Source organism: Erythrolamprus reginae, chromosome 3, assembly GCF_031021105.1.
Source record: "Erythrolamprus reginae isolate rEryReg1 chromosome 3, rEryReg1.hap1, whole genome shotgun sequence".
Classification (NCBI taxonomy): Eukaryota; Metazoa; Chordata; class Lepidosauria; order Squamata; family Dipsadidae; genus Erythrolamprus; species Erythrolamprus reginae.
Window position 1 is genome coordinate 226226814 of NC_091952.1, and position 114073 is coordinate 226340886.

Sequence of the window (114073 nt, forward strand, 5' to 3'; positions counted from 1 at the left end):
AGCAGGAATTTCCCCCTACTTGCTGAACCAGTAGTGATGGTCGGCTGGACACACTACTAAATCAAAACAACCCATCTCAGAGAGCACCAACAATTCCATGTAGAGTGGTACCTCTACTTATGAACTTAATTTGTTCTGTGAGCAGGTTCTTAAGTAGAAACGTTTGTAGGAGAAAGCAATTTTTCCCATAGGAATCAATGTAAAAGCAAATAATGCATGCGATTGGGGAAACCACAGGGAGGATGGAGGCCCTGTTTCAGGAGATTCCTAGAGAGGCCCCACGGAGGCTTCTCCCTGCCTTTTTCGGTTACAGTTTCGGAGGCTGGGGTTTGTAAGTGGAAAATGGTTCTTGAGAAGAGGCAAAAAAATCTTGAACACACAGTTCTTATCTAGAAAAGTTTGTAAGTAGAGGCATTTGTAGGTAGAGGTACCACTGTATATTTTTTTCTCTTTCTTTTACTCTTCCTTTGTACCTCCTTCGTGGGGAGGAGGCATAGTCTTTTTCCCCAGGGAAACCCTGGGAGAAAGGCTGAATTCGCAGGCTGAGTTTGACTTGATCCCAGGTGTCCCGGTCCTAGTCCAAATTCTCGCAATCTTCCGCCAATTTGCAAAATCTCTGGTCGCAAGCCCAGATCGCAAAGAAGTTTGCCCTTGTTAACAACTTTCCTGATCATGAAACCCTCTCACAATCTTCAGCACTCCATGGTTCAACAACACAGCAGATCTCCCTAACTTTATTAAAATGCAAAGAGAGAAATAACCCCCCCCCCCCACTAGCACTGGGCAATAACAAAGTACAAAAGAGACAGGTATGCAACCCTACGGCAGATAACAAGCAATTTTTCTTCCTGTTGCCACATTCAATATGTAGCTAAACCAGTTGGAAATCTTTTTCCTAGAGAAGAGTAAACTACTGCTTCTCTGATTTATTAAAAGGAGACAAGAGTGAAAGGCTTGTTATGGAGACTAGGTTTTTACTAGGGTAATAGAGAATGAATTCCAAATGTTGTAAGATCAGGACTGTTTTTATTTTTGAATGTTGTTGCCGAACATGCTTTTTTCCCCTTTTCAGTTACTCAGAGGACTCCGAAAACCATTGAAGTTGAGTTCAGTGGGCCTCAATGCTTTAAATGTGCCAAATGCTTTAAATCCAGCATTCCTCTTTCCTTCCCAGTTTCAATCATGCTCCTAAATTCCCTTTTATAGGACTACCTTGTCAAGAGCCACTTGGTTTCTTTTTCTCTGCAGTTCCACCCATTTCTTCCACTGGCTGGCTCTTATCTTCAACAACAAAAAAATTCTTTTGTTAAGCAAGCTAAGTTAGTTGTGCTCAATTTTACGACCTTTATACCATAGTTGTTATGCAAATAATTGCAGCCATTAAATGAACCAGGGGGTCATTAAGCAAATCCAGCTTCTTCCATTGGCTCTGCTTGTCAGAAGCTGGCTGGGCAGGTCACAAATGGTGATCACACAATCCCGGGGTGCTGCCACTGTCATAAATACATGCCAGTTGCCAAGCACCCAAATTTTGATCACGTGACTGTAGGTAATGCTTACAATGATCATAAGTGTGAGGTACAAGAAGGGGGAGGGACTTTTGGTTTCCTTTTGCAAAGCCGATCCTATATTATTCAGAAATCTATTTCAAAGCCTCTATGTCTCGTAACATGTTTCCCTTTTTAAAATATGTGACTCTCTGGCAAGCACAGCCCATGTTTTGCAGAATCTACTTCAGTCTAGCATATAAAATGCAGCCAATAACATCAGACAGTTCGTTCAGACTTGGGATCATTTCCAGTATTATCCAAGACTGGAACAATGCTAATGGGAATTGCCTTACAGGACCTGAGAGCAGGGGTATCAACTTCATTTTCATTGAGGGCCTCATGAGCGGTTTTTTATTTTTATTATTTATTTATTTTATTTTGTCAAATGCATATTGGTAATGTACAAAGATATAACAATGTTTATATGCATGATACTAATAAGAGAGAAACATTAGGACAAGGGACGGAAGGCACGCTGGTGCACTTATGCATGAATTGGGAGAGGTCAACAGTGGATAGTCTAAGGGTAAAGTTTTGGGGGTTAGGTGATGATAATACAGAGTCAGGAAGTGAGTTCCATGCATCAACTACTCAGTTACTAAAGTTGTATTTCCTGCAGTCGGGTTTGGAGCAGTTTACTTTAAGTTTGTATCTGTTGTGTGCTCGTGTCTTGTTGTGATTGAAGCTGAAGTAGTCATTGACAGGAAGGACATTGTAGCAGATAATTTTATGGGCTATGCTTAGGTCGTGTTGAAGGCGACGTAGTTCTAAAGTTTCTAAACCTAGGATTGTAAGTCTAGTGGCATAGGGCATTCTGTTGCGAGTGGAGGAGTGGAGGGCTCTTCTAGTAAAGTATCTCTGGACATTTTCTAGAGTGTTTATGTCCAAAATGTGGTGTGGGTTCCAGACAAATGAGCTGTATTCAAGGACTGGTCTGGTGAAAGTTTTGTATGCTCTGGTTAGTAGTGTGAGATGCATGTAAAACACATGCAAGGAAGGCTACGCGCATGTGTGGAAGGCACACATTCACATTTGCAAACTGGTAAGGAAAGTGAGTGAGTGACACAGATTTCAGAGGATAATCAGAACTGCAGAAAAAACAATTGCTGCCAACCTGCCTTCCATTGAGGACCTGTATACTGCACAAGTCAAAAAGAGGGCGGGGAAAATATTTACTGACCCCTCACATCCTGGGCACAAATTGTTTCAACTCCTACCCTCAAAACGTCGCTACAGAGCATTGCACACAAAGACAACTAGACACAAGAACAATTTTTTTCCGAACGCCATCACTCTACTAAACAAATAATTCCCTCAACACAGTCAGACTTTCTACTAAATCTGCACTTCTATTCTACTAGTTTTTCTCATCATTCCTTTCACCCATTTCCTCCCATGTTGACTATATGACTGTAACTTGTTGCTTAATATCCTAACATTTTTATTAATATTGCTTCTTCATTGCTTATTTGACCCCTATGACAATCATTAAGTGTTGTACCACATGATTCTTGACAAATGTATATTTTATTTTATGTACGCTGAGAGCATATGCACCAAGACAAATTCCTTGTGTGTCCAATCACACTTGGCCAATAAAAATTCTATTCTATTCTATTCTACAACCTCTGATAAGGACAGCGAATATCATGCTGGGATAATTTTCTGCTGACTCAACAACGAATGGATAGGCGCTAACTCAGCAGGAGGAAAAGACCAAAAATGATGTACATTCTCAAAATCCTGATGCATAGATCGTCTTTTCTACTTATAACTTACGGAGCAAAAATAAAGTTTGGAGGGGTAACTGCATTCTTTTAGAAAGCTCCTTTTGTCTGGGGGATCTAACCATCCTTGGGACGGACTGTTTTTTCCCCTTCCATCAAATAACCTCAAAAGGTCTCTACAAACAGATGTCTTATTTGTTCCTGCGGTGCACAAAAGCAGGCAACAGTATAACTTTAATATGTTTTCCAGCATTCCAAAGATTATGTAATGGATAAAACTGAGCATGTTTCTATGAAATATGAGCAACAGTTCTAAACTCAATGACCTCTTCAGCTACACTTGAACATATTTATTATGCCAAAGAATATAAACATATTCTGGATTATGCTCTCCCACTGTGATTGATATCAAACTGAATATTTGCTATAATTTGGGAATAAAAACATTCCATGTAGGGTTGTCTTCTTCTTTTCTCTTATGTAATAGGTTCTGCTTTTTATTCCATTATTATCTGATTTTTTTTGTCAGCATTATGATAAATCAAAAGGCATTAATAAAATGGGAGAAACGAATACGCTGTCTATAGATATTGTTGTGGTTAGCTCTGGCCCAGCTCCTGCCCCAAGGAATGTGCAGGTGGATATGGAGGAAACATCCACATGCCACAGGCTGTTTTGCTCCCGATGGAATCTGCTGATGAAGCCTCCTCTGACCAAGGAAGCATGAGTGACAGGGAAGAGGGGAGTTTGGCAGACAGCCCAGGAGGAGATCAATCATCTGTATCATCCTTGGATCCTGAACAAGAATTAATGACACATCCACGCATGCGTAGAGTGATGCATAGGAGACAACAACTGAAGGATTATTACAAGAGAAAACGAGGCCACTTGTGGTTGGGTGGGGCTGCTGTAATTAGTGCTGGTTTAGTCTTGTGGCAGTTTATCTGATTCATTGTTTCATCAAGATCATGGTTTTTGTGCTGTTCAAGATTGTGTGTGGACTCTCTGGACTTTAGAATTGGACTCAGTTTCCCAATTATTGGGTGAGCAATTGGATTGCATTTAACCTGTGCCTTGTGTGTACCAGAAAATCCCTTTGACATTTAAAAAGGGAGCTGTTTCTGTTTTTCTGTTTATAAAAACTTTTGGGTTTTTCTTTTATCATGTGGTGTGTGTCTTCCTGGACTAATTACCCTGTAATTATGGGTGGTTGAGACACGCTGGCAGAACAGATATTCACATAAATTAAGTCTTCACCAGATCTATCCTTAGAAAGATATAAGTAGCTCCCATCAAAGAAACAAATAATTAATCAATATGCAGGAAAAGACCCTCAAAGTTTTCCATTTTTTAAAGTAATAACTTCCATCATAGCCAAGCATCCAAGAGCACGGGAAGCTGATTACAGTTCATGAACTAAGGAATTGTCACATGATATAAACCCACCCTCAGTTTATGAATACCCCATTCTATTTAGTTATATAGATGCAAATAATTACCATATGTATTTTTTTTTTGAGTATGAGACACACCTTAACTTTGGGAGACGAAAATAGGGGAGAAAATCTGCCTACCAGGTATTCATCTGGCTAGCGTCCTTAGTCTGGTCAGCTTAAGTGCATGATTTGATCCCCTGATTAGGTCTGGAAAATAATAATGAAAAATCCTGCAAGGTAAGAGCTCAGAACATCATTAGCACCTAGTTAGGGCTGAAAAAAAATACTTTGAAAAATAGCTACATTCACAGTATAAGACACACTCAAATTTTCATCCTCTTTTAGGGAGGAAATGGTGCGTCTTATACTCCAAAAATATGGTTAATAATATTTCTTTATTAAGGAGATGTTTCTTTCATTGTTAGGGAAAAGGAGGTAAAATATTGTGCCAGTAAAATTTCACAATAATGTCTGTAGGCCAGAAAAATTAGACCCATATGCTTGTACCAAGATGCATACACATTTAAACTAATGCAGCATCAATCCTTTTCTTTCTTTCTTTATTTCTTTCTTTCTTTCCTTCCTTCCTTCTTTCCTTTTTCCTTCCTTCTTTCCGTATTCCTTCCTTCCTTCTTCTTTCCTTCCTTCCTTCCTTCTTTCTTTCTTTCATTCATTCATTCTTTCCTTCCTTCTTTCCTTTTTTCCTTCCTTCTTTCCGTATTCCTTCCTTCCTTCCTTCTTCTTTCCTTCCTTCCTTCCTTCTTTCTTTCTTTCTTTCTTTCATTCTTTCTTTCTTTCTTTCTTTCTTTCTTTCTTTCTTTCTTTCTTTCTTTCTGTCCCAGTCTTGAAGACTGTCTCCTTCCTAAGATTGGGAAAAAGTAGCTAGTCCAAGTTACTCAGCCTTGTCTCTAAGACAGATCCTAAACTTACAGGCTTCCAGTTTGTAGCATGATTATTTAACTACTACACCAAACATCTCAGCATAAATAACAAAATGTGCATTTGGACCATTTTCGCCAATCACACAACGCTGTTGCATTTGTATTCCACTGTCTGAATGGGTAATATGCATATTCTATTTATAATCACAGCTGCTTTCCAGAACATTGTGTTTTTTGTTTTTAAGAGAAAAGGAACCTTGCCTTTCTGTGCTTCTCACAAATTTCTTTCATTATTCAATCAAGAAATCTTTCTTCTTGGGATTCAGTGAAAATGCCCCTTAGCATTGATATTCATCAGAAATGAACATGAAGGCCAGAAGTTTTTGTTTTTATGTAGTGGGCAGAGAAGAAGAGTCACTACTTGCATCTTCTGGTCCCAAATTTCTATTATGCAGCTTCTGTGCTCATTTTCTTAAATTAATATAAGCAATCCAAACAGAATACTGTACTCTAAATTGGCATGCAAATTACTTGCAATTGCCTCTGGTTAAGTTCCTTTGAGGTTCTAACAAGGGCATCCATAAGCATATAAAAACAGATGTAAAACAGAAATGTGAAATAGCTCAAACTGTATTTTGACACCTCCAAATGTTCAGTATGTATTGCCTTTTATTGGCAGAGCCTTTAAAAATATCATAATTGTTTCCCCATTATATCACCTAAAAGGGGTATCATTTGAAATGCTTCTATGAATGAAGTAGCTTCCACTGGACCAGATCTAGAAAAGCCTTGCAAAACTCCCATCATGTTCCATTTTTAGGTTTTCCAGAATCCAGAATTCCAAGGATGGGCAGTGGAGACCAATATCTGAAATCCATCTGAGGATGGCCACAGAGACAGAGAGGGAGGGGGTAGAAAAGGAAGGAGGGAGAAAGGGAAGGAGGGAGAGATTTGTTGACAAAGCTAAGAGAAAAGATTGATGTAAGATAACCAAATGAATATGGTCTAATCATATGCAGATAATTAATTAATTGATTCCTGCAATCAGACTCCCAGATTATTATTATTCTGATAATCTCTTTAGGAAGAGATCAATTTGTTTGGAATTTGGGGGTTAAGCATAAATCTGCTAATGCATGAATATGAAAAGGGATTAATATAAAAACTAAAGGCAGGTTTCATTTGATTATTTATTAATCAAGACTGAAAGAAAAGGTTAGAAGAATAACAAGCAGTTCTGAATAGACCCAGACCATTTTATAGCTTTTAAAGAAAAATATTGCTGTTAAAAATAGGAGTAGAAGATACAAAGTATTACAAAGATTATGTAGCCGAAGAGAGTAAATTACAGTTAAAATTAAGAAGACAAAGAAAATATATAATACAACAAAGAAATTATTTTTTTTAGAATACAGAAATTTCTTTTGAAAATTAATAAACAAATCTCAACAAGGAGCTTCCAGTGCAGTGAATAAAATTAAAAATTAAACTGAATAAATGATGTGTATGAAACTGAACTAAGAGAATGCTGGAAGAATTTTAGAAATTCGTGAAAGAATGAGGGGTGGAATTGTCACAAATTCTATAAATGTTAGTGGCCAAGAATATTAATCCTAAATGGAATGAGAAAAACAGTGTGGTTGCATGCTGGGAAAATAGTAAAATATGGATGTTATTTAATAATGGAATGGCTGTACTGTCCATTTAAACATTTATGAAGGCTGACAATTGGAAGAATGCCATTACTGGTTCCTTCTGCAAAGGGAGGGTGGCAGGAGTGAATGCAAAACCCTGCAGGGGAATTTATTTGTGAAGTGTGCCTGAGAAAGCATATGGCAGAAACTAGCTGCATGATTTTGGGCCAGTCATTCTCTTTCAACCCAACCCACCTGGCAACGTTGTTGTTACAGGGAAAATAGTAGGAACACTGGGCATGTTTGTCATCTTGGGTTATTTATAAAAGTAATAAAGGCAGGATTAGAACAAGGGAACAAGAGGTCAACATTAAAGAAATGAATAATAAGCAGAAGCTGCCCTAATAGAAGTTCATGGAATATTGAGATACAGTGGTACCTCGGTTCTCGACCACAATCTGTTCCAGAAGTGTGGTTGAGAACCGATTTGGTCAAGAACCGAATTAATTCATCCCATAGGAAATAATGGAAATGGATTTAATTGGTTCCCAGCCCATTGACTTGCTGGGAACCAATTAAATCCACAGTATTTCCTCTTTTTCCTATGGGATAAAGATCTGAGGGGACAGGATGAGAGAGAATGGGAGTCGGAATCCTGACACGCCCATCCTGGCCACCCTCTTAACAGCCTCCCAGTCTCTACCTTGTAACTGTTCCAAGCTGCATGAAGGGTAGGGCTGCTCCTTTCCACAACGGTTCAGTTCGTTACCTCCAGGCAGCTGCACCAACTTTTTCTTTCCCAGTTCCGGCAGCTTCCTTCGAGGAGCAGCAGCAGCATCAGGAATGTCACGTGATGAAAGGAAGCCGCCGGAGCCGCCGGAGCCGGTAAAGAAAAAGTTGGTTCTGGGAGGCTGTTAAGAGGGCGGCCATGAGGGGCGTGTCGGGATTCCGACTCCCATTCTCTCTCATCCCATCCTCTCAGATCTTACATTTCGGATAGTAAAAAATTTTTTCTGTTCAGTATCCGAATTTTTGTTCGGATACCGAAGCAAATTTTTGCAGAAAATTTTGTTCGGTATCCGAAATGTACGAAAACCAAAGCGTTCGAGAACCGAGGTACCACTGTATATAATATGAAAAGAGCCAGTTTGAGATTTGGTTAAAGGCACCAGATTAGAGACTGTGAGACAATGAGTTCAAATCCTGCCTTAGACCCAAAGCCACTGTGGAACTTTGGGCCAGTTAGTCTCTCTTAGTGCTAGAAAGAAGGCAATGGCAAACACTTTAGAATTTAGAATTTTCACCCAAGTGAAGCTGGAACGGGAATGCTGTACATAAGAAATGGATATGGTAAAAGAAGAAGAGGGATGATCAGGAATGAGTGTGAATGGAATACTAAAGTGATTGACTATTGTTTTTAATCTGTGCGTCAACACTTAATTCAGAATTTGCAGGAGGAATATGAAAGAACAAGAACATTCAGGCAGATGTCAAGACAGCAATAAATCTCGAAAAAGATTCATTAAGAGATTGCCCTTGAATATACTTATAGCATCAGAAGGATATGACAGCCTACTGAACAAAATTGGCAGGCAAGTTTTCAGGGCACGTCTCATAAAGAGCTTGCTTTCATTGGGCAGGTTTTCTAGTCCTCCAATCTATCTTTCTTCATTTCCCCTCAAATTGCTCAGTTGAGGCATCAACAAAGGAAACTTATGTATCAATGGGGATTAAGTGCATAGTAAGCACTGGATACCCCTATGTCAAAAAAGGGAAATACAGTGGTATCTCTACTTACGAACTTAATTCTTTCCGTGACCAGGTTTTAAGTAGAAAAGTTTGTAAGAAGAAGCAATTTTCCCCATAGGAATCAATGTAAAAGCAAATAATGCATGCAATTGGGGAAACCACAGGGAGAGTGGAGGCCCTGTTTCCTTCCAGGAGATTCCTAGAGAGGCCCCATGGAGGCTTCTCCCCACCTTTTCCTGTTCTGTTTCCTCCCTGGAGATTCCTAGAGAGGGCCCACGGAGGCTTCTCCCTGCCTTTTCTGTTTAGAGTTTCGGAGGCTCGGGTTTGTAAGTAGAAAATGGTTCTTGAGAAGAGTCAAAAAAAATCTTGAACACCTGGTTCTTAAGTAAGTTCATAATTAGAGGTGTTCTTAGGTAGAGGTACCACTGTAATTTCATTTAACCGGGGTTAGAGTCGGAAGTTTGTTAACTCATAGCTTGTGAGAGTCTTGTTTGTCATATCTGAGAAGTATCTACCAGGGAGTAATTAAGAATGACTTGCATGTATAGAAAACTGTAGAGAGAAAGTGAAATATATTGGTGTGAACTTGCTTTAGTTACATTTCTAAATTCTTCCTGGATTTTGCATTATTATTATTATTATTATTATTATTATTATTATTATTATTATTATTATTATTATTATTATTATTATTATTATTATGTCAGTACAACACAGCAAACAAGATCACTATGCTGGATTTCGTATTTCATCACCAGTCGGGCTCTTCCCAAGCACCTAGGACTGCGTGATGTAGTGGCAAATTATGTTTGCCGATCCCAGTAAAGCGGCCTTTTGCAATTGACAGATGGAGATTTTGTCAATTACGATGGTTTTCAAATGTCTGCTGAGATCCTTTGGCACTGCACCCAACATGCAGTACCACTGGGACCACTTTCACTGGGTTATGCCAGAGTCGTTGCAGCTCGATCTTCGCATTTCACTAATTTCTCTAGCTGCTTCTCCTCAATTCTGCTGTCTCCTGGGATTGCGATGTGATGTCGATGATGATGATGATGATGATGATGATGATTATTATTATTATTGTTGTTGTTGTTATTATTATTATTATTATTATTATTATGTCAGTACAACATCATTATTATTATTATTATTATTATTATTATTATTATTATTATTATTTAGATTTGCATGCTGCCACTCTCTGAAGGCTAATGTTATACCTACCTCAAAAGATAATAATGTAATGGCCATGTTTTTAGCAGAGAAGTGGATTGGAAAGGTAATGTCAAATTTGATGAGCCAGGGTAGCACAGTAGGTAGAGTGCTGTACTGCAGGCCATGGAAGCTGACGGTAGATCTGTAGGTCAGCGGTTCAAATCTCATCACCAGCTCAAGGTTTACTCAGCCTTCCATCCTTCTGAGGTGGGTAAAATGAGGATCCAGATTGTGGGGGCAATATGCTGGCTCTGTTAAAAAGTGCTATTGCTAACATGTTGTAAGCCGCCCTGAGCAACAGTGGTACAGCCTCCCAATAAGACAACATAATAAATAACAGCAATAAAAGAAAACACATTAAATTAAATTAAGAGTGACTGCAAAAGTAATATTGGTCAATGGTTTTGTTCTATGTTATTTGTGTTTTAAATCAATTTATATGGCCACCCATCTTTCAGATACAATTCTGGCTGGCTAACAACACATTAAAACAATATAAGGACAATATCAACAACACATAAAAATGAACAATGAACAAATGCAATAAACACTTGACAGAACAATAGCACTAATAGATCTTCAAATGTCTTGCCACCCACTCCATGCCCTGGAGCACATCCAGATCTTCAGTGCTTTATAAAAGGCCAGCAGTATTGAAGACAATCTAATATCAGGATTATTGGGTTCCATGATGAAGTTATTTTGCTTCTTCCAACACCAATGGCACCTACCTATCAAATGGACAATGCCACATGATTTCCTCAGTCTGGTTTGCTGGCTGAGTCATAAAGCTGGATTCACAAATCACACTGAACCATAAACTGTAATTTACAAATCATGATGACTGAGGCAGCAACCTAAACCCAAATTGAACATGCCATATTATATATTTATATAGAAGTCTCAACCTTAGATTAATTGCCTGGGACAGATGAGATCTTGATGTTTGAGTGCTAAAAGAGGACAGTCTGTTATTTTTTGAGCCTTCTCCTCAACCATAAGTCTAGCACTGTATTTGTCATTCCCTTCCACAAAACATTGATGACTACAATGTTTGCCATGGCTAACTTTTCTGTAGCCGTCGTTAGAGTTTGACAGTTTGTTTTAAACTGTCATTTCTAAGCATAAGTATTTACATTTGAGGAGATTTTAAAAGGCCATGAAGCCCTGTTTCCTTTGGAGTTCAACTTTATACAAACTTCATCTTCAGAAACAGAGCTGGATGTATAAACTAAGTAATCCTTCTTATTATGAGTGGAATGATGGAAGAGATGGGCTTGCAGGAGGGTTTATTTGCCCTTTGTACCTTTTCTCCCCAGGGATTATTCACCAAGACCAGTTTATTCTGTGCTTAGTGTCTTACCATTGCATTGGCATCCTTCAGTCTTGAAAGACCATGGTATCATGCTCTGGATTCCCCAGAGCATGAAGCCTGGGTAGGTTAGTTTGGAGGATAGAACATAAGAAGAGCCATGCTGAATCAGGCCGAAGCCCATAGAGTCCAGAATTCTGGGTCACACGGTGGCCCACCAATTGTACATGGGGATCTTGAGCAGAAAGAGAAGGCAAAACCCTCCCCTTTCCCTTGACCCCCAACAAATGGTACTCAAGGGAATCCTGCCAACCTCAACCAACAAAGAGGCGGCACATGAACATCCATTTCAATAACCACTGGCATCCATGAATCTGTCTAATCCTGCCTTGAAGCTATCAAGACTGACAGCTGTCATGACCTCTTCTGGAAGTAAATTCCATAAACCAACGACCCTCTGGGTGAAGAAATATTTTCCTTTATTTGTCCTCGCTTTCTTACCTATGAGCTTTAGGGAGTGCCCCCTCGTCCTAGTATTGTGTGATAGAGAAAATAATTTTTCTCTATCCACCTTTTCTATCCCATGCATGATTTTATACACTTCGATCAAGTCACCCCTTAAATGCCATCTTTCCAGGCTGAAGAGACCAAGGCGTTGCAACCTGGTTTCATAAGGGAGGTGCTCCATTTCCTTGATTATTCTTGTTGCCCTTTTTTGCACCTTTTCCAGTTCCATTATATCCTTCTTGAGGTGCGGTGAACAGAACTGTACACAGTACTCCAAGTGTGGGCTCACCATCGACTTGTACAGAGGCAATACAACACTAAAGTGTATCTTCGATTCCCTTCCTAATCATGTCAAGCATGGAATTTGCTTTTTTTTTACTGCTGCTGCGCACTGAGTTGACACCTTCATAGGTTAGTATGGAGGATAGATAGTGTCTTGCCATAATCAAGAATATTAAACACACTGGCAGATCATCAATAGAGTTCAATTCAGTTGTTACTCAGTGCAACCACAAAGCATTATGACAAAGGTTTTGTGTAGTTTTATGCCTCCATCTTGAAATCAGGGATAACTATCCCATTTTGCTGCTATTGGTTCACTCCACGCGTGCACGCCCACTTCATGTGTACACGTACCCAGTTTGCATACGTGCTTACCTACCACATATGCACCCAGCCTTCTGTGCATACACTTTTTCCATGCATGTGCCTTCCATACATGTGCCTGGTCTCAAAAACATTCCTACATAGGACGTCATAGAGCCAGGGCGGGTGATAGAGCCAGGGCTCTATCAGGGCATCTCTACATCCCTCATGCAAGAACCCCGCCCAAGTTCCCAGAGCAAGCATAAAGTATGTTAGGGCAAAGTCTCCAAGTCAATGATGGTTTGGGCTGATATATAACTTATTTATATTTGGCTAAGACTGGATACAAGCTGAAGCTTGATGCAAGTTCTTGCATCAAGAACTACCAAGATAAGTAATTTGCATAGTGAACAATCACAACCAACAGATTGGCTTTCCAAATTAGTTGCCTCCATTCAGTCTATCAATGGCAAAGAACAGCCCACATAAATACGTTAACTTGCTTTGACATCACTTGAACAACTGAGATCTTTTAGGATGGAGATTTTCAATCCAGCAAGATTAGCCAAATGCCGTACTTAGTGTACTTGATGGATAATAGGTGACCTTCAAAACTTGCATTCTCAACTTTTGGCAGCCATAAAAGCACATCCATCTGAGGATTTATTCTCCTTAATGCCAATATCAGGAGGAATTTTCTGACAATGAGAACTATTAAACAATGAAATATCATCTCTCCTGCAATTGCGGATACTCTGGCTCTGGAAGTTTTCAAGCAAAGATAAACACTTATTTGTGGAGAACAGTATGAGAATGTCTAGCTGGGGCAAGGACTGGATTGGATCAGTGCTTCTCAAACTTGGTGGGTTTATGATGTGTAGACTTCAACTCCCATACTTCCCCAGCCAGCACAGATAGACTTTCTAATCCTATGATTATAAGATTCTATTAACTTATATGGTATAAATGCACAAAGCTTATCTTGGAATAAATTTTGCGGTTTCAAGCTATTATCCTAAATCTACTCAGGAATAAACTTCATTTAAATTAGTAGTGATAATTTGACAGCAAATGTATTTTACTGTTTCTTATATTAATGTACTAGACATATCTATTCTTGTTTAGATAGGCCTTGTTCCCAAGTACATATACACAAGATTGTTGCCTCTGTTTTATAGCTTTCAAAATAAGCCTCAAAAATCTTCTGTACAGTACTGTCCTTTAATTTTTCCTTTCCCCTAAAATCGTTTGCTTCACAGCTCTCTCGTTCTGTTGTTTCTGCCTTTGACTATTAGAATTCTTTCATAATATTTATATACGGTAAGCCTTTTCTGGCATTTCTCAAAAACCATGGAATGCATGGTTTTTGGAGTGAGTTGATAACAACTGTGGGAAAAACAAAGTTATCCAGCAAATGGTAGACATTGTCTGTCAGAAAGATTCAAAAGAAGAGGGTGTGTGTGGAGTCATTTTATTGTGGTCTCTGAAAATTAATGTCACAATTTAAGAACTTAACAAGAGAAATCTTAAATTACATATCCAATCTTTTATTCAACAATTGCTGTCTCCTGAGGATGTTGTAATCTAATTGTCCCATATGCTCAAAATAGGTACAATAAGCCTATCAAAAAATAACACAACTATTTTAGGCTTTCTGTGTGCGCACATGCCCGTGTGCGTGCACAAACATTGAGAGAAAAGGAATACTGCTGCCAAATATATCTATGAAAGTTGGGAGGCTGTGGAAGTGCAAAATCAGAATCAAGGTGATATTGTTGTAGCCCAGTGATGGGCTCTGTTCTGTCAGGCTCTCTGGTAGACTCCTCCCAAAAATTCACAGGTACAAATTTCAGACACACACACACGTTTGAAAATTCAAAACAATGTTCTTTATAATGAAAATTCACTTAAACCAAGCCCTCTTTTGGTATAGCAAAGAGCACTCGTCTCCAAACAAACTGGTAATTTGTAAAAGTCCCTTATCAGTTCTGTGATACTTAGCTTGCAGCTGTGAGGCAATTCACAGTCCTTCTTCTTTCACAAAGTGAAACACACTTTGCTCTGGTTTAGTTTCAAAGCGGGGAAAAATCAGCACACAAAAGGTCAAAGTCAGTAAAGCAGTCATGAAACACAAGGATCAGATAATCCTCCACAATGGCCAAACCCACAGGCTGCTATTTATAGCAGCCTCACTAATTACCACAGCCCCACCCAACCACAGGTGGCCTCATTTTCTTTGATAATAATCTCTCAGTTGTTGTTGCCTATGCATCGCTCTCCGCATGCGTGGCTGTATCATTAACTCTTGTTCTGAATCCAAGGAGGAGCTAGAGAATTGATCTCCTTCTGAGCTGTCTGCCACACTCTCCTCCTCCCTGTCACTCATGTCTTCTTGGTCAGAGGAGCCTTCATCAGCAGATTCCACCGGGGGCAAAACAGGCCTGCAGCATGTGGATGTCTCCCCCACATCCACAGTCCTTGGGGCAGGAGCTGGGCCAGAGCTAACCACAACAGGCTCCTAAGGGAATGGTCAAGAATGCAGTTCCGGTAGCAAAATTTGGAGCTCCACCCCAGAGCACCCAATTTGCACTGAAATATGTTGAAACAAAATGCATAAGCTACGCCCACAGTGTGGTAATAAAAATTTTGGTAGCCTATCACTATTGTAGCCCCATTGCTTTTCTGTTGCCCGATTAGAGAACCAAAGTTTTTTGATGCAGAAAAATACATCGTACTCTTTGTCCCACCACCATGGTTATTAATAGGCCATTTTTACTATTAACATTCTATTAAAAGCATAGATATGTATTGTTGTTTATGGACCCAAATACAACCCTTTCCCTTTTAGCCAAAGCTATATAGCAGGTGTGTCAAACTCAAGGTCCATGGGCCAGATCTGGCCCACAGAGTGCTTATATCTAGTCCAAGGAGGCAGCCTGGAAACAGCAAAGGACTGGCCCATGATGTCACTCCCAGCGAAAATGGAGCTGGGAAGGAGAAATGTTTCCATTTTTCCATTTGAGCATGCAAGAAGGGACAAGGAAGGAGAAAGGTAACAGGAAAGAGAAAGGAGGAGGAGGAGGGAAGAAGAAGAAGAAGAAGAAGAAGAAGAAGAAGAAGAAGAAGAAGAAGAAGAGGAGGAGGAGGAGGAGGAGGGAAGAAGAAGAAGAGGAGAAGAAGAAGAAGAAGAGGAGGAGGAGGAAGGAAGGAAAGAAGAGAAGAAGAAGAAGAAAAGAAGAAGAAGAGGAGGAGGAGATTGGAAGAGATCAAGAAAGGGAAAAAAAAGAAAGAGGGGAAGGAAGGAGAATGAAGAGGGAAGGAAAAAAAAGGAAAGGAAAGGAGATTATAATGAAAGTGAGGGAGAGAAGTCCTTGATTATGTGCCCTCAACACAACTGACATTGAGCTGGCCATACAGCGCCACCTCCAAGGTCAAACACAATCCTAATGTGTCCCTCAATGAAATTGAGTTTGACACTCCTGCTACATAGCTTTCTTCAGAGTTCAAATGTGGCCTGTATTTATCAGGCTTTACAATGATGACTACTTAATTACACTTAATCCAGGCATACAGTGAATTCTAGAGTTAATATTTAAAGTTTGTCAAGGAATGATCCAAATGACAATGGGACTGGTTCAGTCTTTCTCTGTGGCCTTTGTGCCTAGTAAAAGAAACTCAAAGGCAAAGCTGTCTAAGAAAGAGAGTCATGGAACACATTCCCCAATGATTCCATCAGCAGGTTGGTTAGGCTATAATATTGTCCTTGGCAGAAAATCTGCAGTTAAGTTAAAATTAGAAAATAGCTGCAGTTTTTAAAAAAGGAATAAAAGTAGATCTCATAGGAAATTAAGTCTGGCATCCTATATTAAGGCAGTTGTTCCTATATTACTCCTTACTTTAAAAGGTTATTACCCATGCTACTTTAGTGATTTGCAGATTCTATTATTCCATGGTAGATACTGTATGTTCTACATAAGTAGCTTGTTGATGAAAGACTTTTAAAGTAACTTACCATAGAAAGACTTGATAATCCTCAGAAACATATTGCAAATCTGTATCTGAATTATTATTATTTTGCTATTCATCTGTGGGAGGCAACCCTAATGTGAATTATATATACTTTTTGTCTATGTTTTTACTCGATGTGGAAACCAATTGGCCTGAAAAATATATACTGTCATCACTGATAACGTGTATATGATCTCAGAAAAGTACAGTGGTACCTCTACCTATGAAAGCCTCTTCTTATGAACTTTTCTACATAAGAACTGGGTGTTCAAGATTTTTTTTACCTCTTCTCAAGAACCATTTTCTACTTACAAACTTGAGCCTCCGAAACTGTAACCGAAAAAGGCGGGGAGAAGCCTTTGTGGGGCCTCTCCAGGAATCTCCTGGGAGGAAACAGGACCTCCACCCTCTCTGTGGGTTCCCCAATCGCTGGTCACGGAACAAATTAAGTCTGTAAGTAGAGGTACCACTGTATACATGTAGTAGTTTTCATGGGGGTTTTTCCTGGCATATTGTGGGATAGTGACATACTTTACATACTTTCTAATATTTTCTAGATCTGGCCTCAAAGACAAATGAGAACAATGAGGAGAGAGAGGGGGAGGGAGGGAGGGAGGGAGGAAGGAGATACAAAATATTTGGACAAGATCTTGTGATATACCTAAGCACCTTTCTAATAGCCATTTGAAGAAGTTTCTTCATTAGTTGTTTAGTCCTTTTGATAACCATTAAGGATAATAGCCTGTAAACGGTAAACCTGAAGAATTATGTTCTGGTTTCTTCTGCTTATCAGTTGCGAGAGGCTAAAGTAGTCCAGAGCAGTTCATATTATCAGGAAAAATATTTATTTATTATTTATTTATTTATTTATTTATTTATTGGGTTTATATGCCGCCCCTATCCGAGGACTCGGGGCGGCTTACAACATATAAAGGAAAACAATACAAATATCCAAATCCAATTAATTTAGACTAACTAATCTAAAAACCCCAGTTCCTTAAAAATCAATCATTCCCATTCAAACAACAAACATACATTGCATCCGTCGGCCAGGGTGTAGAGTCTGATGGCCCCAAGCCTGGCGGCATAGATGAGTCTTCAGACTCTTGCAGAAGGCGAGGAGGGTGGGGGGCTGGGGGCAATGTGAATCTCTGGGGGGAGATGATAGGATGTAGTTCTAAGAAATTCACTTGCCATTATCCCAAGGTTCAGTGCAATATAAGCTTCCGAAAATAAAATAGGCATATCAATTCCCTTTCATATTTTAATTTGTGTAAAATTGATAAGGCCAGCACTAGAGAACAAGCAGACCCAAGGGAAAATGAAGTTTATCTTTAAACGGTTAATATTTACCAAAGGGGTTATGGGAGAGTGACTAATTTCAGTAGCAAGTCATTACAGATTTGTGTTTAATTTCTGAAGAGTGTTTGTGCTTCTTTTTCAGTAGATGTAGGCTACTTTACCTTTAAACAGGATGAGCCGGCATATACATAACACCAAACTGGGAATTATATACAATTTATGTATGTTTAATTGGAAGTAAACCAGTGTATTCAATAAGTGTGTTCAATAAGGCTTACATCTAGGGGGGAGGGGATGAAAAGCAAAGGTCTGTAACTTTTAGTGACAGGTGTCAAACTGCCAGCCTGTGAGCTGGATGTGTCATGCGCAGGCCACGACCACCTCAGCTCTGTGAAGGGAAAAACACATTGTGAAATGTCACATGACAGCAATGTTATGCAGTGAGTCTCACACCCATGCTTTAGTTATGCAGTGGTACCTCTACCTAAGAACGCCTCTACTTACGAACATTTCTAGATAAGACACGGGTGTTCAAGATTTTTTTTGCCTCTTCTCAAGAACCATTTTCCACTTACCAACCCGAAAAGGCCTGGAGAAGCCTCTGTGGGGCCTCTCTAGGAATCTCCTGGGAGAAAACAGGGCCAGAAAAGGCAGAGAGAAGCCTCCATGGGGCCTCTCTAGGAATCTCCTGGGAGGAAACAGGGCCAGAAAAGGCAGAGAGAAGCCTCCGTGGGGCCTCTCTAGGAATCGCCTGGGAGGAAGCAGGGCCAGAAAAGGCGTGGAGAAGCCTCCATGGGGCTTTCTAGGAATCTCCTGGGAGGAAACAGGGCCAAGAAAAGGCAGAGAGAAGCCTCCATGGGGCCTCTCTAGGAATCTCCTGGGAGGAAACAGGGCCTTCACCCTTCCTGTTGTTTCCCCAATCGCATGCATTATTTGCTTTTACATTGATTCCTATGGGAAAAAATGCTTCTTCTTACAAACTTTTCTACTTAAAACCTGGTCACGGATTAAGTTTGTAAGTAGAGATACCACTGTTTTCCCCTTTTTTGACATAAGGGTATCCAGTGCTTACTATGCACTTAATCCCCATTGATACATAAGTTTCCTTTGTTGATGCCTCAACTGAGCAACTGTGCCTATGTATGTTTTCTATTCTTTTATTTTTTTTCTATCTTCTTTTCTTTTTTTTTCTTTTTTCACATTTTTTTTCACAGTATTTTTTGCAATGTATTTCTTGTTACCTATGTAAATTTAATAAAAACGGGTTTTTTAAAAAGGAGAGTTCAATGCCGACAACAGGAAAAACATGAATGTCCACTTTCATTTAGTCCTTTAGGTCAAAGTATGTGTTTCAGAAGAGCTGATGGCAACAGGGGTAATGTTTGCCTCATTCTTGTTACGCTTGATGTGTAAAAACACTACTCCCAGAATGATACCTAAACAAACAAACAGGAAAACAAATTTAAATTTTATTCAACCCAGTTTTTCTCAAATTAGAACCCTCTAGTTGCACCCCTCTTCCCCTACTAATTCAGTCTACGGCAGGGGTCTCAAACCTTGGCAGCTTTAAAACTTGTGGACTTCAACTTCCAGAGATCCTCAGCCAGATTTGCTGTCTGGGATCTCTGGGACTTGAAGTTCACAAACTTTGCTGGCTGAGGAATTCTGGGAGTTAAAGTCCACAAGTCTTAAAGTTATCAAGGTTGCAGACCGTTGGTCTATGCCAGTGTTTTTCAACCAGTGTGCTGTGGCACACTAGTGTGCCGTGAGACATGATCAGGTGTGCCGCGAAGCTCAGAGAGAGAAAGAAAGCAAGAGAGAGAGAGAAAAAGAAAGAGAAAGAAAGCGAGAGAGAGAGAGAGAAAGAGAGAGAAAGAAAGCAAGAGAGAGAAAGAGAGGGAGGGAAGGAGAGAGAGAGAGAAAGACAGAGGGAGGGAGGGAGAGAGAGAGAAAAAAGAGAGAAAGGAAGATAAAGAAAGAGGGATGGAGAGAGAGAAGGAAAGAGGAAGGAAGGGAGAGAAAGAGGGAGAGAGAAATAGAGCGAAAGGGAGGAAGAGAGAGAATTTTTTTGTCCAAACTTTTTTTAGCGCCCCCCCCCCCCGCCCCACTCAATGTGCCCCAGGGTTTTGCAAATGTAAAAAATGTGCCGCGGCTCAAAAAAGGTCGAAAATCAGTGGTCTATGCTGTGTGCTGGTTGGGGATCATGGGTCTCGTCACCTAAGACATCTAAGAAGTGCTTGGTCCGGGAAAGTTGCTTTATGCAAAACCATATTTTGCATGCATGTCACAAACAAAATAATACTTCTAATGTAGTGCTTATACTGTATGTGCTTACTCAATTAAAACATTGTTGTATTCAACAGAGTTTATTCTCCATTAAGTGTGTACCAACACAGCCTTAACAATTGTCAGAACTACACAGATTTCAGGAAGGTACTTTTAATACTAGCCAGGAAATAAATACCAAATCTTGGAAATGGTAGGAGGAATTTCTCACTCCTGGTTCATTAAGACAGAGTCTGTGAAGGATTCAGATCGTTTTCCCCTAAAATTTCTGGTAACCGAGGCTGAGTTTCCATTTATGAGATAAGCTGCCAATAGACCTGCCTTCTCTTTCTTGAGATTTTCTGTCTGGTCTTCTTCCTTTCTCTTTCTCCAATTTTTTTAAAAAAATTATTTATTTATTTATTTATTTATTTATTCCAATACACAATGAGGGTTTTAGTGGGTATATATCTATATACACATAGTAAAATACATGATGAAGGTTATAGAGAAGATACTCATAGTAAAATATATCTAAGAAATAATAGAAAAGAAGGTATAATAATAGAACATATCAATGAAAGAATAGAAGAAGAGATATAAGAATAGAGGAAAGGTATAGGAGATATAGGAGAGCAATAGGACAGGAGACGGAAGGCACTCTAGTGCACTTGTACTCGCCCCTTACTGACCTCTTAGGAATCTGGATAGGTCAACCGTAGACAACGTAAGGGTAAAGTGTTGGGGGTTTGGGGATGACATTATGGAGTCTGGTAATGAGTTCCATGCTTCGACAACTCGGTTACTGAAGACATATTTTTTACAGTCAAGTTTGGAGCAGTTAATATTAAGTTGAGTTTAGAGTTGTTTATTTTAAGTTTGTATCTGTTATGTGCCCCTGTGTTGTTGTGGTTGAAGCTGAAGTAGTCACCAACAGGCAGGACGTTGCAGCGTATGATCTTATGGTTGATCTTGCATTGATATGATTTCTCATATCAATGCAATATTATTAACAGTCACTTGGGATTAATCTAAATGATATCAATAAATGTTCAGAGGTGGGATTCAGCAAGTTATGATCAGTTCTGGAGAACCGGTATAGGAAATTTTGAATAGTTCAGACAACTGGTAAATACCACCTCTGACTGGCCCCCTCTATTCTCTATCACCTGAGTCCCAGCTGATTGGGAGGAAATGGGGATTTTGCAGTAATCTTTCCCTGCTACGCCCACCAAGCCATACCACGCCTACCGGTAGTAAAAAAAATTTGAATCTCCCCACAGTATTGTATCCTAGGTAGATATGGCGGGAGCCACCGGGCTAGCCGTTCTGGAGGAAAAAGAGATCGCTGCTTAATAGCGATCCCTTGTTCCGGTCCCGTGAGCTCAAACCGGAGCCCTGGTGACGAGTGTAATCCGGGCCCTGGGCTCAAGCTGCTGCTACTCAATGCCAGGTCGGTCGTGAATAAAGCTCTCGTCATCCGGGATTTGATCCTGGATGAGGAGGCCGATCTGGCATGTGTTACTGAAACCTGGCTGGGCCCAGAGGGAGGGGTGCCTCTCTCGGAAATATGTCCAGCCGGGTTTCAGATATGGCACCAGCCTCGACCCCAGGGAAGGGGGGGAGGAGTGGCTATTGTAGCCAGGGAGAGCCTCCATCTGCGTAGACTCGTTGCTCCTGAGATCGCGGGTTGTGAGTCACTCCTTGTGAAGTTGGACTTAGGGGTTCAGGTGGGCTTGTTACTCACGTACCTGCCTCCCAGCTGCGTGTCAACAGCCCTGCCTGTGCTGCTCGAAGAGGTGGCCGGGCTGGAAGTGGAGTTCCCCGGACTCATTGTCCTGGGGGACTTCAATCTGCCGTCGCTCGGTGGTTCCTCAGGATTAGCACAGGAGTTCATGGCCACCATGACAGCCATGGACCTGACTCAAGTAGTTTAGGGTCCGACTCACGAGGGTGGACACACACCTGACATGGTATTTCTCTCGGAGCAATTGAATAGTGGTCTGAGACTAAGGGGCTTAGAAGCATTGCCTTTGTCATGGTCAGACCATTTTCTACTGCGGCTTAACTTCCTGGCTCCAATCCTCCCCCGCAGGCAGGCAGAACCGATTAGGAGGTTCTGCCCCAGACGCCTGATGGACCCAGAGGGCTTTCAGAAGGCGCTTGGGGTTTTACCAGATTCGCTCGTCCACAGCTCGGCAGAGTCTCTTGCTGGGGTCTGGAACAAGGCTGCAGTGGAAGCTCTTGACTGAATTGCGCCACTGCGACCTCTCTGTGGCACTAGACCCCGTAGAGCTCCATGGTTCAACGAGGAGCTCCGGGAGTTGAAGCGCCAGAAGAGACGTCTAGAGAAGTGATGGAGGAAGAGTAAGTCCGAATCCGACCGAACACTTGTAAGAGCTTTTATTAAGACTTACAAAGTGGCGCTCAAGGTGGCAAGATGCGCGTACCATGCCGCCTTGATTGCATCAGCGGAATCCCGCCCGGCTGCTCTGTTTACGGTGACCCGCTCCCTTCTAAATCAGGGGGGAGTTGGGGAACCCTTGCAGGGCAGTGCTGAGGAATTTAACTCGTTTTTCGCTGATAAAGTCACTCGGATCTGAGCAGAACTCGACTCCAATTGCATAGCAGTATCGGCTGACAATGAGTCAGTCGAGGTGACTGGGGATAAACGTCTTTGTCCATCTGTCTGGGAGGAGTTTGACTTGGTGACACCTGATGAAATGGACAAGGCCATTGGAGCTGTGAGTTCTGCCACCTGCTTACTGGATCCGTGTCCCTCTTGGTTGGTTTCGGCCAGTCAAGAGGTGACATGGAGCTGGGTCCAGGAGATTGTCACCGCCTCCTTGGGGAGGGGGTCCTTGCCGGCTCCCAGCGGTCCTTGGAAGAAGCCGATTATCTAGGGCCTCAGCAGTCGGGTTTCAGGCCCGGTTACAGCACGGAAACTGCTTTGGTCGCATTGATGGATGATCTCTAGCGGGCCCGGGACAGGGGCTTGTCCTCTGTCCTTGTGCTTCTTGACCTCTCAGCGGCTTTCGATACCATCGACCATGGTATCCTTCTGTGCCGACTGGAGGGGTTGGGAGTGGGAGGCACTGTTCTCCAGTGGTTCTCCTCCTACCTCTCTGGTCAGTCGCAGTCAGTGTTAGTGGGGGGTCAGAGGTTGACCTCTAGGTTTCTCCCTTGTGGGGTGCCTCAGGGGTCGGTCCTCTCCCCCCTGCTATTTAATATCTACATGAAACCGCTGGATGAGATCATCCAAGGGCATGGGGTGAGGTATCATCAATATGTGGATGATACCCAGTTGTACATCTCCACCCCATGTCCAGTCAACAAAGCAGTGGAAGTGATGTGCCGGTGCCTGGAGGCTGTGGGGGACTGGATGGGTGTCAACAAACTCAAACTCAATCCAGACAAGACGGAGTGGCTGTGGGTATTGCCTCCCAAGGATAATTCCATCTGTCCGTCCATTACCCTGGGGGGGGGGAATTATTATCAGAGAGGGTGCGCAACTTGGGCGTCCTCCTCGATCCACAGCTGACATTGGAACATCATCTTTCGGCTGTGGCGAGGAGGGCGTTTGCCCAGGTTCGCCTAGTGCACCAGTTGCGGCCCTATTTGGACAGGGAGTCACTGCTCACAATCACTCATGCCCTTATCATCTCAAGGTTCGATTACTGCAACGCTCTCTACATGGGGCTACCTTTGAAAAGTGTTCGGAAACTTCAGATTGTGCAGAACGCAGCCGCGAGAGCCATTGTGGGGCTTCCCAGATTCGCCCACGTATCTACAACACTCCGTGGCCTGCATTGGCTGCCGATCAGTTTCCGGTCACAATTCAAAGTGTTGGTCATGACCTTTAAAGCCCTACATGGCATTGGACCAGAATACCTCCGGAACCGCCTGCTACTGCACGAATCCCAGCCGCCGATAAGGTCCCACAGAGTTGGCCTTCTCCGGGTCCCGTCGACTAAACAATGTCATCTGGCGGGCCCCAGGGGAAGAGCCTTCTCTGTGGCGGCCCCGGCCCTCTGGAATCAACTCCCCCGGAGATTAAAACTGCTCCCACCCTCCTTGTCTTCCGTAAACTACTTAAGACCCACTTATACCGCCAGGCATGGGGGATTTAAGACACCTTTCACCCAGGCTTATTATAATTTATGTTTGGTATGTATGTGCTGTTTGGTTTTTAATTATGATAGGGTTTTTAGTTTTTTTTCTTAATATTAGATTTGTGCCTATATATATTGTTTTATCGTTTGTTGTGAGCCACCCCGAGTCTTCGGAGAGGGGCGGCATACAAATCTAATAAATTATTATTATTATTATTATTATTATTATTATTATTATTATTATTATTATTATTATTATTATTATCCTAACTACACTAAGGCCAAACTACATGAGTGAGTTATGATCATTTTCACACTTATGACAGCATTCCCATAGTCATGAGAGGGCAGGCGAGGCAAAACGCCCCTTGACATAACTGACATCGAGTTGACCACGCCCACTCAGTCACATGCCCACCCAGTCCCATCTACCCATCCACGCCCATCCAGAGCAGAGAACTGTTGTTTAAAAATTTACATCCCACTACTGCTTCTAAGTACCATTCTAACCACATCCTCTGCATCTAACTATGATTTATCTGTAGGGCCCGCTTTCAGCTTTTCTTGTTCTGACCTAACTGAACTGCTGGCAGTTTCTTGTTCTGAGTTTCTATGCAGAAAGACAAAACCAGATTGAAAAGAATAGAAAAGAATATGTGTAAATCTTGCTAAATAAATAAACAAATGTTCCTTTTTCAAATGAAGTGCTTTCAAGGTTAGGGTCTCAGGCCCTCAAGCTCAAAACCTAGAACATTTCCCCTTTGCTTATTTCTTGTAACTCTTGATGATATCAAGAGTTCCCAGCCAAGAAATGGAACTGGAGACTGGATCTACCACTCAGGCAGATATTAAAATAAGCCTGTTTTATGTAATTCATGAATTATAAATATTTTCCTCTAAAAAATCCAGATCTCAGCTAACTCAATCTATTTTCACAAGTTCTATCTTTATAAAAACATATCCATAGTCTAAATAATATTATTATTTATTTATATATCGAAAGGGCAAATTATTTAATAACGCTATCAGTCACCCTGGCTCCTTTAAGTGTTTTCAAATTCCCCAACTATTCTTATTTTATCTCCAGGAAAAAGACGCAGTCCAGTGTATTCTAGTATTATCAAACTGTCTTGTTCAGGCTAAACACAATAACTATCATCCAACTGTAGAAAGTTGGCACTTGGAGAATATATTAATAGAGTCAAGATGAAACATTTGGACATCTACAGATAGAAGCAACATGTTAGAATACAGAATAACAAGACTTTTGGAAGTTTTCTAGTCCAACCTCCTATTCATGCAGGAGACCCTATATCTGTGATGACGAACCTTTTTTGGTTCATGTGCCAAAACAGTATATGTGGGTGTGCTAGCAGGTGTGCACATGCCCACACCGACTGATGGGCTCCTATGGGTACGGTCAGGTACGCAGTACCGGTAGCAAAATTTTAATTTTTCTTTTCTTTTTTTGCCTTCTGGGCATGTTTTTCCTATCACAGTAAATGAGGTTGAATGTATATAATTTTACAAGAGCTGTGCGTGCGTGTGTGTACATATACTTTACATAGTAGATCAGTGTTCCCTCTAAATTTTTTTTGGGGTGGGCGGAAAAGTATAGTGTCTGAGCGGCAGTCCCTTCGGGACTGGGCGGCACAGAAATAATAAATAAATAAATAAACAAACAAACAAACAAACAAAAACCCCACCCTGTTTTGCCTCAGAGAATTTCAAAATAAAATACTGTACTGTGTGTCTATAACAGTGAGCTCATAACAGGGCAACTCTATCAATATCAAAATGCCACTTAAATAGTTGAGCTAGTTTCAAACTAGATTTTGATTTTCTTTCTCTCTTCCTTACTCCCATTCCTTTTCTTTTTCTTTTCCTTCCTCTCTTTTTTCTATCTGTTTCTCTCTCTTCCTCTCTCTCTCCTTCCCTCTCACTCTTTCCCTCTCGGCTTCTGGGCAGGTTTGGAAAACTCTGAGTTGATGATTATTGTTAAGTGAGCGATTGATCACTGCTCAGCTTAGAGGGAACTATGTAGTAGATAATCAGGGGTGGGCTACTGCCCGGACAGGGGGAACGCAGTGGGGTAGCGAAAATGGAACTCCACCCCAGAGCACCCAATTTACAACTGAAAGGTGTTAAAATAAAATGCATAAGCCACTCCCACAGTGTGGAAGTGAAAAATTTGGTAGCCCATCACTGCCCACACCCCTTCCCTCCCCCCAAATACGCACCACCACCACCCCACGCTGCCCACTGCATCTGCACACAGGTCTTTCTGAAGCCTGGTAGGCAGCGATGGGTTCATAGAAACATAGAAGATTGAGGGCAGAAAAAGACCTCATGGTCCATCTAGTCTGCCCTTATACTATTTCCTGTATTTTATCTTAGAATGGATATATGTTTATCCCAGGCATGTTTAAATTCAGTTACTGTGTGGATTTATCTACCACGTCTGCTGGAAGTTTGTTCCAAGCATCTACTACTCTTTCAGTAAAATAATATTTTTTTTTATTATTATTATTATTATTATTATTATTATTATTATTATTATTATTATTATTTTGTTGTTGTTGTTGTTATTATTATTGTTGTTGCTGCTGTTGTTGTTGTTGTTATTATTATTATTATTATTATCATTATCATTATCATTATCATTATTTAGATTTGTATGCCGCCCCTCTCCGTAGACTCGGGGCTTCTGATCTTTCCCCCAACTAACCTCAGATTGTGTCCCCTTGTTCTTGTGTTCACTTTCCTATTAAAAACACTTCCCTCCTGAACCTTATTTAACCCTTTGACATATTTAAATGTTTCGATCACTGGTTCCTACTGATAACTGTGGTCCAAAGAGCCGCACCACTATGAACCACTGATTTTTGGTGATTTTTTTTTTACAGCATCTCCATGTGGAAGAAGCCCTCCTGCCCACCGTTGTCTTAATGCTGACCTTTATTATTCGTCCGAAGCACAGCTGAGGGCTTCTTCCATCTGACGACACAGGGGGGGGGAATCACGGAAAATCAGTGGGTTCATACCGGTGAGGCTCTGTGGACCACACCGGAATGAACTCACCATTGCTGGTAAGTGAAAAAAAGTGCGTTTTCCCGAATTTCCGGTTTGTCCATTGGGGGATTTGTTTTGCAAATTTGTGAGGGGTTGGACTAGAACAGGGGCGGGCAATTAATTTTGCCATGGGACCGCATGAGAAATTGGTATGGTTTTAGAGGGCCGGACTAATATAATTAACTCAGTTCTACCCAATACTGTATATAGTATACATATGCTATCTTTTCATAAACGAACAGTATGTTAAACGTTAACATTTAACCTTAATGTTAGCCGACATATTTAAGGGCTAACAGCTAACCTTGGCTAATTCTGTCATCATGTACTGTTTTTATCACTGTTGTGAGCCACCCTGAGTCTCCGGAGAGGGGCGGCATACAAGTCTAATAAATCATAATCATCAATCAATTCTTCCGATGGGAATTCCGATTCTCTGCCCAAGTATCAGAAGAACAGAGCACTAGTAGCGTCTGCAGGGGACAGGGGAGGAAGCACGTGGTATCTGTGTACCACTCCTGTACTGCTCACAGTTAGGGGATTTTTTTGGCGCTGACCACTCTAAAGACCCAGACCTTGGCCTGACCTAAACACCCAGACCCACTCTACAGACCCCTAATTGTTTGCTTTAGGGCAATACGGTGCACCACAGTCACTGTGCTGGAGTGTTTGCGTGGTTTCTGTGCTCGGCTGCTCTTAGTAGGAGGTCGGGGTCCGCTCCAGTGCGAGGATGAAAGAGCTCACCGCGTCTGCCGGGACTCCTCCGGTTCCTGCTTTGCTGATGAATCATGAGGAAAGCAGGAACCAGAGGAGTCCTGGCAGACGCGGTGAGCTCTTTCGTCCTTGCACTGATGCAGACCCCGACCTCCGTGGACCGGTCACAGATAGCGGGCAGGATGGTCACAGACAGCGGGCGGGCCGGATGAGGCCCATAGGCCACCCCTTGCCCAGGCTTCTCTAAGTATGCCCATATTACTCCAACACTCTGCAGTCTGCATTGGTTGCCGATCAGTTTCCGGTCACAATTCAAAGTGTTGGTTATGACCTTTAAAGCTCTTCATGGCACCGGACCAGAATATCTTTGGGACCGCCTCCTGCCGCACGAATCCAAGCGACCGGTTATGTCCCACAGAGTCTGCCTTCTCCGGGTCCCATCGACTAAACAATGTCGTCTGGCGGGACCCAGGGGAAGAGCCTTCTCTGTGAGGGCTCCGACCCTCTGGAACCAGCTCCCCCCTGAGATTAGGATTGCCCCCACCCTCCCTGCCTTTCGTAAACTCCTTAAAACCCACCTCTGTCATCAGGCATGGGGGAACTAAAACATCTCCCCCTTGCCCATGTTGTTTTGCCGTTTGATTGATTGACTGCGCACCTGTTTTTTATATATATTGGGATTGTTTTATGAATTTTTTAACTTAAAATTGTAATTAGATTGGTAGGCATTGGATTTGTTACTATGTACTGTTTTTATTATTGTTGTGAGCCGCCCCGAGTTTCCGGACAGGGGCGGCATATAAATCCAATAAATCTAATCTAATCTAATCTGGACTAGAAGACCTCCAAGGTCCCTTCCAACTCTGTTATTCTGTATTGAAAACAAACACTTACCTATAACTAGCAGAACACCAACCAATATGCCAATTGTTGCTGCTACCGTTGGAAATGGTTTTGGATTGTAGATTTCTACATAGCACCTGTCAGTGACACACCTGCACACATCCACTATAATAAAAAAACATACATCCATTATAAGATGAATACTAGCACGTGCCATAATAAAAAGACAATTCTGAAAGCACAATGAGTGACATTTTGCTGTATACCTTTCAGAATGACAACACCTTCCATTGGTGGCCTTCCATTATCACTGATTTTCAGAGGCACATCATAGACATTTTTTTCAAGTTTCAAGTTCTTTGGGATAATGGAAGCATGTTCTCCTGGCAAAACAAATAGCATGATGAAATTGTGATTATTATAATGATCATAATAATTAGCAAAAGTTAAATTATTTAATTTAGATAATTAAAGCCTTAAAAGTTCTTCACTTTCTGGCCACATCCAAACAAATCTTTACTGGCTCACTGATTACAATAATTGCTGAATTCAACATTCATTTAATTATTAAATTTTATACATAAAGATTTGTAGCCTATTGGAAATCTATTAATCTTCCAATGCATATTTTTCACCCGCATAAGTTTACAATGTTTAAATTTGGTACGAATGTTAAGTGTTTAAGAGAAAAGATAGAAATACAATATAATGCAAAATACAGAAACATTTACAAGAACAATGACAAAAATATTTAATAAAATTTAATAAATATTATTTATTAATAACATATAGTAGGAATACATAGTAATTTCTGCGATAGCATTTTTTAACAGAGCCAGCAAATTGCCCCCCAATCCGGGTCCTCATTTTACCCACCTCGGAAGGATGGAAAACTGAGTCAACCTTGAGCCGGTGATGAGATTTGAACCGCTGACCTAGAGATCTACAGTCAGCTTTAATGGTCTGCAGTACTGCGCTCTACCTGCTGCACCATCTCAGCTCTATATTAGTAGCGGCTAATGAAAAGAACTTGTCTTTTCTCTTGTCTCAATTAAACATGTATCTGCCAAGTTGAGACAAGAGAAGGGAGTATCTGTCAAATCATAGGAAACAGGCAGAAAGATGTTGAACCTTTTGGGTTGTCCGAATCAAAAATTCAGAAAATTACATCTCTGTCTCTCTCTGTCTCTTTCCGTGTCTCTCTGTGTGTCTCTCTCTGTCTTTCTGTCTGTCCCTCTGTCCATCTACCTATCTACCTACCTACCTACCTACCTACCTACCTGTCTGTCTGTCTGTCTATCTATCTATCTATCTATCTATCTATCTATCTATCTATCTATCTATCTATCTACCATTTTCTATCTATATCATCTATCTATCTATCTATCTATCTATCTATCTATCTATCATGTATCTCTCTATCATGTATCTCTCTATCCATCATCTATCTATCTATCTATCTATCTATCTATCTATCCATCTATCTTCTATCTATCTATCTATCTATCTATCTATCTATCTATCTATCTATCTATTGTCTATCTATCATCTATCTATCTATCTATCTATCCATCCATCCATCCATCTATCTTCTATCTATCTGTCTATCTATCTATCTATCTATCTATCTATCTATCTATCTATCTATCTATTGTCTGTCTATCTATCTATCTATCTATCACTTGTCTATCTATCATCTATCTATATATCTATCTATCTATCTTTCTATCTATCTTTCTATCTTTCTATCATCTATCTATCTATCTATCATGTATCTCTCTATCATCTATCTATCTATCTATCTATCATCTATCTATCTATCATCTATCTATTTATCTATTATCTATCATCTATCATCTATCATCTATCTGTCTGTCTGTCTGTCTGTCTATCTATCTATTTTTTCTTTCTTTCTTTCTTTCTTTCTATCTATCTATCTATCTATCTATCTCTTTCTTTACTTACTTACTTACTTACTTACTTACTTACTTACTTACTTACTTACTTACTTACTTACTTACTTACTTACTTACTTACATTTATTGCCACCCATCTTGCCACAAAGTAACTCGGGGCAGTTTAGAATATTAAAAAGATAAAATTTTACAAAACTTATGCACAATAGGAACTAAATAATAAAAAACAGTGGAGAGGGAGTGAGAAGGTGTGGATAGAATGAGTAGCGGGGAAAGTGGAATCTATCCATAATCTGTCATTGTGAAGACTCTGGAGTCCCAAGCCAGCTGCAGGTCACTAAACAAAGCGAACAGTCTAGGACAATGATGGCGAACCTATAGCACAGGTGCCACAGGTGGAATGTGGAGCCATATCTGCTGGCACACGAGCTGTTACCCTAGCTCAGCTCCAATGTGCATGTGCATCAAAATCAGCTGATTTTCAGCTTGCCCGGAGGCTCTGGGATGGCGTTTTCAGCTTCTGGAGAGTCTCCAAGGGGATAGGGGAAGACATTTTTGCCTCTGGATACTGGGGAGAGTGAAAAATGAGCCTACCAGGCCGACCAGAGTTTGATAAATGGGCTGTTTCAGGTCTCCAGTGGGCCTCTGGGTGAGCGGGCAGGGAGACCATTTTTTGCCATCCCCAGGCTTTGAATTATGGACGTGGGCACTCCAGCATGCACAATGACACACACATTTGGCACTCGAGGAAAAAAAGTTCCCCATCACTGGTCTAGGACTATCTGTATAACAGAAGTAGGCATCACCATGGGCAGTTCGGATCTTATCAGAAATGGGCCCAATTTAAGTGGGCAAAAGATTTTTTGGCTTCAGCAGTAATCTCAGTTTTCAGATACAAAGCTCAAATTTTTAACCTGATTCCTTAAAACAAGAGGACCATCCTAGATGCACTCACCTATCTAATAAGCATAAGAAATAAATGTGCTCATTCAACTAGAAGAAAGTAAAAAGTAATTCAAATATGTCCTAAGACAAAGGAGATAAGAAGTTCTAAATGAAGATTGTCTCCAGCTTAAAAGGGCCCAGTGGTTAGAATGTAGTATTGCAGGCTAATTCTGCTGATTGCCAGGAGTTTGATCCTCACCGGCTCAAGGTTGACTCAGCTTTCCATCCTGTCAAGGTCGGTAAAACGAGGACCCAGATTGTTAGGGGGACAACATGTTGATTCTTTAAATCCCTTAGAGAGGACTGTAAAGGATTTTGAAGCGGTATACAAGTCTAAGTCCCATTAGTTTTATCACCAACATACTTACTATCCACTTTAGAAATGATCCAGTTGTCCTCATGCTCTCTGCCGACAAGGGAATAAGTGAATTTTGGAATGTCTAAATCTCGATCCGCAATTGCAAATGTTACACTCTTGTCTCCTTGGAGCGGATGGCAGAAGAACACACTCTCATTTACCAAATGTGGAGGATTATCATTGACATCGTTCACATGCAGTATCAGGTTTGCAACACCGCTTTTTGATAATGGGCCTGTACATTTGAATAGAGCAAGAGAATATTTTAAAACTTGTTTTGAGACATTTATAGATGGTTGCAAATGCTTGTAGAGGTTACAAAACACAGTGGTATCTCTGCCTAAGAACGCCTCTACTTACGAACTTTTCTAGATAAGAAACGGGTGTTTGGGATTTTTTTTGCCTCTTCTCAAGAACCATTTTCCACTTACAAACCCGAGCCTCCAAAACTGTAACTGGAAAAGGCAGGGAGAAGCCTCCATGGGGCCTCTGTAGGAATCTCCTGGGAGGAAACAGGGCCAGAAGAGAAGCCTCCGTGGGGCCTCTCTAGGAATCTCCTGGGAGGAAACAGGGCCGGAAAAGGTGGAGGAAAGCCTCCGTGGGGCCTCTCTAGGAATTTCCTGGGAGGAAACAGGGCCGGGAAAGGTGGGGAAAGGCCTCCGTGGGGCCTCTCTAGGAATCTCCCGGGAGAAAACAGGGCCTCCACCCTCCCTGTGGTTTCCCCAATTGCACACATTATTTGCTTTTACATTGATTCCTATGGGAAAAATTGTTTCTTCTTACAAACCTTTTCTACTTAAGAACCTGGTCACGGAACTAATTAAGTTCATAAGTAGAGGTACCACTGTAGAACAGAACTAAGGAGCAGATTTCAAAATTTAGAAGTTATTTTGTATGCTGAAGGTAGTTGCTTTGATCTTTACAGAAAAGCACTTCTCTCTCTCTAATTCTGACACTGAAAATAATGAATAACCAATTTCTAGTTCATAATGGGGAAGGGGAGATTTGGTTTCATTTACTACCCCATTAATGCCAACTTTTAAAACTCTGAGTTACCCCATTTCAAGTTGATAAAAGTTGCTAAAATACCTATCAGGACATGACGAAGACCAGTAAAGACTCCCAGTACACACCTGCTACATAATCTAACATTGATATGAATGTAGACAATTTTAAATGGTATCACTTGTTACTCCCAGCCACTGTCGTTTATATATGGAGAAAGTTAAACATAGAACCTGTTAGGAGGCACATGGTAAAGCCACCAAAGTATCCTGGGAGGATAAAGTTTTCTGTTCTTACTTTGTTCAGTTGCAATGACTTCTACTTTGTAGGTACGGTTAGCTTCAGAATCCAGTGGGGCAGCTGTGCTTATATGTCCAGTGACAGGATCAATCTGCAGCCAATTCCTGTTATCATTGTTCAGCGAGTACCTTGCAACCAGGAAAGTAAGACATAAGAAACAAACTTAGCCAAAATGCATTGTTTGCAACAGTAGCAGGCATCAGTATGTGCATTTTCTTTCCATCACTTTTAGAATCCCAGGCCTTTTCATTGCCCATTAGAGCAGGTGAGCCATTTTTATCTGGCAAATGGTCAATATCTGTGATAGTGAACCTATGGCACATGTGCCAGAGGTGGCAGGCAGAGCCTTCTCTGTGGGCACGCAAGCTGTTGCCCCAGCTCAGTACCACCGGGCATGCATGAGTGCCTTCTGCCAGCCAGCTGCTTTTAAGGTACTGTATTTGCTGCACATGCACAGGGGATGGTGCACCTGTGGCAGGTGTGCACACATGTGGGGTGGGTGGGCTATGTGCAGGGGTGATGCACACTTGCATGGGGTAGGGTGCAAGGGGGGTCACGTATGATGCACGGGTCCGCAGCTTGGGCATCCTCCCTGATCCACAGCTGACCTTAGACCACTTAGAGTCCTTGGAGAGGGGCGGCATACAAATATAATTAATAATAATAATAATAATAATAATAATAATAATAATAATAATAATAATAATCTTTCAGCTGTGGCAAGGGGGGAGTTTGCCCAGGTTCGTCTGGTGCACCAGTTGCGGCCCTATTTGGACAAGGAGCCTTTGCTCACGGTCGCTCATGCCCTTATCCCCTCGAGGTTCGACTACTGCAATGCTCTCTACATGGGGCTACCTTTGAAAAGTGTTCAGAAACAGTGACATTGTCAAAATGGGTGAACAGTGCGGTCAGGAGGTAAGAAAAGCAAGTAGAATGCTTGGCTGCATAGCTAGAGGTAAAACAAGCAGGAAGAGTGAGATTATGATCCCCCTATATAGAGCGCTGGGGAGACCACATTTTGAATACTGTGTTCAGTTTTGGAGATCTCACCTACAAAAAGAGATTGACAAAATTGAATGCGTCCAAAAAGGGGCTACAAGAATGGTGGAAGGTCTTAAGCATAAAACGTATCAGGAAAGACTTCATGAACTCAATCTGTATAGTCTGGAGGACAGAAGGAAAAGGGGGGACATGATCGAAACATGTAAATATGTTAAAGGGTTAAATAAGGTTCAGGAGGGCAGTGTTTTTAATAGGAAAGTGAACACAAGAACAAGGGGACACAATCTGAGGTTAGTTGGAAGAAAGATCAGAAGCAACATGAGAAAATATTATTTTACTAAAAGAGTAGTAGATCCTTGGAACAAACTTCTAACAGACATGGTTGGTAAATGCACAGTAACTGAATTTAAACATGCCTGGGATAAACATATATCCAACCTAAGATAAAACACAGGAAATAGTATAAGGGCAGACTAGATGGACCATGAGGTCTTTTTCTGCCGTCAATCTTCTATGTTTCTATGTAACTACAAATTGTGCAAAATGCAGCCGCACAAGCTATTATGGGCTTACCAAGATATGCCCATTTCTCTCCAGCCCTCCGCAGATTGCCTTGGCTGCCAATTGGTTTCCAGACCCAATTCAAAGTGTTGGTTATGACCTATAAAGCCCTACATGGCATTGGACCAGATTACCTGCGGGACCGCCTTCTGCCGCTCGAATCCCAGCATCCAGTTAGGTCCCACAGAGTTGGCCTTCTCCAGGTCCCATCAACTAAACAATGTCATTTGGTGGCTCCTAGGGGAAAAGCCTTCTCTATGGGGGGCCCATTCTTCTGGAATCAACTCCCCCAGAGATTTGCACTGCCCCCACCTTCCTTGCCTTTTGTAAGAAGTTGAAAGCGCACCTATGTCGGCAGGCTTGGGGTCACTAGACCCCAGCCTCTAGCCAGTAAATGTATTGAATGTGATAGTATGTATGTAATTGCTCGTTTTTAAATGATTAGTTTTAAGACAATTTTTTAAAGTAATTATTCTATTAATTGGCTTAGAAATGTTTTATGTTGTGAGCCACCCTGAGTCCACTGAGAGGGGTGGCATATAAGTCCAAATAATAATAATAATAATAATAATAATAATAATAATAATAATAATAATAATAATTCCAAATTCTGAAGCATAACACATCAGACATTGTGATCATGGAGAAAAAGAAAGTATGGATCATCGACATCACAACCCCAGGATACAGCAGAATTGAGGAGAAGCAGATAGAGAAATTAGTGAAATACGAAGATCTAAAAATCGAGCTGCAATGACGCTGGCATAAGCCAGTGAAAGTGGTCCCAGTGGTACTTGGCACGCTGGGCGCAGTACCAAAGGATCTCAGCGGACATTTGAAAACCATTGGAATTGACAAAATCTCCATCTATCAATTGCAAAAGGCCGCTTTACTGGGATCGGCAGACATAATTCGCCGCTACATCACACAGTCCTAGGTGCTTGGGAAGCGCCCGACTGGTGATGAAATACGAAATCCAGCATAGTGATCTCGTTTGCTGTGTTGTACTGACATAATGATAATGATAATAATAATAATAATAATAATAATAATAATAATAATATTATTATAATGGTGAGGTACATGCAGGGGGGTTGCACATACATGATGGGGGCATGGCGCACAGGAGAGTCACATGCACATTGCATTATGGGTGCTTGTATGCGCACACACACACTTTTTGGTTGATGACAAAAAGATCAACCATCACTGGTCTATCTATTTAAGCTCTCCCCTCACCTCTTTTTTAGTCTTCAAGTCAATATTGAATCCTGACAACTGCCTAGACAAATTCCTACAGTTTTCTCAGTATGATTCCACAGCTGATAAGATGGGGGTACTGAAAAAAAAATCAAGATAAAAGCCTGGTTCTACATGGCATAGGACCAGACTATCTCCGAGACCGCCTTCTGCCGCAAGAATCCCAGCGACTGATGAGGTCCCACAGAGTTGGTCTCCTTAGGGTCCCATCGACCAAACAATGTCAGCTGGCGGGACCTAGGGAAAGAGCCTTCTCTGTGGGGGGGCCAGCCCTCTGGTATCAGCTCCCCCCTGAGATTTGCAGTGCCCCCACCCTCCTTGCCTTCCGAAAGAGCTTAAAAACTCATCTTTGTCACCAGGCCTGGGGTTACTAGATCTTCCCCCTGACCAACGAATATTTTTAGTACGATTATTGAATGAATGTTAATAGAATGTTAATAGAAGTTTTTAAAGTTAGATTTGTAAGGATTATTTTTATGTATATATATGAAGGTCTTGGCATATTCGAGTTTCTTCCCATATAAGTTTCAGAGATTCCTGGCGACATTTAGACAAGGTCCCACTCATCATCTTCAGGCTGGTGCTTTTGGCCTTGTGCTAGGGCAAACACAGTGTGACCTGAGCTGCCTTCCCTCTATAAATTTATTTATTTATTTATTAGATTTGTATGCCACCCTTCTCCGAATACTGGTGGGTGGGTGTGGAGTGCTGGCTCAGCACTGCAAGCTGTGTTGAAACTTCCTGATGAGTTAGTGGGGTGTAATTGATGTATGCTATTAGTTGGGGGTGATTGGGGGTGATATCCTGAGTAGTTGGAGCTTGTAGACTACTTGGCTGTTTTGTAATGTGTGTCAGTAATGTTAATGTGTGTAACATCCCCGTTTTTGGTTTGGCTGCCAGTTTGTGATCTAGTCATGTGTTTATGGTGTTTGTCAGTTTGCTTTGTGTGCATGTCAGAGGGGGGTGCAGCAGTTGGGTGTACTGCTGTGGTTTGGTTTCTGGATGGGGGTTATATTTGGTCTGTAGGGTGGGTGTGGGTTTGGGTCTGGTGGGGGTGATTGGTGGTGGTGTCCTGTATTGTTCTGGGTCTGGTTTCAGTTTGCATGGCTGGGATACGTTTGTTAATGAGGGCTGGTTTTCAGATGTCTGGTAGGTGGGAGATATCATCACGTTTGTTCATATAGTGGGGGTGTTTTTCTATTTCAATGGCTTCCATGATTATTCTTTTGTTGTAGTGTTCAGCTTTGGAAATTAATTTAGTTCTGTCAAAGTCTAGTTAAATTAATTTGTTACATGATAAACCCAATCATGTACCACGTTTTGGTGATACAATTTTATGCTCACCCAAAAAATTCATGCAGTCAAGTTAAACAAGCTGTGCAAATACAATACAATGTTTCATTTTAGAAGGTTCTTTCAAGGCAAGAAAGCAGGAGAATCTTCCAGATTGGATTCATCAATGCAATTAATACATTAATCCCACCGCCCCAAAATAGAATTTTGCCTTTACCTTACTGGCTGTCCTTCTGGATCAAAAGCAGTTGCAGTTGTCACATTGGTACCAATGGTCACATTTTCATATAGGGCAACTGTGTAGCTGCGAGGGAGGAAAACTGGTGGTTCATCCACATTAGTAACATTGACCCGTAAGAAAGTAGATGAATTTGAATTATAGCTTATTCCGGCCACAAGGGGTTCAGGATTAGTAGCATTGATCGTAAGGTTATACACTGGATTTGTTTCAAAATCAAGTTCCTACAAAAGCAAAGCAGAAATTAAGTCAGGGATAACAGTCCATCAGAAGAAAACATTATTTTCTCAAAATATATTTATAGCAGAGTTCCCTAACTTCCTATCCTCTAGGACAGTGTTTTTCAACCAGTGTGCCGTGGCATACTAGTGTACCGTGAGATATGGTCAGGTGTGCCGCGAAGCTCAGAGAGAAAGAAAGCAAGAGAGAGAGAAAGCAAGAGAGAGGGAAAGAGAACAAGAGAAAGCAAGAGAGAGAGAGAGAGAGAGCAAGAGAGAGAAAGAAAGCAAGAGAGAGAGAGAGAAAGAGAGGGAGGGAAGGAGAGAGACAGAAAGACATAGAGGGACATAGGGAGGGAGAGAGAAAGAGCAAAAGAGAGAGGAAGGAATGAAGAGAAAGAAAGAGGGATGGAGAGAGAGAGAAAGAAAGAGGAAGGAAGGGAGACAAAGAGGGAGGGAGAAAGAAATAGAGCGAAGGGGAGGAAGAGAGAGAGAGAATTATTTTGTCCAAACTTTTTTTAGCCCCCCCTCCCCCTCCCGTTCAATGTGCCCCAGGGTTTCGTAAATGTAAAAAATGTGCCGCAGCTCAAAAAAGGTTGAAAATCACTGCTCTAGGAAGGATTCTATGACACTACAACTTTCCATTATCTGAAGCCAGGCTACTCAAAGTAGACCCAAAGTAGACCCTGAACTAGACGTCCACGTGGCCTAATCTGAGAATAAGCTGAACAAAGGATTTTCCCTCTAGTAGACCATGGAGAGCTTATCTGACAGCAGCAGTTGAAACTGCACCCTTATTTTTATTTATTTGTTTGTTTTGTCAATTACATATTTGTGGTATGCAAAGATATAATAATATTTATAGACATGATACTAGTAAAAAAGAAACATTAGGACAGGGGATGCCCCTTACTGACCTCTTAGGATTCAGGAGAGGTCAACAGTAGATAGTCTAAGGGTAAGGTTTTGGGGGTTAGGTGATGATAATACAGAGGCTGGTAGTGAATTCCAGGCATCAACTACTTGGTGACTAAAGTCGTATTTCCTGCAGTCGAGTTTGGAGCGGTTTACATCAAATTTGTATCTGTTGTGTGCTGGTGTGTTATTGTGGTTGAAGCTGACAAGAAGGACGTTGCAGCAGATGATTTTATGGGCTATGCTTAGATCGTGTTTAAGGCAACATAGTTATAAGCTTTCTAAACCTAGGGTAGTAAGTCTAGTTGCATAGGGCATTCTGTTGCTAGTGGAAGAGTGGAGGGCTCTTCTGGTAAAGTACCTCTGGACATTTTCTAGAGTGTTTATGTATGAAATATGGTGTGGGTTCCAGACAGATGAGCTATATTCAAGGATTGGTCTGGTGAAAGTTTTGTATGCTCTGGCTAGTAGTGTGAGATTGCTGGAGGAGAAGCTACATAGGATTAGGTAAACAACTCTTGAAGCCTTTTTGGTGATGTTGTTGCAGTGGGCTTTGGCACTTAGGTCATTTGATATGAATATTCCCATGTCTTTTACAGAGTGAGGGTTGTCTGTAAGGTCTTATTTACTCAGCTTGTATTTGGTGTTCTGGTTCTTTCTGCCAATGTGTAGGACTACTACTACTACGGTACTACTTTGTCTACTTTGTTGGTTGAGATTTATACCCTGAATGATTATTGCTTATTTAGAACAAAACAGATCAAATACTGTACATCTCAATTTTTTTTTTAAATGCTAACATGCCAAACATCTATTTATTTGCTTGCTTGCTTGCTTGTTTGTTTTTACTGGCAACCATTCTGTCTGATTATACTTTGCCAGAAAAGAGGACAAGTTTTTAGAAAAACTAAAGGTAATTATATTTTATGCAACTGGGATCAGATCTTTGGCTATCTGCCTACTTATGGGAAGTGCAGGATATTGAGGTGCACAAGAGGCATTTTCTCCATATGAAGCTTTGATTGACTGAGTTTTTGAGTTTTCTCTTTAGTCCCCTCAAGGGGCCACGTGGCATCTCCATGTTTTCTCAGTATTCTAAGACAAAAAGATGATATACATGAGTCCCAGCAACCGGTGAGGTCCCACAGAGTCGGCCTTCTCCAGGTCCCGTCAACTAGACAATGTCGCCTGGCGGGGCGTAGGGGAAGAGCCTTCTCTGTGGGGGCTCCACCTAGAGATCCGCACCACCCTTACCTTCCTCACCTTCTGCAAGAGTCTAAAGACTCATTTATGCCGCCAGGCTTCAAGCCATTAGATCTTAGCTCCCTGGCCAAACGAATGTAGCGTGTGTTTGTTGCGCGAATGGTAATGACTGATTTCAGTATTATTGGGGTTTTAGATTAACTGTTTTTTAAATATTAATTGGATTATGATGCTGTATTGTTTTTATATGTTGTAAGCCATCCCAAGTCCTCAGAGAGGGGAGGCATATAAATCCAATAAACAAACAAACAAATAAATAAGATTATGTTTTATCTGTACCATAAGTAAAGATGTTTGTGTTTATCACATGATTGCCTTCAAAATATACTAATCAAAAAAAAATATAGGGAACCTTCAAATAACACATCCTAGATCAGAATGAATGAAATATTCTCATTGAATACTTTGTTCTGTACAAAGTTGAATGTGCACAACATCATGTGAAACTGATTGTCATTTGGTGTTGCTTCCTAAGTGGACAGTTTGATTTCACAGAAGTTTGATTTAATTGGAGTTATATTGTGTTGTTTAAGTGTTCCCTTTATTTTTTTTCAGCACTGTAGTTGGAGGAACTAGGAAGAAGAAACTGATTTATTGGGGAGATCTCTAAGTGTATTGTTTTTAACTATTCTTCATTGTGAAACCATTCATTATGTCATTTAGCATTTTGGCCTTAAAATTCACAAAATCTCAAAGGAAAATAGACTCTCATAAGATTTTAATCTCTTGCAAAACTGCAATCCTATAAAGACATTTTTCTCCTATTTTCTTAAATATGTAGACATCAAACAGACATCCTATTGCTATTCACTAATCAATATAGCACTATTCTTAGTCATTCATCTGTCTTGCCTTGAGAAAATGTTAATTAAATATATATAATATAACAATAAATGAAATGGCATTCATTCACCTTGTTAGTTATAATTATTCCTATATTTGTTTCTTGATCAGTCACTATTTTAAAAGTATTATTTGGGTCACCCTTTGTGATGGTGTAAATAATCTGAGAACTTCCAGTGAGTGGTTCATCAGCATCTGTAGCTTGAATTTCAGATACAAAATATCCTATCTTCCGGTCTTCTGCAATAACCACAGTGCCGTACTAGAATGAAGAGCAAAACACAATAAATACAAAACAATAGAACAGAAAAGAAGACATAACATTTCTAAAGAAAGAACTAGCTATTTTGAAGATAGCTTCATGAAGCTTGAAATCATAATTTGCTGTGGCACAACATTCTAAGACTATCTACAGACAGCTTCATTGCCCTGGTGTGACAATGCTCCACTAAACATCTCCTCAACCTGATTTTTTAAAGTTCTCCATTCTGGAAATGTTGTTTTTCCTCTTATTCATGCTCAAGATCTTCCATCCGGACAACTCATGACACACGGAGAAGACTTTAGGTGACTTTGGATTAGAGTTTACTTGTTTGGCTCCAGTTGATTCAGCAAATGTGTTGTGGGAACCTCTTCCATTTAATCTCAGGATTCAGTATCTTTTCTATGGTTCACATTTAGATGCTAAGGAGACTGGATTTGTGGCTCCTACAGCTACCTACAACTACCTTTCCTTTATTTTTGTAACTACTTTTATTTTTAACTACCTTTATTATGTTTTAATTGTGCAAAGCCTTATGACAGACTATCTATTTCCAATATAACAAAATAAATCAAAAATATAATAAAAGGACTGTCTTTTCTGCTTTGTAATGTGGTGGGAAATTTCCTTTCCTATCCAATTGGCTCCTCCTTTTCCTCACATAACCATAATTAAACTGCAGTTTAATGTTTCCAAATGTAAAATAATGCACTTGGGGAAAAGGAATCCTCAATCTGAGTATTGCATTGGCAGTTCTGTGTTAGCAAAAACTTCAGAAGAGAAGGATTTAGGGGTAGTGATTTCTGACAGTCTCAAAATGGGTGAGCAGTGTGGTCGGGCGGTAGGAAAAGCAAGTAGGATGCTTGGCTGCATAGCTAGAGGTATAACAAGCAGGAAGAGGGAGATTGTGATCCCCTTATATAGAGTGCTGGTGAGACCACATTTGGAATACTGTGTTCAGTTCTGGAGACCTCACCTACAAAAAGATATTGACAAAATTGAACGGGTCCAAAGACGGGCTACAAGAATGGTGGAAGGTCTTAAGCATAAAACGTATCAGGAAAGACTTAAAGAACTCAACCTGTATAGTCTGGAGGACAGAAGGAAAAGGGGGGACATGATCGAAACATTTAAATATGTTAAAGGGTTAAATAAGGTTCAGGAGGGAAGTGTTTTTAATAGGAAAGTGAACACAAGAACAAGGGGACACAATCTGAAGTTAGTTGGGGGAAAGATCAAAAGCAACATGAGAAAATATTGTTTCACTGAAAGAGTAGTAGATCCTTGGAACAAACTTCCAGCAGATGTGGTTGGTAAATCCACAGTAACTGAATTTAAACATGCCTGGGATAAACATATATCCATTGTAAGATAAAATACAGGAAATAGTATAAGGGCAGAGTCAGTCTTCTATGTTTCTGTGTTTCTATATTTCTCACACAGACATCCACAGCAAAGCCCCTTTCTCAAACTCCAGCTGTTCACCAACAGCTTTGCACAACTATATCTGGGCTGTACAAATCCCACCAATCACCAATTGACAGCCAACCAATCCCACCAATCACCAATTGACAACCAATACAGATTTATAGGTTGAATGCTCAACCAATCAAATGAAAGTTATAAGGAAAAAGTCCCCAAACTTTCAGCCTCAATGGACCGGTGGCAGCAATAGTGGTCGAGAGGTAATAGTTTTTTTGCACAGGGCCTTGCTTGCACAAATGGACTTTTGCACTTTCACACGCCACTTACATGTCCCACGCTGAGCTTTGGACCAGTAGTGGTCAGCAAAACAGGGTTTTGGAACTGCTGTTATAAAGATATTTTTCAAAATAAAAAAATAATTGACAGGAAGGAAAAAAGATGAGTGCCTGCAGTAATCAAAAAATTATGTGTGCTAGTTGGGAAGATAATTTTCACATGCTAGATGGTGATGCCATTTCAGCCAAGGGAACGTGTCTGTTTCTGGAAGTTCTGGGAATTGTTGTCCTAAAATATTGGGTGGGAATTTATTTGGGAAAGACTTACCTAACTAGCCACAGATATGCAATCATGTGTACATGCCAAGCAAATATCTCAGAGGAGGATACCATCAAGTCAAAAGTTTGATATTTTTCCAACATCTTGTGAAGGCAAAAGCAGTTAACTAGATACTCACATCAAAATTTTTAAATATTGGGATCTTATCATTGATGTCAATCACTTGAATTTGCACGTCACATATAGTTGAGAAAACTACAAGGAAAGGGATATAATGAAATAAAATGTGAGCTGCTTTGCACACAACAGATTCTCAAACCTTTTAGACACATAAAACATCCGACAGCAATTAATAGCCCTTCACAGGTATAGAATAGGGGGAGTCAGGCTCAAATTCATCCCAGCTCTGAAAGCTCAAAAATGAACTTTGAACCAATCACTCATTCACCCTACCAAAAAATTGCCAATATGGGATGTATGTGGGGAATCTGAGAAGCGAGTGACCATGTGCATTGCCTTGAGTTCTTGTAGGAAAAACAAGAAATACATCTAACAAATAAGAATATAGGCAGTAGTCCTCAATTTACAGCTAATATAGAGCCTGGAATTTAGTCGTACGTTGTTCTGTCGGGCTCTCTGGTAGACTCCTCCCGAAAATTCACAGGTACAAATTTCAGACACACACACGTTTGAAAATTCAAAACAATGTTCTTTATAATGAAAATTCACTTAACCTAAGCCCTCTTTTGGTATAGCAAAGAGCACTCATCTCCAAACAAACTGGTAATTGGTACAAGTCCCTTATCAGTTCTGAGATACTTAGCTTGCAGCTGTGAGGCAATTCACAGTCCTTCTTTTACAAAGTGAAACACACTTTGCTCTGGTTTAGTTTCAAAGCGGGGGGAAATCAGCACACAAAAGGTCAAACGCAGCAAAGCAGGCACGAAACACAACGATCAGATAATCCTCCTCAATGGCCAAACCCACAGGCTGCTATTTATAGCTGCCTCACTAATTACCACAGCCCCACCCAACCACAGGTGGCCTCATTTTCTTTGATAATAATCTCTCAGTTGTTGTTGCCTATGCATCGCTCTCCGCATGCGTGGCTGTATCATTAACTCTTGTTCTGAATCCAAGGAGGAGCTAGATAATTGATCTCCTTCTGAGCTGTCTGCCACACGTGTCACTCATGTCTTCTTGGTCAGAGGAGCCTTCATCATCAGATTCCACTGAGGGGGCAAAACAGGCCTGCAGCATGTGGATGTCTCCCCCACATCCACAGTCCTTGGGGCAGGAGCTGGGCAGAGCTAACCACAACATACGTGGTGCCAGTCATTAAGTAGGTCATAACGTGACTAACACAATTTTATGGCTTTTTGGTGGTGGTTGTAAAATGAATGGTATGATTGTTAAACAAACCCATTCCTCTTCAGTGGGCTCTTTTTTTCCCTTTTTTTCTTTTTTATCAAATTATCAGAAGTAATTGCTGGTTTGGGGGAGGGGGGAACCCTAAATAGTCATCATGGGGATGTAAGAAGCTTCTGGTGGCCGAGTACCCAAAATGTGATTATGTGACCATGAGGGGAGGGAGGGGCAGCCAACAGAACTTTGAATCCAGTCATTTATGTTATATTAATGTGAGAACGAAGAGGCGAGATGTAGGAACAGTTCTGCACCTTTATTGTCTATTAGCTAACGCAGACTGCAGGCAGGCTGCAGGAAAGCCACTTTTAAGGGCTTTCCTGAAGCATGCTAGCCATTGACAGCAGTTTATTTCTCCCACCTGCTAGATTAGCCAATCAGCAGCAGCTATGCAAATCCATGCTCCATACGTCATTACATGACAATTTAGGCTTGTGTTTCATTGCCATTTAAATGGTCACTTGAGTAAAGGATACCTGTACTAGTACTACTAGTAGTAGTAGGTCAAAGGGAATAAAGGATTTTAATGTTATTCCTTGATTTTTAGAGCTTATGTCCAAATATTCACGTCTCCTATTCCAACATGGAAAGAAACTGCAATGCCAATTTTCACCAATCTTGCAATAAAATCCACTAGCATGTTCAAAAGTTACTGTATTTCAAGGCTACAATAGGGAGCTCAGGGACCTGGAGTGCAGGTAGAGCTTCAGTCACAGTACCATGTAGACAGAATATTGCCCTTTTCGACCATATCTTATGAACACCTTCTTTTTAAAAGGAACAGATGAAAGATTTATAGTTTCGCTTTTACATATATAGCTCTTGATGAAAGGGAAAATGGAGAGAAGGAGTGAAAAGGGATGGATGTAAACAATGAAAGAAGTATAGATGAGAACGTGTAGATCAGAGGTATCAAACTCAAAGCCCAGGGGCCAGATCCGGTGCTTAGATCTGGCCTGTGAGGCCACGCTGGAAATGGCAGAGAACTGGCCTGTGGAGCCTCTGCCAGTGAAAATGGAGCTCAGGAGGTCTCACATGTGGCCCTCCCAAGCTCCATTTTCACTGGGAGAGAGTTGCAGGAGGCTGTCGCAACTGAAAACAGAGCTCAGGAGCCCATTTTCTTTGGCAGAGCACTCCAGCCTCCACAGGCGCCTCCGAGTGATGTTGAAGTGGCCTCACCCACTCTGGCCCCTACGGTTAAACCCAACTCTGATGCAGCCCTCAATGAAATCGAGGTGTAGACTACCTTGTGATCCATGTTGCTTTAACATCGTATTTGGAGAATACACGTAAATGTATGAGACACTGACCTGAATCTGTCACATTCACCTTCAAATAGTAAGTTTTGGCCACTTGTCTGTTTAATTCCGATTTGAATAAGTGGACTGACCCAGTTTCCAGTTCAATGAGGAAGAGATGGTCTTGTGGGAATTTGGGGTTCTGGTCCAAAAGTCTGAACCGCAGGCGAGCATTAAGAGATCCCTTCTCATCATTGTCTGAGGCAAGGATTTTTCCTATTAAATTCCCTGTTGGTCGGAGAGAAAACTGTAGTTAAACTAAGAGCAAACAAGTATATTGGAAAATAAAATAAATTACTTATACAAAGACAAACATAACTTGGGATGCCCGTGCATGATTTCGCTACCTGTCCAGGTGCAGTAGCAGAATTGTGCAGGACTCTGCTAGCACTCAGAGCCACAGGGTCAAGCACACGTCACCGTTCAACCTTAGTAGCCCACCTCTGCATATTCCCTTCTATGAGAACTTCTTACGCTATTCAAACTCATAAGAATTGATATGATATTACCGGTACATTTTATACTCATTTAACTTCCAAAGAAGGTTTGCATTAAATTATTTTTACCCATACAGCGTATGAAATGCAATATTTCTTACCCACATCCTCATTTTCTTGAACTTCAAATCTAGTTAAAACATTGTCACACACAGGGGGGTTGTCATTAATGTCTGTAACACGGACCGAAACAATGACTGGGTAGGCCAACATGTCTCCCTCCGCATCTTTTGCAAAGATATAGAATGAATACTGCAACAGGAGATATAAAATTATATAATTAAAAACTGCAGGAATAATGAATACAGGCTTAAGGAATTACTAATGCAGTGCAAACTACATTATCAGATTTTTGCCCCGTCTCATATAAAACCCATTCAAGAGCAGCATGATTTATTTGAAACATTGATAAGTGAGTAAACAATAGTTAATTAAACAAAAAACTAACCTAGAATGCAATGCTGATAATGAAATGCAAGTACAAAACCACCTGAAAGGCACTGTAGTTTAGCTTCCCCATATTTTAAAGCATACCCACTATCTACTTTCATGTACTTACATAGTCTTTCTCTTCTCTGTCTAGTGGTTTAGTTACATAAACTGTTCCATTCTGATCAACTGTAAATGGGAGTCCAGTAGGATATTTTTCTTTGGGTTGAATTTCATACTTTGCATATGGATCGTTCCATTGTACCTAATATTACAATGTAAAAAGAAACAACAGGGCTTTTCCAACATGCTACTTAGCAATGCCAACTCCTTTAGAACATAAACTGTCCAGAGTTGCTTCAAAATGTGATGGGTGGCAAATAAATTTAATTAATAATAATAATAATTCCAATCCCAATTGCCATCATTAACCAAAGACTAGCAATCACTTATTTGAGAAAGACATGGCAGATCTATAAAATTCTCAAAAGGTTTGGAAGAAATTTATTTATTTATTGTATTTATATGCCACTCATTCTAAAATGGACTCAGAGCGGCTAAAAAGTAAGACAAATACAACAATAGAAAAATAGACAAATAGTAAAAAAAAAAACCCAAACAGGATAAAATCAATAATATAATAAAACAATATCTTAAGAGAACCATGCATACACTACAGGCAATATAATTCCAGGCCTGCCGGAAAAGCCAGGTCTTAACAGCTTTCCGGAAGACCAGTAGGGAGGAGATAGTGTAAATCTCTGGGGGCAGTTGTTTCCATAGGTTTGGCCATAGAGAAGGCTCTTTCCAGAGGTCCCACCAACCAAATTGATTGGCGGACGGAACCTGGACAAGGCCGACTCTGTGGACCCTTACTGGCTGCAATGAGATATAAGGTCGGAAGCGGTCCCATAAATAGTCTGGCCCTGGAATCTCAAATAGGATCTTGACAATCTTGTATTTGGCCTACATTTTTTGCGCTTTTGCATAATTATCATCCTCTGTTGTTTTTTGTAACTTCTTGCCTATTGAAGAGTTCTGGGAAAATCATAGTTTTGTACATGTTGATATTCTGGATGGGTATAAGAGCTGACCAGGTTAATCCTGAGGCAGGATCAAGTGTGTCATCAGTTTGGAGTCATTATGCCTCGATAAAAGACCTACTTTCAGGCCCTTGAAGTCCATTGACTCTTATCTAGTGCCAATTACTTTGATAATACCATGTAACAATTTTCAAAAAAAAAATTGTTCCCAGTTCTTAAGTGTGTTTTCCTGATTGTTTGTACCTTAAATGAATAGAAAAAAAGTTATTATTCCCTGTAAACTTTGCTTTTGTGGTCAGCACAATGATATTTTGAAATTGATCTATTTTTAAGGATATTCGCAATATTTCAAGATACTTAAGAAGCTTCTGGAATTCTGAGAACTATCAAGAAGTTTCTAGAACTGTCTAGAATTATCTAGAACTTTCTGGGACTGTACAGAATTGTAGGTAGCTGTATAACTACAGTTATATAGGGCATCTATAGCCCTTCCTGAGAGATGGAGAGACAGGATCTAATTGATTGCATAGTAAGTGGGCAATGGCCATCCCAGACAAAGCGGAATTGACCTAGACAGACAAGTGTGAATTCAATATCTATTCAGATTCTGATAACGATAGTATTCACACTTCACCCCACACCCATTAGAAGAGGAGTTTAGGAATGTAAATGTTTATATTGTGTGTGACTCTGGTATCGGGTGATCAATCTTGCTCTGCTGAATCCTCAGTACACTCTTGTACTTCAATACTGCATGGAATAGACCATTTTTATCAAGTTTGGAGAGACATCCTTTTTCCTTACAGTACACAGCAACGTATGTGGCCAGTTTATAAAGACAAGAGCGAAAAAGTACTCTGTGGAAGCATCTGCTAAGATGTGTGAGGCCTACAAAGCATACTTCAGCATGCCTGTTGGTGACCAAGACAAACCATGGGCTCCTCATTTCACATGTGAGCACTGCAAGAAAACTCTTGAAGTAATATGTAATATGGTAAATGATTTAGCTTTACTAGATAAATGGTCAAAGCAATGGAAACTGCAGTTTAATGTTTCCAAATGTAAAATAATGCACTTGGGGAAAAGGAATCCTCAATCTGGATATTGCATTGGCAGTTCTGTGGTAGCAAAAACTTCAGAAGAGAAGGATTTAAGGGTAGTGATTTCTGACAGTCTCAAAATGGGTGAGCAGTGTGGCCGAGCGGTAGGAAAAGCAAGTAGGATGCTTGGCTGCATAGCTAGAGGTATAACAAGCAGGAAGAGGGAGATTGTGATCCCCTTATATAGAGCACTGGTGAGACCACATTTGGAATACTGTGTTCAGTTCTGGAGACCTCACCTACAAAAAGATATTGACAAAATTGAACGGGTCCAAAGACGGGCTACAAGAATGGGGGAAGGTCTTAAGCATAAAACGTATCAGGAAAGACTTAATGAACTCAATCTGTATAGTCTGGAGGACAGAAGGAAAAGGGGGGACATGATCAAAACATTTAAATATGTTAAAGGGTTAAATAAGGTTCAGGAGGGAAGTGTTTTTAATAGGAAAGTGAACACAAGAACAAGGGGACACAATCTGAAGTTAGTTGGGGGAATGATCAAAGGCAACATGAGAAAATATTATTTTACTGAAAGAGTAGTAGATCCTTGGAACAAACTTCCAGCAGACGTGGTTGGTAAATCCACAGTAACTGAATTTAAACATGCCTGGGATAAACATATATCCATTGTAAGATAAAATACAGGAAATAGTATAAGGGCAGACTAGATGGACCATGAGGTCTTTTTCTGCCGTCAGTCTTCTATGTTTCTATGTTTCTATCACTCAACAAATTGCTACTTCTGCATGGTGGACCCTTCCAAACATCGCACTGGCAAAAATGCACCGCCTGTAACATATCCTGACATTCCTTCATCTATTGCCCCAGTACCACACTGCCCTGAACTTCCTGTACCAACACCTCCAGACAGAGTTACACCACCTTCAAAAGAAAGCAGCAGGTCAGACACTGTGGAAGACGTTGAAGATCACGATTTATCTTCATATGCAGATGAGGAGCGGAAGCCATACTACCCTAACCAAACAGACCTCAACGATCTGATCAGAGACATTGGTCACACCAAGTCCAACGCTGAGCTTCTGACATCAAGGCTCAAGCAATGGAACTTATTAGATGAAAGCGTCCAAGTCTCAGATCAGAGGAAGATGAAAACTATGTACATCTGGTTTAGACTCTGATAAAGAACTATGCTGCAATGGGCTGCAGGATGTCACTCAAAATCCATATCCTTGATGCTCATCTTGATAAGTTCAAAGAAGAACATGGGAGCTTATTCAGAGGAGCAAGGCGAGTGCTTTCACCAGGACATTATGAACTTTGAACGCCGTCACCAAGGACAATATAACCAAAACATGATGAGCGACTATATTTGGGGATTGATTCATGAAACTGATTTGAGTATAGTCATATATCTTGGAAAACCGCACACTTCTGAACAGTTTTTGGTAATCTGTGTAAATTTGTAATGCATATAGTGTTCTTAGTCTGACTGTATAAATGAGAAGATGCAAAATTGTCTGTTTCTATAGTAAAAATGCATAATTTTCGTTGCCGTGGTCATAAAAGCGAAGTTTATGATGAATGTCAGCAATTTTTAATTTGTTTTAGACATAAGCAATTGGAATATAACATTTAAAAGCTGGGAACAAAATTTGTGTGACATAGTAGATCAGATTCTTAATGAAATAAACTTTTAATGCTTTTGAATTCTGTCCTGGCTCCTGATTTCTTGCACCTGACAATGAGTCTAATGCAGAGATTATTGCTCAAGAACGTATATGATAATCATGACAAAGGCCTATGTTAAATAAGCACTGGCTATTACCTAGATGGAAGAATAGCAGAAAACACAATCGTCTAGAAATTAAAAATTGGAAACTGCTTCTATTTTGCTGCTAAAACTATATTTGTACCTCTACAAATTCACCTGGTTGAAGCTCTCAACTCATTCTGAAATAATATAACCAGATATGAATATGTTGATATTCTTATCCAATGGACTGACACATTAGCTTTTTAGGTTGTAGAGATTCAAATAAAGATTGCTATTATCTGGAGATAATAATTTAGGCCAAAGATTACCTTTCAGTATTCCTTTTTCTACTAGTCACAGTAGCCAATCCAATGTTTCTGGACATCAAATAATCAACATATCACCCAACTTGATATCAACATGTTTCTGTTATATATGACATTGTCAGATATATCTCTAGTGGTATTTCTATTCTCTATCAAAACTAGCCAAGCTTATTATGACAACTTGCCATATTGTGAAGCATAAGGAAGTATTTATTTTCCCTCTAGGGCAGTGATGGCGAACCTATGGCATGGGTACCACAGGTGGCATGCAGAACCATATCTACTATCACATGAGCTGTTGCCCCAGCTCAGCTCCGATGTGCATGTGTGTGCCAGCCAGCTGATTTTTGGTTCACACAGAGGGTTTGAAAGGGCATTTTTGGCTTTCAGAGAGCCCCTAGGGGGATGGGGGAAGGCATTTTTACCCTCCCCTGGCTCCAGGGAAGCCTTTGAGCCTGAGGAGGGCAAAACAAGAGCCTACTGGGCCCACCAGAAGTTGGGAAACAGTCTGTTTTCTGGCCTCCAGAAGGCCTCCAGGGGGCAGGATAAGCTGTTTTCACCCTCCCCAGGCATTGAATTATGGGTGTGGGCACTCGCGCAGACGTGATAGCATGCGCCCACACTCTTTCGGCACCTGAGGAAAAAAAGGTTAGCCATCACTGCTCTAGGGACTCTGCTGCCAATTAAATTAGATTGCAATGTAAAATTGTTACAATTATGGGTTTGCATTCTTTCTCTCTATAACTTTTCTTGGGGTAATCGTTCTAATCATCCAAGGTCATATTTCCATGCTACAGTGGCATTGCTCAATTGTATGCTGTTGAGAAGTGATTTTGCTGAATGGCCCAGTTGTAGCATACATGATGGAAGTCAAAGGTTGTGTCTTTAATATTTGATGGGGAGCTGCCTAATAATTCGGGGCTTACTTGAGTGATCTTCATTGGATGTGGCTTTGTAGAGTTTTCCTGGAGCAATACTTCCGGCGGTGATTTCCAAAAGTTTTCCAAAACAATGACCTTCACATCAATATTAGTAGTAAAACCTTTGGGTTGTCCTTCCATATCTGTTGCTGCCACAACCAGGATAAATTCATTTTGTGTTGCTGGGTTCAAGGATTCGTATCCTGAAAATGTAACAGAATAAAACTTGAAAATATGCACTCATTTTTTTTCCTAAGTTCTGAAACAATTACAACTCCCTTTCTTTCGCAATAATTTAATTCTCATAAAGCTTGATTTCATTTATTTCATTTCATTTATTGGATTTATATGCCGCCCCTCTCCGAAAACTCGGGGCGGCTGATTATTACCATAATAAAATAAAATAAAATAAAATAAAATAAAATAAAATAAAATAAAATAAAATAAAATAAAATAAAATAAAATAAAATAAAATAAAATAAATAAAATAAAATAAAATAAAATAAAATAAATAAATAAATAAAATAAAATAAAATAAAATAAAATAAAATAAAATAAAATAAAATAAAATAAAATAAAATAAAATAAAATAAAATAAAATAAAATAAATAAAATAAAATAAATAAAATAAAATAAAATAAAATAAAATAAAATAAAATAAAATGTAAAATATATCACTACAGAAAAGGTTACTTACCATCTCGAGTTGTAGAAATTGCTCCTGTAACATTGTCAATCTGAAAATACAATTTATCAGGGCGGGGAAATTGTTGAAAGATACCATAGCTGATCTTTGAATGTAAGGTACTGGGATCATCACGGTCAAAAGCAGCAACATACATGAAAGGCTTTCCTGTATGGTGGGGTTTTTTTAAAAAGAAGAAAGAAAAGAAACACAGCTTGTAAAGTCTCACTCTGCACCAAAGGAGAATCACTGAGTTTCAACATACATGCCAATCTCTTTATACGTAACATCCTAAGCATAATTTTTATTAGTTGGAAACATCAAGGAAAACCCGACAGGTCAGGATTGGATTTAAATACTTTAGCATTTTAAAGGGAGGGGGGTTATCTTTTTCACATGGTTTTGATTTGTGCGACTATACTCTGTTCTTCAGTCAAAGTTGCAAAGGTATCTTTGGGGTTTCACCTAGATCCCTGAAATGGTTTTGTAAATTTAGGAAAAGACAATGGAATTTAATTTTACTTGATGTTTTCTCTTTAAAGATGTGCCCAATAAAGAAGCATCCAGGATGCATATTAAATTTGGATCATCGAAAGGACTAGCGTCTTCAAAAATAGCTTTGTAGGTTTTTCAGGAACTTGGCCTGTTTGTCGTAGTCTCCCATGGTGGATTAGAACATTGCTTTTTATATTATATTCAGTTTAATATTTAAAATTTCTCGGAAGGTCAAACATAAGTCAAAATAAAGATGGGGGGAAAAAATACCTGGTCTGGACTGTTGTCTAACTTCACCAGTATAGGCTGATTTATTGAATTGTGGTACATTGTCATTGACATCCACAACATTTATGATGATAGAATAAGGGCCTTGCGACCTTCTGCCATTTTCATCTAGACCTTCCAACTAAAATGGGAGAGAGGTGGAATAAAACAGTGTTAAAACAGCATTTTCTATAACACAATACATTGTCTCCTTCTTGTTTGAATTGGCTTGATTGAATTGGCTTTGAATTGAAGCCATATGCCTTTATGAAGTGTCAGCCAACAATTCCCATCTTTCCCAAGCAGTTTGGTTCAAAATAATAGAAGCTGAGACCTAATGAATCTCAGAAGGCCAGAATGAACTCTTCTGAATTAATCAGCTACTATATAAGCTACAATAGAAGTATGTCTTGTAGATAATGTGGCAATGATTGTTCCTCAGGCTTGGAGATTTTAATTCTGGGACTGCAACTCCCAGAATTTCCTAGCCAGTTTGGGGAATAATTAGCTAGTGATGTTTATATATGTAGCCAGGTATATATTTATGAAAGAGCAGATATGAGTGATCAGTGGAACAGCTTGCCTCCAGAAGTTGTGAATACTCCAATACCAGAAGTTTTAAAGAAGATGTTGGATAACCACCTGTCAAAAACAGTGTAATATCACTATAGCAATTAGACTTATATACTGCTTCACAGTGCTTTACAGCCCTCTCTAAGCAGCTTACAGAGTAAGCATATCACCCACAACAATCTGGGTCCTCATTTTACCCATCTTGGAAGGATGGATGGCAGAGTCAACCTTGAGCCTGGTGAGATTTGAACTGGTGAACTGCAGTCAGCAGAAGCAGCTTGCAGTACAGCACTCTAACTACTGCACAACCAAGGTGCAATCCTAGTGTAGGATTTCCTGCCTAAGCAGGGGGTTGAACTAGAAGGCCTCCAAGGTCCTTTCCAATTGTTGTTGTTGTTGTTGTTGTTGTTGTTGTTGTTGTTCTTGTTCTTGTTGTTATTATTATTATTATTATTATTATTATTATTATTATTATTATTATTATCCTCCAAAACACAGTCTGTTTCTACATAAGCAGAAATGGAATAAATATATAGGTTCGTGGGTATTTTGGAATAAAATCAGCACAAACCAGAACATTGATTTGTAAAAGTTTCCCTGTGACAGGAAAATGTATATAAGAAATAACCTCAAGGAAATTAGTACTAAAGTTTTCATACAACGTTTTTATAAAATGCCTGTACATTAAGAAAATTGAGGATGTAATAATGAGTAGTATGTTTTGGATGAAAACTGGAGAATAACAAGAAAGAAATCAAATCAAAACAACATAATACTGTATCACTGTTCTGAAAACTTGTTGATCGGGATTAAGACAATCAAGCATTGAAATGTCTGGATTAAAGAGAATAAAGGAGTTGTAATAACATGTAGATGCCCATAGTTCAGGGAAGGTAAAACACCAGATAGGGCACAATAGGTTGCTAAATATAGCATGTTTCTTTCTAAATGTACTTGATTAAACAAGTACAGTTTGAACAAAAATAAATAAAAAGCAGAAGTTGCTACAATAGCAATAGCACCTAGACTTAATACCTGCTTAGTAAGCAATGTCTTTGAGCCACGGTGGTGCAATTGTTAGAGAGCAGTACTGTAAGCTACTTCTACTGACTGCTGGCTGAACTGCCAATTTGGCAGTTCAAATCTCACCAGGCTCAAGGCTGACTCAATCTTCCATCTTTCCGAGATAGTAAAATGAGGATTGGGGGGGCAATATGGTGACTCTGTAAACCGCTTAGAGAGGGGTAAAAAGCACTGTGAAGCGGTATATAAGTCTAAGTGCTGTTGCTATTGTAGCAACTTCTGCTTTTTATTTATTTTTGTTCCAATTGTATTTTGTTCTTGTTCAATCAATTTTATTTTTTATTTATTTATTTATTTATTAGATTTGTATGCCGCCCCTCTCCGTAGACTTGGGGTGGCTAACAACAGTAAAAAGACAATATGAACAAATCTAATATTAAAAGTAATGTAAAAAAACCCCAATTTAACAAACCAATCATACATACAGACATACCATGCATAAATTTTTGAAGCCTAGGGGGAAGGGAATATCTCAATTCCCGCATGCCTGACGACAGAGGTGGGTTTTAAGGAGCTTATGAAAGGCAAGGAGGGTGGGGGCAACTCTGATATCTGGGGGGAGTTGGTTCCAAAGGGTCGGGGCCACCACAGAGAAGGCTCTTCCCCTGGGTCCCGCCAAACGACATTGTTTAGTCGACGGGACCCGGAGAAGGCCAACTCTGTGGGACCTAACTGGTCGCTGGGATTTGTGTGGCAGAAGGCGGTCTCGGAGATACTAAACTAACGTATAAAGGCATGCTGAATAAATCGTTTGGGGTTTTTTCAGCTTTATAGAAGGACTCTACTTTGTCCAGATTTGAATAAAAGTGTGTGAAATAATTGAACTCTTGTTCGTGCTAGCCAGACATAAACTCCTGCTTAACAAACTAAGGCTAGATTTAAGGTAATTTGAAAGTCCACGTAATAGTAAGCTATGTTGCTTTAACCTGCACTCTCACCTACAGTTATCTCAATTATCGTTTATTTGGATCAAAGCCACACATTTTATTTGGCTCATCAGAGATATTGACTAGGTCTGATTTATTTTAGCCATGCCATGCCTGCAAATTCATTACAGAGGGTGATGCTAGGAGTGGTTAATGAAAGGTTTAGATTTAGACTTAGAATAACTTTAATTTCATTTTGAGTGTACACTAATCAGTATACATTAAAATGAAATTTCATTTCATATTTATTAATTTATTAATTAGATTTCTATGCCGCCCTTCTCAAGGCGACTCAGGGCGGCGTACAACATTACAAGTGCAATAATATATAAGAATCTAAATTACTTTAAAAGAATTATACAAATTTCTAAGTGTTAAAAATCCCATATACAGTCATACACATTCATCCAATTCAATCATTCATAATACCGGCCAGAGACAATCTCATCACTCACGGCCCCCATACCCACCGGCAGAGGTGGGTCTTCAGAGCTTAAGGAAGACCAGGAGGGAGGGGGCGATATGTACCTCCGGAGGGAGTTCGTTCCGGAGGGCCAGGGCTGCCACAGAGAAGGCTCTTCCCCTAGGCCCCACCAGTCAACATTGTCTGGCTGACATAAAGTGACCAGATTTTAAGATTGGGAAAGAGGGACACCATTGAGCGGGCGGGGGGGGGGGGGGGCTTAAAAAAAGTTTTGACAAAAAATTAGCAAAATCTGTCTTTCTTTCTTTCTTTCTTTCCTGCCTTCCTTTCTTCCTTCTTTCTTTCATTCTGTTTCTCTATTCATTCCTTTTTTCTCTTTTTCTCACTCTTTCTTTCTTTCTTTCTTTCTTTATCTTTATTTCTTTCTCTTTCTCTCCCTCTTTCTTTTTTCTCTCTCTTTCCCTCCTTTCCTCCCTCTCTTTCTTTCTCTCCCTTCCTTCCTCTCCCTTCTCCCCTCCCTCCTTCCCCCCACAAACCCAGCCCCTTCCCTGGAGCTCAGTAGGTGATCCGGCCCAGGAGCACTTCACCTGGAGAGAGAGGGCGGGGCTTCCACTCCTCTTTCGGGCTCAGAGGCCGAAGGGCAGGAGGTCTGCAGCACAGGAGCCGCCCGGCTTCCCTGCCCTGATGGTGCCCTGGTGGAGGCGAAGGCAGGAGAGGAGGCGGAGCGGGGAAAACGGGAGAGCAAAGACTCTGCACAGCTGGCTGGAAGTAAGCACAGAGACCTCTGGCCAAGCCTCTTCCCAAGGAGGCTGGTTGGGAGGGGAAAAAAAGCAGGACATTTTTCAAAGGGCGCAAGACGCGGGACAAATAATGAAAAAGCGTGACTGTCCTACTGAAAGTGGGACATCTGGTCACACTAGGCTGACAAGACCTGGAGAAGGCCAACTCTGTGGGACCTATCCGGCCACTGAGATGGATGAGGCAGAAGACAATCTCGAAGGTAATCTGGTCCTAAGACATGTAGGACTTTATAGGTCATAACCTCCACCTCTAATCAGTGTTCTCTTTAATTTTTTTTTGGGGTGGGCGGAAAAGTATAGTGTCTGAGCGACAGTCCCTTCGGGACTGGGCGGCACAGAAATAATAATAAAATTTCCCTCTCGGCTTCTGGGCAGGTTTGGAAAACTCTGAGTTGATGATGATTTTTAAGTGAGCGATTGCTCACTGCTCAGCTTAGAGGGAACTATGCCTCTAATGTGCATTAGACAAGCAAGAACAAGGGGCAAGCAAAGAACACGTTGGCTTGATAACATCAAAACCGATACAAAGATGAACATTCAACAACTGACAAAAGCTGTGCTTGACAGGGAAGCATGGAGACCACTTGCCTATAAAGTCATCAAGGGTCAGATATGACCGAATCCTTAAAACAATGACATGTGGCCCATCATCAACACAAACCACTCCTTGCTTCCTGAGTACAACAGATAACATTCTCCTTTTCCCATTCCCAGCCCATTGCAAATGCACAACAGGCCCACATTTTCAAGTTTCAGTTCAAAATGGCAGGTTGTTGACCTAGGAAAGCACTAGTAGACTAGTTAAGCCAAGCGTACATTCCCTGCACAAATGGGAAGAGGAAGAAGAAGTGGAATGGCCAAACAGCTTTTGTGGAGCCTGTAGATTTGGACAGCACCAGTATGGTCCCATGATTAATCCATTGTAATGCAGATTGAAATTTCTGAAGTGGGTTTAAGAAACAGGTGGGGACAACGCAGGAGACAAACAATTCATTTCCAAATTTCTCATCTGCTTATTCCTAGTCTTGCCTGCTTCTCTCTTGTCAAGGCTAAAACTATGGTAATCAACAGGCTAAGAAAGCATAATTTGTGAAATGAATAATGGGCCTCCATTGAGCACACTGGCAGCGTTCCCCTAGTGTTATAAATAGCTTTTGTTTTCTACGCCAGTGTTTCTGATCTTCAACCACTTTAAGTGGTTTAAGTTATGTGGACTTCAACTCCCACATGGCTGGAGAGTTGAAGTCCATGCACGCTTAAAGTTGCTGAAGCTGAGATATACTGATTCATGAGGAAATGAAATAGCCACAGAAAGAACTGATTTGAGTAAGGGTGGGGTTTTTTTAGGAGACCCTTGTGGGAAAGAGAGAAGTAGGTCATGGTAGGTAGGGGAAGTGATTAAAAGTGGAATTGTAGTTTTGCAGAAATTAGAGGGATGCTAGAGAGCATTCCATTTATTTTATTTTTGCAATTTTAATGGATGTTATTTGTCTTTCAATCATTATTAAGTCTGTTGGCAATAAATTAGACAGAGTACCCCAAACCAAACCACTATGTGGTCCAAGCCCTCCAGGATATGCTACTGAATATGCTACTTTCCATGGCAAACCACTAAATTAAGTGATATTTACGAGGGTTATCCAGAAAGTAAGGTTAAAAGGCATGTAGCTCTCACAGTGAAGGTTCGTGGTGGAATTTGGTATTACTATCATGTAGCGGGAAGCCAGCGGAAGAGAACAAGCAGTGCAAGTGGTCAGTAGATCATTGATTGGAGTTGTGGTGAAGGTTAGAGATAACGTTCGGTTTCCCTCCAAGGGCGAAGTGCGCGCTGTAATACGCTATCTGATTGCTAAGGGCATGAACGCTGCTGCAATGGGAGGCCAAGATTTGTGTGCGATGGTTACCCAAGATTTTTCTCGACCATTGCTGAGATTTGAATTTTTGGGCTGAAGAAGAATGGGTATGGCGCCACTGCATTGATTGACGTTTGCTCTCCAGAGTATGGCGATAAGCCCAAATTTCATCTCCTGTCACTATACAGTTTATTTATTTATTTGTCTGTCTGTCTGTCTGTCTGTCTGCCTGCCTGCCTGCCTGCCTGCCTGCCTGCCTGCCTGCCTGCCTACCTACCTACCTACCTACCTACCTACTTATTTATTTATTTATTTATTTATTTATTCGATTTTTATGCCGCCCTTCTCCTTGTACTCAGGGCAGCTTACAACATTTTATTGTATTTGTATTTGTATTTATTAGATTTGTATGCCGCCCCTCTCCAAAGACTCGGGGCGGCCAACAACAATATAAAAAGACAATGTAAAAAAATCTAATATTAAAAACAATCTTTAAAAACCCAATTTAAAGAACCACTCATACATACAAGCATACCATGTATAAATTCTGTAAGCCTAGGGGGAAGGGAGCTTGCGAAAGGCAAGGAGGGTGGGGGCAACTCTGATATCTGAGGGGAGCTGGTTCCAGAGGGTCGGGGGCGCCACAGAGAAGGCTCTTCTCCTGGGTCCCGCCAAACGACATTGCTTGAGTTGAGAAAAGCCTCACCTTCAATCTCGAAACGGTCAAGAAATTCTTGGGCAACACTGACTCTGTCAATTTTGTGCGCTTCAGTCAGCATATTGGGCACCCAACGCAGCAGCGTTCATACACTTAGCATTCAGGTAGCATATTTCTCACTTGGAGGGAAATGGAATGAGGATGCTCATCTCTAACCTTCACCACAATGCCAGTCAATGATATACTGACCACTGGAACTGCTCGTTCGCTTCCACTGGCTTCCCGCTCCGTAATAGTAATACCAACTCCCCCCTGCAAACATTCCCCACAAGAGTTACGTACCTTGTAACCTTACTTTCCGGATAACCCACATAGTTCTTTCTATAATAACAATAATAACATTTAACATATCTATTTTATTGGGGGGGCAGGCACTCCAACCCCAAATACCTCAAGGATGACCAACATTTGCAGTTTTATCTTTTACAATATAATTACTATATTGTTGTTCTGTTCTCTGCCTGAAAGTCCAAAAAAAGGCTTTTAGAATTTTCAGTTTCCTACACTAATATCCACTCCTACTATTGAATACAATGGTTCTGAAAGGGATAATACTACTATGCATTTTTATATGGTTTATGATCTTTGATAAATTTAGGTTCTGAGATGTTAAAATGTTATACATAAATGGTGACTTTTAATTGTATTTCTCTTTCCAATTGTGGCATATTGTGCTATATTTTTCTGTTCTTACCAATTTTTATTTTTTATTTAATACATTGGTCATTGCGCCCTGTACTACCCAATTAAAAACAGAATAATCAATCCATCCATTCATTCTGCCATAGAAACATAAGCATTGGACTAGAAGAAAGTTATAAAAGAAAGGATGGGTCTGGCAAAAGTTTTGTAAGCTCTGGTAAGTAGTGTGAGATTGCCAGAGCAGAAGCTACCTAATCCTACATAGCTTCTGCTCTGGCAATCTCACACTACTTAACAGAGCTTACAAAACTTTTGCCAGACCCATCCTTGAATACAGCTCATCTGTTTGGAACCCATATCGCATTTCAGACATTAACACCCTTGAAAATGTCCAAAGATACTTCACCAGAAGAGCCCTTCACTCCTCCACTCGAAATAGAATACCCTATGAGACTAGACTTTCAATCCTGGGCCTAGAAAGTTTAGAACTAAGACGCCTTAAACAAGATCTAAGTATTGCCCACAAGATCATATGCTGCAACATCCTGCCTGTCAGCGACTACTTCAGCTTCAACCACAACAACACAAGAGCACACAACAGATTCAAGCTTAATATTAACCTCCAAACTTGACTGTAAAAAATATGACTTCAGTAACCGAGTTGTCGAAGCGTGGAACTCATTACCGGACTCCGTAGTGTCATCCCCAAACCCCCAACACTTTACCCTTAGATTATCTACGGTTGACCTATCCAGATTCCTAAGAGGTCAGTAAGGGGTGAGTACAAGTGCACTAGAGTGCCTTCCGTCCCCTGTCCTATTGCTCTCCTATATCTCCTATACCTTTCTTCTATTCCTATATCTCTTCTTCTATTCTTTCATTGATATGTTTTATTCCTATGCTTTCTTTTCTATTAGTTCTTAGATATATATTACTATGAGTATCTCCTCTATAACCTTCATCATGTATTTTACTATGTGTATATAGATATATATCCACTAAAACCCTCATTGTGTATTGGACAAAATAAATAAATAAATAAATAAAATAAATAAAATATAATTATATAATTATAACAATATAATTGTTTTCATTTTAGAAATATTATTGTTTTCATTTTAGAAGCCTTCACTCAATCTTTTGGGGAAAAATAACAGAACACTTAACATCATTTTTGGTTTACCTGTAATTTATATTGTGTTTTGAATTCCCAGTCCAGAGGCCCCTTGACAATCAGGACTCCGTCTTTTGGTGTGACCTCTATGAGGCGATCTGTTTCACCGGTCAGCCTCAGGCTGTCGGTAGGGGGTTCATATGTAAACTGGTATGAAGAAAAGAAGACATTCAGAATTCCATTTTTCCTTATGTAAATCAAATTCACCTCTCTTTTCTTTTTTTTAGAAACATAGAAACATAGAAGACTGACGGCAGAAAATGACCTCATGGTCCATCTAGTCTGCCCTTATACGATTTCCTGTATTTTATCTTACAATGGATATATGTTTATCCCAGGCATGTTTAAATTCAGTTACTGTGGATTTACCAACCATGTCTGCTGGAAGTTTGTTCCAAGGATCTACTCTTTCAGTAAAATAATATTTTCTCATGTTGCTTTTGATCTTTCTCCCAACTAACCTTAGATTGTGTCCCCTTGTTCTTGTGTTCACTTTCCTATTAAAAACACTTCCCTCCTGAACCTTATTTAACCCTTTAACATATTTAAATGTTTCGATCATGTCCCCCCTTTTCCTTCTGTCCTCCAGACTATACAGATTGAGTTCATTAAGTCTTTCCTGATACGTTTTATGCTTAAGACCTTCCACCATTCTTGTAGCCCGTCTTTGGACCCGTTCAATTTTGTCAATATCTTTTTGTAGGTGAGGTCTCCATTTGTTGTCTTCTTTGTTCTCTCCATTCTGTTCTAAAAGGGCAGCATGATTTATTTCCTTTTTATACACCTTCAAACATTTTTTAGATTTGTTCCAAAGAAAGAGAAGAGTCAGTGGACATTACCATGTACAAATACTGTGGAGCCCCTTTATTCTCTTCAACATTAAAAACTTTGTCCCTTAAAGGTCCAATTGATTGCGAGGTATCTTCAAGAAAGTAAGCAACCTGCAAAGACCAGAAATGACAATGTTTACTCATATTTTTCCATATTAATTGATTACAAAGAGGAATGATGTGATTGCCAAGTTTAATTGAGGTAATAATAACAATAATTGTTCTGTGGGGCTCTCTGGTAGAATCCTCCCAAAAATTCACAGGTACAAATTTCAGACACACACATGTTTGAAAATTCAAAACAATGTTCTTTATAATGAAAATTCACTTAAACTAAGCCCTCTTTTGGTATAGCAACGAGCACTCGTCTCCAAACAAACTGGTAATTTATACAAGTCCCTTATCAGTCCTGTGATACTTAGCTTGCAGCTGTGAGGCAATTCAAAGTCCTTCTTTCACAAAGTGAAACACACTTTGCTCTGGTTTAGTTTCAAAGCAGGGAAAAATCAGCACACAAAAAGTCCAAGTCAGTAAAGCAGTCATGAAACACAACAAACGATCAGATAATCCTCCACAATGGCCAAACCCACAGGCTGCTATTTATAGCAGCCTCATTAATTACCACAGATAATTACACCCAACTACAGGTGGCCTCATTTTCTTTGATAATAATCTCTCAGTTGTTGTTGCATATGCATCGCTCTCTGCATGTGTGGCTGTATCATTAACTCTTGTTCTGAATCCAAGGAGGAGCTAGAGAATTGATCTCCTTCTGAGCTGTCTGCCACACTCTCCTCCTCCCTGTCACTCATGTCTTCTTGGTCAGAGGAGCCTTCATCATCAGATTCCACCGGTGGCAAAACAGGCCTGCAGCATGTGGATGTCTCCCCCACATCCACAGTCCTTGGGGCAGGAGCTGGGCCAGAGCTAACCATAACAACAACAACAAATAATAATAATAACAACAACAACAACAACAACAATAACAATAACAATTTATTAGATTTGTGTGCCGCCCTTCTCCAAGGATTCGGAGCAGTATAGCAGTGCTTTCTTTAAAATGGGGAATAAATTTTCTTTCCAAAACAAGAGTGTTTAGAATTTTACATTTATACTGAATACAATGAATTCTGGCAGAAGTTTCTAAAAATCAAAATAATCAAGAAAGTCTAAAATATTTCCAGTTAAATTCCTAAAGTTGTGGTAAAACTAAATTTAAAACATAGGTTTGACTTTAACTTTGAAGCAATTAATAGTGAAATTGCAAAAACAGTTTCATAATGTTTGAGTACATTATCAGCAAATAGATCATCTGTATTTAAATTATTGATGGTTGTATAAGGAAGTTTCTTTGGCCCTAAATCAGGATGTGTGTGTGTTTGGGTGAGTGCACACACGCATACATACAATCTCACTACCTCTTATCTTTAGAAATGTGGAGGAAATTCTAACACAGCAAGAAGCAATTTCCCTGGAGCTACAATGGTATCTCTACCTAAGAACGCCTCTACTTAAGAACTTTTCTAGATAAGAACTGGGTGTTCAAGATTTTTTTGCCTCTTCTTAGGAATCATTTTCTACTTAAGAACCCGAGCCTGGAAAAATTTCACAGGAAATTTGAGAGCGGCACAAAGGCCCGGCCAGTTTCCTGCCATTCCCCCTTTAATCCCAGCCATCTCGGGCTTTTCTGGGCTGCCAGAGGAGCCTTTTGGTGACGCTTAAGGAGGCTTTGGCAGTCCAGAGTGAACGCAGAATTTTCCTTTCTCTGGGCACTTGGAGAGGGAATAAATCTCTGCCAGCGTCAAGAGAAAAGAAACGCTCCTTCACTCTGGGCAGGCCAAAGCGAACGGAGCATTTTCCTTTCTCTGGGCGTATGCTCCTCCTCACCGCCTCATCCCTCTCTTTTTTTAAGCCTTAAAGTTTTGGATTTTTTTGATTCCCCTCACCTCACCTTTTTCCTTCAGCAGTAATTGTCTTCCTTCTCTTCTTCATCCCCCTCCCACCCAAATTCCAAGCTTTTATTTCTTTCCTAATGGGTTTGCATTATTTGCTTTTACATTGATTCCTATGGGGAAAATGCTTCTACTTACAAATTTTTCTACTTAAGAACCTGGTCACGGAATGAATTAAGTTCTTAAATAGAGGTACCACTGTATGGGTTATCCCCCAAAAAAAACAAATGGAGGAAATGAAGAAGGAGAGATATAAACAGGCAGGAATTTTAAACAGGCTAAGGAATAGAAGAAATAACCACCCCCTGCCATCAATCCCTTGCACATAAGATGGATGAAATACTCTTTTCAAACAGATACAATTCTGATTTTTACAACTCAGCAATATTATGCTTCTCTGAAACCTGGTTAAATGAACCATTTTATGATAGCAGCCTGCATATCCCAGGGTTCAGATTCAATGATCACACAGAATTGCAGAAACATGTGGTAAGAAGAAAGGAGGAGGCTTATGCTTATATATCAACAACAGCTGGTCTCAGGATATAACTATTAACAGTTTTCCCTTGATTTTCGTGGGTTCGAACTTCACGAAAAGTCTATACCACGGTTTTTCAAAAATATTAATTAAAAAATACTTCGCTGTTTTTCCCCCTATACCATGGTTTTTCCCGCCCAATGACATCATTTGTCATTGCTAAACTTTAGTCTGCCTTTAATAAAAAAAAATTCATAAGCTTTAATAAATAAACATAGTGAGTAATAATCTAAATGGTTGCTAAGGGAATGGGAAATTGTAATTTAGGGGTTTAAAGTATTATGGGAAGGCTTGTGATACTGTCCATAGCCAAAAATAGTGTATTTACTTCCGCATCTCTACTTCGCGGAAATTCAACTTTCGCGGGTGGTCTCAGAACGCATCTCCCACGAAAGTCGAGGGAACACTGTATATATAAATTCTGTGATGAAAACTTTACTTATCAACTGTAAACCATTTTATTCTCCACATGGGTTATCATCATTTCTACTCATTGCTGTGTATATCCCGCTACAAGCCTGTGTAAATAAGGCCTTAAGAATTCTAGCTGACTAAATTATGGAGGATGAAACCAATTACCCTGACTCACTGGCCATTATTTGGGGAGAGCTAGGAAAATACTTTCAGCATGTCAATTGTCCCTTTAGAGGCAAAAATACTTTAGACCATTGCTTCACAACTCTAAAAGATGTTTATCAGTCTTTACTATGAGCAGCTGTGGGAAACTGATCATTGCATGATTGGCCTTGTACCTGCTTACAGGCAAAAACTTAAAACCACAAAACCAACAGTTACATCAGTAAAGACTTGGACTGAGGACGAGGCAAAGTTAAAGCCACAGACTTGCTTTGACTGCACCGATTGGAATATTTTTGAAAATACCTCTGCAGGCCTGGATGAACTCACAGATACTGTAACATCATATATGCACATATTACCAGGAACTTGAGATATACAACAACAAAAAACTTTGGTTCATAGCTAAATGTAAGCAGCTATGTCATTCCAGAAAGGAAGCCTATAGAAAAGGTGATAAAATGCTTTACAATCAATCCAGAAATGTATTAACTCGAGAGTTCAAAGCAGCGAAAAGAAGCTACAGTGTTCCCTCGATTTTCGCGGGTTCAAACTTCGCGAATGGCCTATACCACGGTTTTTCAAAAAATATTAATTAAAAAATACTTCACATTTTTTTTCTATACCACAGTTTTTCCCACCCGATGACATCATATGTCATCGCCAAACTAATAATTTTTACAAATAAATAACAAATTTTTTTTTATTGTTAATAAATAATTATGTTTATAAATATCAGGATCACTAAGTGTCTTATTCAATGGTGAGTATCAGTAATAATGGTGAGTAAATGGTTGTTAAGGGAATGGGAAATGGTAATTTAGGGGTTTAAAATGTTAAGGGAAGGCTTGTGATACTGTTCATATCCAAAAATGGTGTTTTTACTTCCGCATCTCTACTTCACGGAAATTCAACTTTCGCGGGCGGTCTCGGAACGCATCCCTGCAAAAATCGAGGGAACACTGTACTCTGAAAAGCTAAAGAATCAATTCTCAACAAATGAATCAGCAAACATGTGGAGAGCTCTTAAAAATATCACTGATATATTACTGATACACCCAATAATATATCAATATACCTTGTCGTATCTCCTGATAACTTCTGCTATTTACGCAGATCTTCCCCTCCACCCTCCCCTATTTATTTAACTTTTTTTTACTCCTTATACTTTTCTTTTCCTAAATATTTTATATAATTCTAATCTTATTTTTCTAATACTTTTCTACAAATACGCCTTCCACTATTCTTACTAACATTTATCATCCTTATAGGTTCTAAGTAACATGATAAGATAGATAAATGAATTATTGATAGTAATAAGATACAAATGTGAATATTGCATTTTTGTTACATTTTGTTACATATATTCTGAAATACAATATCATGTAATAAATACCCTTACCCTTTTTGAATTTATGTACCCTCTCCCCCTCCCCCATTTACCCTTTGTTAATTAATAAACTTTATTTAAAAATATATATATCACTGGTTATGGCAAACCATTTTCCCAGGCTGAAGGAAATCCACAATTGGCAGATAACCTGAAGGCTGTAGGTTTGAAAGGAAACTGCAGCCACCTATCTCCACAACCCCCATCTCAGATACACCAACAAGAGCCAAGCCTCTTACAACTGCCCCATACCACTAGGTTCACAACCCCTAGTGATAACAGACAAGGAAGTGCAAGACCTATTTCACAGACAAAAGTCAGGAAAAGCACCAGGTCCAGGTAAGATAACTCATTCTTGATTAAAAGTCTTTGCTGACCAATTGGCACCCATCTTTCAATAAATCACTAGAGATGTGCTATGCTTCTTACTTCAAATGCTCTACTATCATCCCAGTGCAGAAGAAGCCCACAATCAAAAACTGAATGACTACAGATCAATTGCTCTAATATCTGTAGTTATGAAAACCTTTGAAAGGCTAGTGCTGTCCCACTTGAAAACCATCATGGACCCACTGTTAGACCCCTCTGCAATTTGCATACCAAACAAACATATCATCAGATGACACTATTAATATGGCTCTGTACTACATCCTACAACATCTTGAATCTCCAAAGACCTATGCAAGGGTCGTCTTTGTAGATTTTATTCAGCATTCAATACCATCATTCCAGACACTCTTCTAACTAAGCTGAACCAGCTACTGGCACCTGGACACACTTGTAAGTGGATCATATGCTTCCTAACAAACAGGAAGCAGTAAGTGAAGCTAGGCAGAATCACTTCAGATATCTGTACAATTAGCACAGGGGCCCCCCCAAGGCTGTGTGTTTTTACCACTTCTCTCTATATACCAATGACTGCATCTCTTATGATCCATCTATTAATGTGCAGATGACACACCAGTGATCAGCCTCATTCAAGACAATGATGAATCCACATACAGATGGAAGGTTGAACAACTTGTAGTGCGACCGGAACAATCTGGAACTGAATACACTCAAAACTGTAGAAATTGTGATCGAATTTAGGAGAAACCCGTCCATACTTCTATCTCTTATATGTGCCTCCTTTCTCTGAAATCGACAATATTCTCTTTAGTTTTTCCAATATTTAAAACAAAGCTATTACTATTACACCAGTTCACCAAACCTTCTACCTCCTTGCAGTAAGCACCCTCATTGTCACCCAGTGTCATTGTATGAGGTTACTGGCCAAGTAAATCCTATAAATACGTAAGTACATGATCTTGATCCACAGTTTTTATTCCCATTTAGTATTCTGGGTTTGAATCTGATTAAAATTCCAGATTCATGCATAATATAGAGCTTCTTCTTACCTAAACCTACCTACAGCACTGACATGTCCTGCCGACATTGTTCCCCCCACTTTGGGGCTCTGCTCCCATGGCATCACCTTCAATTTGTCCAAAGTCCATGACTAAGACAGACTTTAGCTGTACTAATGTCTTTCATGTTTAACTGTACTAATATAAACAATACTTCCCTCTTTATTATGGCACCTTTTGTCAATATATTTCTTTCTTCTCCCAAAGCTTTTTCTCTAGAAGACATAGAAAAAGTTGCCCTTTGAACAGGGAGTATTATACCGCATACCATTCTGAGAACCACACCTAGAAAAGGATGTTGGAAATGCAGGAACAAGATTTCTGCTATCTGGCTGACAAATGATTAAAGGAGGCGGATATGAGATTATAACCACCGATATCTACAATACTGTCCCACGCAAGAGGGTAGAGACATCTTCTAAACTAAAACTGAGATAGGTGTATTGGTGGTTAGTGAAACGGATGTCCATGTGCCACCTCTATGTTGGTTGACGCAGGCAAGATTCCCTTGAGTACCATTTGTTGGGCATCAAGGGAAAGGGAGGGTTTTGCCTTCTCCTTCTGCTCAAGATCCCCATGGGCAATTGGTGGGCCACTGTATGACACAGAATGCTGGACTTGGTGGACATTGGCCTGATTCAGCATGGCTCTTCTTATGTTCTTATGAGATTAGGACAAAAAACAAATGGTTGAAATTCAGGAGATTCAGATTAACTCTTAGGAGGAATGTATTAGTTAAGAGCTGTCAGCAGTGGGAAAGCTTTATTTATTTTATTTATTTATTTATTTTGTCCAATACACAATAAGGGTTTTAGTGGGTATATATACCTATACACATAGTAAAATACATGATGAAGGTTATAGAGGAGATACTCATAGTAAAATATATCTAAGAAATAATAGAAAAGAAGATATAGTACTAGAACATATCAATGAAAGAATAGAAGAAGAGATATAGGAATAGAAGAAAGGTATAGGAGATATAGGAGAGCAATAGGACAGGGGACAGAAGGCACTCTAGTGCACTTGTACTCGCCCCTTACTGACCTCTTAGGAATCTGGATAGGTCAACCGTAGATAATCTAAGGGTAAAGTGTTGGGGGTTTGGGGATGACACTATGGAGTCCGGTAATGAGTTCCATGCTTCGACAACTGGGTTACTGAAGTCATATTTTTTACAGTCAATTTTGGAGTGGTTAATATTAAGTTTAAATCTGTTGTGTGCTCTTGTGTTGTTGTGGTTGAAGCTGAAGTAGTCGCCGACAGGCAGGACGTTGCAGCATAAGATCTTGTGGGCAATACTTAAATCTTGTTTAAGGCATCTTAGTTCTAGGCTTTCTAGGCCCAGGATTGAAAGTCTAGTCTCGTAGGGTATTATATTTCGAGTGGAGGAGTGAAGGGCCCTTCTGGTGAAGTATCTTTGGACATTTTCAAGGGTGTTAATGTCTGAAATGCGATATGGGTTCCAAACAGATGAGCTGTATTCGAGGATGGGTCTGGCAAAAGTTTTGTAAGCTCTGGCAAAAGTTTTGTAAGCTCTGGTAAGTAGTGTGAGTTTGCCAGAGCAGAAGCTACGTAGGATTAGGTTTACAACTCTTGAAGCCTTCTTGGCTATATTGTTGCAGTGGGCTTTGGCACATAAATCTTTTGTTATTAGTATACCAAGGTCTTTAACCGAGTAGGGATTATCTGTAATAATTTGATTATTCAGTTCGTATTTGGAGTTCAGATTCATCTTCCCAATGTGTAGGACAGAGCATTTGCTAGTTGGGATTTGGAGTTCTTATGAGATTAGGACAAAAAACAAATGGTTGAAATTCAGGAGATTCAGATTAACTCTTAGGAGGAATGTCTTAGTTAAGAACTGTCAGCAGTGGGAAAGTTTGACAAGAATAGCAGTGAAATCAGCAGTGGGTTACTCCTGGTTCAGCCTGGTTCCGTGAGCTGATAGTGGTGGCAGCAGGAGGCTCTGCCCACCTACCTGGGATGCTTCTGCGCATGTGCAAAAGTGTTGCAATCCCACACGCATGAACAAACTGGTAACAACAGGATTTACAACCCACTACTGAGTGGAATGTCTGCCTATATATTATTATTATTAATATTTCGGAGAGGGGCGGCATACAAATCTAATAAATTATTATTATTATTATTATTATTATTATTATTATTATTATTATTATTATTATTATTATTACTATTTTCTCCATCATACATCAAATAATGTCATCCATGTAAACCAAATATAATAATAGAAAACACTAAAAGTATCTTGTTTGGACTATCAAGATCTCCCAGTCTGAACTTCCATTTTCTATTCACTCAGCCTTCCTTTCCCTCCTCCTCCTCCTCCTCCCTCTACCTTCTTTAACCTTCTCTCCCCCTTCCTTCTCCAACCTCTCCACCCTCTATCTCCTCCTACCTTACTACTTCCTCTCCTTCTTTCTTTACTTTTCCCTGAGTGAACTGTTTGTAATTCTATAAATCATTTATCAGAACATACTGACAGTTTCTTTCTATTGTCTTGTTGTCTTGCAAAAGCTTTTATTATTATTTCATAAATTTTAATCCAAGCTGAGTTTATCTTGGATGAATACTTGTTATCAATGCTGCCGCCCCACTCCCTGCTTTTCTCATCACCTGGGTTACAAATAGTACGTCTAATCCCACCTTTCTTATTAATATTTACTCAATTTTTTTTCATAGTTAAATTTCTTATCAAACCACACATAAAATTCCATCCATATTCTATAATATTCAGAATCTTATTTGTCTTTAATCTTCATTGTCAATCTGTTCATTTCTGCGCAGTCTAATAAATTAAATCTAACCGACTTTAATATCCATTTTTGAGCATATGCTATTCATGCCACAGTCACCACAGGTATAATCAAATATAATTCTTTTTATATATTTTTCCAGTGAAGCGTACTAGGTCCTACTCTCTTCATTCTCTACATCAATGACCTCTGTGACCATATCGAAAGCAACTGTGTTCTTTTTGCTGACAATGTGAAACTTTTCAACACCGCTGACAACACAAACTCTCCCAAAAGACCTGGACTTTGTCTCAGACTGGTCTAACACCTGGCAACTTCAAATATCAACCAACAAATGCTCTACTCTCCACATCGGCAAAAAGAATCCAAACCGCACATACGAACTGAATAAACAATCTCTCACTGCCAACCCACACTCAGTAAAAGACCTTGGAATACTAATATCGAATGACCTAAGTATTAAAGCCCACTGCAACAATATCGCCAAAAAAGCTTCTAGAGTTGTTAACCTGATCCAAGCAGCTTCTGCTCAGGCAATCTCACACTACTCACAAGAACCTACAAACCTTTTGCCAGACACATCCTAGACTACTGCTCATCTGTCTGGAATCCATACCACATCTCAGACATCAACACCCTTGAAAAGGTCCAAAGATATTTCACCAGAAGAGCCCTTCACTCCTCCACTCGAAACAGAATATCCTACGAACATAGACTAACAATCCTGGGCCTAGAAAGCCTAGAACTACGGCGCCTAAAATACGATTTGAGTATTGCCCACAAGATCATATGCTGCAACGTCCTACCGGTCAATGACTACTTCAGCTTCAACCGCGACAACACAAGAGCACGCAACAGATTCAAACTTAATACGAACCGCTCCAAACTTGACTGTAAAAAATATGATTTCAACAATCGAGTTATCGAAGCGTGGAACTCATTACCGGACTCAATTGTGTCAACCCCTAACCCCCAACATTTCTCCCTTAGACTCTCCACGATTGACCTCTCCAGGTTCCTAAGAGGCCAGTAAGGGCGTACATAAGGGCACTGGTGTGCCTTTCGTACCCTGTCCAATTGTCTTTCCTTTCTCTCACTTATCATATATATTTTCTTTCTTTCATATATTCTCTCCTCTAAGTTCACTTTACCCTTATATATATTACTACATGTCTATTTTTCTTCCTATGTATTTGTGTATTGGACAAATGAATAAAATAAAATAAAATAATATTTCTCTGGCAATATTCCCAATAGGAATCAAGTTTCAAGTTTCAAGTTTCAAGTTTAATCAGATTTGTATGCCGCCCCTCTCCGCAGACTCGGGGCGGCTCACAGCAATAGCAATACAATGTACGACAAATCCAATATTTAAATTACTTTAAAAAACACCACAAATTAAAACCAATCATACACACTAGCGTACCATGCATAAATTTTATAAGCCTAGGGGGAAGGAACATGTCAATTCCCCCATGCCTGACGACAGAGGTGGGTTTTAAGGAGCTTATGAAAGGCTAGGAGGGTGGGGGCAACTCTGATATCTGGGGGGAGTTGGTTCCAAAGGGTCGGGGCCGCCACAGAGAAGGCTCTTCCCCTGGGTCCCGCCAAACGACATTGTTTAGTTGACGGGACCCGGAGAAGGCCAACTCTGTGGGACCTAACTGGTCGCTGGGATTCGTGCGGCAGAAGGCGGTCCCGGAGATATTCTGGTCCAGTGCCATGAAGGGCTTTATAGGTCATAACCAACACTTTGAATTGTGACCGGAAACTGATCGGCAACCAATGCAGACTGCGGAGTGTTGGTGTGACATGGGCAAATTTAGGAAAGCCCATGATAGCTCTCGCAGCTGCATTCTGCACGATCTGAAGTTTCCGAACACTTTTCAAAGGTAGCCCCATGTAGGGAGCATTACAGTAGTCGAGCCTTGAGGTGATGAGGGCATGAGTGACTGTGAGCAGTGACTCCCAGTCCAAATAGGGCCGCAACTGGTGCACCAGGCGAACCTGGGCAAACGCCCCCCTCGCCACAGCTGAAAGATGTTTCTCTAATGTGAGCTGTGCATCGAGGAGGACGCCCAAGTTGCGAACCCTCTCTGAGGGGGTTAGTGACTCCCCCCCCAGGGTGATGGATGGACAGATGGAGTTGTCCTTGGGAGGCACAACCCACAGCCACTCCGTCTTATCCGGGTTGAGCTTGAGTCTGTTGACACCCATCCAGACCCCAACAGCCTCCAGGCACCGGCACATCACTTCCACTGCTTCGCTGACTGGACAGGGGGTGGAGATGTAAAGCTGGGTATCATCTGCATACTGATGATACCTCACCCCATGCAATTGGCTGATCTCACCCAGCGGTTTCATGTAGATATTAAATAGTAGGGGGGAGAGGACCGACCCCTGAGGCACCCCACAAGGGAGTAACCTAGAGGTCGACCTCTGACCCCCCCACTAACACCGACTGCGACCGACCAGAGAGGTAGGAGGAGAACCACTGAAGGACAGTGCCTCCCACTCCCAACCCCTCCAGCCGGTGCAGAAGGATACCATGGTCGATGGTATCGAAAGCCGCTGAGAGGTCAAGAAGCACCAGGACAGAGGATAAACCCCTGTCCCGGGCCCGCCAGAGATCATCCATCAGCACGACCAAAGCAGCTTCCGTGCTGTAGCCGGGCCTGAATCCTGACTGCTGAGGACAATCGGCTTCTTCCAAGGACCGCTGGAGCTGGAGTGCCACCACCTTCTCAACAACCTTCCCCATGAAGGGAAGGTTGGAGACTGGTCGATAGTTATTGAGAATGGCTGGGTCCAGGGAAGGCTTCTTGAGGAGGGGGCGCACAAGTGCCTCCTTGTAGGGATCCGGGAAGGACCCCCTCCCCAAAGAAGCGTTGATAATCTCCTGGACCCAGCTCCGTGTCATCTCCCTGCTGGCCGAAACCAGCCAGGAGGGACACGGATCCAGTAAACAGGTGGCAGAACTCACAGCTCCAATGGCCTTGTCCACTTCATCAGGTGTCACCAGATCAAACTCTTCCCAGACAGGTGGACAAGTACGTGCCCCAGTGACCTCAACTGACTCATTGTCAGTCGACTCTGTATTCCAATTAGAGTCGAGGTCCGCTCGGATCCGAGCGATTTTATCAGCGAAAAACGTGTTAAAGTCCTCGGCACTACTCTGCAAGGGTTCCCCAACTCCCCCCTGATTAAGAAGGGAGCGGGTCACCCTAAACAGAGCGGCCGGGCAGGATTCCGCTGATGCAATCAAGGCGGAATGATACGCGCATCTTGCCGCCTTGAGCGCCACTTTGTAAGTCTTAATATGTGCTCTTACAAGTGTTCGATCGGATTCGGACTTACTCTTCCTCCATCACTTCTCTAGACGTCTCTTCTGGCGTTTCAACTCCCGGAGCTCCTCATTGAACCATGGAGCTCTACGGGGTCTAGTGCCGCGGAGAGGTCGCAATGGCACAATTCGGTTAAGAGCCTCCGCTGCAGCCTTGTTCCAGGCCTCAGCCAGAGACTCTGCCAAACTGTGTACAAGTGTATCTGGAATAACCCCAAGCGCCTTCTGAAAGCCCTCTGGATCCATCAGGCATCTGGGGCGGAACAGCTTAATCGGTTCCGCCTCCCTGCGGGGAAGGATTGGAGCCAGGAAGTCAAGCCACAGTAGAAAATGGTCCGACCATGACAAAGGCAACACTTCTAAGCCCCTTAGTCTCAGACCATTACTCAGTTGCTCAGAGAGGAATACCATGTCGGGTGCATGCCCCCCCTCGTGAGTCGGACCCTGTACTACTTGGGTCAGGTCCATGGCTGTCATGGTGGCCATGAACTCCTGTCCAGAGGTTTCACCGAGCGACGGCAGGTTAAAGTCCCCCAAGACAATAACCTCCTCGAGTAGCACAGGCAGGGCTTGTGACACGCAGCTGGGAGGCAGGTACGTGAGAAACAAGCCCACCTGGACCCCTAAGTCCAACTTCACCAGGAGGGACTCGCAGCCCGCAATCTCTGGAGCAATGAGTCTACGCAAGCCAAGGCTCTCCCTGGCTATAATAGCCACTCCTCCCCCCCTTCCCTGGGGTCGAGGCTGATGCCATATCTGAAACCCGGCTGGGCAAATTTCAGAGAGAGGAACTCCTCCCTCTGGGCCCAGCCAGGTTTCAGTAACACATGCCAGGTCGGCCTCCTCATCCAGGATCAGATCCCGGATGAGGAGAGCTTTATTTACCACCGACCTGGCATTGAGTAGCAGCAGCTTGAGCCCAGGGCCAGAATTACACTCATCACCAGCACCCAGGATTGGGTTCACAGAGCCAGAACAAGGGATCGTTATTAAGCAATGATCTCTCGTTCCCCTGGAACGGCTAGCTCTGTGACCCCCGCCATATCTGCCTCTCCCCAGCAGGACCGGGATATTCCGACCCTCTCCCACCCCAGACATCAGTGCCCCCTCCCCTCCTGCCTCTCCAGTGTCAGGTAGGCTAATGAGATCATTCATACCATTTCCATTTATTTCATCCATACCAGAGTCCCACCCATCCCACCCATAACAATCATTCATTTCATACATATCATCATACCCACCCCAATAATTCATTAGTTTAAAAAAAAACCCTTCTAATAAATTAGCTAAAATATTAAAATTCCATATAAATTCAATTAAAAAACAATATAAAAAATCACTTGCACTAAAATAGGATACCAATTAACACTAAGTTATTCTCAGGATCTTAATAGAATAACATATAATTATTTAAAAATTGTTAAGTTATAAAGTGCTAAGTTATAGAGTGCAAAAGATATAAAAAATTAATTATTAGAAAATTAAATTAGAATATTTTTAAAATGTTAAGAATACAGGAGATAGTCCAGTTCATTAATCTTTCAGTCAATAGCACCTAAGATCTAAAAAAAGTCAGTTCTGGGGATATTCAAGTTCTATTTCCCAGACTCTCTTGTCTCTTGTCTCAGGAATGTCTCTGGTTTAAATTCTATTTTTTAGCCCAGCATCTCTTCTAACCATGCTTTAATCATAATCCAATATTTTTTAGCTTCAGTGCAGGTCCACCACATATAGTAAAAAGAGCCTGGAATTTGCTTACATTTCCAACATTCCTTTGAGTTGATTTTCGCTATTTTCTCTGGTGACATATGCCACCTGTAGAACATTTTATACTTGTTCTGCTTATGGCAGTAGCCATTATCATTTTATAGTTTGTTTCCCAAAGCTGCTGCCATTTTTCCAATTCTATCATGTATCCAACATATCTCATCCATTTTATCATAGTCTCTTTTACCTGTTCAAATTCCAAGTTGACAGTAAGTAAACTATCATATAATTTCTTTATCAATTTTTCATCTTTCCCTAATAAAATGTCATTTAACTCAGTTATTTCTAAGTTAATACCTTGTGCATTTTTGTCTGTATCAAATCTCAATTGTAGCTGTGCTCTTATGAAGCAGTCCATTTGTTTTCCTGTTTCTCTAAAGTTTGTACAGATTTTAATTCACCATTCTTTGTTAAAATGTCCTTATACCCTGGACATTTGATTGGACTCAGATGTGATAAGGCTTCAATATTAGATATCCAATGTGCTACACTCAAATAGTGTTTAGATTTTATTTTTCCCATACTTCGCATAATGAATTTCTAACTGTATGTCTTTGGAAGTAACTATGTATTTTATTCTATCCATACCAAATAAGTGCGTGTCATCCCACCTGTAAATCATGTCCCTCTAAATCTAAAGTCTTTTGTTTTCTAATAGTATCCATTCTCGTATAGTATTCATTGCTGCTGCTTGATAATACAACTCCCAGTTGGGAAGGCCAAAGTTCCCCTGAATATCTGTCTACAGACATTTTCAAGTAGAGGTAGGGATGGTTTAGTGTAGTGGTCTCCAACCCTTCCAGCTACGTGGACCAAACAGTGGCAGCGGCATGTGGTGGCATCAGGGGGCAGGGGATGGTTTCCCATATGCAATCTAATCCTGTACATGTGCAAAAAGAATGTTAGGAATTCACCTGCTGCTTGTACAGCCCAGTTTCTGACTGGTAGCAATCCCAGGGTTGGGGATCCCCAGTACAGTAGTACCCCTAGATACGAGCTGCTCTATATATGAGCATTTCGAGATACGAGCTAGGAGGGGAGAGATGTTTCTGTTCTACTTACGAGTCAAAATTCGGGATATGAGTGCTCACCGCCTGTCCCAGTCAGCGGTCCAGCCACCTTCACCCGCCCGGACAACCGCCAGAGGGGCTCCTCCGGAAGGGCTCCTCCGGAGGGGCGCACGGGGAAGGGCTTGAGCCGCCGCCTTCTCCTTTCCCCGTGGGAGTGCCGCACCTCTTGTCTGCCTGGCCTGAGAGGCACGAAACCGGTGCTCATGCTGGCGGCCCGCCTAGAACGGCAGCAATGCCGCCAGGCCGATTGCCGAGTGGGGCACGGAAGGAGGCGGAGGCGGCGCCGCACCGGCCCCCTCAGGCCACTCCGTCCGGGATGGGGCTCCTCCAGAGGGACGCACGGGGGCTCCAGAGGAGCTCCATCCCGGGCGGAGCGGCCTGAGGGGGCCGGTGCGGCAGCGCCTTCGCCTCCTCCCGCGCCCCGCCCCCTCTCGGCAATCAGCCCGGCGGCATTGCTGGCATTCCAGGCAGGCCGCCCGGCATTAGCACCGGTTTCGTGCCTCTCAGGCCGGGCAGACAAGAGGTGCGGCGCTCCCACGGGGAAAGGAGAAGGCGGCGGCTCAAGCCCTTCCCCGTGCGCCCCTCCGGAGGAGCCCCTCTGGCGGTTGTCCGGGCGGGTGAAGGTGGCTGGGCCGCTGACAGGGACAGGCGGTGAGCGCTCAGAGGGGGCACAGCCCGGAGTGAGACTTGGCCTCCGCTGCGACTGCTGCCCGTCTGCTTCTCTCTCCCTCCTTCCCCACAGTGCTTGGCGAACGGAGAGGCGGTCGCCTCGCCTGCCGCCCTGCTCTGCTTCTCTCCCTCCTTCCGCAGCCTTTGTGTTTTTGTCTGGGGGGGGAGCAGGATGACCTTCCTGACTGCATGGCATCCTGCATGCAGGATGACATGCATGGCAAAGGGGCGGGGAGGATCGGGAGGCTCAAGCCTCCTTCGGTGGTGGCAGCCGGTTTCTGATTTTTGGGCTTGCACGCATTAATCACTTTTCCATTGATTCCTCTGGGAAACAATGTTTCGTCATACGAGCTTTTCGGCTTACGAGCCTCCTTCCCGCACCAATTAAATTCGTAAGTCGAGGTACTACTGTACAGTGAATCTCTGTACAGAGCTTGCAGTTAAACTCAATGGTCTCAATGTCCTGCCAATCCATATTTTCTGTGATTCCATGATTCAGCAAGCTTCCACATTATAGACTCTGAAAGTGCTAAACATGTACTAAACGTCTATTAGTATGAAAGAAATAAGACAATAGTCTGCATTTTGTTTCCCCTTTCATAACCAGTTTTAAAGGCCTTGCATTCTTCTGAATCTAATGAAATGAAAAACATATTTCTCATCTTCAGGACAATCGGATAAATAAAATCTGAGTCCAAAAGAGGAATGGGATACAGAAAGCATCTCAGAACAGAAGTTCTCGTATTCTTGGTTTTAGTTTTCTATCTGTTCTGCTGGGCTCTCTGGTAGGAGCCTCCCAAAAATTCAAGGGTACAAATTGCAGACACACATATGTGTGAAAATTCAAAACAATGTTCTTTATCACAAAATTCAAACTAAACTAAGCACTCTTTTTGTATTGCAAAGAGCACTCATCCCAAAACAACCGGGTACTCTGTACAATTTCCCTTAAACAGTCATTAAGTGCTTGGCTAGCAGCTGTGAAGAATCTTCACACTCTTCTTCCAACGAAGTGAGCCACACACACACACACACACGTTGCTCTACTTTGGTTTCAAAGGCATGAAAAATCAACAAACAAAGTCCAGAAAACAACAACACACGATTCCTGAAGAACTGCTATCAGATACTCTTTCACAAAGGCCAAACCCACACGCTGCTATTTATAGCAGCAGCCCTAATTACTGGAACCCCACCCAATCACAGGTGGACTTATTTTCTCTTGTAATAATCCTTCAGTTGTTGTCTCCTATGCATCACTCTACGCATGCGTGGATGTGTCATTAATTCTTGTTCAGAATCCAAGGATGATACAGATGATTGATCTCCTCCTGGGCTGTCTGCCAAACTCCCCTCTTCCCTATCACTCATGCTTCCTTGGTCAGAGGAGGCTTCATCGGCAGATTCCATCAGGAGCAAAACAGGCCTGTGGCATGTGGATGTCTCCCCCACATCCACCTGCACATTCCTTGGGGCAGGAGCTGGGCCAGAGCTAACCACAAACACTATCTAGATGACCTCAAAGAGCTGACATCTCCTTTGCGTCTACACTCCAGTTCCCAGTGTTTTCAATGTACACTCAACAATTGGGATATAATTTCTTTTTAAAGAAAACATTATCAGAAATATCTCAATAATGTGTTGGCATTTGTGTTAAGAATGGACATATTTTAACAGCGGCCAGGATAGTTTATGCATAAAATTGGAAAGAGGAAGATGTTCCCAAAAAAGAAGTAGTTCAAAAAATCTTGGACTGTGCAGAGATGGATATGATGACTAGAAGGCTGAATGATCAAGAAGAATCTGATTTTTATATTATTTGGAATAAAGTTTATACATGGATAGATAAAAAATAAAATTAAAATTAAGTCTACGAAAATTGCATGAATATATCCAAATGTTACTGATATTTTTTGTCGTTGTTGCTGTTGGTTTTTCTTTTTTCGTGTTTTTTTTAATTAACTTAATCCTATGTTTATTAGAATATGTAGACAAAATTCTTCTTTTCACTTAAAATATTATGTTGATTTAAAGATTTAAGAATATATTCTTTTTTCTGTATTAAAAATTGACTTCAAGAAAAAAGGGGTAATTGTAACCCTACTATGTGTTTTTAAATGTTTGTGAGTGTGTATGTCTTTTTATGGAAAAATTAATAAAGAATATTTCAAAAAAAAGAATGGACAAAAAAGCTCAAGTCTATTCTATAAAGATAAAGGTCATTTTTACTGCTATATTTGGACTTCTTACTTACTTACTTACTTACTTACTTACTTACTTACTTACTTACTTACTTACTTACTTACTTACTTACTTACTTATTATAATTGAAAAACATTGTTTCTTTTAACCATATGGAATTGACAAATGCTCTGGCATTTTCCTCTTCTAACCCCAATAACAAAAATGATAAAATGGTGGTATTTTCTTTTTTCTAACCCATCCAAGAGGGGTGAAAAAAGTCTGGAATTTTCTAATCAAGGCTCCAAGAAATGTCCATGCACAATGATAAAGTGAAAAAAAAGGAGCTGAAATCCAGAATTCTTAAAGTAGTTTCATTTTCACTCAGTTTATACATAAGAAATAAATAGCCCAAGGCTGTAGTACGGGGTGGGGGAAACCCTTTGTTGTACTTTATGGGGACATATAATTCATATAGAAAGATCAAAGTCCTCAACGTATTGCAAAGATCAAAGATTAAATTATACATCATAGTCTCGGCCCTTCCTAGTCTGTTGAAATAGTTTTATGTGAGCTATAAAATATGAATCATAATGTGACATAGGAATAATAAAGAGTAGTTCCTCCTGATTTCTTCCTGTGTTCAATTTATTGGAAACTGACTGTACAAGTGTTCTGCAAAGAAGAGTTTGAACATCTGTCACACTTTTGATTCAAAGTACTTGAACTATAACACCAATTCCTATATAGTATCTGATGTTAGAGTGAAATTAGCCATCATGACACAGACATTCATATCACGTGTCTAAGGCAAAAGCTCAATATTAAAAAATAAATGTAACTGGGTAATCTTTATCTATAAGATACAGGAAGTGTGCACAATCTTTATCATCTGGTGTGGTCGAAGGTTGACTGTGCTTTTGTGAGGATTTGTAAATTGTATGCCACAAAACATTAGGGCTCCTTGAGAACTTATAAAGCCCTACATGGCATCGGGGACTGTCTTCATGTATCCCAGCGGCCAGTTAGATCCCACAGATTTTATTCATTTATTATTTTATTAATGCCGCCCCTCTCCAAGGATTTGTGGCAGCTCACAACATATAAAATACACAGTATACAATGTCTTGAATCCAATTAACTAATTAAAAATGTAAATCATTCCATTCACTCCATATTCTCTCAACACATTCATTGGCCAGGGGGCAAAATCTAATGGCCCTAGACCTGGCGGCATAGATGAGTCTTCAGACTCTTATGGAAGGCAAGGAGGGTGGGAGCAGTATGAATATCTGGGAGGAACTGATTCCAGAGTGCTGGGGCCCCCACAGAGAAGGCTCTCCCCCTAGGCCCCGCCAAATGATATTGGCTAGTTGACGGGACCTGGAGAAGACCAACTCTGTGGGACCTGACCAGTTGCTGGGATTCATGTGGCAAAAGGCGGTCTCAGAGGTGTTGTGGTTAGCTCTGGCCCAGCTCCTGCCCCAAGGAATGTGGAGGTGGATGTAGGGGAGACATCCACATGCCGCAGGTCTATTTTGCTCCCAGTAGAATCTGCTCTGACCAAGGAAGCGTGGGTGACAGGGAAGAGGGGAGTTTGGCAGACAGCCCAGGAGGAGATCAGTCATCTGTATCATCTCTGGATTCTGAATAAGAATTAATGACACATCCACGCATGCGTAGAGTGATGCATAGGAGACAACAACTGAAGGATTAATACAAGAGAAAATGAGGCCACCTGTGGTTGGATGGGGCTGCTGTAATTAGTGCTACAGATAAAAGTGCAGCCTGGTGTTTTAGCCTCATGGCAGTTTATCTGATTCATTGTTTCGTCAAGATCGTGGTTTTTGCTGTTCAGGATTGTGTGTGTGGACTCTCTGGACTTTAGAATTGGACTCAATTTCCCAGTTATTGGGTGAGCAATTGGACTGCATTTAACCTGTGCCTTGTGTGTACCAGAAAATCCCTTTGACATTTAAAAAGGGGGCTGTTTCTGTTTTTCTGTTTATAAAAACTTTTGGGTTTTCCTTTTATCGTGTGGTGTGTGTCTTCCTGGACTAATTACCTAATGCTTTTCAAAGGTAGCCACATGTAGAGAGCATTGCAGTAGTTGAACCTCAAGGTGATAAGGGCATGAGTGACTGTGAGCAGGGACTCCCTGTCCAGATAGGGCCGCTAGTGGTGCACCAGGCAAACCTGGACAAACGCCCCCCTCGCCACAGCCAAAAGATGGTGTTCTAAAGTCAACTGGGGATTGAGGAGGATGCCCAAGTTGCGGACCCTCTCTGAGAGGGTCAAAAGTCCCCCCCCCCCGGTGATGGATAGACAGATAGAATTGTCCTTGGGAGGCAATACCCACAGCCACTCCATCTTTTCGGGGTTAGGTTTGAGCCTGTTGGCACACATCCAGACCCTAACAGCCTCCAGGTCCTTGTCCAGGTCCTGTCAGCTAGACAATGTCATCTGGCAGAACCTAGGGGAAGAGCCTTTTCTGTGACAGCTCTGGCCCTCTGGAATCAACTCCCTCCAGATATTCGCACTTCCCACAACCTCCCTGCCTTCCACAAGAGTTTAAAGATCTATCTCTGCCAACAGACTTGAGGCCATTAACTCCATCATCTTGCCCCAGCCAGTGAATGAATGCATAGAGTGATTGATTTCTTAAGAAATTGGGTTTTTAGTATGTTTCAATTTTAGATTTCTATATTCACTTTTGTTGTGGGCCGCCCTGAGCCTGAGAAATAGAATGGCATAGAAATCAATCAATCAGTCAATCAAATAAACAAATAAACAAGCAAACAAGCAAAAAACAAACAAACAATTTGCTATGGTCTTCCAAAAGGTTAAAGGCAAAAATATTCCCTTTTCTAGAGTCAACTTTCTATTACTAGAGTTTTTTGCTTCCTGAATCAAGGCTCCAGAATTTTTTTTAAAAAATTAACAGATTCTGTAGCCTGAAGTTGTTGAGAATTAGGGAGTTTGTATTTATCTATTGAGAAAAAGACAATACCTGGAATAAATTTCTCCCACCCTACCAACCTCCTAGAAGATGGAAATTGTGAAAGAAGAAGAAATAGGATGGGTACTGAATGAATATGGATTGAATTCAAGAGAGTCACGATTATTTGAAAAATTTTGAAAGGGAGAAGGAACAGTAAGCTTAAATAAATTGATCAAGTAGAAGGAGAAGTCCAAAAAGCTGTGAATGGATGGAGTTTGCTATGCCTACATATATATATTATATGACTTTATCCTCATTAATCCATGGTATGAATAGAACACCTTTTGTTCTATAAATTCTCACCTTTTTCTTTGGAGAGTTTAGGGCAATGTATGGAACAATGTACAGATGTGTGGAAACAAAAATGATTTGCAAAAATGGAAATGTACAATATACAAGTACAGCAATCGTTTTTCGCAGGGGAGGCTTTCCAGGACCACCCGTGAAAAATAAATTTCCATGAAGTAGAGGAAAGATATTTTTAATGTATTTAACAAGTATTTGGACTTTTAAAACCCACCCTTTGCATTAAACAGTCATTCTATAATGTTTCTCAGCTGCAATTACATGTGATATCCTACCAGTTTCTTTAATAGAGTACAGTAGTAAAAGAATTTTATGAATTTTAATGGATTTAAAATTTTCAATGGATTTAATGGATTTAAGCCCCCTTTGAAAACCCATGAAGTAGCGAATCCGCGAAAGATGAACCGTGAAGTAGCAAGGGATTACTGTATACTGAATGGTGTTGATAAGATATGCTAGATTTAGCATTGTTTCCCTTTCTATATTTTGTTCCTAACTTCTTTGGCTTACTGCTTCTTATATCTGCATTTTGCACTTACCACAAAATTGAGTTGTATGATTGGTACAGTATATATATAGATGCTTTAAGCAATAGCATTGGTTTATGTGGAATCCCCACTCAAATCATGGTATATACTACCCATCCTTCTTGCAGTTATAATATATTTCTGTGAATACATAAGCCTTTTTTTGATAGTATGGTATGCATATCCCTCGTTCTATTCTATTTTGTAGTCAACAATGTCATGCAAAGCCCAGAGGTGGTTTAACAAATAGTTACCCAGTTATTATTAAGAAGAATGAGATGATAAATGGGAAAAAATTGAAGCTACTGTATTTTTCGGAGTATAAGATGCATCTTACCACCACCACCCAAAAAAAGAGGCTGAAAATTTCAGTGCATCTTATACTCCAAATGTAGCATTTTTTTAAAAAGGGTTTTTTTCCAGCCCTAAAGAGATACCGACTCTTCCCAGCTTGCAGGCTTATTTTCATTACTACTCCCTCCGAAAAAGGTTTTTTCCAGCCCTAGCCAGGGATTAAAATAATGTGCTGAAGCTGACCAAACTAAAGATGCTAACCAGATGAATACCTGGCAGGTAGTTTCCCCCCCCCCCCAATTTTCCTTCCCTAAAACCAAGGTGTGTTCAAAAAACACAGTAATTTTTGCCAACAATATACAGTACTTCTATTATTTTCTGTTTTTGCAACCATCCTTTCTCTTTCTCTAATTGTTTGTTTATATATACAGTGGTACCTCATCATACGAACTTAATTGGTTCCAGGAGGAGGTTCGTAAGGTGAAAAGTTCGTAAGATGAAACAAAGTTTCTCATAGGAATCAATGTAAAAGCAAATGATGCGTGCAAATCCTTCAGGAAAATCCCAAACTTTAGAAGGGAGGCGAACAGAGGGCAGGGAGGAGCAGCTAAAGGGGGCGGGTGGAAGAAGCAAGGCTAGGCTAAAGGGTGAGTGGGAAGGAAGAAAGGCAAGGGGGGCGCCCCTCCCTTTTCTTTTTTCAAAAGACACAGTTTCAGTGCCTTTGCAAGCATGCAAAATCTTTACTCCTCCAAGCTGCCCCTCCCTTTTCTTTCTTCAAAAAAGGGGGGGAAAAGAAACCCCTTCATCCCAGCAGCAGCTGCTTGGCTTCGTAAGGTGAAAATAGTTCGGAAGAAGAGGCAAAAAAATCTTAAACACCGGGTTCGTATCTTGAAAAGTTCGTTAGAAGAGGCGTTCGTAAGATGAGGTACCACTGTATCTGCAAACATCAAGAATCTTCAGATCTGTTCCTGATATTTTCCACTTGGCATGCAAAAAAATACTATTTTGGCTTCCTTCAAATTTCAGCCATAGTACACAATGATACCTAAGTAAGCTTGGGGGCATAGCATTTTGTTGCTTTCAAAGGGCTGTGAGTCTTAAAATAAGAATAAGGACTCCTACCAAGTAGAGAAAAAACAAAACTCATTCTGCTTTTTTAGACAGACTAACCTGTCCGATCTAACTCTCTGTGCTTTACCCAGGCATTCTGAAAGCTTGACCTATTGCAACAATCATTAAATCTTCAAGAAGTTAAACATGTCAGGCAAAACTTCTGTCCCTGATGACTACTACTAAACGTAACAGAATAAATGGAACCAAAATGTTTAGAAACATCATTTCTTTAATTACCTAGTTCTAAGAGAGAACTTTATTTGTTTGTTTGCTTGTTTATCTATCACATGTATAGAACTACCCATCTCACATTGTGGCTCAGGTGGCATAAATAGTAAACCCATCAAAGTACTTTAAAACTTTAAGTACTTTAAAATAACTAATTTAAATATTTTTTAAAAATAATGAGAACAACATACAAAAGAGTGCATTGAATTAATTATCATATCACCCTCTGTCACCCACACTTTACTCTACAATGAGTTTTCATGCTAGTTGACAGAACCATGTTTTAAGGACCTTTCCAAAAGCCAAAATAGGGTTGGGGGCCAGCCTCATGATATTGATATTCCACATAGTGGCAGCCAGAGCAGAAAAGTCTTTCCTTCTAAGTCCCATCTACCCCAAAAAAAACCCTGGCTGACGGAATGGGACTTTTCACCTCCTCCTGTTGGCCACGCCTGTTTGGTCTCCAGGCTTTCGCCTCCAACTATCGGGCGCTGCCTTTTCTCCTTCACTGAAAGGGCCCCAGCTATTTGGCCCAGCCCTTTCATCACAGCCCCGCCCATCACAGCCCCTCCTGTCATAGCCACTTAGTCACAGGGCTTTTTCCGAATGGGCACAAACCCCATTCACCCCAGGCTTTGGAGCATACACAGCGGTGGGCTGCTAGACAGAATGCTAAATTGAGCTCACCGCCACAGCTTGTGAGTGCTTGCATAACCAGTGTGATTTTGCTTCTGCACCTGTGAAGGTAGCAAAATTGCACATGGAGCCATAGGTGCACCCATGTTTCGGCAAGATTTTTTTGCCGAAACACGGGCACACCTGAGACTCTGTGCACGATTTTGCTACCTCCACAGGCGCAGAAGTAAAATTGCACTGGTCGCGCAAGCACTCAAGAGCCGCCGCGGCAAACCCAATTTAGCGTTCTGGCTAGTAGCCCACCACTAGGTGCACAGGACACTTTGCCCCCAACCAATCAGAGGAGCAAGCAATGCCTCCCCTTCCATTCCCCCTCCCACTCATCAACTTTGAATGGAGTTCCATTCCCTTTTTCTCCCTCTCTGTTTGCCTCAATTGTGTGTTCTCTCTCACAACTCTCTCTTTAGCACTGGTTTAGCCGAGCCTGCCTGCCTTCCTCTCTCTCTACCCCAGCTCTGTGTGTTTGTGTGATCCTGCTTTTTTCTCCATTTCTCCTCCTCCATCTCTTTTAATAGTCTCTTGTTTCTGCTCCTTTGCACTCAGACAGCAAGACTGATCAAAGATCATACTCTTTAGCTGCAGGACAAGTGACTTTATAGGTGTATCCTCCCTTTCTTAGATAATTCAGATCTTTTAAGAAAGACTTGGCAGCCCTTAGGAATTGCTACATTCCCAGCAGAGAAATGAAAGGGGGTGTTGTTGGGGGTGATGAAAGAGTGCAGTCGCTATCCTTTCTCCTTCATTCCTTCCGTTTCTCTCCACTCTGCTTGTGTTTGCATGAAGATCCATGATAGATAGCAATGGAAGAAAAATCCCACCCCCTTCGCCCTCATTCCATGAAGAGCGAGAGAAGAAAGTGGAAGACTTCATTCAAAATTGATGAGTGGGGGCGGAGGGGATGGAAGGGAAGGCATTGCTTGCTCCTCTGATTGGCTGGCAGCAAGTGTCCCGTGCCTCCAAAAGTCTGGGGTGAATGGGGTTTTGTGCCCATTCGGAGAAAGGCCACTGTGATGCGAGGGGCTGTGATGGATGGGCTGGGCTGAACAGCTAGGGCCCTTTCAGTGAAGGAGAAAAGGCAGCACCCGATAGTCGGAGGCAAAAGTCTAGAGAACAAAGACCAGTGATGTTGAACCTTTTTAAGCTCGGGTGCCGAAATAGCGTGCATGCATGCTATTGTGCATGCGTGAGTGCCCACACCCATAATTCATGCCTGGAGAGGGTGAATCAGCTCCCCCACCCCATGGAGGCCCTATGGAGGCCAGAAGCTGCCTATTTCCCAACTTCTGGTGGGACCAGTAGACTTGTGTTTTGCCCTCTCCAGGCTCCAAAGGCTTCCCTGGAGCTGGGGGAGGGTAAAAACACCCTCCCTCATCCCCCCGGAGGCTCTCTGGAAGCCAAAAACATCTTCCCAGAGCCTCTGTGCAAGCTAAAAATCAGCTGGCTAGTACACACATACATGTCGGAGCTGAGCTAAGGCAACAGCTCGCGTGCCAGCAGATATGGCTCTGCGTGACACCTGTGGCACCCATGCCATAGGTTCGCCATCACTGTCCTAGACCTCCACAACATGCCTCTCCTGCTGGACCTTCCAAGTCCTACAGTCATATAGGTGTCATAACTTACAGGTGCAAAGCTTTCAAAAAGGATTAAATGGGTGTTTAACCCAATCCAATGTCTATCAGTGTGACAACCTGTGGATGCTGTCAAAGTCCCTGATGAAGACAATGTCTTCAATGGGACTAAGAGCAACCCAGCCATGTGGGGTCACTCACAAACATGAATCCTAGAAAGGAGACTTGGACACATTCTCTCTCTGGGTGAAGTGACATGGTATAGAGCCATGTACCTCTTTTTATTTGGGAACATAAGGAAATGGGGATAATTACATGTACATGTCAAGTAATACATCCAATAACATAACTTCAAACATATCTTTGAGTTCTTCCTATTCCCACAGATATCACAAAACAATTTCCTAGAAACTCTTCCTCAGAGCAGATGTTTCTCACACCTAATTTCTCTGAAGCCTTCTGCCTTATCTTGACTAATCTTCCTTAATCACCCTCTCATCCTGTGTATGCTTCAGGCAATGTAAATCTCCCCCTTTGATCCTGTCCGGAGTGATGTAAACTTTGTTTATCAGTGAGATGTTTATTGAGCCCTTTTGTTTCCCTGTTGTAATTACCAGGAATGCAGACTAGGAAAGTTTAGTGCCCTCCTATCCTGGATTATAATAAGCAGAGCATTTTTATGCTAGAGGTCCAGATATATATAATTATAATACAATCCTATTCTAACATATTTATGCTATACTACAACAACAACCGATATTCCTATCATGCCTGCCATCACCCTCTCTCAGAAGACTTAAAACAAAATCCAGTTCTTTTGACTTTTTATTCAAAATTGGCATAGTAAAAAAGCCAAGTAATAGATAGGCTGATTTTTATTTCCAAGATTGTAATCTGGACCCCACATGAACTCCATAGATTTTCTTAGTAAATTAAAATGTGGTGGGTCTAAGAAATCGTTAATCCTCTGATGTATGCCTTGGCAGTATCCCATAAGTTTTGAAGGGTGGTATCTAAATTTTTATTTATTTCAAAGAATATCTTTAATTCATTCTCTATCCATTCCTTATATTTTTTATCTTTTAAAATATTTCTATTCATCTGCCAATTTGAATGTTTCTTATTACTTTTCATGTAAACTACTACAGGATTATGGTCTGCCCAAGTATTTACATCTATTTCTACCTCTTTTATTTGTTCTGCAGTTGTTTTTAAAGCCCACACCATTTCTATTCTTGTCCAAATTTTGTGAGGGTTTGAATAAAAAGTATACTGTCTAGTTTGAGGGTGTCTTTCCCTCCAAATATCATTTAATAATAATTCAGATTTCATCTTTTGGAAAGTGGTTGGTAATATATTTTTCTTTTTCTTGTTATTTTTCCCTCCCTTGAATGATCTAATAATCTATTTGAAATTGCGTTGAAATCGCCAATTATAATCATATTTTCAATATTTAATTCATTTATTCTCTGATGCAATTGTTTATAAAATATCGTTTGATTTTCATTTGGGGCATAAATGGAGACAATGACAAGAGGTTTAGGCTCTATATTAATCTGCACAATTAATATTCTACCTTCTTGGTCTGCATATAATTGTTTGGAGTTTGTGGAATTCTCGACATACATCGCTATCCTTCTTTTTCTTTGATCTGCCAATGCAGCATACATATTTCCAATTTTTGGATTTAATAATAATTTTCTATTTGTCCTTTTAATATGAACTTTTTATTCAAAATTGGCATAGTAAAAAAGCCAAGTAATAGATAGGCCATAGGATGATTTTTATTTCCAAGATTGTACTCTGGACCCCACATGAACTCCATAGATTTTCTTAGTAAATTAAAATATGGTGGGTCCAGAGCCCAATGATTTGTCTCAGTTACTACTTGTACAGGGGAAAAAAGGAGAAATTCAAGCCGATGGTGAGAACTATCCCCACCAGTTGTCTTCTAATAAAATGAGTTTTTGATTGACGCTACCCTCCAAAGCTGTTCCACACAATCATTTTGCAAAAATTCCAATAGACTTAATAATCATAATCACAATCACAATAATAATCATAATCAACAACAACAACGATAATAACAACAACAGAGTTGGAAGGGACCTTGGAGATCTTCTAGTCCAACCTCCTGCTTAGGTTGGAAACCCTACACTACTTCAGACAGATGGTTATCCAACATCTGGATACTTCCAAGGTTATTTATCAAACCCCAAAAGTTTGGAGACTCCTATTTGTATTTCTAAGATTCACAAGATCCCTAAAGTGATAGATTCCAAAGTAGCAAACTATCAGCCCCAGTTGCCCGTTCATTAGAGTGACTTAATTACTCTGATTAGTAGGAGCAACTTGGAGTGGTTGCCTTGGAATGTTCTCAGCTTCTAAGAAAGCAAAACATGTGCTCTTCTCTGGCAAAGATATACATTTTGAATTAATATAATTTAAATAGAAATGTATCATGCTTCTCAGCCTAATGGCTGAGTAAATGGCCTAACAGTCTTTGAGTAAATGACATCTCTTTGCCCTGTCTGCATTCCAGCTTTTGAAGGTCAGTGATACATTTCTCTCCTTTATTATGATTCTTTATTTTAAAAGCAGGCATGGACTAGGCAGCCCTTCAGATAAAAAGTTGGATTCCATTAAAAAAAAAAAGGACAAACAAAGGTAATGCTTCCAAAGCCGTAAATGGTACCTGCAATTAAGATACAATCTAAATCAGGGATCGCCAACCGTGTCAACTTTAAGCCTGGTGGACTTCAACTGCCAGAATTTCAATCTGCTTTGCTGGCTGGGGAATTCTGGGAGTTGAAGTCCTCCAGGCTTAAAGTTGCCATGGTTGGAGACCCCTGATCTAAATGAAAAACACATCTATCTCCCACCTGTTTTAAGAAAAGTATAACCCGCATACCATACATGAAAATCAGAAGTAAATTAAAACAACATTCAACTTTTGAATGCAGAATGTTTGATATTTAACATGCCTTTTAATTTTTTTGCCATTATTCAACTTGTATAAGCTGCTATTTATACACCATAACAAGGGAAATAGAATTTTACACATTAGAGAATGTACGGTAACAAGAGATGATATATGATTTATGGATTTTTAAAAAAAACAGAAACAAAATTGCAATTAATATGCCCACACAAATAAAACCAAAGAAATGCTCAAAAATTTATTTAGGTTGGTAAGACAGTATCACTAATTGCGACTGGGGGGAACTAAATAATCTGTCTTCCATAATTAGATTATGAGCATTTTTAAAAAACAACAACAAGCAATGTATTATTTTCCCTATCTCAATAATTGCCAATAGAAAACAACTGTTTTCCAGTACATACAGAATCAGGTCTATTAAAGGAAAAGGAAAGCTTTTTGCCACTTACCTGATGAAGACTAAAGAGACACAGTAAATTAAGTCCATTTGGCTTAAACATCTTCATGGGGCTTCCTCTTTAGGTTCCTATTAATAGTTGAAACAAACTTCTGAGCAGCGATTCAAAACTGTGTAAAAATCTGATTCCAGCAAGTATGTTATTCTCTTCTGCTTTCAATTGTACCACCCTAGTTTCTTTTCTAGGCAGGAAAACTTTACAGGAATTTGTCTCTCTTTTGATTTGTTTTGTTTTTCAGCATGAGAGTTTTATTTTGAAGTAAACAAGTCAGAAGATACTTGAAAATACGATAAGATTATTACTGAAAGAGAAAAGGAAACTCTTTCACTTTAGAAAATCCTGACCAAACTTTGTTTAAACCCCAAAGCTTCCCTTCGTGTCACGAAGAAAGTGTCATGTACCTGAAAATTCTCCTTGTGACAAAAGACTTGAAGAGAATTTTGGACCCAAACAATAGTTTGTCCGTCCTCTAAAGATATAGATTAGAACTGCTCCCACCCTCCTTGTCTTCCGTAAACTACTTAAGACCCACCTATACCACCAGGCATGGGGGATTTGAGACACCTTTCCCCCAGGCTTATTATAATTTATGTTTGGTATGTATGTGCTGTTTGGTTTTTAATTATGATAGGTTTTTTAGTTTTTTCTTAATATTATAATTGTGCCTGTATAATATTGTTTTTTATCGTTTGTTGTGAGCCACCCCGAGTCTTCGGAGAGGGGCAGCATACAAATATAATAAATTATTATTATTGTTGTTGTTGTTATTATTATTATTATTATTATTATTATTATTATTATTATTATTATTATATAACAGGAATACAAATTCTAATGGGAGGTAAGTGATGATTAAGTTTGAGACAAATAAGAAAAAAATTCAAAGGGGAGAGGGCAGAAACAGAGAAATATTTCTGAAAAAGCAAAGTAATCCAAAATGGTGGAAAAGGCAGGAGCTACCGCATACTGTATAATGGCGGTATCACAAGTATAGCTCTCACTATAGCTTTTCCCTGTTAATTTTATAAAACTGAGTTTCCAACACGGAGGGAGATGTTTTATACTGATATGCTGAACTTCATTTATTGTAAAGTTTTTAAATCAGCCTACCTCTGCCCTACTAATACCAACACAAAATTCAACTCATACATTAAAAAGGAACATGATCTTAGATATGTCAATCAAAAGTAAAACACATATCTAGCAAAATGCACGGCAACAAATGATATATATATACAGTAAATACTGGAGACGTAGCATATATTACAAATCAAGCTGATAGAACAATCCAGGTACTATGTACTATCTATGAAAGTTGATAAAAAGATTATGTCTTACCTGGCGAATAAAAATTTCAAGTGGTTTTAAAATAACGCCTGCTTGACTTCACCTCTCAATTCTGCTGTAGTATCTCAATCTGGAGGTTTTTATGTGTAATCAAACATTAACTTTCTATAATGACAGCCCCTGATATTTAACATCAGGGTGTGGTTTAAAACAGAAACCATAGCAATAAAATATGAAAAAGCTAAGTACATTTTCCATGTGTCCCTCCATGCAAACCTATGATATTTTCCTTTTTTTAAAAAAATAATAATTAAATTATAAACATTGACAAAAAACAAGTTTCAGAAGGTATTCTTTTAATAGATTTGTTAATTAACATAATTAACATAATAATGACCTCAGTTAATTTAAGCCATGCTCCTGATATATTTGACTATAAGGCAGTACCTGGAGAATACTTATTTCAACCCAATGGTGCTGCTTGTAAAATAAATATGTTAGGGGTCATGATGAGTATTCTCTCAGTTTTCTTGTTTTCTTGCAGATATTTCATTACCTAAATTAGGTAATTTCATTAGTACTAGTAAAGAGTTTGCTCTAGTAAAGACTCTAGTAAGGAGTCCTACCTCTCAATGACTACTTCAGCTTCAACTGCAACAATATATGAGCCTCCGTGGTGCAGTGGTTAAGATTGCAATACTGCAAGCTATGTCTGCTGATCACCGGCTGCCAGCAGTTTGGCAGATTGAATCTCAGTAGGCTCAAGGTTGACTCAGCCCTCCATCCTTCCAAGGTTGGTAAAATGAGGACACGGATTGTTGGGGGCAATATGCTGACTCTTTGTAAACTACTTAGAGAGGGCTGCAAAGCACTGTGAAGTGGTATACAGTGTTCTCTTGACTTTCGCGGGGGATACGTTCCAAGACCGCCCGCGGAAGTCAAATTTCCGCAAAGTAGAGATGCTCCCTTTCTTTCCTTCCTTCCTCCCCCTCCCTCCTCCTTTCCTGGTTTTACTTACCCCCAGAACCCACAGGGGCAACGGGGCGGCAAGCAGGGGGCTTTGCTGCACTCGCTGCAGCGGTGCTTGGCGGCAGTAAGGCTCGGCTTCAATTGGAGCATACCAACACTCCGAGAATTAAAGGGGTGGGATCAGAAGGCTGGGGCAGAAACAGCTTTCATTTAAAGAAGCAGGACAGTTGAGGTGAAAGGGGGGGAGGAGAGTTAAAACACACAGTATTGTACATCAGGCAGCCCCAGAAAACCCTTGGTGTGCAAAAAAACCACGGAGTATTTTTTTAATAATATTTTTTGAAAAACCGTGGTTTAGACTTTTCGCGAAGGTCGGACCCGTGAATGTCGAGGGAACACTGTATAAGTCTAAACGCTATTGCTAAATGCTGTTTCTATATACGAGCACACAATAGCTACAAATTTATGGTAAACAGCTCCAAACTCAATTGCAGAAAATACAACTTTAGCAACAGAGTAGTCAATACCTGGAATGAATTACTAAGGTGACCAATCATCCTCCTTTAGGGAGGACAGTCCTTCTTTTGTAGGTTTTGTCCTTCCTCGAAAAGTGTTCTCCTATCTGTCGTCCTTTTTGATATTTTAAAACTAATCTGTTAATCTCTGTATTCAGAGATGCCGCAGCGAACTGTTACACATCATGTGTGTACAGTTCGGAAAGACGTGATTATGAAACACATGCATAGGGCACAGGAGAACGTCACATGTCTCGCTCTTGCTTCCCACCATTGCCTCTATATTATGCTTCATGATTATTTCTAACGGAAATATGAAATTATTTCTTTCTCAGTGAATAAGTGAATACACATTTTAAATAATTATAACTTGGTGTTTATTATCATTTTATTATTTCATTTTATTATTTCAAAAATGTAAAAATAATTACAAGTATCATTTTATTGTTTTTTTTGTTTTATTGTTTTTATTTGTTTTTGAAGGTTAGTCTGGCTGTCATTATTGTGTTCAGGGATTGAATCTGCAAAATAAACACAAACAGTTTAATTATTGGCTATTTACAATTAGTTAAAATTAGTTAAAATGCAGGGGGGGAAATAAAATGATACTTGTAAATATTTTTACATTTTTGAAATAATAAAATTATAATAAATACCAAGTTTACAATTATTTAAAATGTGTATACATTTTTGGGGGGACACCCTGTATTATAATACTCAGTAAATACAATTCATGTATGATTAATTCATTAATTCAATTTTATACAATGCTGTTTTCAACAGGAATGTAAAATAATTTAAATATAGATTTAGTAAAGTGTTATCGCTTTTGTTATTAAAGCTTTAGTTTAAATTATTAATTTTATTTATCCATAATGACATAAATGTTTCGTTTATTTATGTGTACTTTTTTCTTAATTTTTTTCCTCCTCCTTTTCATTTTAAAAAAATTAGTCACCTTAGCATTATTCACTCTGTGGTTTCATCCCCAAACACCCAAAACTTTAACCTGTCGACCTCACCCCATTCCTAAGAGGTCTGTAAGGGGCGTGCATAAGCTTTCCAACCTGCCTACCATCCCTGTCCTATTGTCCCCCATTTAGTTGTATTCATTTCATGTATTCATGATCATGCTTATACTTGTATCTGTTACCTTATACATGCTTGACAAAATGAATAAATTAAATAAATAAATAAATGTGTCCTAGTGCAGCAATTGTGAGCCTTTTTTAACTCAGGTGGCAAAAAGGCATATGTGTATACAATAGCGCATGTGTGCATGCCCACACTCATAACGCAATGCCCTCCCCCCCATGCATGCACACACAAACCTTCCCATGCTGCCCCCCATACATGTACGCAGGACTCACTGAAGCCTCCGGACTTCCAGTTGGCCCATTGGGGCATTTTTCACCATCCACAGGCTCCAGAGGCTTTCCTGAAGCCTGGGGTTGGTGAAAATGGCCTATCCCCGTCTTCAGAAAGGCCAAAAATCATGTCCAATGTTCACATGTGCCATGGATCTGACTTAGGGCAATGCCTCATGTGTCTTCACGTGCCATCTGTGGCACATGTGCCATACGTTTGCCATCACGGTTCTAGTGACTTGGCCTGTCAGTGCTGGTGGGGATGGTCTTAGATGTTGTTTGGTTGGGCTGTTAGCTTGTTTGGCAGTTCCTTGTTTCTTGATTGTTGGTCTGGAGTTAATCTATGCTTATCTGGGTGCTAATTGCTGGTTCTAATCTTTTTGGTCTCTTTTTGGCTTATTTGTTGTCTGTTTTGCCTAGTATGCCTATGTGTCAATTCGTGGCACATCAGTGGTGGGTTGCTCATGGTTTGGCCTGGTTTTAAGAATCAGTAGCGCTGGTAGTGGCACCTGCCTGGGGTGCACCCGAACTGGTAGTAAAGGTTTTTAGCACTTACTACTGTAGCACATCATTGGATAAATAAGGGCTATCACATAAGGGCTATCAAAAGACAATTCATAATATTAGAAATGCAAAGTTGTTTGTTACAATATCCTTCAACATTGCATGACAAACATTAGAAATGATTGAAACTCAAAACGTCTGGAAATGTGCTTTTCCAAATTTGGCAAATAGCCTGAAAATTGCTTGGATGTGGATGAACAGAAATAGGGCATATTCCTATTCCCAAGATAACAGTCATCTAGTAGATCAAAAAGCAGAGCGAGAAAGAGAGAGCAAAAAAGAGAGGAAGGAAGGAAGGAAGGAAGGAAGGAAGGGTGACAGAGATAGAAAGAAACAGAAATGAAGCAAGAGGGAGAAAGAGGGAGGAAGGGAGAGAGAGAGAAAAAGGGATGGAGGAAGAGAGAGCGAGAGAGGGATAATTTTGGGGGAGGTTAATTTTTTTTGCTACATTTTTTTAGCCCCCCTCCCCTCAATAGTGTCCCTCTTTCCCAATCTTAAAATCTGGTCACATTACCCTAACCATAACTCAAACCCTTGACGTTAGTGACGTCAAGTTGGCCACCTTTAAACCAATCTCATGACCTTTAAGCTACCCCCCAGTCACATGTTCATCAAGCCACTCCCACCTGGTCACAAGCCACACTCACAGAATAGGCCACGCCCACAATGTGGGAGTAAAAAAATTTGCAGCCCTTCACTAAACATGGTCTAATCTACTCTATGTAAAAGGAGACCATGAATATCAGGAAATAAAACTTACAAAATAATATGAATCGAGCATTTTTATAGCTCTAAGTGAAAGAAAATTTGCAACAAGAAAAATCTCTTTCACTCTCAGTGACATTTTTGAGTGTGAGTGATGTAAACCCACTGAGCAGTAGGATGTTTAATGCTTGAGTCAGTTTTTCCATATACAACTTTTCTCATGCTTATGTTTCCTCTGCTATCCATTAACTTTCTTCTTGTTTTTTTCTTGCCTCAGTTGATCTCTGTTTGCTCTGTTAATGTTGCTCATTTCTCCATTTCTCTGGAATATCAACAGTCTTTCCCCTTTTTATATATCCATCTGTAGGATGAGTGGAAATTTGCCTAGTTTTTGTTAGCTTATTAAGAAATAATTAGAAGCTCTTGCAAGCTATGAATTAATTTTAGCCAGAGTTATTATTGTGCCTTTGCCTGCTAGAAATATCATTTAGACATGAGCTGTGGTGGTGCAGTTGTTAAAGTGGTTACAGTGCAACACTGCAGGCTACTTCTGCTGAATGCAGTTCAGCAGTTCAAATCTCACCAGGCTCAAAGTTGACTCAGCCTTCCAGCTTTCCGAGACGGGTAAAATAAAGACTGAGAGCAATATGCTGACACTGTAAACTGCTTAGAAAGGGCTGTAAAGCACTGTAAAGTGATATATAAATCTAAGTGATCTTGCTCTTTGTTTAACATCTGCAAGCAAGAGCTAGAGGAGTCTACCACAAACACTCTATAGCAGGGATCCCCAAACTGGGCAACTTTAAGACCAGTGGACTTCAATTCCCAGAATTCTCCAGCCAGCTAAGCTGGAGAATTCTGGGAATTGAAGTGCACAGGTCTTAAAGTTGCCAAGTTTGAAGACCTCTGCTCTATAGGCTGGCCACAAATGTCTCCCATGTAGACTAGCTAATAGATTGTGGCTTTAAGACTCAAGCTAAAACACTTTGCAAACAAATGCATTACTGGAATCAAGGCAGGCATCATAATTAAATTAAGCAATGGCCAGAGGGGTTCAGACAAGGGCATAGAGGTAAATAAAGCTCATTTTTAGCATAGTAAAAAACACACCCCAAGATAGTCAATTTTTATGATGATGAAATACAGTGATCCCTCGATTTTCGCGGGTTCAAACTTCGCGAAACGGCTATACCACGGTTTTTCAAAAAATATTAATTAAAAAATACTCCGTGGTTTTTTTTCTATACCACGGTTTTTCCCACCCGATGACGTCATACGTCATCACCAAGAGTCACTTCTCTTTCTCTTTCTCTTTCTTTCCTGTCATTCTCTGCTTCAATCATTTTCTCATTTCTCTTTTTTCTCCCTTTTTCTATCATTTTTCTCTCTCTCTCTACCTTCCACTCTCCCCCCTCTTGCTCTCTCTCTCTCTTTCTCCCTCTCCCTCTCTGTGAGAACGCCTGCCCCACCTCTCCTGCAGCCCCCTCGCTGATAGCTGGGACGAAAGTGCTCTCAGCTAAATGACTGTGAGAGGGGCGAGGCAGGCATTCTGAAAGCGCTCAGAGCGGCTACCAGCCGAATGAGGAGGATGAGAAGCCGTAGCCGCCAGCGCTGCTGCAGGAGGACCCGTGTCCGAAGAAAGCCGGTGAGAGGGGTGGATCGGGCGGGCGGGCAGTAGCGGCGAGGGGGCCAGAGGTGCTGGGGGGGCAGGGGCAGCCAACATTCAAAGCAATCTTTGCCAGCCTCCGCACCTTCCTTCCTTCCTCCGCACCTTTGAAAACCTGTGAAGTAGCGAATCCGCAAAAGATGAACCGCATAGTAGTGAGGGATTACTGTATTAGGAGAAGGCCTTGCTTTGTGTGCATGTGTGTCTGTAATTCAAAATTTTGTGACCAGCCATCAATTCTCTTACTTTTGTTTCTCATATTAAATTGTATTTAAAATGTGCCTGATTTCTCTCACTCGCTTATGCTTCTGTATAAAAATACACAAGGTTTTGTTGTTTCTTGATTCTTTGTCTAAATTGGATTCTTTGTACCGTACTTAGCCCATATTTATAGGCAACATATTAGTGGAGAACTCCAAGCTAACTGCTTTTCTACCTGAAATATGGATAAAATGGTCCCAAGTAAATAAAATGGTCCCCATAACCTCTGTGAAATATGACGCAACTGAAGAAGGGAGTATTTTTTATTTACTCCTTTGAAATAGTGTAACCACTTTTCCATTTTTAAAACTTAAATATGTAGTCACCATTTTAATTTTTAAAAATTCAGCCTTAATTTCTTAATAGACTATTCCAATGATCACATATTTATGAAAGAAAGTATGAAAGAAAGTAGAATTTATGGTGTTATGGGCTCAGTCCCATCTTCTCTAAGCTGGGAGAGGAATAAGGAGCAGATTTAAATGTATTGGATGAAAGAGAGGTCAAAAGATTTATGATGCCTTATAAAAATCTGTTTCATTTGAAAATATCAAAGCAGAATATAGTGGAGGCAAGCAGGCCTATACAGTCCATAGCTCAATAGCCGATTCTGCATCAAATTTGGAAAAGGATATTTGGCTCAAGCAACTTCAAGACCTCCCAGTTCAAACCCTACATGAAATGACATCCTGTCCTTTTGGCTGCTTCCAATTTCCATTGAAAAATAGAAATCAGGCTGGGCACACAGCCACACTTACTGTTTGGGCTACCCTTTTCCTTTTTTTCCAGAAAAGCAATTGCAAAACATTTTCTCAACACTGTTAACAGATTAACAGAATTGGAAGCAGTAATGGGTTGCTACCAGTGTGATAGGAAACTGTGCACCGGTAGCGGTCGCCAGATTGCACGATTTGCGCGCAACCGCTCCAGTGGAAGATCTATGGACGCCACCATCTTTCCCTCCCCCCCTCCCCACAATTTTTTGTATTTTTTGCTTCGTGTCCATGTGTAGAAGCAAAATCTTACAAGGGGACATGGGCATGTGTGAGATATCAGCAAGAAAGAAAGGAAGGAAGGAAGGAAGAAAGAAAGAAAGAAGGAGGGAGGGAAGGAAGGAAGAAAAAAAGAAAGAAAGAAAGCGGGAGGGAGGGAAGGAAGAAAGAAAGAAAGAAAGAAAGAGGGAGGGAGGGAAGGAAGGAAGAAAAAAGAAAGAAAGAAAGAAAGAGGAGGGAGGGAGGGAGGGAAGAAAGAAAGAAAGAAAAAAAGAAGGAGGGAGGGAAGGAAGAAAGGAAGAAAGAAAGAAGGAGGGAGGGAGGGAAGGAAGGAAGGAAGGAAGAAGGAAGGAAGGAAGGAAGGAAGGAGGGAAGGGAGGAGGGAGGGAGGGAAGGAAGAAAGAAAGAAAGAAAGAAGGAGGGAGGGAAGGAAGGAAGGAAGAGGGAGGGAGGGAAGGAAGGAAGGAAGGAAGAAAGGAAGAAAGGAAGAAAGAAAGAAAGAAAAGTGCACACCTAGCATGAGAAGAGAATGAACTGAGAAAGAGGAAAGTCTTGTGTTTCTGAACTCCAGAAACCATTGCCAGCCGGTTCCTATGAGTCAGAGTTACACCTGAAACTACCTTTTTAGATTAGATTAGATTAGATTAGATTAGATTAGATTAGATTACTAGAGTTGGAAAGAACCTTGTAGGTAATCTAGTCCAACCCCTATTCAAGCAGGAGCCCCTACACCATTTCAGACAAATGGCGGTCCAATCTCCTCTAGAAAGTCTCAAGTGTTGTTGTTCTCACAACCTCCACAGGCAAGCGGTTCCACAGGATGATTGTTCTCACTGTCAGAAAGTTTCTCCTAATTTCCAGATTGAATCTCTCCTTGGTCAATTTCCATCCATTATTACTTGTCTGTCCTTCTGGTGCCTTGGAAAACAGTCTGACCCCCTCCTCTCTGTGGCGTCCCTCAAATATTGGAACACTGCTATCATGTCACCCCTGGTCTTTCTCTTCGCCAGACTGTCCAGGCTCAGTTCCTGCAACCACTCTTCGAAAGTTATAGTCTTCAGTCCACTAATCATCAGTTTGAGACGCGGCACATTTTTTACATATACAAAATGCTGGGGAACATTGGGGGGGGGGGGCTAAAAAAAGTTTGGACAAAAAAATTCTCTCTCTCTCTCTCTCTCTTCCTCCCTTTCGCTCTATTTCTATCCCTCTTTCTCTCTTCCTTCCTTCCTCTCTCTCTCCATCCCTCTTTCTTTCTCTCTTCCTTCCTTCCTCTCTTTTTTTGCTCTCTTTCTATGTCTCCCTCCCATCCCTCTCTTTCTCTCTTTCTTTCTCTCTCTCTCTTTCTTTCTCTTTCTCTCTTGCTTTCTTTCTTTCTCTCTTTCTTTCTCTCTCTCTCTCTTGCTTTCTTTCTTTCTCTCTCTCTTGCTCTCTCTTTTTCTCCCTCTCTCTCTCTTGCTTTCTCTCTCTCTTTCTCTCTTTTGCTTTCTTTCTATCTTTCTGTCTCTCTCTTTCTCTGTCTCTCTTGCTTGCTCTCTCTCTCTGTCTCTTTCTGTCTCTCTTGCTATCTCTCTCTTTCTCTCTCATACACCATGCTGGCAACAATGGCATCGGGCAGTAGCCGTGGGGCGGCGGCAGAGCGGTCAACTGTGAGCGGGAGCCCTGACGGTGGCTGCTGGACGTGTTGCTGAACTCCATAAATGCTGGCGCTGCTCTGGGCATGGGCATGGGGCTGGCACCTCTGTCCTGGCCCAGCCAGCAGGCCAGTGCCAGCCCCGCAGCGCCAGCATGTATGTCGTCCAGCAACACATTAAGGCGCCGCTGTCGGTGCCTCAGCCCTGGAGCTCCCGCTCGCAGCCATCGCCCCCCAGCTACTGCCTGGTGCTGCTGCTGCCAGCGCCCTCCCACTCCTGCTGCTGGTGCTCTCCCGCCAGGCCCCAAAGGTCACTTGATGCCGGCAGGGAAGCTCCAGCTAGGGGGGGCACTGCCGGTGCCGGGGCCTCTGCCCTGTAGCTCCCACTCGCAGCCACTGCCCCCCCGGCTACTGCCTGGTGCCACTGTTGCTGGTGCCCTCCTGCCAGGCCCCAAAACTCACCTGCTGTGAGGAAGGAAAGCATGAAAAAGAAGGCACGAAGAAGGAAGCTTCTGCCCTCAGGTCTTGGAAGCTAAGCTTCGCAGCACACTTGACCATGTCTCACGGCACACTAGTATGCCACGGCACATTGGTTGAAAAACATTTAGTTAGGGGACTAATATCATTAGTTATCCACTGATGGATATTAGAAGGTTATGTTGGAACCCCTTGTTTCTCTACACTTTTCTGTTACCCATTAAGTCACGTAAATCAGTCAATAAACAATATGAAAAATAGTTGCTTATATTATTTAATTATATAAGTGACTAAGGAATTATATAAATAACTTAAGATTTAGGAAATGATTACTAAGCCGTGGTGGCAAAGTGGTTAGGATACGCCACCACAGCTGCATGCGAATTCTTCTGACTTCCCGCCTTCAGCAGTTTGGCAGTTCAGTTCTCACCAGGTTCAAGGTTGATTTGGCCTTTCATCCTTCTGAGGTCAGCAAAATAAAGACCCAGATAGTTGGGGGCAATATGCTGACTCTGTAAGTCACTTAGATAGGGCTGTAACGTGCTGTGAATCAGTATATAAGTGCTATTGCTATTGCTATTCCAGGCCATCAAGAAAACCTCTAACTTTCCTTACAACCTGTTTGTATATACACAAACAAGTGGGCCTTCTGCTGATATAATAACAGAGTTAGGAGGGATTTTAAAGGCTGCTAGTCCAACCTCCTGATCAAGCAGGATACCTAACCATAGTGAAGGACCTCTATAGAAAAACCTCAGGAGATTTTTTTTTTTGGGCTTATACTGAGATTAGCGCTGGTGGTCTTCATCCCCCGGCGCCTTTTGCAGGAGGCCCGGGGGACACGGACACATGGCCTCCATTTGAGGAATCGGACGAGATCTCGCGAGACTTCGCGAGATCTCGGACGAAAATCAGACCAGAGTGGTCTGATCAATGACATGGTCCGGGCGGGCAGGCTCGGAGTTCGGCCTTTTCGCCAGGACTTCGTCTGCAGCAGGCACACGCCCGCCCTCCCTATCTTGCAGTGTGCCATTGAGGGTCACCCTAGGGGGCCGAATAGGAATTTTTGGTGGTCTGGGCATTTGGCCATGACCGTTTTTTCACCTATTCCACACTGTGGAGACAGATAAAGCAGTTAGGGGGTGCTTGCACCTGTTTAGGTTAATTGGCTTACCTTTGGTCATTTGGGTAGGCAGGTTAGGGGCGGAAAACTGGGTGGTGGTTTAGCAACTGCGTGTTCTCCGTTGGGCATCTTTGGGGATGATTGACAGGTTCTCTCCAAAGGCTTGTGGTATTGGCGACCTGAGCAGTTGGGGGGAACCTGTCTTTGGGTCCGCCCATTTAATTCCCCTTGTAGGGGTTAGCCGGCGGGACCTCCCACATGCAAGTGCATGGCAAGGTCTCAGGTGAGGGAGTGGTCCCTCACCTGGATTAGCATGGAGCTACGCCCATAAGTTGCCCCGGAAGTTTATTATACGTTATTTTCCACCCCTGAAGCAATTGTTTGACCCTGCGGGTCCTTGTTAGGATTATAGTTAATTATGCTAATTATGCTAATTTATTTAAATACATTATGCAAATTTATTTTAATAAAAATGACCCCGTTTTAAATCCAGCTCTCGTGTCCGTGTCGTTACTCCGCCTCTCCTGCAAAAGAGTGACTTGCAACATACTATTTAGTGCAAAATGCCCAACCTGAAATGACAGGATTCTTTTGATGAGAGAAATCTCTTTGTATGAAAAGTGCCAAGTCCAACTCCAGGCCTCTCCAGTCAAAATAATCCAATAGGAGGTCATGGGAAGCAGCCTCTGCAAGAAACTTCAGAAAGTTGCTAGAAATATGGTATTTTGGAATGCAATGGAATGCATCTCTGTGGACTTGTAAATAGTTCATATATACCGAACTATATAAATTCAGCTGTAGATATGTTTCACAAGGACATTCTGTAAGTAGGATAAAAATGAATCCTTGAGACATATCGGAAAGGAGGAAATCTCACAAATGAAGGTGAATATACTTGTCCCATGAAAATGTTGCAGGATCCAATCTGGGTTGATCCTGAGGATGGGCTCCAGCATGAGTCCAAAAGTTCAGAAGGCTAATCCCCTAGTCAAAGTGACCAACCCAGATTGGATCCTGCAGGAGAAAATATTTTCAGTATGGCGAGTTTGTTAAGAGGCAGCTATTGAAAATGTGTTGTGGTTAGCTCTGGCCCAGCTCCTGCCCCAAGGACTGTGGATGTGGGGGAGACATCCACATGCTGCAGGCCTGTTTTGCCCCCGGTGGAATCTGCTGATGAAGGCTCCTCTGACCAAGAAGACATGAGTGACAGGGAGGAGGAGAGTGGGGCAGACAGCTCAGAAGAAGATCAATTCTCTAGCTCCTCCTTGGATTCAGAACAAGAGTTAATGATACAGCCACGCATGTGGAGAGCGATGCTTAGGCAACAACAATTGAGAGATTATTATCAAAGAAACTGAGGCCGCCTGTGGTTGGGTGGGGCTGTGGTAATTAGTGAGGCTGCTATAAATAGCAGCCTGTGGGTTTGACCATTGTGGAGGATTATCTGATCTTTGTGTTTTGTGACTGCTTTACTGACTTTGACCTTTTGTGTGCTGATTTTCCCCGCTTTGAAACTAAACCAGAGCAAAGTGTGTTTCACTTTGTGAAAGAAGAAGGACTGTGAATTGCCTCACAGCTGCAAGCTAAGTATCACAGAACTGATAAGGGACTTGTACAAATTACCAGTTTGTTTGGAGATGAGTGCTCTTTGCTATACCAAAAGAAGGCTTATTTTAAGTGAATTTTCATTATAAAGAACATTGTTTTGAATTTTCAAACGTGTGTGTGTCTGAAATTTGTACCTGTGAATTTTTGGGAGGAGTCTACCAGAGAGCCCGACAGAACAAAATATATGGTAGTTTATACAACCATACCCCTGGAGGGTCTCTCAGATAACATCTAGTGCTGTTCGCTGCCCACTACTAGGGCAACAATAATAGATAGGCATACAGCTTCTACTCAGAAACCTCCAACAAAGAAAGGTCCACCACAGGAGTGGGTTCTACTTACCTTTGCTAACGCTTCGGGGTCATGCCAGAAGTGTGTATTTTGCCCATTGCTCCCGGGATAAACTCATCTGCACATGCTCAGGAGGCTTTGTGCATGTGCAGAGGGTTATTTTGTTGTAAATTTGGCTCCGGTGGATGGATTTCGTTGTGGTTGGCTCGCATCCGACTCCTTTGATCACGGACTTTGAGGAGAATGAACCGGGTCCATAGGCCAGTGTGTTTATCAGAGGAATTAGAAAGTGAGAATGAGGGAGAGTTAGGGCCTGGGGATCCCCCAGAGGCTGCAGACCCCCAAGATGGGGTAATGTTGGAGTCAGACGAGGAGGGAAATATTGTGGACCCAAAATTAGATGCGAGGGTAAGAAGAATGCAAGGGAGACAAGAGTATCTCCAGTAACATAGATCTAGGCATAGAATACATCTATGCATAGCTTGTCATCACAGATAGTATAAAAGGGCTGGATGATGGGAGTTCCGTTGCAGAAGTTCAAAGTTCCTATATGGAGAGAGAGAATCGGCAGCCAAAGAGTTTCTCTCTTAAATCCTTCTGCAACCCTGCAAACCTAGTTTAGGAAAGCATTTGTGAGTACCTGTTCATACTGAGAATTAATGACCTAAATTTACGACTGTGCTGATAACACTGGACTTTTGGCAGTCAACTGACATTCCTCTGATTTCATTGCTGTTTCCAGCACGTTCCTTTGTAAATAGACAAATATACATAGTGACTTTGCTTCTGAGTCTTAACTGGGGCTTAATTACTGCTAATTAATTGGGTTGGACAGAACAGATTTCAAGCCAGAGGACTGGTTCATGGGCATCTCCGGTTCAGTGAGCAGGGGGAAATTCCCGCTAGCAGTTTTAAACAACCAGTCCAAACCAGCAGGGATCCATCTCTGGTCCACCACCTGGACTTATATACCATCTCATAGTGCTTTGCAGATCTCTCTAAGCAGTTTACAGAATCAGCATATCACCCCCCAATAATCCGGCTCTTCATTTTACCCACCTCAGAAGGATGGAAGGCTGAGTCAACCCCAGGTTGGTGAGATTTGAACCGCCAAACTGCAGCTAGCAGTCAGCTGAAGTAGTCTGCAGTACTGCACTCTAACCACTGTGCCACCTCTTGTTTTTACGGCTAAACTATTAGCCGTACTAATTGCAGATTGATTGTCTTCATACACAATAAATGGCTCCTGTACAGTAATTCCTATATCCTTTAATATGTGTTTATAACACACCAATTCTGTACACATTAATGATATACTCAAGAATTCTGCTTCCATAATGGATAAACTAATATGTTGTTTTCTAATAGATTTCCACTCTATTAAAGCATTACCCAACATTAACACTATGACTGATGTTGATTTACAAGTTATTATACAAGTAGCAAAACTTGCATCAGTATATGCAGTTAACATTAGTTCATTTCTCAGTTCTAAACACAGTGATACCTTGTCTTACGAACTTAATTGGTTCCGGGACAAGGTTTGTAAGGTGAAAAGTTCATAAGACGAAACAATGTTTCCCGTAGGAAACAATGGAAAAGTGATTAATGCGTGCAAGCCCAAAACTCACCCATTTTGCCTTACGCCACTGGGAATCCCCACCTCCAGACTTCCGTTGCCAGCTGAAGTGCCCATTTTTGCGCTGCTGGGATTCCCCTGAGGCTCCCCTCCCTGGGAAACTCCACCTCCGGACTTCCATGTTTTTGCGATGCTGCGATTTCGCTGAGGCTCCCCTCGCTGGGAAACTGCACCTCCAGACTTCTGTTGCCAGCGAAGCACCTGTTTTTGCACTGCTGGGATTCTCCTGAGGCTCCCCTCCCTGGGAAACCCCACCTCCGGATTTCCATGTTTTTGCGATGCTGCGATTTCGCTGAGGCTCCCCTCGCTGGGATTCAAAGCAGTGCCGGCAAAAATGCAGGGAATCCCAGCGAGGGGAGCCTCAGAAAAATCGCAGCATCGCAAAAACACGGAAGTCTAGAGGTGTGGTTTCCCAGGGAGGGGAGCCTCAGCGAAATCGCAGCAGTGCAAAAACCGATGCCTCGCTGCCAATGGAAGTCCGGAGGTGAGGCATCCCAGTGACGGCAGCTTGGGTTTGTAATGTGAAAATAGTTTGGAAGAAGAGGCAAAAAAAAACCCCTGAGCTTGTATCTTGAAAAGTTTGTATGAAGAGGCATTCGTAAGATGAGGTATCACTGTATAAAGAATAATGTATTGTGTGCTTTAAATATCTAAGCATTTGCTTAGCTGCTTGCCATTGCTTTTCATTTGGTTCAGCATTATATCTAGCCAATTGATTTATGCTGTAAGATATACAGTATCTGGTCTAGACCAATTACTCAAATATGAGAGACTACCAATTAGAGATTGATGCATTTCCTAATCAAATAAGGGACATCTAATATCACTGTGTGTAAATCCCTGATCCATTGGTGTCTTAGTAGTTTTACAATTCTCCATATTATATTTTTTTAACAATTGGCTAATCTATTTTTACCTCCCCTATTGAATATCTATCACCATTTACAGAGGATTTTCCTACTGATGAATCTTCCACTGAAGAGTCCTCTTCAACATTATTTTCAACATACAGTGGTACCTCATCATACGAACTTAATTGGTTCCAGGAGGAGGTTCGTAAGGTGAAAAGTTCGTAAGATGAAACAATGTTTCCCATAGGAATCAATGTAAAAGCAAATAATGCGTGCAAATCCTTCAGGAAAATCCCAAACTTTAGAAGGGAGGCGAACAGAGGGCAGGGAGGAGCAGCTAAAGGGGGCGGGTGGAAGAAGCAAGGCTAGGCTAAAGGGTGAGTGGGAAGGAAGAAAGGCAAGGGGGGCGCCCCTCCCTTTTCTTTCTTCAAAAGACACCGTTTCAGTGCCTTTGCAAGCATGCAAAATCTTTACTCCTCCAAGCTGCCCCTCCCTTTTCTTTCTTCAAAAGACACCATTTCAGTGCCTTTGCAAGCATGCAAAATCTTTACTCCTCCAAGCTGCCCCTCCCTTTTCTTTCTTCAAAAAAGTGGAAAAAAAGAAACCCCTTCATCCCAGCAGCAGCTGCTTGGGTTGGTAAGGTGAAAATAGTTTGGAAGAAGAGGCAAAAAAATCTTAAACACCAGGTTCGTATCTTGAAAGGTTCGTTAGAAGAGGCGTTCGTAAGATGAGGTACCACTGTATCTACTAGTAGTATTACTATCTTTAAACATTGGCGTCTCAACAACACTATCCCCCATTCTGTTATCTTCCTGTTCTAGTCTATTCCAGCCAACATGTTCTATAAATCTAGCACTTGCACTAATATATGTATTTTTAGTACCTTTCTCCCAAAATCTAAATGCTCTATGATTTTTTTCCATAGCCAACAAAATACAATAGCCTAGCTCTATGTTTGTTTGTTTGTTTGTTTGTTTGTTTATTAGTTTGACCTCTATGCCGCCCAATCCCTTAGGACTCAGGGCAGTTTCCCTTTTTTACCTAAGTAGGAATTATGTACCAAAGCTGGTGCACGAAACGTATGCAGATAACTTAAATCAGGCTTCCTTCCATACCACCGAGTGTATGGTATTTCCCCAGTTGTAGCATTAACTACGTTATTAAGAATATGGTTAGCACACATAAGATCACTTAAAAGCTGGCAAACCAGAATCAGAAATCATGGTTCTAATCATAGCTTGCAGTGTCTGACCTTTCCTCTTAACATAAACATTATGTTGAGGTCTATAAGAAGCAGGACATATATGTTCTATTCCAGCTCTTTGCAACCTGGTTACAAATCTATTATTAATAGACTTTGAACTATTATCTGTAACAACACTTATAACTTTCTTATTCATTTTTCTTTCTACAAATCTTAGCCAATTAGAAAAAAAATGATGTTTCTGCTTTAGATTTCATCAGATAACAGAAACCAAGTCTGGAATAGTGATCAACTATGCTAAGTATATAACAAGCTCCACCTAAACTAGGTTTCTTAGTATCAATGATATCAACAAATGCCTCTAAAGGTTCTTTAGTTTTAAACCTAAACTAACAGTTTGAATCTGTTTGCAGGAGTTACCTTGTTTGTTTTCCTCATTACAGGCATTGCAATTTAAATATTTTGTACAAGATTTTAATTTTAATTTATTAGACTTCTATGCCACCCAATCCCGTAGGATTTTAATTTTATACCATTAGACAGCTCAACTATTTTCTGCAAAACTTTAAAATTCATATGTCACGTACTCCTATGGAATAGATGGATACGATTATCATGTGGGTTTTTGTTGACAAAAACTGAGTTAGCCTTACTTAATGGATCATTAAGCACAGACAATGGGGTGGGTTGGCACACTAGAAGAAAAAGGTTCCCCATCATTGGTACAGGGTTTCCTGTTTTGTGCAGGGGTTGACCACCAAGGTTTCTTCCAACTCTGCTATTCTGTAATTCTGTGATTTACGGACTGAGAGAGAGTGACTGAGCCAAAGCCACCTAGCTGGTTTTTCATGGCTAAAGTAGGACTAGAACTTGCAGCCTCCTGGTTTTTAGCCTGGTGTCTTAACTACTAGAGCAAATTGGCTTTCCATCATGGATTTAAGTTTCTTGTTGTTCTGTCTGGGTCCCCCCAGACGCCAACCCCAACCAAAAAGAGTATCCAGACACACTGGTAAAAAGCAAAGGCAGTTTATATACTTGAAAGCAAACACAGGTAACAAAAACTGTTCTTACAGACAGGAACACTATGAAGCTTCACAGAGGTTTCACGAAGGCCAGGCAATAAAACAGGATTCTTGCTGGCAAAACCCACGCCTCCCCCAAGTCTTCCAGGCTTCTAGGCCACAAGCCAAGATCAGAGACGCCAAGAATCGAAGCAAGGTCACAGGACTCCCAGTTGATAACTCTCCACAAGACTGTAAGGGCGGGCCTGCTTTTTCAACCCTGCTGAGGAGAACCACACCCAAACCCAGCTGTTGCCAATTCAGGGATGGAAATACCTTTCTAATTGGCCCCTTCTTTGAGCTGCACGTCTCTGCCTCATGTCTATTATAGCCTGTGCGTCGTCATCCAATGAATCCAGGCTACTAGCTGGAGAGAGCCCCCCCCCCGGGGGTCTCAGGCTGCTCTCCCTCCTCCTCCTCCTCCTGACGTTCCTCTCCCCCATCTGCCTGGTCCTCCCCCTCCTGGTCACTGTCCTCCTCCTCTGGGCATGGATCAGGCAGAGCTCCAGCCGGTCCCTGAGGAGCCTCAGGCTGAATCACAACACTTGTGCATCCATTTTAAGGTATGTAAAAGCATTGAAGATAGATTGCATGGTATAAATTGAGGGCTACTTGTAATTATCATAATAGAAGCCATTGTTTGATTTAGCTGAGGTTAGGCAAGGAAAAGGAAAATCTATTTCTCAATTTCTGCACTTTTAACATGTTTGGACTTTACCTCTACACGTGGCTGGGTGTTGGATTCTGGGCATCTATATCTTAAAGTTGTTGAAGTTGAAAAATATTGCTTTAAAAGAACCTTTCCAAAACCAGCATCATCTGCTTGTAACTTCCAAAATCCCTATCCTTATAGTATTTCACTATGAACAGATTTTAGGAAAATGCTGCTGTGCTGTCACATTACTCTCCTATATTATAATGTTTGTCATAACTCCGCATTTCAAGGGAATCGTTTCAGAGTGAACTGTTGGGTCAAATACTGTAGATTAGAGCCACACCCACCCACAGAATGATACCTTTGGACAAGTTGACATTCCTAGCCACGGCCACAGTGTGGAATAAAAGTCACCATAACTCAGATTGAGTGCCTCTATGACTCAGATACTGAACAATCACTTTAAAGACGTGTCAAGTCAGGCCTTGCAGGTTCAGTTGGTCTTTTCTAATTACCCACCTTTCAGAAAGTACCTTGAGTTGATAAGCTTCCAAGTAATTTGACTCATATTTGGCTTGTCTATAAAATAAACCACAGTCATCTGACTCATGGATAATCATAAGTTATGGTTTATACAGCCAAAGTTAAAAATAAATAACTCTAAAACAACCAAGTCATATTACATCTCAATCTAATATGTGATTAGATACATGTACATATAGAAACATAGAAACATAAAAGACTGATGGCAGAAAAAGACCTCATAGTCCATCTAGTCTGCCCTTATACTATTTCCTGTGTTTTATCTTAGGATGGATATATGTTTATCCCAGGCATGTTTAAATTCAGTTACTGTGGATTTACCAACCACGTCTGCTGGAAGTTTGTTCCAAGCATCTACTACTCTTTCAGTGAAATAATATTTCCTCACGTTGCTTTTGATCTTTCCCCCAACTAACTTCAGATTGTGTCCCCTTGTTCTTGTGTTCACTTTCCTATTAAAAACACTTCCCTCCTGAACCTTATTTAACCCTTTAATATATTTAAATGTTTCGATCATGTCCCCCCTTTTCCTTCTGTCCTCCAGACTATACAGATTGAGTTCATTAAGTCTTTCCTGATACGTTTTATGCTTAAGACCTTCCACCATTCTTGTAGCCCGTCTTTGGACCCGTTCAATTTTGTCAATATCTTTTTGTAGGTGAAGTCTCCAGAACTGAACACAGTATTCCAAATGTGGTCTCACCAGCGCTCTATATAAGGGTATCACAATCTCCCTCTTCCTGCTTGTTATACCTCTAGCTATGCAGCCAAGCATCCTACTTGCTTTTCCTACTGCCTGACCACACTGCTCACCAATTTTGAGACTGTCAGAAATCACTACCCCTAAATCCGTCTCTTCTGAAGTTTTTGCTAACACAGAACTGCCAATGCAATACAGTGATCCCTCGGTTAGCGCGGGGGTTACGTTCCAAGACCTCCCGCGCTAACCGATTTCCGCGTTATACTGGATGCGGAAGTAAAAACACCATCTGCGCATGTGCGCCATTTTTTTCATGGCCGCACATGCGCAGATGGTGGAGTTTGCGTGTGGGCGGCGGGGAAGACCAAGGGAAAGTTCCTTCAGCCGCCCAACAGCTGATCTGCTCCGCAGCGCGGAAGCAGCGAGGAGCCGAAGATGGGGTTTCCCCGTTGCCGCGCTGCGGAGCGGATCAGGTGTTGGGCGGCTGAAGGAACCTTCCCTTGGTCTTCCCGCCAGCATTCCGTCAGTCGCAGCGCTGGCTGTCAACTTTTCTTTTTAGCACTGGGGAGGCAAGTCAGCTCCTGCCCAGTTTTAAAAAGAAAAGTTGACAGCCAGCGATTGTTCCGCTGCCGCCAGCATGGCCTGGCTGGCAGCGGAAGATGTAACGGAGCCCACGGGGGATTCGCCTTCCTCCCACCCGCAGCCGAGACTGATCGTGGGCTCCTTCGCAACCTCGGAGAGCTTCCAGGGCATGAAAGCTCACGAAAACCAGGAAGCTCTCCGAGGTTGCGAAGGAGCCCACGATCAGTCGGCTGCGAGCGGGAGGAAAGCGAATGCCACGGGGCTGGGCTCGGCTCCCCCCTCGGCTCCCCCCCTTACCAGCCCCGCCGCGGAAGGCTCCATTCTGTTCCCTGCCGGCCCGATTGAGCGGCCGGTGGTCTCCATTCAGGGAACAGAATTTTAAAAAAATTATTTTTTAATATTTTATTTTTTTAAATAATATTTTTTGAAAAACCGCGTTGCAGCGTTTCACGCTAATCGAGAACGCGCAAATCGAGGGACCACTGTACTCAGATTGAGGATTCCTTTCCCCCAAGTGCATATAGCACCACCTCACACTTTTTATGGTAGATCTGTTTAACATTATGGCCAGTGAAGGGGTGCAAAAAATTTTACTACCACATTGTGGGAGTGGCTTATTTTGTGGGTGTGGCTTGCTGGCCATGTGACCAGGTGGGAGTGGTTTGACAATCTTGTGATCGGGATGGCTTAAAGGCCCTGTGACTGGCTTAAAGGTGCCTCACAGCTCTTCTAAAATTATACACATTCAAGTTCATTTACTGCGATAGGAAAAACATACCCAGAGCCCCAAAGGGAAAAAAAGAAAAAAATTCAAATTTTTTTCTACCAGTTCTGCATACCTGACCATACCCGTGGGAGTCCATCACTGAATATGGCTGTTCAGATGTCCTAACTCCATTATATTTGAAAAATAATGGGCTATTTTCTAATTTGTCTTATTTCTATAGAAGTCACCTCCAGAAACAATTTTTTTTAAGGAATTGAGAAAACTCTGGAAAAGGGAACTGGTCTTCCTGAAGATAATTCTTCAGATTTTTCAAATTAGAGTTCTTAATGTATTTATCCAAATCCATATTTTGTTTTTCTGTCTATGCGATGAATTCAGGCTAGTAATATTTAGGAAGCTAAGAGAAGAGGTTATGTTTTCTTCCTAATATTGAATTAATGTTAATAATATAGTTTATTTTTATTTATTACTAAATTATATTTAACAATAAGTATGTTTATTTATTAAATTTATAGGGCTGCCCAACTCACACAACAATGAGTCCAGACAACTTACAATATTAAAAACGAATAACATAAAACCAATAAAAGCCCACCCCAATCCATGTGATGGCAACAATATTATCAAATCAACTCTTGATCAGCTCCATCTCGAATGGTCCCCAGATCCACCTACCAGTGGTGAAATCCATTTTTTTTTACTATTGGTTTTGTGGGCGTGGTCTGGTGGGCATGATGTGGCTTGGTGGACATGGCAGGGGAAGGATATTGCAAAATCTCCATTTCCTCCCCTTTCTGGGGCCAGCCAGAGCTGATATTTGCCGGTTCTCTGAACTACTCTGAACCTTTGTGTACTGATTGTTCCCCACTTTGAAACTAAACCAGAGCAAAGTGTGTTTCACTTTGTGAAAGAAGAAGGACTGTGAATTGCCTCACAGCTGCAAGCTAAGTATATCAGAACTGATAAGGGACTTGTACCAATTACCAGTTTCTTTGGAGACGAGTGCTCTTTGCTATACAAAAAGAGTGGTTAGTTCCATAGTTCCCTCTAAGCTGAGCAGTGAGCAATCGCTCACTTAAAAATCATCATCAACTCAGAGTTTTCCAAACCTGCCCAGAAGCCGAGAGGGAAAGAGTGAGAGGGAAGGAGAGAGAGAGGAAGAGAGAGAAACAGATAGAAAAAAGAGAGGAAGGAAAAGAGAAAGAAAAAGAATGGGAGTAAGGAAGAGAGAAAGAAAATCAAAATCTAGTTTGAAACTAGCTCAACTATTTAAGTGGCATTTTGATATTGAAAGAGTTGCCCTATTATGAGCTCACTGTTATAGACACACAGTACAGTATTTTATTTTGA

At 41.0% G+C, this 114073-nt stretch overlaps 1 protein-coding gene across 1 annotated transcript; it reads right to left on the reverse strand.

Annotated features, from left to right (window-relative positions):
• Positions 1 to 19054: 19054 nt before the first annotated feature.
• Positions 19055 to 92762, reverse strand: CDH17 (cadherin 17). The gene is made up of 18 exons (XM_070748069.1): positions 92642 to 92762; positions 91295 to 91371; positions 62506 to 62607; positions 61676 to 61813; positions 53477 to 53615; positions 52724 to 52879; positions 52033 to 52229; positions 47054 to 47188; positions 46596 to 46746; positions 46010 to 46225; positions 43453 to 43529; positions 41103 to 41294; positions 37773 to 38017; positions 33437 to 33567; positions 32145 to 32369; positions 29182 to 29298; positions 28967 to 29080; positions 19055 to 19345 (listed from the first exon to the last, which is right to left on the reverse strand). Exons 2-18 carry the CDS (start codon positions 91349 to 91351, stop codon positions 19242 to 19244), a joined length of 2496 nt encoding a protein of 831 aa, XP_070604170.1. The 5' UTR covers positions 91352 to 91371; positions 92642 to 92762; the 3' UTR covers positions 19055 to 19241.
• Positions 92763 to 114073: the final 21311 nt, after the last annotated feature.

Bases quoted from the DNA above. Each gene is read 5' to 3' on its own strand.
- CDH17 (XM_070748069.1), bottom strand. From the start codon at position 91,351: ATGAAGATGTTTAAGCCAAATGGACTTAATTTACTGTGTCTCTTTAGT. The intron at 52,880-53,476 runs GTATTTTTTCCC...CCCACCATACAG, and splicing joins TAGACAACAGTCCAGACCAG to GAAAGCCTTTCATGTATGTT. The intron at 29,299-32,144 runs GTAAGTATGTTG...TTGTTTTGCCAG, and splicing joins GATCATTTCTAAAGTGGATA to GAGAACATGCTTCCATTATC.